The sequence below is a fragment of the Scyliorhinus canicula genome, chromosome 21, assembly GCF_902713615.1.
Source record: "Scyliorhinus canicula chromosome 21, sScyCan1.1, whole genome shotgun sequence".
Classification (NCBI taxonomy): Eukaryota; Metazoa; Chordata; class Chondrichthyes; order Carcharhiniformes; family Scyliorhinidae; genus Scyliorhinus; species Scyliorhinus canicula.
In genome coordinates this window covers 69,658,642-69,801,917 of record NC_052166.1, presented here as the reverse complement: position 1 = coordinate 69,801,917, position 143,276 = coordinate 69,658,642, and the positions used below count along the sequence as shown (strand labels likewise).

At 51.8% G+C, this 143,276-nt stretch overlaps 2 protein-coding genes across 3 annotated transcripts; both read left to right on the top strand.

Moving 5' to 3' along the window:
• The first annotated feature begins 32,132 nt into the window (after positions 1-32,132).
• wdr5 (WD repeat domain 5) lies at positions 32,133-72,938 on the top strand. Its single transcript, XM_038781632.1, has 14 exons — positions 32,133-32,302; positions 41,845-42,046; positions 42,694-42,802; positions 43,622-43,695; positions 45,537-45,626; positions 51,454-51,543; positions 52,541-52,624; positions 53,453-53,508; positions 58,728-58,774; positions 61,084-61,159; positions 63,318-63,351; positions 64,099-64,173; positions 66,357-66,444; positions 71,135-72,938. Exons 2-14 carry the CDS (start codon positions 41,957-41,959, stop codon positions 71,233-71,235), a joined length of 1,014 nt encoding a protein of 337 aa, XP_038637560.1. The 5' UTR covers positions 32,133-32,302; positions 41,845-41,956; the 3' UTR covers positions 71,236-72,938.
• A 4,152-nt stretch (positions 72,939-77,090) lies between these two features.
• On the top strand, positions 77,091-138,695 carry LOC119955447 (putative glycerol-3-phosphate transporter 5). Of its 2 annotated transcripts, XM_038781629.1 has the most exons (9): positions 77,091-77,705; positions 96,337-96,455; positions 97,697-97,844; positions 99,442-99,604; positions 101,858-102,083; positions 108,846-109,039; positions 125,375-125,459; positions 127,698-127,895; positions 137,930-138,695. In XM_038781629.1, the coding sequence occupies exons 1-9, from the start codon at positions 77,488-77,490 to the stop codon at positions 138,070-138,072; spliced, it is 1,494 nt and encodes a 497-aa protein (XP_038637557.1). In that variant the 5' UTR covers positions 77,091-77,487; the 3' UTR covers positions 138,073-138,695. The 2 variants fall into 2 exon arrangements, with proteins under 2 accessions (XP_038637557.1, XP_038637558.1); XM_038781630.1 differs by lacking the exon at positions 127,698-127,895.
• Positions 138,696-143,276: the final 4,581 nt, after the last annotated feature.

The window sequence follows — 143,276 nt, the reverse complement described above, 5'->3', positions numbered from 1 at the left end:
CGATTGAGCCCCTGGCCATTGCGCTGAGGGACTCGAAGAGTTTTTTTTTTATAAATTTAGATTAGCCAATTATTTTTTTCCAATTAAGGGGCAATTTAGTGTGGCCAATCCACCTATTCTGCACATTTTGGGTTGTGGGGGCGAAACCCACGCAGACACTGGGAGAACGTGCAAACTCCACACGGACAGTGACCCAGAGCCGGGATCGAACCTGGGACCTCAGTGCCGTGAGGCGGTTGTGCTAACCACTAGGCCACCGTGCTGCCCTGGGACTCGAAGAGTTAGAGGGGGATTGTGCGGGTGGGGGTGGGGGGGGGGGGGGGGGAGCACCGGTTGTTGCTGTACGCAGATGATCTGCTGTTGTATGTCGCGGATCCGGCTGAGGGGATGCCTGAGGTGCTGAAGATACTTGAAGAGTTTGGAGACTTTTCGGGCTATGAGCTCAATGTGGGGAAAAGTGAGCTGTTTGTCCTGCACCCGGGGGATCAGGAGAGGGAGATAGGTGAACTCCCGTTGAAGAGGGCTGAGAGGAGCTTTAGGTATCTTGGGGTCCAGGTGGCTAGGACCTGGGGGGGCTATGCATAGGCTTAACTTTTCGAGGCTGGTGGGGCAGATGGAGGAGGAGTTTAGGAGGTGGGACGCGCTTCCGCTTTCGTTGGCGGGCAGGGTCCAGTCGATTAAGATGACGGTGCTCCCGAGGTTTTTGTTTCTTTTCCAGTGTCTCCCCATATTTATCCCAAAGGCTTTTTTCAGAAGGGTAAATAAGTCGATTCTGGGGTTCGTGTGGGCGCAGAAGGCCCCAAGAGTAAGGAGGGTATTTTTGGAGCGAAGAAGGGAGGTAGGGGGCCTGGCGCTGCCCAACCTGTGTGGATATTATTGGGTGGCGAACGTGGCGATGATTTGCAGGTGGGTGACGGAAGGGGAGGGTGACGCATGGAAGAGATTGGAGGTGGCGTCCTGTGCGGGTACCCACTTCCACCCCCCCCCCCCGCAAAGTACTCTACGAGTCCGGTGGTGGTTGCGTCCCTTAAAATCTGGGGACAGTGGAGGCGGCATAGGGGGGAAGTGAAGGCCTCAGTTTGGGCCCCGATAGGGGGCAATCACCGTTTTGCGCCGGGGAGAACGGGTGGGGGATTTGGGAGCTGGCACAAGGCAGGCATCAGACAGTTTGGGGACCTCTTCCTGGATGGGAAGTTCGCGACTCTGGAGGAGCTGGTGGGGAAGTGGAACCTCCCCCCCGGGAACGCTTTTTGGTATATGCAGGTCAGGGCATTTTTTAAGAGGCAGGTGGTGGAGTTTCCGCGGCTGCCGCCAAGGGGTGTGCGGGACAGGGTGCTCTCGGGGACGTGGGTCGGCGAAGGAAAGATCTCGGCTATCTACCAGCTGATGCAGGAGGAGGAGGAGGCTTCAGTAGATGAGCTCAAAGCGAAATGGGAGGGAGAGCTAGGGGAAGAGATTGAAGATGGAACGTGGTCGGACACTCTGGAGAGGGTGAATTCCTCCTCCTCTTACGCACGGCTCAGCCTAATTCAGCTGAAGGTGCTGCATAGGGCTCACATGACAGGGGCAAGGATGAGCCGGTCCTTCGGAGGGGAAGACAGGTGTGGGAGGTGTTCGGGAGGCCCGGCGAACCACACCCATATGTTCTGGGCTTATCCGGCCTTGGAGAGGTTTTGGAAGGGGGTGGCGGGGACTTTGTCGGAAGTGGTCGGGTCTAGGGTCAAGCCGGGCTGGGGGCTCGCGAACTTTGGGGTAGCTTCTGAGCCGGGAGTGCAGGAGGCGAGAGAGGCCGGCATTCTGGCCTTTGCGTCTCTAGTAGCCCGGCGCAGGATTCTGTTACAGTGGAGGGATACGCGGCCCCCGAGTTCGGAGGCCTGGATCACGACATGTCTGGGTTCATCAAGTTGGAGAGGATGAAGTTTGCCCTGAGGGGGTCAGTACAGGGGTTCTTTCAGCGGTGGCAGCCCTTTCTCGACTTCCTGGCGATGGGGTAGAGAGTGGTCGGTCTCAGCAGCAACTTTGGGGTGGGGGGGGGTTTGGGGATGGTTAGGGGGTTTGTTTTAGCGGCGGTGGGTTTGCTATGTTGTTATTTTCTTCTTTCTTGTATTGTTGTTGGTTTTTTGTTATTATTTATTTTGCGGGGGTGAGTTCTTTCCTTGTGTCGGTGTGGAAACACGCCTTGTTTGTTTTAAATTGTGGGGAGAAAATTTGTTATTGAAAAACTTGAATAAAAATTATTTTTTATTCACTCCGCGCAGCCTTGGCAGTTCCTGGTCATGGCCCTGACCTCCTTAGTGGAGTAGGGCAGGTTGCGGGCCTTGATGAAGTGGAGAAGCCGGGTGACCCCCATATGACAGAGGTCATTGTGGAAGGCCCGGGTGGTCATCTTGCATGCTGGCGCATGTGCCGCGGGACAGGGCATCTGGGGGTTCATTGAGCTTCCTCGGACAATACACAATATCGTAATTATATGTGGAGAGTTCGATTCTCCACCTCAAGATTTTATCATTCTTGATCTTGCCCCGTTGTATATTGTTGAACATAAAGGCTACAGACCGTTGGTCGGTGACTAGGGTGAACCTCCTACCAGCCAGGTAGTGTCTCCAATGCCGCACAGCTTCCACGATGGCTTGAGCTTCCTTTTCGACCGAGGAGTGTCAGATCTCGGAGATGTTGAGGTACGGGAAAAAAAGGCCACAGGCCTGCCTGCCTGGTTAAGGGTCGCAGCCAGGGCGACATCTGACACGTCGCTCTCCACCTGGAAGGGGATGGACTCGTCCATCGCGTGCATCACGGTAATGTCTGCCTTGATGCGACTGAAGGCCAGGTGGGCCTCAGTCGTCAGGGGGAAGATGGTGGCTTTGATAAGTGGGCGGGTTTTGTCCGCATAGTTGGGGACCCACTGGGCATAATATGAAAAGAACCCGAGGCATCTTTTCAGGGCCTTGGGGAAGGGGGAGTTGCAGGAGGAGGCGCATGCGGTCAGGGTCGGGCCCAAGGACTCCGTTTTCCACGGCATAGCCGAGGACGGCTAGTCGGGTTGTGCGGAAAACGCATTTCTCCTTGTCGTAGGTGAGATCGAGGGCTTGGGCGGTTTGGAGGAACTTCTGAAGGTTAGCGTCGTGGTCCTGCTGATCATGGCCACAGATGGTGACTTTATCTAAGTACGGGAACATGGCCCGCAGCCCGTACTGGTCCACCATTCAGTCCATCGTTCTTTGGAAGACCGAGACCCCGTTAGTGACGCCGAAGGGGACCCTGAAGAAGTGGAAGAGGCAACCGTCTGCCTCAAAGGCTGTGTAGTGGCGGTCTTCCGGGCGAATTGGAAGCTGGCGGTATGCAGACTTCAGATCTACCTTGGAGTAAACCCGGTAGTGTACAATCTGATTCACCATGTCTGCTCTACGGGGAAGGGGCTACGCATCGAGTTGTGTGTGCCGATTTATGCTTTGGCTGCAGACTACAACCATCCGGTTCTTTTCCCCAGTCCTGACGACCACCATTTGGGCTCTCCAGGGGCTATTACTGGCCTAGATGATCCCCTCCCTCCAGAGCCGCTGGTCCCCTGACTTGATGAAAGTCCTGTCCTGGGCACTGTACCACCTGCTCCTGGTGGCGACGGGTTTACAGTCGGCGGTGAGGTTCGCGAAGAGCGGGGGAGGGGCGACCTTAAGGGTCGCGAGGCAGCCTTAAGGGTCGCGAGGCAGCATACGGTGAGAGGGGTCCGCCGAACGTCAGGGTCAGGCTCCTGAGGTTGCACTGGAAATCCAGCCGCAACAAGAGAGGAGCGCAGAGATGGGGGAGGACATAGAGTTTAAAATTGGCGTACTCGGCGCCCTGTATCGCGAGGTTCGCGACACAGTACCCCCGGATCTGCACCGAATGTGATCCGGAAGTGAGGGAGATCGTTTGGGATGCGGCGGGGAATCTGGAGAGAGCAGCTCTTTTGCTATGTCTGGATGTATGAAGCTCTCCGTGCTCCCAGAGTCAAACAGACAGGGCGTTTCGTGCCCATTGACCCGGACGGTCATCATTGAGTTCCTAAGGTACTTGGACCGTGACTGGTCGAGGGTGACAGCGCCGAGCTGCGGCGTGGTCGGAGGTAGCGGGGTGGTCCCAAGATGGCGGCCCCCTTCGGTCGTACCTGTCGGGCGACGTTGAAGATGGCGGCCCCCATCAGTCGCATGTGTCGAGCGGCGTTGCAGATGGCGGCCCTCATGAGTCGCACGTGTCCGGTAGGATTAAAGATGGTGGCCCCCACGGGTAGCACGAGGCGGATGACGCATCAGAAGGGGGCGGTACCGGTAGGCACGCAACCATGCTGCGGGCCTGTGAGTCTGTGAGTCGGGTCTGCGATTTAGGAGCTTTGGGTCGGCCCAAGCAGACTTTGGCAAATGTCCTTTCTTGCCACAGTCGCTGCAGGTCGCGTTCTGAGCCGGACAACGCTGCCTGATGTGCTGGTTCTGACCGCAGAAATAGCAGTGCGGCCCGCCCCCCACCCCGTGTTGGGCGGGCAGCTGTGCAGCACAGGCCTGGGACACCCTCTGGTCGGGTGACCACAAGGGAATCGCATGGTCGGAGGGAAAGCGTTTAGGCTCTGGAAGGCTACTTCTTTTTTTTATAAATTTAGAGTACCCAATTCATTTTTTCCAATTAAGGGGCAATTTAGCGCGGCCAATCCACCTACCCTGCACATCTTTGGGTTGTGGGAGCGAGACCCACGCAAGCACGGGGAGAATGTGCAAACTCCACACAGACAGTGACCCAGAGCTGGGATCGAACCTGGGACCCCGGTGCCGTGAGGCAATAGGGCTAACCCACTGCGCCACCGTGCTGCCCTGGAAGGCTACTTCTAAGGAGGTGGATAGTTTACCGTCTCTTCTAGGTCGAGGGCGTCCTTTACGAGCAGGCGCTGTCTGACATAGTTGGACCGGACTCCAGCTACCTAGGTGTCCCAAATGGCGAGTTCCACATGCTGCGAGGCCGTGACATCCTTGTAATTCCAGTTTCAAGCGAGTACCCTCAGGTCGCGTAGATATTCCTCCAGCGATTCCCCAGGGCGTTGACGATGAGTAGTGAGGAGATGCCGCGCGAACACTTTGTTCACCGGCCTCACGTAATGTCTTTTCAGGATCACGACCGCGTCTGCGTATGTGGTCGCTTCCTCGATTTAGTACGGAGATTCTGTGGCTCACCCGGGCGTGGAGGAGACACAGTTTCTGTGCCTCGGTGACGGCGGGTGAGAAGGAGGCGGCGAGGTCGGCCTCAAAGCAGCGGAGCCAGTGCAAAAGATCCCCTTGGCTTCGGCTGCCTGTGGGTCGAGTTCCAGTCGGTCAGGTTTGAGGGCGGCTTCCATTGCGATATCTTAGCCTATTAAATTGATGCGACCATCAATTCACACGAGACAAAGAGTAGAAATGAACAATGGTTTTAATACGCTAGATCTGTGCCTGCCTGCAACTGCCCTGTACTAAATGCCGCTTACAGGTTTATATACCACCCCCGAGGGGGCGGAGCCACAGGCGGAGCCCACAAGGGCATCAACATAATACAACACAGTACAGTGGTGAATTGTAATAGCACACATTCACCATACTCAAACCCACATTCTAAATAAACATTAGACACACAAGTTAGACATTTGTAAATCGATATAGTGATTGTTCAATGATGAGATCTTGAGGCTTGCATTTAGCATAACACTTCTACTAGTCGGCTTCACATATGCACATTTCCAAATATAGCCTTGCATGGGATTTCTCTATACAGGCTGCTGCTTTCCGAATCCTAGACACTGCGCTGACCATGGACTACATGCTTTACTCTGCGAACGATGTCGATCTCCAATCCTTCATTGATCTTTTTCTCTGTCACGCATCTTACTCTACAACGCAGTGAAGGTACCATCATCACAACACGACAGTCTAATGCAGGGGTGGGCAAACTACGGCCCGCGGGCCGCATGCGGCCCGCCAAAGGTATTTCTGCGGCCCACCAAGTCATTAAAAAAAAAATTTTTTTTTAAAAATAATCTTTTTAAAAATAATTTTTTTTTAAGGTTAATGGGGGGGGGGGGCTGTTGGGTTACTTACTGGTATAGGGTGGATACGTTGACTTGAGTAGGGTGATCATTGCTCGGCACAACGTCGAGGGCCGAAGGGCCTGTTCTGTGTTGTACTGTTCTATGTTCCATATGAGGCGCCCAGAATCATAACCGGGTGAAGTAATTATTTTACTTAATATACTATGCGGCCCTTTGTGAATTGTGAATTTCTGAATGTGGCCCTTGCACAGAAAAGTTTGCCCACCCCTGGTCTAATGTCTTGACAGCTCATTCACAACTGGGTCTGTCGCATGTAGAGGAATGGTCATGGTACTTACTGTCTGTGGTGCTTAAGTTGTGTGACAAAGTTCCTCTTCTTTCTAGCATTTTTATTCGGCATCTTTTCCATTGACCATGTTATATTAATGCTTGTGCATTTCTATTAGTGTGACCATTTCAGCAATCTTGTTCTGGCGTGTAATCTCAGTTTCCTGTGCCTGAATTGCTGCTTTGTCTAATTCTCAATGTCACAACCTCCTTAAACCGGTTGGCTTCATTTTCCAATCTCTTCCTTTCATCTTCTGCTTCAATCAATCTGCTTGGACCTCAGCAGTTCTTCATTGAATGTACCCGCTTTCTCCTCCACCTGTATTTTGCACTCAGCATCCACTAGTTGCATTTTGGTCTGAGCCAGTTCCAGCTCCGTCTCCTACAGTTGTTCCTTTATAAAATTCTTTTCATTTATCTTAATTCATCTGACAATTTTAAATGGCCCATCTTTGTTGAAAGAGTTCTCTGCAGTGATCACAATATTCAACCTGATTCCGAATTTGCTCCAACTCTGTTTTATTTCCCAGCTGTTGCCTTCCCAATCTCTCACTCAGTTGAGAGCTGATTAGTTTATATGTGATGATGAAACTGTTTTTCTTGCTTTCTGATTCTCATTCTCAGTTTGTGCAGGTTTTACTCTTAGTCCATTTGACTCATGTAAAATGATTGCTCCAGCAAACTTCCAATTTTGGGGGCGACATCGTGGACCCGGGCTCAATCCCAGCCCCGGGTCACTTTCCGTGTGGAGTTTGCACATTCTCCCCGTGTTTGCGTGGGTCTCGCCCCCACAACCTAAAGATGTGCAGGCTAGGTGGATTGGCCACAATAAATTGCACCTTAATTGGAAAAAATAGAGAATTCAGTACCTTAAATTTAGTTTAAAAATGTTTAAAAAAACATTCCAACCTTGATTTTAAACCAGGGGTGGGCAAACTTTTCCGTGCAAGGGCCACATTCAGAAATTCACAATTCACAAAGGGCCGCATAGTATATTAAGTAAAATAATTACTTCACCCGGTTATGATTCTGGGCGCCTCATATAGAACATAGAACAGCACAGAACAGGCCCTTCGGCCCTCGACGTTGTGCCGAGCAATGATCACCCTACTCAAGTCAACGTATCCACCCTATACCAGTAAGTAACCCAACAGCCCCCCCGCATTAACCTTAAAAAAAATTAAAAAAAAAAAAAAAAAAAAAATTTTAAAAAAAAATTTTTTTTTTTTTTTTTTTTAAATGACTTGGTGGGCCGCAGAAATACCTTTGGCGGGCCGCATGCGGCCCGCGGGCCGTAGTTTGCCCACCCCTGTTTTAAACGCTTTGCAAGAATTTTCCAGTCAACTGCCATTTTTTGCCAGCTTAACACTCTGTTGCTGATCATGTCGGAGTTCTACCTCAAACCTCTGCAGTATTTTGTTCTGTCTGAATAACTTTCTCTTGTCAACAGGAATCACAATCATTCTTCAGTTCCATCGCTCTGCTTTTGCAATCCATTCAGTTTATCTGTTTCTTGCAAACTGAATACATCATTCCTTTCGAACAACATTTGATAACAATTCCTTCTCATGCTTTGTTTTTTTTTCAAAGGACTGACATGTTCCTTTTGTAGTAGTTGCAACAAGCTCCACCTGTAATGAATATAGGAATTTCAGATATATATTGGGCTTCTCCGTCAGCCGACGCTGAAATCAGAGCATGTGATCAGGTGGAGAATAGCTTCTGACGCCGAAATCGCGGCAGGTGCTGTTAAGTAATGGGTTAAGAGACATTCCAATTAGTTGTCTCATTTATGTTAAGTATCCAATAATTGACACTGATGTAAAGCGGCTTCAGTTGGCCTTTGTGTCAGGTGATGTGATGATAGAGTTTTGTGCAGAGTATGTCGAAGTAAAATAAAGGTGTTTGTGAAAAGGAGCAGAACCTTTGACTCTTTATACAACAGCAGCTAAATGTCTAACAAATGGTAGCAGAGGATGGTTGCTATGCAAATGTGAAGGGTTGTATGATACAACTTTTTGAGACCAAGCCACGGTTTCCGACATCAGTTTCAGCCTGTGAGGGATAGAAACTGGGGACATGAGAAATACTCGAGTGGTAAAGGTAAAGGTGATCTGATGGTAGATAATCAGGAGAGTGTACCTCAGATTAAAAAGGAAATCCAGGAGGGTGGAAAAGAAATGGAAATTTTCAAGTGTTTTCACTATAATAAACTAGGCCATGTAAAGTCACAGTGTTGGTCGTTGAAGAAAAGCACTGGGAAGGCTGATGTGGTAAAACAGGATACGGCAGTGGGGTTTGTTAAAGTGGTAAAGGAAAGCCCAAGTGAAGCAAAGGAGGTGCAAAAGATTGTACAGCCTGATCAAGAGGTGATTGATAAGAAGGAGCCAGATTATAAATGGGTGTGTGTATAAATATCTGTAGTGAGAGTACCTTTAAGAAATGGGTGTTTACTACTGCACTGATGTCAGAGAGTGGGTGGAGCTGGGCTGTCTGTCAGCTTTTTACTTTCGTTTTTGAGCAGGCTGCAGTGTGTGTTTTAGTTTCGTTTTCAGAGCTGGATAGCTGCAGTCACAGCCAGAAGGTGTATGAATCTCTCTCTGTAATCTAAAGACTGTAAATCGATCCTGGTGATTTAAAACTAATAACAGTAGTGACTTTAACCTGATGTGCTTCTGGTAAAAGGTGTTTTAAGTCGTATGAATGTTAAAATGAAAACTTAAATCATTACTTAGGGTTGTATTTTTGGGGGTTGTATTTGAATTGATGGTTGCTAAGATGTTCACTGTATGTTTTAAAAAGGTTACCTTGAGTTAATAGAATAAACATTGTTTTGCTTTTTTGCTTTTAAAAAATACTTTTCCATTTCTGCTGTACCACACCTGTAGAGTGGGCCGTGTGCTCCCCATACGACAATCTATTAAAAGTTGCAGGTCAGGTGAACGCCATGATACACTTTGGGTTCTCTAAACCCTGGCCCATAACACTTGTTAAGTGCGTATGACGCATGGCCGGATTTTGATAGGTTCCGGAAAATAGAGGATTTCATTGAAGACTATATAATGGAATTTGGCAGAATATATAAACGGCTGTAGAAACACAACCTGGAATTTCCACGGTCTGTGTTGGCCTTAAAATTACTTGACTGTGCTAGAGTGAGCAACATGGATAGGCTCCTACTTTTGACAGTTCAGTTTGTGGATAAGGATACCTTATTCGATCAGATGACTGAAGCTTTCAAAAAAGTTTCTGGGGGAACATTCGATTCTGATGGCTCAGATGACCCAAATAGGTCAGTCTGCAATAAAGCAGAATATGGAAGATACACTACTAACAGGATGGCAAAATTGTACGGCTACGAACAGGTTCCAAGACTATAGATGGAGATCGGGACCCGGAAATTATGAAGACAGAAACTCAGTTAGAACCGATAATAGGACGATGAACTCCAGAAATGCATGGGGTATGATAAATTTATGTTTTCAATGTGACTCTCAATACCATTATGCTTTCAACTCTCTAACACATTGTAATAGAGTGTTTGAAGTGACACATGACACTGAACAGTCAGAATAGGAAAAAGATAGTGACCAGAAAGAAGGCATTATCCTATTAACAAGCAGTTTTACACCGGTAATGAGCGTGTTGGTTGCAGAATCCTTCAGTTGTGCTGTATTGGACAGTGGCTGCACATCCACTCTGTGTGGAATTGATTGATTAAAATGTCACCTGGACTCCTTGAATGCTGAAAATCGTAACAAGGTTAAGGAATTTGAAAGTTCCACAAGTTTCAGATTTGGGGATGATAATACTTTGAAGTCGCTGAAAAGAGTGGTGATCCCTTGCAATATTGCGGAGGGAATCATTTCATTAGCACGGATGTTGTATCAAGTGAGATACCTTTGCTTCTGAGCAGACCGTCGATGAAGAAAGCACACATGAATCTGGATATGGAACAGGATAAGGCAACAGTTTTTGGAAAGATGGAGGACTTACAATTTACACAGTTGGGACACTATTGTATTCCATTACTGACAAATAATATTTCAAGTACAGTTGTTAAGGACGTGTTAATGGCAGTTGAAAATAGATCTTTAGCTGATAAAAAGCTTGTATTAAAACTGCATAGGCAATTTGCGCATCCATCTCCTCGGAGGCTGAAATATTTATTAAAGGTTGCACGGGTAAAGGATGAAGACCATACTAAGCTGATAGAACAGTTTATTGATTGCTGTGAAGTTTGTAGGAAGTACAGGAGGACACCAGCACGACCGATAATAACCTTACCTTTGGCCAGGGATTTTAACGACAGCGTGGCTATGGACCTTAAAATCTGGGATAAAGCCAATAATATATTTATTTTGTAGATTTAGCAACCAGATTTAGTCATTCAATAATTGTACGAAGTAAAGAAAAGAGAGTAATTCTGGATCAAATCGTGGAAAAACGGATAGGGACAGGAATGAGCCCACTGGCAAATTTCCTTACGGACAATGGGGGAGAATTTGCTAATGATGAGTTTAGGGATATGTGTGAAAACATGAATATCACAGTTATGAATACACTGCAGAAAGCCCATTTAGTAATGGTGTCTGTGAAAGAAACCATGCTGTAATCGATTACATGCTCCGGAAAATTTTGGCAGATATACCAAACTGCAAGCTAAATTCAGCTTTAGCATGGGCGGTACATGCAAAGAATTCATTGCAGATGGTTGGGGGCTATAGTCCCTGTCAGTTAGTATTTGGTAGAAATCGTAAAATTCTGTCCATTTTGGATGACCAGCCTCCAGCTTGGGAAGGGACTACAATTAACTCTGGTTTTGCTGAGTATTTAAATGCATTACATAGCAGTAGAAAGACTTTTTTGGAAGCAGCAGTCTCTGAAAGAATTCACAGAGCTTTAAGGCATAATGTACAGCCATCAAACACCGTTTTCAGCAAGGAGACATGGTATACTATAAGAGAGACAATTTTAATGAATGGAAAGGTCCAGGGAAATCATAGGCATAGATGGCAAATCAATTATTTTGCAACATGGCAATCAAACTGTTAGAGTACACTTGTCATGGATAATCGGTACAGAGTACAAATTTTCAAATTTAGGCAGAGCAGACAGGCATGACGAGGAACCAGGGTCATCTGGTACGCCCATATTACAGAACTATGAGGACCAGTTAACTGATATAGACAGGGTTTCTGTAGAGGAACACAACACTTCTAATGAATTAGAACAGGCCATTTTTCTGAAAGGACAACTGCCAAAAGTTGGTACAAAAATGACATACTTGCCTGAAGGGTCTAGTCAATGGAAGGATGCAACTGTTATTAGCAGAGCAGGGGAGGCCACTGGAAAGTATAAACATTGGTTGAATGTACCGCATTCAGGGGAGGGAGTCAAGACAATGGATTGGGAACACGAAATTCAAAAATGGAGGGCACAGAAACGCAGTGCCAGTTCAGATAGTACATCCCCGGACTGGCCTCCCCGAACAGGCGCCGGAATGTGACGACTAGAGGCTTTTCACAGTAACTTCATTGAAGCCTACTTGTGACAATAAGTGATTATTATTATTATACATCGGATAGTGAACAGGTCTGCAGGAAAAGGTTGAGAACTATTGAAAGGGCATTCCACAGCAGAAGGGAAAGATCAAGCAGTAGCAGTACAGAACGAGATACCAGGCAGGAAAGGGGACGTAGTTTATCAAGGTCTCGGAACAGGAGTAAGACTACGAATACTAATAGGATTAGAAGCCCACATGCACGTGAGATTTTGGTGGCTTCAAATAAATTAGATGAAAAAGTTATCAAAGATGCCAAACAGCAAGAACTGAATAGTTGGAGTGAATTTGGGGTATACACGCAAGTACCGGATAGGGGATAAAGAACATAGAACAGTACAGCACAGAACAGGCCCGTCGGCCCTCAATGTTGTGCCGAGCCATGATCACCCTACTCAAACCCACGTATCCACCCTATACCCGTAACCCAACAACCCCCCCCCCCCCCCGGGCAATTTAGCATGGCCAATCCACCTAACGGGGCCTCACGGTAGCATGGTGGTTAGCATCAATGCTTCACAGCTCCAGGGTCCCAGGTTCGATTCCCGGCTGGGTCACTGTCTGTATGGAGTCTGCACGTCCTCCCCGTGTGTGCGTGGGTTTCCTCCGAGTGCTCCGGTTTCCTCCCACAGTCCAAAGATGTGCGGGTTAGGTGGATTGGCCATGCTAAATTGCCCGTAGTATAAGGTTAATGGGGGGATTGTTGGGTTACGTGTATACGGGTTACGTGGGTTTAAGTAGGGTGATCATTGCTCGGCACAACATCGAGGGCCGAAGGGCCTGTTCTGTGCTGTACTGTTCTATGTTCTAACCCGCACATCTTTGGACTGTGGGAGGAAACCGGAGCACCCGGAGGAAACCCACGCACACAGGGGGAGGACGTGCAGACTCCACACAGACAGTGACCCAGCCGGGAATCGAACCTGGGACCCTGGAGCTGTGAAGCATTTATGCTAACCATCATGCTACCCTGCTGCCCCAGGTTATTTTAAAGATCTTGGCTCTATTAGCCACAAAGGCATGGGAATGCAAATCTATAGATATAAAAGCTGCCTTTTTGCAGGGGCATCAGCTCCAGAGAGGCATTTTTCTCCGTCCTAAAGAGGCAGCTAACACAGAAGGGGTACTCTGGAAGTTGAACAAATGTGTATATGGATTAAATGTTGCGTCCAGTGTCTGGTATTGATCGGTAATGTCAGTTTTGTTAAAGTTAGGCTGTTGCCAGTTGAAAGGACATCTGACAATGTTTTACTGGCACTATATAGGAAATCTTTCGGGGGGACTTCCGGTGGTGGCGATGAGTGAGTGAGCTGCACATCCAGTGGCTCTCACTTCTGCGGGATTTGAGGACCTGGTTCCCCGGTTTTGCGGAACTGTGGAGCGCTGGAAAGGCGGCCACGGAGGTGCTGAGGAGCGGGCAGAGCTGCATGGAACCACGGGAGAGCAGAAAGCAGCTAAAACAGGAGAGGATGGGACAAAGACAAGATGCAGGGGAAGCTGACCCGGGAGCAAAGATGGCGGACCTGCGGACCCGGCAATCCAGCAAGCGCTGGAAAACATGCTGCAGGTGATAAAAAGCAGTTTTGAGTCGTTGAAGCGGGATAACTTGGACCCACTTCAGAAGGCAGTGGATCAGTTGAACCAGAGATTGGATGCCCAGGACGAAAAAGTTTAAGGAGCTGGGAGAGGCGGTAGGGTAGTAGGCGGACGCGCAGACGATTGCTGCGCTAGAAGTCGATGGGTTGAAGGTGAGACAGAGAAGACTGCTGGACAGAGTAGAGGAGCTGGAAAATAGAGCCCGCAGACAAAATCTGAGGATCATCGGCCTCCCGGAGGGGGCTGAGGGAGCTGATGCCACAGCGTTTGTGGCTGACCTGTTGATGCAGCTAATGGGGGCTGAAGCCTTTCCGCGACCGCCGGAGCTGGAGGGGGCACACAGAGTGCAGGCGAGATAGATGTGTCCGGGGGGTCCGTTCCCCCCCCCGACCGATAGTGATCAGGTTCCACAGGTTTGGAGAAGGAGCGGGTGTTGCAGTGGGCAAAGAGTGCTAAGAGCAGCACGGGGAATAACCATGTTCTTCACATTTATCAGGACCTAAGCCAGGAGGTGGTCAGGCGGCGAGCAGCCTTTAAGCAAGTTAAGGAGGTGTTATTCAAAAAGCACGTGAAGTTTAGTCTGCTCTTCCCGGCCCGTCTTTGGGTCACCCATCAGGGCCAACACCACTACTTCTCTGAGCCCGAAGAAGCGATGGACTTCGCAAGGGATCAGGGGCTGGTCTCGAAAAAAGGACCCACGGACGCAAGCTAGGGTCCGAGAGTTACCGTTTAAGGGGATGCCTACTGTGCCTGAACTGTCGGTTGACTGTTTACTGCTTTAAAGGTGCCATATGGTGTATTTTTGGCATCTTTTCGGATGGGTGATGTACGGGTACTGTGTTATTGCGGTGTTATTTTATTACTGCTCAGAAAGGGACGTGGGTTAACACTGCTCTGTGTACACAGCTGGAACTGTATTGTACCTGGAGCAGCCTCACGGTGCTGTTTGATGTTTCCATCTTGTTTGATCTTTCCCATCTTAGTGAGACTGCTCCAGTGGGTCGGAGTGGGGGATGGTGTGCTGATGAGTGGGGAGCTGAGGTCGGGGAAACAATGGGAGCGAGACAAGTGGGCGCCGGAGGGATGAGTCACCGGGCTAGCAGATTGGCTAGTCAAGGGAGTCAGGTGTGGGGGATGGGGGGGGGGGAGAATACAGCCAGTAGATGGCAGGGGTGGGGTTATCGGGGGATGTTGCTGGGGGGGGGGGGGGGGGAGTTATTCTGCTGACATGGGGGGGATCTGAAGTAGGTAATGGAGAGGAGGTGGGGGGTGGAGGCGGCCAAGAGGCGAGCCAAGAGCACGTAGCGCATGGGCTGGGGCGAGCCCAAGAAAGGTTATGGCTGACCGGCGTGGAGGGGGGGGGGGGGGGGGGGCGGTGTGCCCCCCAACCAGGCTGATCACCTGGAATGTCAGGGGACTAAATGGGCCAGTTAAAACGGCACGTGTGTTTGCGCATTTGCGGGCTCTAAAGGCGGACGTAATTATGTTGCAGGAGACACATCTGAAAGTGTCTGACCAGACTAGGCTAAGGAAGGGCTGGATTAGCCAGGTCTTCCACTCGGCCTTGGATTCTAAGTCCAGGGGGGTAGCAGTTATGATCAATAAGCGTGTTCAATTTGAGGCGGAGGGCGTAGTCGCAGACAGCGGAGGCAGATTCCATATGGTAAGGGGAAAGCTGGAAGAGAGGAGAGTGGTGATGGTGAACATATATGCTCCGAACTGGGACGAAGTTGACTTTATCAAAAGAGTGCTGAGGAAGATCCCGGACCTAGACACACGTAAGTTGATAATGGGGGGGACTTTAATACGGTCCTCGACCCGGGCTGGACCGGTCATGTCCCAGACGGGTAGGCTCCCAGCAATGCTGGGAGCTGAAAGGGTTCATGGAGCAAATGGGTGCGGTAGACCCATGGAGAGCCAGACAGCCGACGGGAAGGGGCTACTCGTTCTACTCACATGTTCATAAAGTATATTCTAGGATTGATTTCTTTACCTTGAGCAGGGACTGTTAGGGGAGGTAAAGAATACGGAATATTCGGCATTCACTATCTCTGACCATGCCCCGTACTGGGTGGACCTGCAGGTCGGAGGGGCGAATTACCAACGCCCGCAATGGAGGTTAGACGTAGGATTGTTGTTGGAGGAGGGGATATTTGAGAGACTGCGGAAGTGTATACAAAATTACTTGCAGGTGAACGATACGGGGGAGGTTTCAGCAGCGACCCTGTGGGAGGCGCTGAAGGCAGTGGTGAGGGGGGAGCTGATCTCAATTCGGGCTCACAGGGTTAGGGCGGACAGAGCAGAAATTGATAGATTGGTTAGGGAAATTTATCGGATAGATGAGGAGCATGCGGGGTTCCCGGGGGAGGACCTACTCAGGGAGAGACTGAGATTGCAGGCGGAACTGGGGGTGCTATCAATGAGTAGGGCCGTGGAACAACTTAGGAAGGCGAGGGGAGTGGTGTATGAGCATGGGGAGAAGGCCAGCAGATTGCTAGCGCAGGAAGATGGAGGCAGCCAGGGAAATAAGTAGAGTGGTGGACGGGGAGGGGAGCAGAGTGGAGGACCCGGCAGGACTGAATAAGGTATTTTGGGACTTTTATAGTAAGCTGTATGCTTCAGAACCACCGGAGGAGATGAAAAGGTTCCTGGATGGATTAGCCTTCCCTAAAGTAGGCGGGTGACTAGTGGACGGGCTGGGGGCTCTGATTAGAGTGGAGGAGGTATTGGGGGGCCTAAAGGCCATGCAGTCGGGGGAAGCCGCGGGGCCGGATGGATACCCAGTACAGTTTTACAAGACATTCTCGGAGATAGTGGGACCAGTCCTGACTAGGGTTTTTGATGAGGTTTCTAATGCTGCCGACGATGTCGCAAGCCACCATCTCGCTGATATTGAAGCGGGACAAGGACCCGGAATCCTGCGGGTCATACAGATCAATCTCCCTGATTAATGTGGATGCCAAGGCCCTGGCGATTAGAATTGATGACTGCGTACCGGAGGTGATTGGGGACGATCAAACAGGGTTTGTGAAAGGCAGGCAGCTGACAGCTAACTTGAGAAGATTGCTTAATGTGGTCATGATGCCCCCGACGGGCAAGTAGGTGGAGGTAGTGGTGGCAATGGATGCTGAGAAGGCCTTCGACCGGGTGGAGTGGGGCTATTTGTGGGAGGTGCTTGGACGGTTTGGGTGCGGGGAGGCACTGGTTAATTGGGTCAGACTATTGTACCAGGCCCCAAAAGCTAGCGTTAGAACGAACAGGATAATGTCAGATTATTTCAGACTACATTGCGGGACCAGACAGGAATGCCCACTCTCCCCGTTGCTGTTCGCACTGGCCATAGAGCCGTTGGCGATTGCGTTGAGAGCTGCAAAGGGGTGGAAGGGAATGACTCGGGGGGGGGGGGGGGGGGGGTGGAACACAGGGTCTCTCTCTATGCGGATGACCTGTTCGTGTCGGACCCACTGGCCAGGATAGAAAATATACTTGAAACATTGAGGAAGTTTGGCCGATTCTCAGGATACAAATTAAATATGGCCAAGAGTGAGATGTTTGTAGTGCAGGCAAAGGGCCAGGAGAATAGACTGAGGGAGCTGCCATTTAGGCTGGTTGAGGAAAGATTCCGGTACTTGATAACGCAGGTGGCACGAGACTGGGGCAGGTTGCATAAGTTAAATTTGACTAGAGTGGTGGAACAAATGAAGAGGGAGTTCCGGAGATGGGATGCACTCCTGCTGTCACTGGCGGGGAGGGTGCAGACTGTAAAGGTGACAATCCGCCCTAGAATCCTGTACATCTCCCAGTGCCTCCCGATCTTTATCCCAAGGTCCTTCTTCAAAAGGACTGGCAAAATAATCATGAGCTTTGTCTGGGCGGGAAAATCCCCGCGGGTGAGGAAGGGCGATGCTTGAAAGGAGCCGCAGCGAGGGGCGACTGGCATTGCCGAGTCTGATCAACTACTACTGGGCGGCTAACATAGCCATAATAAGGAAGTGGATGGTGGGTACTGGGTCTTTCTGGGAGCGGTTGGAGGCGGCTTCATGCAGGGGCACCAGTTTGGCAGCTCTGGTCACGGCTCCCCTACCGCTTTCGCCGGCCAGCTACTCCACCAGCCTGGTAGTGGGGGCGGCCCTGCAGATATGGGGCCAGTGGAGGAGGCATGTTGGGGAGGTGGGTGCGTCTGTCTGGGCTCCAATATGTGATAACCATCGATTTGCCCCCGGGAACATGGATGGGGGGTTTCGAACATGGCGGCGGGCGGAGGTGAGGAGGGTGGGCGATATGTTCCAGGAGGAGAGCTTTGCGAGTCTGAGGGATTTGGAGGAGAAATTTGGGCTGGTAAGGGGAAATGACTTTAGGTACTTACAGATGCGGGACTTTGTACGCAGACAGGTCCCATCCTTCCCACGCCTCCCGCCAATAGGGATCCAGGACAGAATAGTCTCTAGAGGAGAAGGAGGAGAGGGTAGAGTCTCGGATATTTACAAGGTGCTCATGAAGGGGGAAGAGTCCCAGACGGAGGAACTGAAACTCAAATGGGAGGAGGAGCTTGGCGGGGAGATGGAGGACGGGGTGTGGGCGGAAGCCCTGAGTAGGGTAAACTCAACCGCAACATGTGCCAGGCTCGGCCTGATTCAGTTTAAGGTCGTTCACCGGGCCCACATGACGGTAGCTCGGATGAGCAAATTCTTTGGGGTAGAGGACAAGTGCGCTAGATGCGGGGGAGGACCAGCGAACCACGTTCACATGTTTTGGGCATGCCCGAAGCTCAGGGGGTACTGGGAGGGATTTGCGGGGGTCATGTCCCGGGTGCTGAAAACAAGGGTGGTGATGAGTCCAGGGGTGGCAATTTTCGGGGTTTCGGAAGACCCGGGAGTCCAGGGAGAGAAAGAGGCCGATGTTCTGGCCTTTGTTTCCCTGATAGCCTGGCAGCTAATACTGCTGGCATGGAGGGACTCAAAACCCCCGAAGACCGATGTTATGGGTGCGGCGTTTTCAGAACCCCAAAATGTATCATGGAGTTCAACCAACCTCTCCCTTTAATGTATTGTTGTTTTTGAAGCACACGGCTTGGTCTCCAGGTGTGGTATTACAATTATGGACACGTGGGTTTTTAAACATAAAACAATGTTTATTCCATGAATTGAACTTAAGCTTTTAAAATCAACATTGGATCACTTACCACCCCTTACTTCAAAGATAACCCTGAAAATAATACCACTCTAAATAATCCCTCAAAATAGAACATAGAACATTACAGCGCAGTATGGGCCCTTCGGCCCTCGATGTTGCACCGACCTGTGAAACCATCTGAAGCCTATCTGACCTACACTATTCCATTTTCATCCATATGTCTATCCAGCGACCACTTAAATGGCCTTAAAGTTGGCGAGTCTACTACTGTTGCAGGCAGGGCGTTCCACACCCCTACTACTTTCTCAGTAAAGAAACTGCCTCTGACATCTGTCCTATATCTACTACCCCTCAATTTAAAGCTATATCCCCTCGTGTTGGTCATCACCATCCGAGGAAAGAGACTCTCACTGTCCACCCTATCTAACCCTCTGACCATCTTATATGTCTCTATTAAGTCACCTCTCAGCCTTCTCCTCTCTAACGAAAACAACCTCAAGTCATAGAACATAGAACAGTACAGCACAGAACAGGCCCTTCGGCCCTCGATGTTGTGCCAAGCAATGATCACCCTACTTAAACCCACGTAACCCGTATACCCGTAACCCAACAATCCCCCCATTAACCTTACACTACGGGCAATTTAGCAAGATCAATCCACCTAACCCGCACATCTTTGGACTGTGGGAGGAAACCGGAGCACCCGGAGGAAACCCACGCACACACGGGGAGGACGTGCAGACTCCACACAGACAGTGACCCAGCCGGGAATCGAACCTGGGACCCTGGAGCTGTGAAGCATTGATGCTAACCACCATGCTACCGTGAGGCCCCTCACTATGGGGCTTTCCTCGTAAGACCTTCCCTCCATACCAGGCAACATCCTAGTAAATCTCCTCTGAGCCCTTTCCAAAGCTTCCACATCCTTCCTATAATGTGGTGACCAGAACTGCACGCAGTACTCCAGGAGCGGCCGCACCAGAGTTATGTACAGCTGCAGCATGACCTTGTGGCTCCGAAACTCAATCCCCCTACTGATAAAGGCTAGCATACCATATGCCTTCTTAACAGCCCTATTAACCTGGGTGGCAACTTTCAGGGATTTATGTACCTGGATGCTGAAATCTCTCTGTTCATCTACACTACCAAGAATCTTGCCATTAGCCCAGTACTCTGTATTCCTGTTACTCCTTCCAAAGTGAACCACCTCACACTTTTCCGCATTAAACTCCATCTGCCACCTCTCAGTCCAGCTCTGCAGCTTATCTATGTCCCTCTGTATCCTATAACATCCTTCAGCACTATCCACAACTCCATCGACCTTCGTGTCATCTGCAAAATTACTAACCCATCCTTCTACACCCTCTTCCAGGTCATTTATAAAAATGACAAACAGCAGTGGCCCCAAAACAGATCCTTGCGGTGCACCACTAGTAACTGAGCTCCAGGATGAACATTTGCCATCAACCACCACCCTCTGTCTTCTTTCAGCTAGCCAATTACTGATCCAAACCGCTAAATCACCTTCAATCCCATACTTCCTTATTTTCTGCAATAGCCTACCGTGTGGAACCTTATCAAACGCCTTACTGAAATCCATATACACCACATCAACCGCTTTCCCCTCATCCACCTGTTTGGTCACCTTCTCAAAAAACTCAATAAGGTTTGTGAGGCATGACCTACCCTTCACAAAACCGTGTTGACTATCGCTAATCAACTTGTCCTTTCCAAGATGATTATAAACCCTATCTCTTATAACCTTTTCCAACATTTTACCCACAACCGAAGTAAGGCTCACAGGTCTATAATTACCCGGGTTGTCTCTACTCCCCTTCTTGAACAAGGGGACAACATTTGCTATCCTCCAGTCTTCCGGCACTATTCCCGTCGGCAAAGACGACATAAAGATCAAGGACAAAGGCTCTGCAATCTCCTCCCTGGCTTCCCAGAGAATCCTAGGATAAATCCCATCTGGCCCAGGGGACTTATCTATTTTTACACTTTCCAAAATTGCTAACACCTCCTCCTTGTGAACCTCAATTCCATCTAGCCTGGTCGACTGAACCTGAGTATTCTCCTCGACAACATTGTCTTTCTCCAGTGTAAACACTGATGAAAAATATCCATTTAAAGCTTCCCCTATCTCCTCTGATTCCACACACAACTTTCCACTACTATCCTTGATTGGCCCTAATCTTACACTAGTCATTCTTTTGTTCCTGATATAGCTATAGAAAGCCTTAGGGTTTTCCTTGATCCTATCCGCCAACGACTTTTCGTGTCCTCTCCTCGCTCTTCTTAACTCTCCTTTTAGGTCCTTCCTGGCTAACTTGTAACTCTCAAGTGCCCTAACTGAGCCTTCATGTCTCATCCTAACATAAGCCTTCTTCTTCCTCTTGACAAGTGCTTCAACTTCCTTAGTAAACCACGGTTCCCTTGCTCGACTCCCTCCCTGCCTGACAGGTACATACTTATCAAAGACACGCAGTAGCTGTTCCTTGAAAAAGCTCCACATTTCGATTGTACCCATCCCCTGCAGTTTCCTTCCCCATCCTATACATCCTAAATCTTGCCGAATAGCATCATAATTGCCTTTACCCCAGCTATAATTCTTGCCTTGCGGTATATACCTATCCCTGCCCATTGCTAAAGTAAACATAACCGAGTTGTGATTACTATCACCAAAGTGCTCACCTACATCTAAATCTAACACCTGGCCGGGTTCATTACCCAGTACCAAATCCAATGTGGCCTCGCCCCTTGTTGGCCTGTCTACATACTGTGTCAGAAAACCCTCCTGCACACACGGCACAAAAACTGAGCCATCTATAGTACTCAAACTATAGTATTTCCAGTCAATATTTGGAAAGTTAAAGTCCCCCATAACAACTACCCTGTTACTCTCGCTCCTGTCGAGAATCATCTTTGCAATCCTTTCCTCTGCATCTCTGGAACTATTCGGAGGTCTATAGACAACTCCCAACAGGGTGACCTCTCCTCTCCTGTTCCTAACCTCGGCCCATACTACCTCAGTAGACGAGTCCTCAAACGTCCTTTCTACCGCCGTAATACTTTCCTTGATTAACAATGCCACACCCCCCCCCCCCCCCCCCCACCCTCTTTTACCATCTTCTCTGTTCTTACAGAAACATCTAGATCCTGGAACCTGCAACAACCATTCCTGTCCCTGCTCTACCTATGTCTCCAAAATCGCCACAACATCGAGATCCCAGGTACCAACCCATGCTGCAAGCTCACCCACCTTATTCCGGATGCTCCTGGCGTTGAAGTAGACACACTTCAAACCAGCGTCTTGCTTGCCGATGCCCTCTTTCAAACTTTTAACCCTATCCCTGACCTCACTACTCTCAACATCCAGTACACTGGGACTACAATTTAGGTTCTCATCCCCCTGCTGAATTAGTTTAAACCCCCCCGAAAATGTTCCTTCAACCCTCCAAAAGATTTAACACCTTTAAACATAAACACTTAAGGTTAAAGACATTACTATTATGAGTTTAAATCACCCAAATGATTCAGAGGTAGTCTTTCCTGGCAGAGATCACAGCTGATCCAGCTCACTGCAAACGCAGACATGCCCAAGCTCTTTTTCTTCATGCAGCTCTCAGCAAACCAGCCAGGCACTTTTCAGCTGCTCTCTCAAACTGAAACTAAAAGCAGAAGTGAGCTCAACTCAGCTACCCCCACCCTCTGACATCACTTCAGTAATATGAGCTGCTCCATTTCTTAAAGGTACATTGCTTAGACATCCATTTCTTAAAGGTACTCTCACATGACACCGAACTATGGCTTTCGGACATGTCAAGTTTTCTGGGTATGGAAAAAAATCAAGTTCGCCTTGAGGGGATCTGTACTGGAGTTCGCCCGAAGGTGGCAACCATTCATCGGCTTCTTCGCAAGAGAGTGAGTGTCAGCAGGGAGGGGTGGGGGAGGGGGGGGGGGGGGGGGAGAAGATTAGAGTAGAGTGGGAGGGATAAATAGGCGGTTAGTGTCGGTGGGTGAGGAGCGGGTATGTGCATTATGGTCTGGTTGAAATGTTGGTTTTTGTTTTTTTGGTTGATGTTTGCCTATTTCTGTAATCTGTAACTGTTTACAATGCCAAAAAATACCTCAATAAAATTGTTTGTTATAAATAAAGGAAATCTTTCTGGCATCTTTATGATGCATGTCAAAGATTTTTTGTGGGGTGGGATTAGTGATTTTGAAGCTATTGTAATCTCTGGTTTGAGAAAATAATTCAGGGTTGGAAGTCAGGCTTCCGGTGCATTTAAATATATTGGACTGGAAATCGGACAGACTAAGTTAGGGGTAACTTTACGTCAGCAATCTTATTTGGAAAGCATCAGCCCAATAGCAAGTAGTCGTGGCCGGGTTTCACAAAAAGACGCGATGGTTTCAAAGATGGAAAAAGAGCAACTGCGAAGTTCAATTGGGCAACTGAATTGGTTAGGTAGATAGACTAGACCGGACGTGAGTTTTGATGTCTTAGAGTTGAGTACAAAAATGAATGATCCCAAAGTGGAAGACATAATAAGAGCAGTAGACCGTCCGGCCATTCGAGCCTGCTCCGCCATTCTATAAGATCATGGCTGATCTATTCGTGGTCTCAAAACCACTTACCCGCATTCTCGCTATATCCCGTAATTCCTTTATTTTTCAAAAAAACATCTATCCTATCTTTAAATATATTCAATGATGTAGAGTCTACTACTCCTTTCTGTAGGGAATTCCGTACTTTAACCACCCTCTGAGTGAAGAAGTTCCTCCTTGATTCAGTCCTAAATCTGCTCCCCCTAATCTTGAGGCTATGCCCTCTTGTCCTACTTTCACCTACCAGTGGAAACATCCTTTCTACTTCTATCTTATCCATTCCCTTCAAAATTGTATATGTTTCTATTAGATCCCCCCTCAACCTTCTGAATTCCAGTGAATATAATCCCAATCTACTCAGCCTCTCCTCATACGATAACCCCCTCAAATCCGGAATCAGCCTAGTGAACCTCCTCTGCACCCCCTCTAGTGCTAGCACATCCTTTCTCAAGTGTGGAGACCAAACCTGCACACAGTACTCCAGGTGTGGCCTCACCAGCACCTTGTATAACTGCAACATTACCTCTCTACTTTTAAACTCAATCCCCTTCGCAACGAAGGACAAAATTCCATTTGCCTTCCTAATTACTTGTTGCACCTGCAGACCAACCTTCTGTGACTCATACACAAGTACACCCAGGTCCCTCTGCATAGCAGCATGCTGCAGCTTTTTACCATTTAAGTAATAATCCGTTCTATTGTTACTCCTACCAAAATGCACGACTTCACATTTATTGACATTATACTCCATCTGCCAGACCTTTGCCCACTCACTCAATGTGTCAATGTTCCTCTGTAAGGTTTTACAGTCCTCAGTACACTTTGCTCTGCCACACACTTTCGTATCATCTGCAAACTTGGATACCTTACACGTAGTTCCCAACTCCAAATCGTCTATATAAATTGTAAATAATTGTGGTCCCAACACCGATCCCTGAGGCACACCACTCGTCACTGATTGCCAGCCAGAATAGCACTTATTTATTACCACTCTTTGTTTCCTGTTAGACAACCAATCCTCTATCCATGCTAGTACTCTACCCTTAACACCATGCATCCTTATCTTATGCAGCAGCCTCTTGTGCGGTACCTTGTCAAAGGCCTTTTTGAAATCTAGGTACACCACATCCACTGGGTCCCCTTTGTCTACCTTGCTCGAAATGTCTTCATAGAATTCCAAGAGATTCGTCAAGCATGACCTTCCCTTCATGAATCCATGCTGCGTCCGTTATCACCAATTACATGGAATATTCTTGGCTCTCCAAGTTCCATGCTTTAGTAACTGTTGCTGAGTTCTGCTTGTGCTTCATCTTTAAACTGTTTTTGCTATTTATTCACTATTTATTTCCATGCACTAACTCTAATTCCTTCACCGCTTGCTGGTGACTGTTGTAATGTTTCTTACTGGCCTGAGTTATATTTCCTAACTATTTCCAGCTTTTTCATAGTGCTTGTTTTTTTTCTCTTAGCTTTGATATAGCTGGGCAGCTTCTCATTTAAATCAGATTCACAACCCCCTTATTTTCTATTTGCTGTAGTTCTTTGAGAAGTTTATCCAACTCTTTTTTTTGTTTACTCTCACTACTCCTGCTGTGCTTGCCTTAGTTTCTGACTGATTATAGCTTTACCATTTGCTTGTAATTTATTGCCAAAGCTTTAAATTGGTGCAGCACAGTGGTTAGCTCTGCTGCCTCACAGCGCCAGGGACCCGGGTTCAATTCCAGCCTCGGGTGACTGTCTGTGTGGCATTTGCACTCCCCCCCCCCCCCCCCCCCCCCCGTGTCTGCATGGGTTTGCTCCGGTTTCCTCCCACAGACCCGAAAGGTGTGCAGGTTAGGTGGATTGGCCATGATCAATGCGCGGGGTAGGGGAGTGAGTGCGTCTATGATGGGCCGAATGGCATCTTTCTGCACTGTAGGGATTCAATGGATACTAACTGCTCGTTAGAATACAAAAGGATGGGACACAATTAAGTCTTCCTTTAGGGGCAGCACGGTAGCATGGTGGTTAGCATAAATGCTTCACAGCTCCAGGGTCCCAGGTTCGATTCCCGGCTGGGTCACTGTCTGTGCAGAGTCTGCACGTCCTCCCCGTGTGTGCGTGGGTTTCCTTCGGGTGCTCCGGTTTCCTCCCACAGTCCAAAGATGTGCGGGTTAGGTGGATTGGCCAGGCTAAATTGCCCGTAGTGTCCTAAAAAATAAGGTTAATGGGGGTTAGACATAGACATAGAACATTACAGCACAGAACAGGCCCTTCGGCCCTCGATGTTGTGCCGAGCAATAATCACCCTACTCAAACCCACGTATCCACCCTATACCTGTAACCCACCCCTTGTTGGGCTTGAGTAGGGTGATCATTGCTCGGCACAACATCGAGGGCCGAAGGGCCTGTTCTGTGCTTTACTATTCTAATTCTTTCCCTCCAGGGGCCTAACAGTGCCCTCGAGTCTTTCACTGCCTATTCTGGGTCTGGCATTTTCTCCTTGAGGTCTTCATTACCTCCTTTGAGGGTTTGCATTGTCTATGGGCCCCCTTTTGAGAGTTGCCCTCTAGCTGGGGTCTTCCGTGATTTTCCTGTCCCTTGTCCTTGGTTCCTTCTTGTGGTTGTAGCATTAACTGTTGTACACCTCTAAATGCATTACCGCTTTAAGTTTGTCAAAGCTGCTGTTTCTCTGTCTTTGCTTTTCCTGTTGGCAGGAAATTACAGCTCCTCCTTTTTGGATCTTTTTTAGACAGCAACTTCTCTCTTTTGTTGCCAGAAAACTTTCAGTTTTCTTATTCTTTTTGGCTTTGTTTGCTCTCCTTGTCCTGATTCTGTTATTTTTGTTAACTTCACGAGTAACTGCCACGCTGTCCGATTGGGGCCTTTGTCTTTATTTAAAACTTCTTTGTTTATTTTCTTTTCTTTTTAGCAAGCACAGGACTTATTTTGTTCCCCAAACTGCCAATCTACGCTGCCGGCCGTGCCCGAGTTCAGGGATCGCTCTCCGGACCCTCTGCAGGTTCTATTCAGGTTGAGAGAGCTGCAAATTTCAGCGTCTCACTTTCCCATGTTTCTGGGACAAAACTTGCAATTCCCTGAGGCTTATCTTCCCCATTTTCTTCGTTTAGCCTCTGAACTTAGCTAACTTCAGAAAATCTCTGCCAACTATTTCTTCTTTTTAATCTGGACCACAGCACTCTTGCGGAATCACAGAATCCTACATTGCAGAAGAGGCCCTTCGGCCCATCGAGTCTGCACCGACTCGTGAAAGGCCCTGACCTGCCCACCTAACCCCACTTGCCAGGACTTGGTCCATAGCCTTGAATGTTGTGACGTGCCAAGTACTGATCCTTTTTAAAGGATGTGAGGCAACCAGCCTCTACCACCCTCAGGCAGTGCATTCCAGACTGTCACCACTCTCTGAGTAAAAAGAGGTTTCTTCAAATCCCCCCTAAACCTCCCACCCCTCACTTTGAACTTGTGTCCCCTCATAACTGACCCTTCCCTACCCATCCTGTCCATGCCCCTCAGTCAGATTACCCCTCAGTCTTCTCTGCTCAAGCGAAAACAATCCAAGCCTATTGAACCGCTCTTTATAACTTAAATGTTCCATCCCGGGCAACATTCTGGTGAATCTTCTCTGCACCCGCTCCAGTGCAATCACAGCCTTCCAATAATGTGGGGTATATTGTTAAGATCCTGAGCCAGATCCCAATAGTTGTTAGAACATCAGGTGAGTGAGAGAACCCCAAACAATTTTTTTAAAATTTCAAAACTGAGAATAGGATACTCTTTTTTTTAAAAATAATTTTTATTGAGAAATTTTGATTTTATACAACAATAACGCACCTTAGTAAAATACCGAAAATAACAATAATATTAACAATCATATACATTCGCCCCATCCCCATGAACAACCCAGCATTTTAACAACAACGCAAATTAACACACTATAAAGTTACAGAATAAACACTACAATAATGCACCCCCCCCCCCCCCCCCCCCCCACCCGGGTTGCTGCTGCTATTGACCCAGTTACCTATCTCTGAGCCAGGAAGTCCAGAAAAGGCTGCCATCGTTTATAGAACCCTTGTATTGATCCTCTCAGGGCAAATTTGACCTTTTCCAATTTTATAAATCCCGCCATGTCACTGATCCAGGTCTCCACGCTTGGGGGCCTTGCATCCTTCCATTGTAACAGAATCCTTCGACGGGCTACTAGGGACGCAAAGGCCAGGACACCGGCCTCTTTCGCCTCCTGCACTCCCGGCTCCACCCCAACCCCAAAAATCGCGAGTCCCCACCCTGGTTTGACCCTGGATCCAACCACCCTCGACACCGTCCAGAATAGGATACTCTGACCAATAGGTATTCTTTTGTTAAAACAAACTTCAACTTAAACATGGAATTAACCATATAAACATTAAAGAAAATAGCTTTGCAATTAACAGTTAAACAGTTCTTAAACGTAAGGAAAAATGTCAACATACTATTGTTATGGGCCAACGTTTACAAAACTCCAAAGTATATTATTGAATTTACCTGACCTATAACATTTGTTGATATTGGCTAGGATGAGCACAAGAGCCTTTCAGGTGTTATTCAACAGACTCTTTAGATGCTTTTAATTAAAAAAACAAGCTTTATTCTAAGAACATAGTTAATATTTGTATAAACACACAGCAAGAATTCGTATCAACTACAAACGCAAAGACTCCACACAGCTACAGTAACCTGAATCTATGTATAACCTTTCGTGAATTCCCCCTTAACTGTTGCAATTCAATAACAAAATCCAAGTAAAATCAGAAACCCCTTTTCAATGGCATGGCCCAACACACGGCATTCTCACTGGTATTGATACTCTGTTCCCCTTTTCAAACAGCAAATTTGAATTCATTCCAGAAATCAATTATCTCTTTTGTTACCAATAGTTAGAGAGAAGAAGGTTAAGAGGTGACTTAATTGAGGCATACAAGATGATCAGAGGATTAGATAGGGTGGACAGTGAGAGCCTTTTTCCTCGGATGGTGATGTCTAGCATGAGGGGAGATAGATATAGGACAGATGCCAGAGGTAGGTTCTTTACTCAGAGAGTAGCAAGGACGTGGAATGCCCTGCCTGCAACAGTAGTGGACTCGCCAACATTAAGGGCATTTAAATGGTCATTGGATAAACATATGGATGATAAGCGAATAGTTTAGATGGGCTTTAGAGTGGTTTCACAGGTTGGCGCAACATCGAGGGCCGAAGGGCCTGTACTGCGCTGTTATGTTCTATGTACTAGTCTGGAACAGATTTTAAAATGAAGATAGATAAAAACACTTCTTTCAACCCATGCAGTTCAAACCAGTCCAAACTCAAAGCGAAAGTAAAACCACAAAGACACAGCCCAGCTCCACCCACACAATCACATCACTGAAGCCATGTGATAAGACAAAAACATTTTTTAAAGGGACACTCCCATAACACAATCTATATCTGCTACTACTTCCAATTAAGCAACCCAATACAGTTCAAATGCCACTTAGAAATAAAGTTAACAAACAGATCACTTTCTTAGTTTGTGGATAGACTTTTGGAGAGACAATTTCAGGAGCAGAACCAATATATTCTACTCAACTGTGATGAATGTAGCATTGCATGTAGTTAGTAACGGTAAATATGTGACTACTGTAGTCATGTTTTTAATAATCCTGGTTTGAAAGGCAGCAAACACCTTTTGGAGAGGTGCAAGTAAACCATCATAAAAGTAAGATCATAATGCATTCCAGTCATGGATACTGTTACAAAACTCTGGACTAGTGCCAGCCACACGTACTCCAGAATCACAACACAAGTGAATTAACCAATAATTCTTGGAAAAATACCAAAAGTCTTCTGCCCTTGGCTGCCTCATAATTACAGTCACCAGGTTTGTAAATGTAAACACGATTATTGTTTATTTATAACAAAGAATATCATCAAATGTGCAGTAAATACAACTGGTTAATGACAAGCTAATACCTACTATCCACTTTAACTGCCCCACCCTCTACCCCCACACACACAATACAGACCAACAGAGGAATGGAAAGGGGTAAAAATAATACAGATGAAGATTAAAAGATGAGAGTGTTTGCTTCAGGTTCTTTAGCACACTTTCTTCATAGCAATCTTGCAGATTAGAGTTTTTGGTTTTCAACCAGTAATGGTCTTCTCTGTATGTTCATTAATTCATTCAGGGTCCCTGTAGTTTAGAAAATGCAATACTCAGAGGTAGCATGACTTCTGGTAAGACACCTTAATGCTGTTCAACTTTGATTTCAGTTCGAGGTTCACATTCTGTTTTAAAATTTAATTTATGGGATATGGTCATTGGTGGTTCGGCCAGCATTTATTGTCCATCCCTAGTTGTCCTTCAGAAGGTGGTGGTGAATTGTTTTCTTGAATCGCTGCAGTCCATGTGATGTAGGTACACCAACTGTGCTATTCGGGAGCGAGTTACAGGTTTTTGACCCAGCGACAGTGAAAGATATATTTCCAATCAGGCTGGGGAGTAACTTTGGACCAATTCATGGGCCACCAGCCAATCAATCAAATTGAGTCCTCACTGATTTCGACCTGTCTGCAATTACCAGTTTAAACCAGCACAGCCTTCTGTTAGAATTAAAGGGAGAGGCTGGTTGCCTTAAAGTCACAGGTCCATTAACCATCCAAGGATCAAAAGTGCAACAGCAAAATAAAAGAAAGGGGAAAAATGGGGATTAATTGGGAATACACAGATAAACCCGTCCATGCCCTGAAGTTTCATTTTCAATGCTGGAATACGTTCTTTGGCACGGACATAGCATTTTCTGAAAAATATCCCACTGGCTTCTCTAGTCCTGTATCGTTGTCTTGTAGTAGCACTGCCCCCACTCCCAGGTCACTGGCATCTGTGGCCATTTTAAATGGTCTGAAAAGTCCAGGGCAGCCAGCACAGATTTGCCCACTAACCCGGCCTTCAATATCCCAAACTCTACTTGGCATTCTCTTCACACAACGGTTTCACTTGTTTCTGCAACATGTCCAGCATACATTATATTTCAGTCTCTCACTCAGCCCAAGGTCTCGCTGAGTATCCACCTCTCTCAACTTACACCCATTCAAATAATCTGCTTTCCTATTTTTTACTGAAGCGGATAAACTCACATTTATCCACACTATACTGTATCTACCAATATTTCTTTTGAGGTCCTCGTGCATCAGTCTCTGAAAGTAAGCGTGCAGGTACAGCAGGCAGTAAAGAATGCAAATGGTATGTTGGCCTTCATAGCGAGAGGATGTGAGTGCAGGAATAGAGATGTTTTACTGCAATTGTATAGGGTATTGGTGAAGCCACACCTGGAGTATTATGCGCAGTTTTGGTGCCCTTCTCTAAGGAAGGATGTTCTTGCTATGCAGGGAGTGCAGCAAAGGTTTACCAGGCTGATTCCGGAGATGGCGGAACTGTCATATGAGGAGAGACTAAGCCGGTTAGGATTATATTAATTGGAGTTTAGAAGAGTGAGAGGGGATCTCAGCGAAACTTACAAAATTCGAACAGATTAGATTCAGAAATAATGTTCCCAATGGTGGGGAATCCAGAACTAGGGGTCATAGTTTGAGGATAAGGGGGAAATCTTTTAGGACTGAGGTGAGAAGTTTCCTCACCCAGAGAGCGGTGCATCTGTGGAATTCGCTACCACAGAAAGGAATTAGATATAGCTCTTGGGGCTAAATGGATCTAGGATATTGGGGGGGGGGGGGGGGGGAGAGGCGGGATCACGGTATTGAACTTGATCAGCCATGATCATAATGAATGGTGGAGCAGGCTCGAAGGGCCGAATGGCCTCCTCCTGCTTCTATATAGTTAATGGGAGGAGCCAGTCAGGTGTTCAAAGAATCATAGAATTTACAGTGCAGAAGGAGGCCACCCGGCCCATTGAGTCCGCACTGGCTCCAATAAAGAGCACCCTCCTCAAGCCCATGTCTCCACCCTACCCCAGTAACCACCACTTGACCTCTTTGGACTCTTAAGGGCAATTTTTGAGTTTCAGTTCGGTTTAAAGATTTGACTGGGTGAGTACAGCAGTAATTTCTCAGGGTGGAAGTTTAAACGGTAGTTTGAGAGAGGCAAGAATCTGCAATCTAGATCCTAAAGGTTATCGCTTTCTCAAAGTTGGGTATCCAAGACCTCTGCCATGCGAGTATGCCTAGATCTGCTAACTGTATTTAAAGGTGGATTGTGACTGGAGATAGGTTTTGTTTGTGTGAGAATAAAATTGCAGTTAAGGGTCCTTATTTCATTGTGTTGTTAAGCATTGTTTAACGGGCGATTGCAAGCTATTTTCCTTTGCGATGCTAAAGTTAGTAATACTGCGTTAGCAATAAAGTTTGTTTTAATACACCATAATCCTATTTATGTGTGGAGTTACTCCAACAGCGAATTATCCCTTCCTCTCAGTCATACATTTTAAATAAAATTTTGGGGATGCTGTCCGATATCCTAGCAACTGTTGGGGTCTGGTCCGAGATCGTAATATCAACCTAACAGCATTTGGCAAAACTGCTGTTCAACCCACTCTGCCCAGCAGGAGGACTGGCGCTGCAGCGGAAGGAGCCGGTATTGCACCAGGAGGACTGGCGCTGCAGCGGAAGGAGTCGGTATTGCACCAGGAGGACAGGCGCTGCAGCGGAAGGACCCGGTATTGCAACTGGAGGACTGGCGCTGCAGCGGAAGGACCCGGTATTGCAGCGGAAGGACTGGCGCTATTGCGGGAGGTCCCGCATTCGCGTCATCTCTTGGTCAATTCGGCTCCTTGTCTCTTTCGGGGGGGGGGGGGGGGGGGGGAATTGGCGCAGGCGCACTGAGCGCTCCCGCCACATCGAGCTGAGGGAGCAGCGGCGCCAGGCCCAGGCTGCACGGGGAGAGCGGGCGCCAGGCCCAGGCTGCACGGGGAGAGCGGGCGCCAGGCCCAGGCTGCACGGGGAGAGCGGGCGCCAGGCCCAGGCTGCACGGGGAGAGCGGGCGCCAGGCCCAGGTAAGAGCGGCGGGAGCCGAGACTCCGGACCGTCCCCGGCCCAGGCTTCCTAATGGCATCAGGCCCAAAGGCCCCCCTCCCCGCAATCCCCAGCCCCCCCCCCCCTTCCCTCGCTGCAATCCCCAGCCCCCCCCCCTTCCCTCGCTGCAATCCCCAGCCCCCCCCCTTCCCTCGCTGCAATCCCCAGCCCCCCCCCTTCCCTCGCTGCAATCCCCAGCCCCCTCCCCTCACTGCAATCCCCAGCCCCCCCCCCTTCCCTCATTGCAATCCCCAGGACCCCCCTCCCCTCACTGCAATCCCCAGGACCCCCCCTCCCCTCACTGCAATCCCCAGGATCCCCCCGCCCTCCCCTCACTGCAATCCCCAGGACCCCCCCCTCCCCTCACTGCAATCCCTAGGACCCCCCCTCCCCTCACTGCAATCCCCAGGACCCCCCCTCCCCTCACTGCAATCCCCAGGACCCCCCCTCCCCTCACTGCAATTCCCAGGACCCCCCCCCCCTTCCCTCGCTGCAAACCCCAGGACCCCCCCCCCCTCACTGCAATCCCCAGGACCCCCCCTCACCTCAATCCCCAGGACCCCACCCCCCTCCCCGCACCTCAATCCCCAGGACCCCCCCCCCCCCCCCCACTGCAATCCCTAGGACCCCTCACTGCAATCCCCAGGACCCCCCCTCCCCTCACTGCAATCCCCAGGACCCCCCCTCCCCTCACTGCAATCCCCAGGACCCCCCCCCCCCTTCCCTCGCTGCAAACCCCAGGACCCCCCCCCCCCCTCACTGCAATCCCCAGGACCCCCCCTCACCTCAATCCCCAGGACCCCCCATCACCTCAATCCCCAGGACCCCACCCCCCTCCCCGCACCTCAATCCCCAGGACCCCCCCCCTCACTGCAATCCCCAGGACCCCCCCCCCCCCACCTCAATCCCCAGGACCCCCCCCCCCCCTCACATCAATCCCCAGGACGCTCCCCTCACCGCAATCCCCAGGACCCCCCTCCCCACCCTGCAATCCCCAGGACCCCCCCTCCCCTCCCTGCAATCCCCAGGACCCCCCCTCCCCCCTCACATCAATCCCCAGGACCCCCCCTCCCCCCTCACATCAATCCCCAGGACCCCCCCTCCCCTCCCTGCGATCCCCAGGACCCCCCCCCCCCTCCCCTCCCTGCAATCCCCAGGACCCCCCCCTCCCCTCCCCTCCCCCCCCCTCCCCTCCCCTCCCTGCAATCCCCAGGACCCCCCCTCCCCTCCCTGCAATCCCCAGGACCCCCCCTCCCCTCCCTGCAATCCCCAGGACCCCCCCTCCCCTCCCTGCAATCCCCAGGACCCCCCCTCCCCTCCCTGCAATCCCCAGGACCCTCCCCTCCCCTCCCCGCAATCCCCAGGACCCCCCCCCTCCCCTCACATCAATCACCAGGACCCTCCCATCACTAATCCCCAGGACCCCCCACCTCCCCTCACTGTAATCCCCAGGACCCCCCTCCCTCCCCTCACTGCAATCCCCAGGACCCCCCCTCCCCTCACTGCAATCCCCAGGACCCCCCCTCCCCTCACCGCAATCCCCAGGACCTCCCCTCCCCTCACTGCAATCCACAGGAACCCCCTCTGCGATCGACAAGGGGCTTCTCACAGTAACTTCATTGCAGTGACTTGTGACAATAAAGATTATTATTATCATATTATAAATAATTTTTTAACAAAGGTGGGGGAGGGTCCAAGGGAAGGAAGGATGAACTATTGGCAGATATAGAGGTTTAGATCTAACCTCTGTTATAGAAACATGGTTACCATCTGATCAAAATTGGGAAATATTTCAGGGTACACATAATTCAGAAAGACAGAATGGAGAAGGAGGAGGGGTAGCCCTGGTGGTAATGGATGGCATAGGGGCATTAGTGAGAAAGGGTCTGGCCTCAGAATATCATGAAATGGAAACCAAGAATAGCAAGAGTCAGAAAACACTCATGGGTGTAGTTGTTTTGTACCATTGGGCATTAAACAAGACATTACTGGAGATTGTTAGGTTGATAATAATAACAGCAATGTGAGAATTGTGATCTAGTAACGGTTCACTAAATTAGTCCGATGATGGGAGGCAGAGTATTTTCTGGAGTTCAGAAGAATGAGAAGCGTTCTCATTGAAACCTCCAGGAGTTTAGTCGGATAGACACACACATTGTTCCCGCCGCTTGGGAAATCTAAAACACTGGGGCACAGGCTCAGGGCACCAATCATTTCAACGAAGTTGAGAAATTTTGTTGTCTCAGAGGGTTTTGAACATTTGGAATTCCATTGTTGAATATATTTCTGGCTGTGGGATAGACAGATTTTTGGTCTTGGGGAATTAAGAGATATGAGGAGCGGGCAGGAAAGTGGAGTTCAAACCCAGGATCCGCCACAATTGGAATGATGTGCAGAACAGGCGATGTGATTTATTTCTTGTGTTCTGAAAGAAATTCTTGTTACTTTTGTCAGATGCAAATTGACTTTACTATAAAATTGCAGACTGTCCTTATTGACACGCACCTTTCCAAATGAGTTGAACATTCTTTCCACATAATGTGGCCTCTCGAAGTTTTACTGCCACTGATGTTAACATGACTATTGTGCTTTTTTTTTTCCTTTTTGAAAAGACACCCTCTGGCACAGCATCCCATATCTAAGAATGTTGGAAAGATTGCAGTCTGCACCTGTGCGACTAACTCAGACTTGCCTCAGCGTCCCAGGCCACTGCCACTGGAGTTCTGTTCTTTCGCTTTGAGATCCACTCGCTCCACTTTTTGTATTATTCTATTCCCACTGTCCCAGTCGTGAAAGCTCAGCCACATTATCAAGCCTTTCTTCAATCTTATAGATTGGTCAAAGCACGGAAGGGGGACCATTCAGTCTGTCGCATCTCTGCTGAATCTCTGAAAGAGCAACTCACCAAGTGCCACAACTCTGTTTTTTCCAAGTACCATACAAATTTTTGTTTTCAAATATCTAATTTCCTCTTTAATATCTCAATTGAATCTGCCTCCAGCACACTCGGGCAGTACATGTCAGACCCTAACCACTCGCTGTTTTAAAAAAAAACCTCGCAGTGTTTAAAAAAAAAAAAAATGTTTTCCTCATGTCATCATTGCTTCTTTTGTCAATCACCGTCAATCTGTGTGCTCTCATTCTCAATCCTTCCACCAATGGGAACGCTTTATCTCTCTCAGACCCCTCCTGATTTTGATTATCTCAATCAAATCTCCTTTCAACCTTCCTTTCTCCAATCTACCCACATAACTGAAGTTCCTCATCCCTGGAGCCATTCTTATGAATCTTTTCTGCTGTCTCTCCATTGTTTTCACATCTTTCCCAGTGTGTGGTGCCCAGAACTGGGCACAATGCTCCAGCTGAGGCTGAAGCCAGTGTTTTATCCAAGGTCAACCCAACCTCCTTGCTCTTGTACTCGGTTCCAGGATACTGTATGTTTTATTAACTGCTCACTCAACCTTTCCTGCCAACTTCACTGACTTGTGTACATATACACCCAGGTCGCCCTGCACTGATATCAATCACTTAGCAAAATTCATCTCACTTGTCTGTCCATTCAATCAACCTGTCTCTGTCCTTTTGAAGTTTAACACTGCCCTCCTCATAGTTCACAAAGCTTCAAAGTTTAGTATCATCTGCAAATTTTTTAACTGTGCCCTGTACACCAATGTCTGAATCTTATATAGTGGTTAGGATCTGGAATGCACTACCTAACAGTCTGGTGGAGGCAGGGTCATCGAGGCTTTCAAACAGGAATTGGGTAGGTTTTGAAAAGGGAGTGGCAGAATGCCAATTGCTCCTTCAGAGGGCCGGCACTAACGCCTCCTTCTGTGCTGAACCATTCTATGTACTCTGTGCTTGTGTTACAGAGGTTAGCACATCTACAAGCTGAGTTTGTGAGTGTGGTACCTGCTCAGTGAATTAGCACTGTGTGGATTCTTGCTGCTGTTTGTTGGATTGGTTCGCTCACCATGAGGACTTGCCCTTCTCCCCATCTCCACTTTCACTTTGTGTTTCTCCTTTCTCTCTCTCTTCTTTGGTTTGCTGACGGATGCCTTGAGCAGAGCTGCCAGCTGCTGCTGAACAGCTTTCAGGCCAGAGGAGCATATTTCATTTGATTTCCCTCTTTTTGAACTTTAATTGTTTTGTTCTTCTGATCAGTTTCATTTGTCATGGCGGATCTTAAACATGGACATAGTTTGGGCATATCCCTAATCATCTATTTAAACATTTCCAATTATTTGCTGCCATATTTGACATTTTTTCTTATCTGGACTAGTTCTCCCTCCCTCATTGAAATTGTGTGTGTGTCCCACAGTTGAATTGTCTATGAATGGCTATTCCCTCATCATTTGCACTTAAATGGAACTGGTTGAAGTGCTGTTGTGTACTGATCTTGGAACTTTATAAAACGCTTATATTTTTATGGCATTTTTTGCATTCAAGAATGCCGATGCATGTGCAAGTTCCATCTGTAAAGGTTCACCTCCCTAGAATTCGACTGTCGAATAGACATACCTGTGTTTCTGACCTGCTCTCACAGTGAGTCTCACCTCCCACTCCTTCCCTCTTGTCAGCTCTCTGTATGATGCTCTTAGGAAAATGATTATTTGGAGGAATTCCCGCAGTAGTGATAATTCATGTGGAAGAGCAAAGAGTTTTAAACTGCTGGACAGGCAGCAAAAATGGCGAATGATTTTGAATTAGTTGACAAAGCAAAGTGGTTTTTGACATTAATTTCAATCTGAAAGATAGAAACTTAGGAAATGAGAAATCCACAGGTAGTCAAGGCAAAGGAGGTCTAATTGGTGATGTTCAGGAAAGTTTGCCTCAGGTTAAAAAGGCAACCTCTGATCGTGGAAGATGGTAAGAAAACTTAGCGTTTTCATTGTAATAAAGCTGGACATGTGACGTCTTAGTATTGGTGACTTAAGAAAATTACTGGGAAGACAGACTCAGTAAAACAAGAAAAGTCAGTGGGGTTTATTAAATTGGGAAGAAAAGCCATTGTCCCAGTGTCAGAGGAGCAACAGAGTGTACAGGTTGTTCAGAGGTTTGTGGATAAGCAGGTGCAAGAACTTTATACGGATTTTATTTGTTTATGTGTACAAGGAGGAGTAGGTCAGGAGATTAAGATCTTAAGGGATACAGGAGAAAGTCAGTCTTTAATGGTGATATATAAAGGGATATGTAGTTTGGAAGGAGTATTTCCAGGAAAAGTATTAATATGTGGGATTAGTGGTGAGAGGAGTAGTGTGCCACTATGGACGGTCAGGTTAGAGCAGGGGTGGGCAAACTACGGCCCGCGGGCCGCATGCGGCCCGCCAAAGGTATTTCTGCGGCCCACCAAGACATTAAAAAAAAAAAAAATTTTTTTTTTAATTTTTTTTTTTTTATTAATTTTTTTTTAAGGTTAATGGGGGGGGGTGTTGGGTTACTTACTGGTATCGGGTGGATATGTTGACTTGAGTAGGGTGATCATTGCTCAGCACAACGTCGAGGGCCGAAGGGCCTGTTCTGTGCTGTACTGTTCTATGTTCTATATGAGGCGCCCAGAATCATAACCGGGTGAAGTAATTATTTTACTTAATATACTATGCGGCCCTTTGTGAATTGTGAATTTCTGAATGTGGCCCTTGCACGGAAAAGTTTGCCCACCCCTGGGTTAGAGAGTCTGGTGAAAAGTGAAATGTGGTAAGCGTAATAGAAAAATTACCTTTTTCAGGGGCACAATTTATCCTGGGTAATGATATAGCTGGATCACAGGTGGGAGTGCAGCCTACTGAAGAGGACAAGCCAGTGGAAAGTCAAACAACCGAGGTGTTGCAAGAAGCATATCCTGGAGTGCTTCCTAATTGTGAGGAGTAGCGATAGGGAGGCTGAGGTTCTGTTGTCAGAAAACATGTTTGATCAGATGGTAGCACAGTGGTTAGCCCTGTTGCTTTGCAGCGCCAGGGACCTGGGTTTGATAACCGTCTTGGGTCACTGCCTGCACGGAGTCTGCACTATCTCCCCATGTCTGCATCGGTTTCCTCCTACGAAGGTCCCGAAAGACGTGCTTGTTAGGTGAATTGAACATCTTGAATTCTCCCTCCGTGTATCCGAACAGGCGTCGTAGTGTGGCGACTGGTGGATTTTCACAGTAACTTCATTGCAGTGTTAATGTAAACCTACTTGTGACAATAATAAAGATTATTATTACAAAGAACAAGTGCAGTGATGGATGGAGCGGATATCTTCGTTCAAGAAAGTTTGTTGAATTACAGCAGCAGGATTCAGAGATAAAGCAGTTGCGTCAGAAAGCATATACAGAAATAGAATCTGAGTGCATACCAGAGAGTTAGTACATTAGAAATAATGTATTAATGAGAAAAGGGAGACCGTTACATATTCAATCACATGAGAAATGGACAGAAGTTCATTATGTGGTATTACTGATGGGTTATAGAAAGGTTGAGGTTCCAGTAGCAGTTAATTTAGGAGTAAGGGAAACATGAGCAAAAATACAAAAACATTTTTATTGGCCTAGACTGCATAGGGCTGTAGTTGAATTTCGCGTATTTGTCAGGTAATAGGGAAACCACAGGCGGTAATCAAACCAGCACCCTTAATATCCATTCCAGCATTTTGGGAACCTTTTATTAGGGCCCTAATTAATTGCGTGGGATCCCTGCCTAAAGCGAAAAATGGGAATCCGTATCTCTCGACCAGAATGGGTGTGTGTGTACTAGACTTCCGGAGGCCTTCCATTATGAAACATTACAGCTAAGAAGGTTGTAGAGGAGTTAACCAACTTTTTAAACTAGATGTAGTCCACCAATAGAAATTCAATTGGATCAGGGATCCAATTTTATGTTTAAGTTATTCAAGGAAGTTATGGATAGTTTAGGAACACAGCATTTTAACTCAACTGCATATCATCCAGAATCGCAGAGCGTTAGAAAGGTGGCATCAAATGTTAAAGACCATGTTGAGAGCCAATAGTCAGGATTATCCAGAGGATTGGGATACAGGAATTCCATTTGTACTACTTTCAATTGGGGATGCACCTGATGAATTGACTAAATTCACTCAATCCGAATAAATTTTGGTCATGAGGTGAGAGGATCAGTTAAACTGATCAAAGAGAAATTGGTGAGTCAGCGTTCGGAGACTGTTGTTGGACCATGTGTCAAATTTTAGGGAGAGATTAACTAGAGCTTGTGAGTTGGCTAGGAAACATTTAAAATTGTCACAACATGTTGAAAAAAGAAGCGGATAAGAAATCAAACACAGTAGTTTTGTTAATGAGAGGAACGTATTTGTATTGTTACCAATGCTGGGTGGGCCACTACGAGCAAGATTTAGTGAGCCGTATCAAATTGAAAGGAAACTGAGTGAAGTGAATTATTTGATAAGAACGCCAGATAGAAGGAAAACTCTGAAGGTTTTATGTTAGCATGCTCAAAAGGCATTCTGATAGAGAAGGAAAGAAGGAGGAGATCTTAGTCATTATAACTCAGGGAGAAGTGATGAATCCAAATAATTCTGAATTTGACATTCCACAAAGTCAATTGAATGACTTTGAATGACTTCCACAAAGTCAATTGAATGATAAACAAGGAACATAAACAAGGAGAGAAGTTCTGCAATTTCTGGACATGAAAATGCAGAAAATTGTGCCAAATTCCAGCAGTGTAGTTGCCCCACTGACTGAACGTCTGAAAAAGCACAAGAAATTTCAGTGGACGTCAATGTCAGGAGGCATTCGATAATCTGAAAACTGTTAACCACTGCACCAGTGTTGATGATACTAATTAAGTAATTAAGAGCAATTTAAGCAATTGATGCGAGTGATGTTGGTGCTGTGCTGTTGCCGGAAGACGACAAAAGAATCGAAAGGCCTGTTGGCTATTTTCCTCAGAAATTAAATACTCATAAAAATAAATATACAACCATCGAGAAGGGTGGTAGATTGGATCACTGGGTAACAACTCATCCAAAGGATGGCATCTGTGACAATGTAGCTCTCCCTCAGCGATGCACAGGAGTGTCACCAGAAGGCATAGGGAGAGGCAAGATAAACCAAATGACTTGACTTGCGAGGGCAATGTGCATATCAGGAGTAGGCTTCAGCCAGTTCCTTTGTGCTGCGTTCATCTTTGTTAAAACAGAAATCCAACCTTCCACATTTAGGTGGCCGTAAAGGGCAATAGCAACAAAATGCTTGTTTTACTCAGGCACTGGATACTCCTGGGCGATGCTACTCGAGAATGCTGACAGCCTCATGGGTGTTCGCTGTGTATTTAATGTGGAATTACAGCTCAGGTACAGCACTGTAGTCTTTTAATTTGGAGTCAGCTCTAATTTAAAATTTTTTTTAAAGTACCCAATAAATTTTTTCCAATTAAGGGGCAATTTAGCGTGGCCAATCCACCTAGCCTGCACATCTTTGGGTTGTGGGGGCGAAACCCACGCAATCACGGTGAAAATATGCAAACTCCACACGGACAGTGACCCAGAACTGGGATCGAACCTGGGACATTGGCGCCGTGAGGCTGCAGGGCTAACCCACTGCGCCACCGTGCTGCCCCGAGTCAGCTCTAAATTAATAACTGACTCTGGTGTCTCACCTCAAGGAATTTTTCACCGTCACCTCTCTTTCAAAATCTGAAACTTCTCTTATTTGCCAGTACTTCCCTGTATATAACATACATGGACTTTGCATCTTGTTTGCATTGGCACAATTGACAAAACCATACCTCAAGCAATCATCTTTATGCTGCTTTGATCCCAAGTTAAGTTTCTTCTTGATAGACTGTTAACCAGAGGCCCTGGAGTTCTGTACAGAGCTATAACTGGCACTGCTCTGTCCTGCTCTAGACTCTTCTTGAGTAGCTCTCTCCAGCAGATTATGTCGTGAGATCCAGCGCAATAGGTAAATTGTTTATTTTAGTCTCTGGCCATTGCTGACTTAAAGCCATGCATCTTCACAGTGTATTTGCCTTGCTTGCCAGAAGCTGGAAAACATTGCTCCGTGATTTGGTGCCAAACGTATGTACCTTAAGGGCGCTTGATGTCGTGTGCGTGCAATGCGCGTGATGTGCTCTCTGCTGCCGTTTCTGGCCGGAAGACCCCACATAACCTAATTTATTTCCGCAGTGGCTGCCATTCTCGATGTAAATGCCGGTAGCCGCTTTTGGGCGCTTCTCTGGCGATCGAAACTACTGCGGGAACGGCGTGACCGATCGCTCCGTGACCCACCTGTGGATCACAACCGGCACATTGAAAAACACTATGTTAGATTTCTCCGTTTCAAAAGTGAATTTGAGCGATGAATGGAGTGTATTAAGATGTGCGCAGAAAGGCATGTGTATGAATAGTTTGTTTCATGATAATTTGAAGCTGTTTCCAAGTCGATTTGTCCAGAGCTTTGTGAAGTGATTGTAGCCTCCAACTCCATGAGCTTGCAATTTTCCATTGTGTTGCCTACCTGAATTTGAGTCGTGTTTCTGACTGCCACTTTTTTATTCTTCTCCAGTTTTTATAGTGACTCTGCCCACACCGTCTGTACCTGTACCGCTCTTATTAGGCTGAAGTTCACCACGAGCCGTGCCCTTGTCTGTCGAAGCACCAGAACCGTCAGGGTTTGTATGGTCGACACGATGGCGACTGAAGATAAAAAATCTGAGTCCGAATGCACGAAAACACAATCAACACCTTCCTCTTCTAATCAAAACAAGGTGAATAATAGAAGATATTCGCTGGGAAGTTTGTACACGCAAGTATTGGCCGGTTGTCATTAGTTCAGTGGGTAGCACTCGGCTCAGTCAGAAGATTGTGAATTCAACTTGAACTTGCATTCCAAGGCCCAGAATTGCCCATTGGCCCACAGGCCAGGGTCAACCAGGGTGCACGCTGGTATCCAAGGGAAAGTTTAAGCACGAGGCTGTGTAATTTGTTTGTTCATGGGATGTGGCCATCACTGGCTAGGCCAGCATTTATTACCCACCCCTAATTACCCTTGAGAAGGTGGTTGTGAGCTGCCTTGAACCGCTGCAGTCCGTGCGGTGTAGGTGCACCCACAATGCTGTTAGGGAGGGAGTCCTGGGCTTTTGACCCAGCGACAGTGAAGGAACAGCAATATATTTCCAAGCTGGGGTGGTGAGTGGCTTCGAGAGCATCTTGCAGGTGGTGGGGTTCCCAGGTATCTGCTGCGTTTTTCCTCCTTGGTGATGGAGGTCCCGGGTTTGGAAGGTGCTGCCAAAGAAGCTTTCTGTTGCTGCAGTGCCTCTTGTAGATGGTGCACCTTACTGCAACTGTGCATTGGTAGTGGATGGGACGTCAGTCAGGCTTTGTGTAAAATCTCTCCTGTGTGTTTGAATAACAGCCTTCTGCAGTGAAACCGAATTACACGTTGAAGTTCACGCTGGCCGGACACACCAAGGCTGTATCATCGGTGAAGTTCAGTCCAAATGGAGAATGGTTGGCAAGTTCCTGTAAGTAAATCTCATTCATTTGGTAACTGCAGTCAGTGATTGTATACGGTGAAAACATTCAATGCAGGGTTTCCAGAACCGAGACATCAGTGACTAAATGCCATGCTCACTGTGGATGCGCTGCAAACTGTGGGCAGCATCTTAACGGTGTAATCCCGTGGAGATGAGTCAGTCGATTCCTTTCGGATGGAGTTGATGTTAGTCTGCAATGCCCCTGGGTTAGAATGGGGTTCAACCAGTCAGTGTATCAGCTCTCAGCGCAGTATCTGTGGCTGGAGGAGATCTTCAACTCAAATAGGGCCATATCACCAGGACCTACACTTTTCACCATCAGGCATTAAATTTTAGCGCTGTTCAGCTGCAGTAGGAATCTAATCAGTGCCTCTCTTCACATCATCAACTGTTGGAGCGAGATCTGTGTCCCGCTCTCCGTCTCTCCTCTCTCACTCTGGGTCCCCTGCCCTCTTCTCTCGATCTCCCGCACCCTCTCTCTCTGTCTCTCCCCCCTGGTGCACTCTCTTGATCACCCACTCGTGCACTCTCTTGGCCCCTCCTGGCTCTCTTCTCGGACCCCCACCGACTCGCTCCCAGTGCCCCCGCACTCTCTCCTCCTCTCTCTGTTCCCCCGCATCAGGTCTCCTGGCTCCTCGCTCTCACTGGCAGTGGGGTGGCACAGAGGGAATTACGGGCAGAAGCATCGTCTCACTCAATGCTCTCCTACACCAGTGGGCTTAGTGGTTAGGGCAGCTCTCTGGGGTGTGCGAAACCGAGAGTTTCTCTGTCTCAAACCTGAAACCTATTTTGTGTTTTACTCCACAGCGGCTGATAAATTGATTAAAATATGGGGTGCTTACGATGGCAAGTTTGAGAAGACCATATTGGGACACAAACTGGTGAGTGTGGGAAGTACTCTATAACCTCCTTTCAAATCACATCTTTCTGTTTTTCCTTTCACAATGCACCACTTTACATTTCTCTGCATGAAATATCGGCCAGGTGCCTGTCCATTCCCTCGCTCTGCCTTCATTCTGCTGAAGTCTGTTACTAATCTCCTCACTATTTCCTACGTTTTCAGGTTTTGTGTGATGTGCAAGCTTTTGTGTGCGATATGCCCTGTGTTCCCAGGTCATTACTATATATCAAAAAGAGCAGTGACCTGATTACCAGTCCTTGGGGAACCACCCTCCCATCTGAAAAACAACCGTTCACCGCCGCACTCTGCTCTCTGCCGTTTGGTCAGTTTTCCCTCCATGCTCTTTTACCAAATATCTTTTGAAAGTAAGATCAGCATCACTACCCTCATCAACCCGCTCTATGTTTCGGCCAACAACTCCAAGTTAGTAAGACGCTATTTACTTTGAACTAATCTGTGCTGGCTGTCATTTATTTTCCCATGTTATTCCTATTTTTGGTTGACTGGCCTGTAATTACCAGGTTTATCTTTCTCTTCTCTGTGCAGACATGTGATATATGAAATCCTTCAGCTCTCCGCCCCATATCTAATGAGCATTTAGAGGTTGTGGCTAGTTCCTTAGTATTTATTTTTTAAAAATAATTTAAAGTGCCCATTTCTTTTTTTCCCCCCAATTAAGGGGTAATTTAGTGCGGCCAATCCACAATCCACCTCCCTTGGAGATCTTTTGTGTTGTGGGATGAGACCCACGCAGACACGGAGAATGTGCAAACGCCACACAATGTTAGTATTTCTAATCTTGTTTCCCTCGGCAACCGAACATGGGTCTCATTGAAACTGGGTGATTGCATTTGGAGAATCGCCAACCATTTTACCAAATTGTTATTTTTATCCTGTTCAATTTCTCCAGACCTTCATCCCCACGTGATATTGGAGCATGATCTTCTCTACTGAAGACAGGTGTGAAGCCCTCATTTAGCAGCCGGGTCATGCCTCTGACCTCCTTTGGTTCCTAATCAGCTCCACCCTTTTGTGTTTATAAAAGATTCTCGTACTCTCTCTTTTGCTCCTCATTTCTTTTTCAATTCTCCTTTGCTCTTCTTATATTCATTTGGCTTCTCTGCTACATTGCGAACCAGACATTTATCACGTCTCCTTTTTCTCGCTGTACGGAACCACATCTTTCGATCAGGCATTTTAAACCCTTCCAGACACAACACAACAATTTATGATCATGGAGCTCTGACCGTGTTTTTGGAGTGTCAATGATGCTTCTGTTGTTCTCATTGTTACTTTCCTCTTCTGTTTCTCAACATGCCTTGCACCACCATCCCTTTTGTCAGTTAATCTCGCCTGTCGTCCACCCGATTAAAGACCGTCTCGTTTGATCGTCCCTCCCTGTCTCTGTGCACTACTTCACAATCTGTTACATTTCTTCCTTTCTCCTATTTTGATGAAGGGTCATTGATCTGAAACGTTAACTCCACTGTTCTTATTCTGATGCTATTTACCTCTCCCAGTCCCCTGTGCACCTTGGTTCTCCTCTGCTTCATCCTATCCCCAGCCAAATGTTTTCAATCCTCTGTCCTCGCCTGATGATCTCATTGTATTTCTTATATGCTACCTGGCCGGTATTGCTGTGCACTATTTGCCTGTCCTAACAGCAGACGTTTCTCATTGGTTGAGGTGGTTGGCAGAGTTCTGTTGGTGTGAATGCTGGATGTTTCTTCATATACGTTGCTGTTGCCAATGAAGTCCTATTACCATTCGCACAGATAAACGGTGGTGATTTCTAAATACTTGTCGTTTGGTTTGAAATAGGGAATCTCAGATGTTGCCTGGTCCACAGATTCGAACCTGCTGGTGTCTGCTTCAGATGACAAAACCCTCAAGATCTGGGACGTGAACTCGGTAAGCGAGTCAGCTTGTGTTCAGCAGCTTCAGGAATGTCGGGAAATGGTAGTTCGGAGTCAGGCTTCACACTTTGTCCTCGGGGGCCCATCAGGCAAACTGGTGGAGGGGTCTGAATTAAATTGGTGACTGAATAACGAAGGGACAATGTCTGCTTTACTTCTCTTTTCTCTCATTCTACCTGCTATTCTTTGAAAAATGTTCAGTGAGGCCACTCTGCTGCTCCTAAATCTGTTCCCTGGAGGTGATCAGCGAGCAGTGAGATGTTTATGCCAGCCTGTAGATTTCCTCTCTGGCAGTGACTCTGCTTTCTGTCTCAGTATGGTTCCACTGGACAATGCAGCAACCTAAAGATTATGATACAAATCTAGAAGCTCACTCAAAAGAGTGCAAATTTGGGCACCACGGTGGCTCCCTGGTTAGTACTGCTGCCTACGGTGCTGAGGACCCGGGTATGCAGTGAATACCTGTGAGCTGGCAGAAGAACAATGACCAGGAAGATTAGCAGATTGTTGTTTAAAAAAAAAAGACCCAACTGGGGTCCTGCCTGTTCCAGCTGACATTTGACCCCAGCTTTGCGCAGTGTCTTGTTGACTCTTGGTGTCCTCAGGCCGCATCCTGAGAGCAGATCAATAATACATGGTGCTGGCGGACACACAGGGTCCATGGTCACAAGACCATTCGCAGAGTTCAGCACCAATGCTTTACTACTCCTCCCCGCTCTACATGATTATTTCATGACCAGCTACAGATTCCCCAGGCCACGTAGCGCTCCCCTCTCAGTGGAGAGGGAACCTCTTGTTCTGATGCAACCAACGGGTTCTGCACAAACTGGTGAAACCTGTACCCTTGGGCGGCACAGTGGTTAGCATTGCTGCCTCACAGCGCCAGGGACCCCGCATACTCCTGGCAAATGTCCAAGCGATCAAAAACCAGCTGGATGAGCTTAACGCTCGACTTGCCTCTCAGACTGCTGTGTGCTCTGTTTCACAGAGACATGGCTCACCCCCGCCTCACTGAACTGTGCCATACAACCTGACGGCTTCTCAATTCACTGGACAGACCGCACCGTGACATCAGGCAAAGCGATGGGTGGAAGGTTTTGCCTCCTCATCGACTCCTGGTGCTTGGATGTGGCTACCCTGGTGACCTACTGCTCCCCGGTCCTGGAATACCTGATCGTAAAGTGCCGCCCATACTATCTTATCACAGCGGTCTACATCCCACCCCAGGCAGAAGAGAAGAAGGCGCGGACGAATTGTACAGTTATAAATAACAATGAAACAGAACACCCAGAGGACTTATTCATCGTGGCCGGAACTTCAACAAGGCCAACCTCGAGTGTACTGCCAAAAATTCCGCCAACTCATCTCCTGTCCCACCAGGGCCGACAACACTCTTGACCACTGCTACTCAAAAATCAAGAGCGCCTAATGTTCCATCCCCCGACCGCACTTTGGGAAATCAGACCATAAGACGGCGCTCCTCCCGGCATACAAACAGAAACTTAAGCGGGAGAATTCGGTTAAGAAGGTCGTGCAGTGTTGGTCCGAGCAAACACAAGAGAGCCTATGTGGCTGCTTGGAGACAGTGGGCTGATTCATATTGAAGAACTCGGCCACCATCGTCACAGACTTTATCAGCAAATGTGTGGAATACTGTGTTCCAAAGAAAGCAGTACGTACGTTCCCCAATCGGAAATCGTGGCTCAATCGGGGGATTGACTCACTGCTGAAGGCCAGGTCTGAGGCGTTCAAGTCAGACGGGCCTGATCTACAAGAAAACCAGGTACGACCTCCGCAAAGCCATCCGAGATGCCAAGAGAGAATATCAGACCAAGCTAGAGTCACAGACCAGCGTTACAGACCCTCATTGATTGTGGCAAGGCCTAAACAACATAACGGGCTACAAAGCGAAGCCGAACAGTATCTCCAGCAGCAGCGCACCCCTCCCCAATGAACTCAATGCATTCTATGCTCGGTTCGAGCAGGAAACCAACGATCCGCTGTCGAGTGCCCCAGCAGCCCATAACACACCCATACCCACCATCACATCTTCCGTAGTCAAATCGGCCTTGCTAAAAGTGAACCTCTGGAAGGCGACGGGCCCGGACGGGATTCCTGGTCGTGCACTCAGAGCCTCCATCTGGCAGATGTGTTCACGGACATCTTTAACCTGTTCCTACTCCGTTCCGGGTTCTCCACCTGTTTCAAGAAGACCACCATCAAACTGGTACCAAAGAAGAACCAGGCAATGTGCCTCAATGACTACCATCCAGTGGCCTTGACATTGATCATTATGAAGTGCTTCGAGAGGTTGGTCATGAGGTGCATCAACTCCATACTCCCAGCATGCTTTGATCCACTGCAATTCGCATACCGCCACAACCGGTCCACAGCAGACGCCATCTCCCTGGCCCTACACTCATCCCTGGAGCATCTCGACAACAAGGATTCCTACATCAGATTCCTATTTATTGACTACAGTTCCGCCTTCAACACCATAATCCCAGCCAAGCTCATCAAACCTAGGATTTGTATTTTTTTTTCTTTTCATGCACTAAATGATCTCTTTGAGCTGCATTCAGAAAAATACTTTTCACTGTACCTCGTGCCAATAAACAAATCCAATCAATTTATAACTGTGCAATTGGATGACTCCGTAGAGGTTGTACGTTCTCTCCGTGTCTGCGTGGGTTTCCTCCGGGTGCTCCAGTTTCTTCCCACAGTCCAAAGGCGTGCAGGTTAGGTGGATTGACCATGCTAAATTGCCCTTGATGTCCAAAAGTGTAGGTGGGGTTACTGGGATGAGATTGGGGGTTGGGGCCAGGTGGGGTGCTCTTTCAGAGGGTCGGTGCAGACACTGTGGACCGTGTGGCCTCCTTCTACACTGTCGGCATTCTGTGATACACTAGATTCAAAGCCCAAGCTTTAACCGCCTTGCATTTTTCGGGGTCACGGTGCTGAGCGGGGACCGCACCGCCGGGGTCTCTGTGCTGAGCGGGGGCCACACCGCCGGGGTCTCTGTGCCGAGCGTGGACCGCACCGCCGGGGTCTCTGTGCTGAGTGTGGGCCGCACCGTCGGGGTCTCGGTGCTGAGCGGGGGCCGCACCGTCGGGGTCTCGGTGCTGAGCGGGGGCCGCACCGTCGGGGTCTCGGTGCTGAGCGGGGGCTGCACCGTCGGGGTCTCGGTGCTGAGCGGGGGCCGCACCGTCCGGGTCTCGGTGCTGAGCGGGGGCTGCACCGCCGGGGTCTCGGTGCTGAGCATGGGCCGCACCGTCGGGGTCTCGGTGCTGAGCGGGGGCCGCACCATCCGGGTCTCGGTGCTGAGCGGGGGCCGCACCGTCGGGGTCTCGGTGCTGAGCGGGGGCCGCACCGTCGGGGTCTCAGTGCTGAGCGGGGGCCGCACCGTCCGGGGTCTCGGTGCTGAGCGGGGGCCGCACCGTCCGGGGTCTCGGTGTTGAGCGGGGGCCGCACCGTCGGGGTCTCCGTGCTGGGCGGGGGCCGCACCGTCCGGGGTCTCGGTGCTGAGCGGGGGCAGCACCGTCCGGGTCTCGGTGCTGAGTGGGGGCCGCACTGTCGGGTCTCGGTGCTGAGCGGATGCCGCGCCGTCCGGGGTCTCAGTGCTGAGCGGGGGCCGCACCGTCCGGGGTCTCTGTGCTGAGCGGGGGCTGCACCGTCGGGGTCTCAGTGCTGAGCGTGGGCCGCATCGTCGGGGTCTTGGTGCTGAGCGTGGGCCGCATCGTCGGGGTCTCTTTGCTGAGCGGGGGCAGCACCATCGGGGTCTCGGTGCTGAGCGTGGGCCGCATCGTCCGGGTCTCCGTGCTGAGCGGGGGCCGCACCGTCGGGGTCTCGGTGCTGAGCGGGGGCCGCACCGTCGGGGTCTCGGTGCTGAGCGGGGGCCGCACCGTCGGGGTCTCGGTGCTGAGCGGGGGCCGCACCGTCGGGGTCTCCGTGCTGAGCGGGGGCCGCACCGTCCGGGTCTCGGTGCTGAGCGGGGGCCGCACCGTCGGGGTCTCCGTGCTGAGCTGGGGCTGCATCGTCGGGGTCTCGGTGCTGAGCGGGGGCCGCACCGTCGGGATCTCTGTGCTGAGCGGGCGCCGCACCGTCGGGGTCTCGGTGCTGAGTGTGGGCCGCACCGTCGGGGTCTCGGTGCTGAGCGGGGGCAGCACCGTCGGGGTCCCGGTGCTGAGCGGGGGCCGCACCGTCGGGGTCTCGGTGCTGAGCGGGGGCCGCACCGTCGGGGTCTCGGTGCTGAGCGGGCGCCGCACCGTCGGGGTCTCGGTGCTGAGCGGGGGCTGCACTGTCGGAGTCTCGGTGCTGAGCGGGGGCCGCACCGTCGGGGTCTCGGTGCTGAACGTGGGCCGCACTTTTGGGGTCTCGGTGCTGAGCGTGGGCCGCTCCGTCGGGGTCGCGGTGCTGAGTGTGGGCCGCACCGTCGGGGTCTCGGTGCTGAGCGTGGGCCGCACCGTCGGGGTCTCGGTGCTGAGCGTGGGCCGCACCGTCGGGGTCTCGGTGCTGAGCGGGGGCCGCACCGTCCGGGTCTCCGTGCTGGGCGGGGGCCGCACCGTCGGGGTCTCGGTGCTGAGCGGGGACCGCACCGTCCGGGTCTCGGTGCTGAGCGGGGGCCGCACCGTCCGGGTCTCCGTGCTGGGCGGGGGCCGCACCGTCGGGGTCTCGGTGCTGAGCGGGGGCCGCACCGTCCGGGTCTCCGTGCTGGGCGGGGGCCGCACCGTCGGGGTCTCGGTGCTGAGCGGGGGCTGCACCGTCCGGGTCTCGGTGCTGAGCGGGGGCCGCACCGTCGGGGTCTCGGTGCTGAGCGGGGGCCGCACCGTCGGGGTCTCGGTGCTGAGCGGGGGCCGCACCGTCGGGGTCTCGGTGCTGAGCGGGGGCCGCACCGTCGGGGTCTCGGTGCTGAGCGGGAGCCGCAACGTGGGGGTCTCGGTGCTGAGCGTGGGCCGCACCGTGGGGGTCTCGGTGCTGAGCGGGGGCCGCACCGTCGGGGTCTCGGTGCTGAGCGGGGGCCGCACCGTCCGGGTCTCGGTGCTGAGCCGGGGCAGGGTCTCGGTGCTGAGCCGGGGCCGCACCGTCGGGGTCTCCGTTCTGAGCTGGGGCCGCACCGTCGGGGTCTCGGTGCTGAGCCGGGGCAGGGTCTCGGTGCTGAGCCGGGGCCGCACCGTCGGGGTCTCCGTGCTGAGCTGGGGCTGCACCGTCGGGGTCTCGGTGCTGAGCGGGGGCCGCACCGTCCGGGTCTCGGTGCTGAGCGGGGGCCGCACCGTCAGGGTCTCGGTGCTGAGCGGGGGCCGCACCGTCGGGGTCTCGGTGCTGAGCGGGGGCCGCACCGTCGGGGTCTCACTATTTCAAGTGTGTTGTTAAACTGTAACTGCCGGCCCAGCAGAATATAAAGATCCCATGGGCATCATTTCAAACAGGAGCTGTGATCTGATCCATATTTACCCCAAATCATCTTTGGTGGATGTGCCGTTTTATGAAAGCCACATTAAATGAAGGTCTGTCTGTCCTTACAATTGAGTGATCATGTGCACGTTTTGAAGTGGAGCAAAGGAGTTTTTCTCAATGTCTTGATCAATATTTACCCAGAACCAACATCCCAAAAGCAGATGATGTAATTACTCATCCATTGTTGTTTATGGGATTGTACTGTGTACACATTGGTTGTCAGGATTTCTGCATTTTAGCAGTGACTGCACATCAGAAGTTGTATTGTCAGCTGTGAAATGTTTTCGGATCGATGGAGGTGTGAAAGGCGCGATGGATTTGTACCTCATGTTGCAATTTACTGAGCTCAGATTGCGTTCCAATTCCAGGGCAAATGTTTGAAGACTCTGAAAGGTCACAGCAACTACGTTTTCTGCTGTAATTTCAACCCTCAGTCAAATCTGATTGTTTCCGGATCGGTGAGTAGCTTTCATGGTCACCAGATTGTTTTTATTTTGAATGTTAAAATGCAAACCTCCAGTTGTTGATCCAAAGCGTTTCACACACACTGACTCTCACTGGGGTACGGGTCCCACACACACTGACTCTCACTGGGGTACGGGTCCCACACACACTGACTCTCACTGGGGTCCCACACACACTGACTCTCACTGGGGTACGGGTCCCACACACACTGACTCTCACTGGGGTACGGGTCCCACACACACTGACTCTCACTGGGGTCCCACACACACTGACTCTCACTGGGGTACGGGTCCCACACACACTGACTCTCACTGGGGTACGGGTCCCACACACACTGACTCTCACTGGGGAACGGGTCCCACACACACTGACTCTCACTGGGTTATGAGTCCCACACACACTGACTCTCACTGGGGTACAGGTCCCACACACACTGACTCTCACTGGGGTACGGGTCCCACACACACTGACTCTCACTGGGGTACGGGTCCCACACACACTGACTCTCACTGGGGTACGGGTCCCACACACACTGACTCTCACTGGGGTACGGGTCCCACACACACTGACTCTCACTGGGGTACGGGTCCCCCACACACTGACTCTCACTGGGGTACGGGTCCCACACACACTGACTCTCACTGGGGTACGGGTCCCACACACACTGACTCTCACTGGGGTACGGGTCCCACACACACTGACTCTCACTGGGTTACGGGTTCCACAGACACTGACTCTCACTGGGGTACGGGTCCCACAGACACTGACTGTGACCTGCATTGACTCCTAGTCTCAAAATTCCTCATGGAAAAGGAACAATGTATTGTTCTCTGTCACTTTATTTTACGATTCGTATCATGCTTCCTGTGCTAGAGTTAGTGATGAGATGCTTCATCGCAGTTTGCAGTTTACATTAACACTGCAATGAAGTTACTGTGAAAAGTTTACAAAGCTTAGTTAATTTCGGACATAACTGCTTTGTTTTAACAGTTTGATGAGAGTGTCCGGATCTGGGATGTGAAGACTGGGAAATGCCTGAAGACGCTGCCAGCACATTCTGACCCTGTATCTGCAGTAAGTGTTTGTATGGGAGACGTGTCTGTCCTATTGAGAAAGACTCATTGGGGAATGTTTGGGCTTCTGCTCACTTACCGCTGCTGAGTTACTTCAAACCTTTTTTAAAAAAATGTTATTTATTTTTAAATTTGGAGTATCCAGTTATTTTCTTTTCCCAATTAAGGGGCAATTTAGTGTGGCCGATCCACATCTTTGGGTTGTGGGGGCAAAACCCAAGCAAACACGGGGAGAATGTGCAGACTCCACAGTGACCCAGAGCCGGCATTCGATCCGGGTCCTCAGTGCCGTGAGGCAACAGTGCTAATCACTGCTGCCCAAAGTCACTTCAAACCACTTCAATCACTTTGCCAGAATCCTAGCCCACAGTCTCGTCCCGGTCTCCCGGTTCTGTGTCCAGCTCCAGGCTTACCCCGCAAACTCGTCTCGTACACCCCCCCTCCCCCCAAAAAAAAACCTCCAATCCCAGTCCCGGCCTCAGCCTCTCTGTTGAAACAGCCGTCATATCTCAGCACTCATTGCTGTCATCTCCTATCCGTGGCACTATCTTGGTCAATCTGCACTGTCTCCATGGCTGTAATAATAGGGCATTCAAACTGCCTACAGTCTGTACCGATGGGTGAACCGGCTTCACCCATGGAGTCTGTGTCCCTATTTATAAAACCGTTGCGGTTATTTTGTGCTTTGGAACACTCCTGGTGCATGGGTTTGTTGTAGACAATTTGTCTGTGTTTCTAGTGAACTGGTGTCAGTGTGAAATGCTGCCACCTTGTGGGAAATTGCTGCCATGTCTCTATATGATTGGACATGTGTTGAATTCATCCTCAGGTGCATTTCAACAGAGATGGATCCCTCATTGTCTCCAGTAGTTACGATGGGCTGTGGTAAGTGTTACTTGGTTTACAGTTGTTAATTTCAATCTTGCTGCATTATTTATTTACTAGTTAACGTGCATTGATGTGACTGGAATCTGGGCTACAATGAGTAAAGACACTGATTTCCGATGTTCCAAATTGTTCGTTTTGAAGTGCACACATTTATAATTAGGAACAATACCACAAATTTGAATGGAGTTAGGGTTTGGATTTGGCCTCCACGGCCTTCTGCGGCAAAGGGTTCCACAGATTCACCATCCTCTGGCTGAAGAAATTCCTCCTCATCTCTGTTTCAAAGGATCGTCCCTTTAGTCTGAGATTTTGTTCTCTGGTTCTAGTTTTTCCTACAAGTGGAAACATCCTCTCCACGTCCACTCTATCCAGGCCTCGCAGTATCCTGTAAGTTTCAATAAGAACCCCCCTCATCGTTCTAAACTCCCAACAAGTACAGACCCAGAGTCCTCAACCGTTCCTCATACAACAAGTTCTTCATTCCAGGGATCATTCTTGTGAACATCCTCTGGACCCTTTCCCAGGCCAGCACATCCTGCCTTAGTGGGAACTGCTCACAATACTCCAAATGGGGTCTGACCAGAGCCTTATACAGCCTGAGAAGTACATCCCTGGTCTTGTATTCTAGCCCTCTTGACATGAATGCTAACATTGCATTTGCGTTCCTAACTGCTGACTGAACCTGCACGTTAACATTGAGAGAATCCTGCACTCGGACTCCTAGCTCCCTTTGTGCTTCTGATTTCCGAAACTCTTCCCCATTTAGAAAATAGTCTATGTCTCCATCCTTCCTACCCAAGTGCATAGCTTCACACTTTTCCACATTGTAGTTCGTCTGCCACTTCATTGCCCACTCTCCTAGCCTGTCCAGACCATTCTGCAGCCTCACCACTTCCTTAGTACTATCAGTCCCTCTACAGATCTTTGTATCATCTGCAAACGTAGCAGCAGTACACTCCATTCCTTCTTCCAGACCTTTAATGTATACCGTGACTAGCATTAATGTATAACTTCCTTGTTACCTCCTCAAAGAATTAAAAAAATTTTAGAGTACCCAATTCACTTTTTGCAATTAAGGGGCAATTTAGCGTTGCTAATCCACCTACCCTGCACATCTTTGGGTTGTGGGGGCAGACATGGAGAGAAGGTGCAAAGTCCACATGGTCAGTGACCCAGAGCCGGGATCGAACTTGGGACCTCAGCGCCGTGAGACAGCAGTGCTAACCACTGCGCCACCGTGCTGACCACCTCTTTTTTTAATAAACATTTTATTGAGGTATTTTGGTTTTACAACAACGACAAAATAAACAATATACATAAGCCTGCTTCCTCCATTACAGGTCCCACCTTTATTAACCCCCTACTCTAAACTAAGCTAACCTCCCCACCCCCTCACCCTTCTGCTGATGATTAATTTTCTGCGAAGAAGTTGACGAACAGTTGCCCCCTCCGGGTGAACCCTAACATTGACCCTCTCAGGGCGAACTTGATTTTCTCCAAACAGAGAAAGCTAGCCATGTCCGATAGCCAGGTCTCTGACTTCGGGGGCTTTGAGTCCCTCCAAGCTGATAGTATCCGTCTCTGAGCTACCAGGGAAGCAAAGGCCAGAATGTCTGCCTCTTTCTCTTCCTGGATTCCCGGGCCTTCCGACAACCGGAAAATCGCCACCTCCGGACTCGGTGCCACCCTTGTTTTTAACACCGTGGATATGACATCTGCAAACCCCTGCCAAAATCCCCAAAGCTTCAGATATGCCCAGAACATGTGGACATGGTTCGCTGGCCCCCCCGCACAGCTTACACATCTATCTTCTACCCCAAAGAATCTGCTCTTCCGGGTCACTGTCATGTGAGCCCGGTGAACGATCTTAAACTGTACAAGGCTGAGCCTGGCACATATTGTGGACGCGTTGACTCTACTCAACGCACCCGCCCAGAGATCATCCTCTATCTCTCCTCCCAACTCCTCTTCACACTTGCACTTCAGCTCCTCAGTCTGCGTGTCCTCTGACCCCCATGGGCTCCTTGTAGATGTCAGAGACCTTCCCTTCTCCCACCCACACTCTGGAAACTACCCTATCCTGAATCCCCCTTGGTGGTAGGAACGGGAAGGTTGAGACCTGCCTACGTAGGAAGTCCTGCACCTACCGGTACCTAAATTTGTTTCCCCTCGCCAATCCAAATTTCTCCTCCAGCTCCCTCAAGCTAGGAAAGCTCCCTTCCATAAACATATCCCCCATCGTCTCAATTCCTGCCTTCTGCCATCTCCGAAACCCTCCGTCCATCCTCCCCTGGGCTAACCGGTGATTATTACAGATTGGAGATCAGACCGATGCTCCCTCCGCTCCCACATGTTTCCTCCATTGCCCCCAGACTCTCAGGGCCGCCACCATCACGGGGCTGGTGGAGTACCGTGCCGGCGGGAACGGTACTCCACCAGCCCCACTTCCATCCCCTCCACTGGGTCCGATACAGAAGCAGGTCATCTGCGTAAAGTGAGGCTCTGTGCCCCCCCCCGGACCAACCCCTTGAGGCCCTCAGCGCAATTGCCAGTGGCTCTATAGCTCGCGCGAACAACAGTGGGGAGAGGGGGCATCCCTGCCTCGTCCCCCAATGTAACCTAAAATAGTCCGATGTCGTCCTATTCGTCCGTATGCTCACCACAGGAGCCTGATACAGCAACCTGACACAGTCAATAAAGCCCCGCCCAAATCCAGACAGTCCCAGTACCTCCCACAGATATTCCCATTCTACTCAATCAAAAGCCTTCTCTGCGCCCATTGCGATCACTATGTCCACCTCCCTACCTTCTGGGGGCATCATGATCGCATTTAACAACCTTCTTACATTGGTGACCAACTGCCTTCCCTTAATCAACCCCGTCTGGTCCTCCCCAATCACATCCGGAACACAGTCTTCCCTTAACCAACCCCGTCTGGTCCTCCCCAATCACATCCGGAACACAGTCTCCAATCCGAGAGGACAAAATTTTAGCCAGCAGTTTGGCGCCCACATTCAATAGGGATGTTGGCCTGTAGGACCCACACAGCTCCGGGTCCTTATCCCGCTTCAGGATCAGCGAGACCGTGGCCTGTGAAATCATCGGGGGGGAGCACCCCTCTCTCCCTTGCCTCATTGAACGTCCTCATCAACAGCGGCCCCAATATCCCAGCAAAATTTTTATAGAACTCCGCTGGGTACCCATCTGCCTGGCCTTCAGCCCCTCCGCTATCTCTTCGATCCCGATCGGGGCCTCCAGCTCTCCGTCCACCTTCGGCAAATTCAGCCCCCCTAGGAAGTGTCTCATCCCCTCCGGCCCAGGTGGAGGTTCCGACCGTACAGCCGACTATAAAACTCCTTAAACGCCTTATTCGCCCCCTGCTGAGTCTCCAACCAGGTTCCCATCTCCATCATTTACTTTCCCTATCTCCCTGGCTGCCTCCCTCTTTCTAAGTTGCTGTGCCAGCATTCTGCTGGCCTTCTCTCCATGCTCAAATCGCCCCCCTCGCCTTTCTCAGCTGCTGCACTGCCCTCCCTGTGGTTAACAAGCCGAACTCCGCCTGTAGCCTCCGCCATTCCCTGAAAAGCCTTGCCGGTGGGCAAACCTTTCCGTGCAAGGGCCACAATCAGAAATTCACAATTTTAAAGGCCGCATAGTATATTAAGTAAAATAATTAATAATTGAAATATCCAAAATAAAAGGTTTTTAAAGAAAAAAAGCAATTAATTTTTATTAATTAATATTTTAAAGTAGAAACTTCACATGAAACACATGTTGTGCCGAGCAATGATCACCCTACTCAAGTCAACGTATCCACCCTGTACCAGTAACCCAACAGCACTCTCTCTTCTCTCTTCCCCCCCCCCGCTCTAAAAATATATATTGTTAAAAAAGAATTATTTAAAAAAAAAAAAAAATTTTTATGACTTGATCTTGGTGGGCCGCATAAAGACCTTTGGCGGGCCGTAGTTTGCCCACCCCTGCTCTAAGGTGTGCCTCCTGCAGCAATACCACGTCCACCTTCAGTCCTCTCAAATGCACGAACACGCATGCCCTCTTGGCCGACCCATTGAGCCCTCTTACATTCAGATGGTCAGTCTAGTCTAGATCGCCCCTTCCCCTTCGCCGATCAGCCACCCCCTCTCTTGGGCCAGTCACCAGCCCCACACCCCAAGCCTCCACCAGCCCGCCCCCAGGCAGCCTCCGCTCCCGACCTCCTCACTGTCCCTCAGCAAAAGTCCCTCCCTTGTCAGCAGAACATCCCCCCCCCCCCCCCATCAGAGTCTTATACCGATAGCGGCAGAACAGTGGTTAGCACTGCTGCCTTAGTGTCAGGGACCCGGGTTCAATTCTGGCCTTGGGTCACTGTCTGTGTGGAGTCTGCCTGTTTTCTCCCCATGTCTGCGTGGGTTTCCTCCGGGTGCTCCGGTTTCCTCCCACAGCCCAAAGATGTGCAGGTTATGTGGAGTTATGGATATAGGGCAGGTGATTGGGCAATGTGCTCTTTCAGAGGGTCAGTACAGACTCGATGGGCCCAATGCACTGCACTGCAGGGACTCTGAATAACCCTTGGTTCCCTCACTGATTAAAAATCTGTCTGTCTCAGCCTTGCACATAGTTCACGACCCAGCCTGTACAGCTCTCTGCGGTAAAGTATTCCGCAGATTCACTCCCCTCTGAGAGAAGAAATTCCTCCTCATCATCTGCTTTAAATGGGTGACCCCTCTGAGATTCCGCCCTCTGGTCTCCCACAAAAGGAAACATCTTCTCAGCATCCACCCTGTCAAACCCCCTGAGAATCCGATATGTCTCAGTAAGGGGTGGCCTCTCATTCTCCTGAACTCCAATGAGTTTCAGGCAGCACATTCTAGATGCTGACAGTTCACTGCAATCAAGAAAAGGCCTCACCTCTCCCAGGACTTCTGTCAATTATCTTAAATCTGATATCTGACTACCAGCCCTCCTACCAGGACGCACACTTCCTCCTCATTTACTTGATTAAAATCCTTCAGCGTTTTGAGCACCTCTAATAAATCTCCCTTATTCTGGTCTCCTCTACTGGGTCCAAAAAACTGAAATCCCTTAACCGTGTTGATGTCCAGTTGAATGGGCAAAGGATCGATCGATATGTTGAGGTTCCACAGAATATGGTCAACATCTGAAAGCAGTTCTGGACACAGATCCTTTTTAAACAGTTTCTTTTTCTGTTCTTACAGCCGTATTTGGGACACTGCATCAGGCCAATGCCTTAAAACATTGATCGGTAAGTTGTCCTGAGGTTGTCGGTTGGAGGGATGTGGCAGTGGGGGAGCAGTGCAAGTCTGGCCCTGCACACTGACCACTCGGATGTTAACTATGTTCACTTGTATCCAGCCACAGCGTGGCTAACAAGAAACCAAAATATAAGATGCTGTTGTAGCCTCACAGCTGCTGTCTTCCTCTGACTGATATCTACTCCCCGGGGGTGTCATAACTCAGATAGCGTGGTTGGTAAGCTGTTCAACTGGAACAGGCATCGTAGCTTTGCCTGATCCAGTTCAGATATTTTCACGCAGCAATCAGGAGCGGGTATCCCAGCTGATTTCCCCACTCTATGTAACCCAGAGATCACTGGACAGGGTCAGTGGACGGTGATCAGGGGCAGTGGACGGTGATCAGGGGCAGTGGGCGGTGATCATGGGCGGTGATCAGGGTCAGTGGACGGTGATCAGGGTCAGTGGACAGTGATCAGGGGCAGTAGGCGGTGATCAGGGTCAGTGAACGGTGATCAGGGTCAGTGGACAGTGATCAGGGTCAGTGGACGGTGATCCGGGGCAGTGGACGGTGATCAGGGGCAGTGGGCGGTGATCAGGGGCAGTGGGCGGTGATCAGGGGCAGTGGGCGGTGATCAGGGGCAGTGGGCGGTGATCAGAGGCAGTGGACGGTGATCAGGGGCAGTGGGCGGTGATCAGGGGCAGTGGACGGTGATCAGGGGCAGTGGACGGTGATCAGGGTCAGTGGGCGGTGATCGGGACAGTGGGCTGTGATCAGGGGCAGTGGACGGTGATCAGGGTCAGTGGACGGTGATCAGGGGCAGTGGACGGTGATCAGGGGCAGTGGGCGGTGATCATGGGCGGTGATCAGGGTCAGTGGACGGTGATCAGGGTCAGTGGACAGTGATCAGGGGCAGTAGGCGGTGATCAGGGTCAGTGAACGGTGATCAGGGTCAGTGGACAGTGATCCGGGGCAGTGGACGGTGATCCGGGGCAGTGGACGGTGATCAGGGGCAGTGGGCGGTGATCCGGGGCAGTGGGCGGTGATCCGGGGCAGTGGGCGGTGATCAGGGGCAGTGGGCGGTGATCAGGGGCAGTGGACGGTGATCAGGGGCAGTGGGCGGTGATCAGGGGCAGTGGGCGGTGATCAGGGGCAGTGGACGGTGATCAGGGGCAGTGGACGGTGATCAGGGGCAGTGGGCGGTGATCAGGGGCAGTGGACGGTGATCAGGGGCAGTGGACGGTGATCAGGGGCAGTGGACTGTGATCAGGGGCAGTGGACTGTGATCAGGGTCAGTGGACGGTGATCAGGGTCAGTGGACGGTGATCAGGGTCAGTGGACGGTGATCAGGGGCAGTGGACTGTGATCAGGGGCAGTGGACGGTGATCAGGGTCAGTGGACGGTGATCAGGGTCAGTGGACGGTGATCAGGGTCAGTGGACGGTGATCAGGGTCAGTGGACGGTGATCAGGGTCAGTGGACGGTGATCAGGGTCAGTGGACGGTGATCAGGGTCAGTGGACGGTGATCAGGGTCAGTGGACGGTGATCAGGGTCAGTGGACGGTGATCAGGGTCAGTGGACGGTGATCAGGGGCAGTGGGCGGTGATCAGGGACAGTGGACGGTGATCAGGGTCAGTGGACGGTGATCAGGGTCAGTGGACGGTGATCAGGGTCAGTGGGCGGTGATCAGGGGCAGTGGGCGGTGATCAGGGGCAGAGGACGGTGATCAGGGGAAGTGGACGGCGATCAGGGTCAGTGGACGGCGATCAGGGTCAGTGGACGGCGATCAGGGTCAGTGGGCGGTGATCGGGCAGTGGGCGGTGATCAGGGTCAGTGGACGGTGATCAGGGTCAGTGGACGGTGATCAGGGTCAGTGGACGGTGATCAGGGTCAGTGGACGGTGATCAGGGTCAGTGGACGGTGATCAGGGTCAGTGGACGGTGATCAGGGTCAGTGGACGGTGATCAGGGTCAGTGGACGGTGATCAGGGTCAGTGGACGGTGATCAGGGTCAGTGGACGGTGATCAGGGTCAGTGGACGGTGATCAGGGTCAGTGGGTGGTGATCGGGCAGTGGGCGGTGATCAGGGGCAGAGGACGGTGATCAGGGGCAGGAAACCAGGTCTGGCGAGCAGGACTGTGTTGAATCTTTCCAGTCCGCAGTGCCCATTAACCGAGGATGCGGGTCAGGATGATTGATCGGCATGTGTGCTGCTGAACTGACCGTTTGGGGGTTTTACTGGTCCCGTCTGCTCGCTCTGCAGGCGTTGGGGTCAGTGGGTAATCTCAAGTTCACATAAACAGTGCGTTTCTCTCAACAGATGATGATAATCCTCCTGTGTCCTTTGTGAAATTCTCCCCGAATGGGAAATACATTCTGGCAGCCACACTTGACAAGTAAGGAACTGCTCCTGACTGAACACAGCCCATTCTGTTGTGATGTAATGGTGTCCTTCCTGATAAAACTGAGGAACCTACTACCTGAACCTGGAATCTCTGAGCCAGCAGTTTCACCTCTCCCCACCCCCCATTCTCCTCCCCTTCTCCCTCCTCCCCCTCTCCCTCCTCCCCCTCTCCCTCCTCCCCCTCTCCCTCCTCCTCCCCCTCTCCCTCCTCCTCCCCCTCTCCCTCCTCTCCCTCTCCCTCCTCTCCCTCCTCCCTCTCCCACCTCCCCCTCCCTCCTCCCCTCTCCATCCTCCCCCCTCCCTCCTCCCCCTCTCCCTCCTCCCCCTCCCTCCTCCCCCTCTCCCTCCTCCCCCTGTCCCTCCTCCCCTCTCCCTCCTCCCCTCTCCCTCCTCCCCCTGTCCCTCCTCCCCTCTCCCTCCTCCCACTCTCCCTCCTCCCACTCTCCCTCCTCCCACTCTCCTCCTCCCCCTCTCCCACCTCCCCCTCTCCCTCCTCCCCCTCCTCTCCCTCCTCCTCCCCCTCCTCTCCCTCCTCCTCCCCCTCTCCCTCCTCTCCCTCTCCCTCCTCCCTCCTCCCTCTCCCCCTCTCCCACCTCCCTCCTCCCCCTCTCCCTCCTCCCCCTGTCCCTCCTCCCCTTCTCCCTCCTCCCCTTCTCCCTCCTCCCCCTCTCCCTCCTCCCCCTGTCCCTCCTCCCCTTCTCCCTCCTCCCCTTCTCCCTCCTCCCCCTCTCCCACCTCCCCTGTCCCTCCTCCCCCTGTCCCTCTCCCTCCTCCCCCTCTCCCTCCTCCCCCTCTCCCTCCTCCCCCTCTCCCTCCTCCCCCTCTCCCTCCTCCCCCTCTCCCTCCTCCCCCTCTCCCTCCTCCCCCTCTCCCTCCTCCCCCTCTCCCTCATCCCCCTCTCCCTCCTCCCCCTCTCCCTCCTCCCCCTCTCCCTCCTCCCCTCTCCTCCCCCCTCCCCATCCCCCTCTCCCTCCTCCCCCTCTCCCCCCCTCCCCCCTCTCCCTCCTCCCTCCTCCCCCTCTCCCTCCTCCCCCTCTCCCTCCTCCCCCTCTCCCTCCTCCCCCTCTCCCTCCTCCCTCCTCCCCTCTCCCACCTCTCCCTCCTCCCCCTCCTCTCCCTCCTCCCCTCTCCCTCCTCCCCTCTCCCTCCTCCTCCCCTCTCCCTCCTCCTCCCCCTCTCCCTCCTCTCCCTCTCCCTCCTCCCCCCTCCCTCTCTCCCCCTCTCCCTCCTCCTCCCCTCTCCCTCTCCCTCCTCCCCCTCCTCCCTCTCTCCCCCTCTCCCTCCTCCCCCTCCCTCTCTCCCTCCTCCCCCTCTCCCTCCTCCCTCTCTCCCCCCTCCCTCCTCCCCATCTCCCCCTCTTCCTCTCCCACCTCTCTCCCTCCTCCCCACCTCCCTCTCCCTCCTCCCACTCCCACATTCCACAACCTCCTCACTGAGGGCGAAGGAAAACTCATTCTGTGCAGTAGGAGGTCAGACTGGTTGCAGAACCTGCCTCCCTCACCCAACATTGTGCCACCAAACCCTGCTGACTGCCATCAGTACCTCGCCCGCCACTGGCACCACCCTCATCTGCACTTATGGTGCCATCCCCAACCGCATCAGTGGCCCCCCCAAGCTGCCACTGTGGCGCCTTCCCCCTGCCCGCCACTGTGATGCCCCCCCCCCCTTGTGATTAATTACCACAGCTGGGTAATACTGAGCCTCGTAAAATGTTTCCATTGCCGCAGTTGCTTGTTTGAGGTATTGCAGTGGGTCCCGAGGTCTGTGCAGGAGATGGTATCAGGCACGTTGCACTGAGTTAGAGTTAATGAGTTCTGCCAGGAAAGGTAATGAACTGCTCTGGACATTGGAAGGAACAGCTGCCACTTGTGTCTGGTGCCCTGACCCCATTTGTATCATTGTTGAATTTCAGGACAGCACAGTGGTTAGCACTACTGCCTCACAACAGTGAGGACCCAGGTTCGATCCCAGACCCGGGTCACTGTCCGTGTGGAGTTTACGCATTCTCCCCGTGTCTGTGTGGGTTTCACCCCCACAACTAGAAGATGTGCTGGGTAGCTGGATTGGCCACACTAAATTGTCCCTTGGAAATTGTTTTGACAAAGTTTTAGGATTTCATTTACCAACAAAGATAATTCTCTATTTTCCAGCACTCTGAAACTTTGGGACTACAGTAAAGGAAAGGTACGTGTGACAAGACTGATGGATTAAATTTAAAATCCTTTTCATTACGCACTTGAAAGCACTGATTCACTGGGGTGCGGGTTCCACACACACTGACTCTCACTGGGGTACGGATCCCCCACACACTGACTCTCAGTGGGGTACAGTTCCCACACACACTGACTCTCACTGGGGTACAGGTCCCACACACACTGACTCTCACTGTGGTACGGGTCCCACACACACTGACTCTCACTGGGGTACGGGTCCCACACACACTGACTCTCACTGGGGTACAGGTCCCACACACACTGACTCTCACTGTGGTACGGGTCCCATACACACTGACTCTCACTGGGGTACGGGTCCCCCACACACTGACTCTCACTGGGGTACGGGTCCCACACACACTGACTCTCACTGGGGTACAGGTCCCACACACACTGACTCTCACTGTGGTACGGGTCCCACACACACTGACTCTCACTGGGGTACGGGTCCCACACACACTGACTCTCACTGGGGTACGGGTCCCACACACACTGACTCTCACTGGGGTACGGGTCCCACACACACTGATTCTCACTGGGGTGCGGGTTCCACACACTCGGACTTTGAGATTTCATTTTGACAATATTTTAGCTGCATCTTCATGGCCCAATATAATGGTCGTTAATCTGCCTGCGTGTCACCCTGAGTGCTTCAGCTGATGATGTGCACCCCTGTCTGCCTGGGAGGAGTTGCTAACACTCACTGTCTGTGTTCCAGTGTTTGAAGACCTACACAGGGCACAAGAATGAGAAGTACTGCATATTCGCCAACTTCTCTGTTACTGGTGGCAAGGTAAGTCTGATCGTTTGTCTTTCATTCTATGGCTGGGGTCACCCAGGTTTCAGTATGGGACAACAATCGGGTTCCCTGTTTGTCTCCTTTCCTGTTGGCTTACTGCTGGAGCCTGTGATTTCTGCTTCCATCTTCCCAACTCATCGTTCTGCTCACATGAGAATTGCCGAGTTATTGAACTATAGAGGGCATTATGCTTGGGCCAACCCTGTCATTATCTAGTGAGGCTTACTTGATTGTCGGGGGGGTCAACGAGCTCTATGAGGTGTAAGGACAATATTCCTGCTTTTAATCTTGCAGATCTGAGTGAGATATTGTCGGTTACAAATCCATCTGTGTAGATTTAACCACAGTTAACAGTGCACAGTTCTGGTCTCCATGTTCCAATATAGATATAGAGACACTAAATTTGCAAGGATTGATTTTTTTAAATTTTAACTTAGTGTACCCAATTCATTTTTTCCAATTAAAGGGCAATTTAGCATGGCCAATCCACCTACCCTGCACATCTTTCGGTTGTGGGGATGAGACCCACACAAACAAGGGAAGAACGTGCAAACTCCGCACGGACAGTGACCCAGGGCCAGGATCAAACCCGGGGCGTCAGTGCCGTGAGGCAGCAGTGCTAACCACTGCACCGTGCTGCCCATAGATTTGCAAGGATAGTACCAAACTCGGGAAAGAGTGAAAAGGTTGGGGCCCAGAGGAGAGCAGGCATGAGGGGCGACTTGTACAATTCTTTAAAATTCTGAAGATGTTTGATCTGATATATATAGAGAAAATGTTTCTGTATATGTTGAAGACCAGAACTAGGAGGCCACCCAATAAATTTCAATCACTATTATATCTTTTTTTTTTATAAATTTAGATTAGCCAATTATTTTTTCTAATTAAGGGGCAATTTAGTGTGGCCAATTCACCTACTCTGCACATTTTTGGGTTGTGGGGGCGAAACCCACGCAGACACGGGGAGAATGTGCAAACTCCACACGGACAGTGACCCAGAGCCGGGATCGAACCTGGGACCTCAGCGCCGTGAGGCGGTTGTGCTAACCACTAGGCCACCGTGCTGCCCTCTCACTATTATATCTAATCAGGAATTCAGGAGAAGCTCCTTCATCAAAAGAGTGAGGAGAATATGGAACTCGCTCCCACAGTGAGTGGGGAGAATGTGGGACTCGCTCCCACAGTGAGTGGGGAGAATGTGGAACTCGCTCCCACAGGGAGTGGGGAGAATGTGGGACTCGCTCCCACAGGGAGTGGGGAGAATGTGGGACTCGCTCCCACAGGGAGTGAAGAGAATGTGGGACTCACTCCCACAGGAAGTGGGGAGAATGTGGGACTCGCTCCCACAGGGAGTGGGGAGAATGTGGGACTCGCTCCCACAGGGAGTGGGGAGAATGTGGGACTCGCTCCCACAGGGAGTGGGGAGAATGTGGGACTCGCTCCCACAGGGAGTGGGGAGAATGTGGGACTCGCTCCCACAGGGAGTGAGGAGAATGTGGGACTCGCTCCCACAGGGAGTGGGGAGAATGTGGGACTCGCTCCCACAGGGAGTGGGGAGAATGTGGAACTCGCTCCTACAGGGGCTGGGGAGAATGTGGGACTCGCTCCCACAGGGAGTGGGGAGAATGTGGGACTCGCTCCCACAGGGAGTGGGGAGAATGTGGAACTCGCTCCCACAGGGAGTGGGGAGAATGTGGGACCCGCTCCCACAGGGAGTGGGGAGAAGAATGTGGGAACTCGCTCCCACAGGGAGTGGGGAGAATGTGGGACTTCGCTCCCACAGGGAGTGGGGAGAATGTGGGACTCGCTCCCACAGGGAGTGGGGAGAATGTGGGACTCGCTCCCACAGGGAGTGGGGAGAATGTGGGACTCGATCCTCACGGGGAGTGGGGAGAATGTGGGACTCGATCCTCACGGGGAGTGGGGAGAATGTGGGACTCGCTCCCACAGGGAGTGGGGAGAATGTGGGACTCGCTCCCACAGGGAGTGGTCATGGGGAAAGACAGATGTATTCAAGGGGAATCTGGGAAAGTATATCGGGGAGAAAGGAATAAAAGGATACATTGATCGGTTGAGCTGAAATTGAAGCATAGACCTGTTGGGCTGTGTGGCCTGTTTTCTGTGCTGTGGATGATGTGGGGTTTTTCGCTGAATAATTGTGATTTTCCTTTTTGAAGTGGATTGTCTCCGGATCTGAGGATAACTTTGTGTACATCTGGAACCTCCAGACAAAGGAGATTGTGCAGAAATTACAGGGACATACAGGTAAGGAGTGGGTTCGCATGTCTGTGAACGGCAATCATAGGATTGGGCACATTCGCACTTCAACATAGAAACAGAGTTACAGTCCATTGTGTCCGTGCTGGCTGAATTGTGCTGTCCACTCTCTCCCCACCTTCCAGTTCATGGGGCGTACCCTGTAGGTTCCAGTACCTCGAGTGCATATCCAAGTGTTTATTTTAAATGTGGCAACATTCACTGAGTGACATAAGTACTCAACTCTCCTCTAATCCTTCCAGCAATTAGTTTAACTCTGCATGTTGCTTATTAATATCTAATAATGAAAATAGTTCCTTCCTAGTCATTCGATCTGGGCCTCTCATAAATTTTCTAATCCTCAATTAAATCTCCCCTCTGCTTCCTTTGTTCCAAAGAAAACAATCCCACTAATCCAATGCTACCTCTCAGCTACAATCCTTCATTCCTGCACCATCCCCGGAAGTCTCCTGTCTACCTTCTCTGGAGTGATCACATCCTTCCTATTTGTACTGACCAAAATTTTATACTGTACTCTAGCAGGGTCCAACTGGTATTTTATATAATTCTCTCAGTGCCTCCGCATTCTCCCACTATGGGCCTCAGTCAATAAAGGAAAGTGTGGGGCGGCACGGTGGCCTAGTGGTTAGCACTGCTGCCTCACGGCGCTGAGGTCCCAAGTTCGATCCCGGCTCCGGGTCAGTGTCCGTGTGGAGTTTGCACATTCTCCCCGTGTCTGCGTGGGTTTCACCCCCACAACCCGTGGGCAGCACGGTAGCATTTGTGGATAGTACAATTGCTTCACAGCTCCAGGGTCCCAGGTTCGATTCCGGCTTGGGTCACTGTCTGTGCAGAGTCTGCACATCCTCCCCGTGGTGGGTTTCCTCCGGGTGCTCCGGTTTCCTCCCACAGTCCAAAGATGTGCAGGTTAGGTGGATTGGCCATGATAAATTGCCCTTAGTGTCCAAAATTGCCCTTAGTGTTGGGTGGGGTGACTGGGTTATGGGGATAGGGTGGAGGTGTTGACCTCAGGTAGGGTGCTCTTTCCAAGAGCTGGTGCAGACTCGATGGGCCGAGTGGCCTCCTTCTGCACTGTGAATTCTATGATAATCTATGAAACCCAAAGATGTGCAGGCTAGGTGGATTGGCCATGCTAAATTGCCCCTTAATTGGAAAAAATAATTGGGTAATTAAATTTATTTTTAAAAAAATAAAGTGTTCCCTATGCCGCTTTAACCACCTTGTCTGCCTGTCCTACTACCTTCAGTGATCTGGAGATATGCACACCAATGTCCCTTTGTTCTGTTGCAGTTCTCTGAATCCTACCATTTATTATGTATTCCATTGGCTTGTCTGCCCTCCCCAAATTTAATTTATTAATTTTTATTAGTGTCACAAGTAGGCTTACATTAACACTGCAATGAAGTTAGTGAAAAGCCCCTAGTCGCTACATTCCGGCGCCTGTTCGGGTCACAGAGGGAGAATTCAGAATATCCAATTCATCTAACAGCACGTCTTTCAGGACTTGTGGGAGGAAACCGGAGCACCCGGAGGAAACCCACGCAGGCTCAGGGAGAATGTGCAGACTCTGCACACGCAGACAGTGACCCAAGCCGGGAATCAAACCCGGGTCTCTGGAGCTGTGAAGCAACAGTGCTAACCACTGTGCTGTTGTGGCGCCCAAAATTAATTACCACTACAATCCCGGACCAGACCCTCAACAGTTGCTGGGGGACTGGACAGAAACCTTGATATTTTATTTTCATTCCAGCCGTTTTGAAGTTGGGCGAATGGAATTTTTAAAATAATAATCTTTATTATTGTCACAAGTAGGCACATTAACACTGCAATGAAGTTATTGTGAAAATCGCCTAGTCACCATGTTCCGGCAACTGTTGGGGTACACGGAGAATTCAGAATATCCAAATCACCTACAAGCACGTCTTTCGGGACTTGTGGGAGGAAACCGGAGCTCCCGGAGGAAACCCACGCAGACACGGGGGGATCGTGCAGACTCTGCACAGACAGTGACCCAAGTGGGAATCGAACCCAGGACCCTGGCACTGTGAAGCAACAGTGCTAACCACTGTGCTATCCTATATTATGAGGGTTCCCTGGGGAGTAGACAATACTAGACGTTGTGTTTAGTTTTAGAAAAATGGTTTAGTTACTGGGAAGAGCCAGGGGCTTGAAGCAGTCAGGTGTTGAGGTTGCTGTTGAAGAAATTCAGTTTTAGATTGGGATGCAGCCAGAGAAGCAGCTGGTCCCTTACAATCAGAAACAGGAATGTACAATAGGGCACAAGAAATGGCAGACCGCTAAATACATACTTTGGTTCTGTCTTCACAAAGGAGGACACAAATAACATACCAAACATGTTGGGGAACACAGGGTTTAGTGAGAGGGAGGAACTGCAGGAAATCAGTATTAGTAGAGAAATGGTGTTGGGGAAATAGATGGGATTGAAGGCTGATAAATCCCCAGGGCCTGATTATTTACATCCCAGAGTATTTAAGGAAGTGGCCCTAGAAATAATGGATGCATTGATGATCATCTTCCATGATTCTGTGAACTCTGTAACAGTTCCTACAGATTGGAGGGTGGCTGATGTAGCTAATTTAAACATCACTGTTTAAACAGGGAGGTAGAGAGAAAACAGGGAATTATAGACCAGTCAGCCTGACGTCAGTAGTGGGAAAAATGTAGCCCATTATCAAAGATTTAATAGCAGAATACTTGGAAAACAGTGACAGAGTCAGCATGGATTCACATTATTATCTTTATTAGGGAAATCGTGCTTGACAAATCTACTGCAATTCTTCAAGGATGGAACCAACAGAGTTGATGAGGGGGAGCCAGTGGATGTGGTTTATTTGGACTTTCAGAAGGCATTCAACAAAGTCCCACATAAGAGATTAGCGTGTAGAATTAAAGAGCATGGGATTGGGTTGGTTTATTGAGGTGAATAGAAAACTGGTTAGCAGTCAGGAACACACGGGTCTTTTTCCAAATGGCATGCAGTGACTAGGTGTGGCCTGACCAAGGTGTTGCAATTCCTCTTGCTCTTTACGACTCCCCAAAAGCAAAATACTGTGAATTCTGGAAATCTGGTGAGAAACAAAGTTTTTTTCAATTTAGAGTACCCAATTATTTTTTTTCCCCAATTAAGGGGCGATTTAGCATGGCCAATCCACCTAACCACATCTTTGGGTTGTGGGGGTGAGACCCACGCAGACAAATAGAGAATGTGCAAACTCCATACAGACCGTGACCCAGGGCCAGGATCGAACCCGGGGCCTCAGTGCCGTGAGGCAGCAGTGCTAACCACTGCGCCGCTGTGATGCCCCAGCGAGAAACAAAGTTAACATTTCGTCAGAACTTTTGCAAGTTTCTACTGCTCTCTGCACTATGATGGTGTGATCAGCAGACTTGTTTATACAGCCCCCTATTCCTCCATTCAAGTCATTGATAAAAATGTTAAATATCTGAGTTGACAGTCCAGATTCCTGAGGAATATTACTGTTCACTTCCTGCCAAAGTGTAGGGAACAGAAATAAATCAGGTCTTGGAGAAGAGGAAGAGAATCTAGTGGTGGAGGTTTAGAAAGTTTGGCCATGCAATGAGGAAGTGAATAATAACGAGTGTTAAAAGACTCGAGTTTGGTTGAAAGCTTTGACGCTGTGTTGTCCTTCAGCAGCATTTCAAAGTACCTTCTTGAATGTGAAAGGGTTTTGGATATCCATGCATGGATTAATGGTGCTGTAGAGGTTTCTGACGTGCAGAACGGTAGCACATGGGTTAGTGCAGTTGCTTCACAGCTCCAGGGTCCCAGGTTCGATTCCCGGCTTGGGTCACTGCCTGTGCGGAGTCTGCATGTTCTCTCTGTGACTGCGTGGGTCTCCTCCGGGTGCTCCGGTTTCCTCCCACACTCCAAAAATGTGCAGGTTAGGTGGATTGGCCGTGATAAACTGCCCTTGGTGTCCAAAACAAAAAGGTTAGGCGGGGTTACTGGGTTATGGGGATAGGGTGGACAAAGAACAAAGAAACGTACAACACAGGAACAGGCCCTTCGGCCCTCCTAGCCTGTGCCGACCATGCTGCCTGTCTAAACTAAAATCTTCTACACTTCCGGAGTCCGTATCCCTCTATTCCCATTCTGTTCATGTATTTGTCAAGATGCCCCTTAAATGTCACTTGTGGAGGTGTGGGCTAAATTATAGAGTGCCCTTTCCAAGGACCGGTGCAGACTGGATGGGCTGAATGGCCTCCTCCTGCACTGTAAATTGTATGATATGATTCTTGCACAATTGTTTTCCTGTTAAGTGGATTCCATGCAATTACATCTGTATGCTTTTATTTGGAGCTTGTTACAGCTCAGTACTGGGAGTATTAGGTACAGGTGGAAGCCATTTAGCCCTTCATGTGAAAAAGTATCTTGTATTAACACTGAATGATCAAGCACTGATTGAATGGGTATGCCCTGTGTTCTGGACCGTATCATTTCTGTCAGATAAAGCCACTGATGTCATCAAACCAGCAGCTTTGTGGCAGTTTAGTGATGAATTCAGCAGTTATGTGACCCTGACTCTGCCCATCGTAGTCTGTCGACATTCCCTACATTGTTTGTGGCGTTTGTTGGAGGGGTTTCCTCTTGCTGTGCTGCGTTTGCCTCATCGACTCTTTGTCTGTTCCGTTGCAGATGTTGTGATCTCCACAGCCTGTCACCCAACAGAAAACATCATCGCATCGGCAGCACTGGAGAATGACAAGACGATCAAATTGTGGAGGAGTGACTGTTAGAGCAGTGTCTCCGCTCTGAGAAGTATGCCCTGTCCCAACCTGCCTGACATGGGGACAGGCCTCTCGAACTCCTAATGTCTGGGACTGCAGACTCTGCCTGAACCGATGACACGGGATTACAGACCGACAGGGAGCATCGGAACAAATCCTGTTTTTACTGTGGATTCATAACACTTTGCAAATTATTGTATGCTTAAAAATACATACACAGGCGTGCACACTCACGCTCGTGCACACTCACGCTCGTGCATACACGCACCTGACTGAAGTTTTTTAAGTGACCAAATCACTTCTGGTTTTTCCCCCATCTCGATTCCTGTGAAAATTCATTTTTTTAAAGCAGTTTTAGTTGTTGATAAAAATGTTTTTGTAAACTTGATGTTGATGGCTGCAAGTTTGAATTAGCCAGGTAACCACCTTTGTCTTTTAAATTCCTTTTCTTGTGTGTCTCCTTGTCTCCAAATATTGCCCCCGCTCCCTGTCCCTCCCCCCAGTGCTGTTCCAGCTGTGGACTGGGTAACTGACTCTGCTGACTGCCGCTGACTCCTGTGGCCTTTGATAGTCCGACCATCGGGCTGCGGTTTCCCAAGCCCCGGGCCAGCCTCTGATCGAGTGTGCCATCCACGAAGATCCAGCCTGCTGAACACCCCTCACTGCTCCTGTGTCCACATCTCCCAGCAGTATTTAACTCTTTTAGCGTTACTGACAGTACTCCTGCTAGCCTGGGTGTGACCTATACCCAACCATACCAGGAGTCCGTGCTGCAAGCACGTTGCTTCCAAAGAAAATTGGACTTGTGCCCAGAATGTGCGTTGGGTACGTACCTCCCCAGCGTTTCGGTAGTATTGATGGACAGCCTGCTGTCAGTGGATAATGCCATTCGACACGTGGCTTTAAACTCAATGGGAAGAGCTCTGTTGCCACTCGGTCTAACACTGTTACAGGAGATGATTAATCCTTGTAATCCTGGGCTCTTGTCACCATAGTTCTGGGGGGGGGGGGGGGGGGGGCAGAGCTATGGTTCTGGGCATTCTGTTCAACCCCCGGTTCAAACCACGGGAAGAACTGATCTGATCTCCATTGCAACTTGAGTCAGCAAGTCCACCCTCGTGTGACTGCACTGCAATGGGGAGCTGATCACATTTTTAATGCAGTGATGGATCAGGGTAGGAGCAGCTCTTGTTGTATGGGACTCAGTAACAGAAGGTCCTGGTTTACTCCCTGCCCTGTGCGCTGAATGTAGGTGAGTCATGGCCTGAGCTCAGGATGGGGAAAATCAAATTGGCCAAGGTTCCTGCTGCTGCGCAGAACCTCCCATTTCTGTACAATGGAGTCCAGCTTTCAATGGGGCTGAAAGGACCATTAGAAGTGAGCTGACATTACGGAGCAGCTGTGGAACACGGGATTTTCTGGTGTGTTCACTTCATTGAGCCACTGGGGAGATTTATTGCAGAGTCTGAATTGGAGTTTGTTTGCAGGAAGGTATCGGCAGGTTAAAGGCTTGACTAGAATTTGGTGCTGAAATGTGTCTTTCCCCAAACCTTTCCCTGTGATCTCCAGTGGTGGCAGCTTTTACTGGATAATACTTTGTACAGGGTTTCGACTGTGGAGCCAATATCTTTTAATATTCGTCTGAGTTGCTGATGGTACTGTGTAATTAAAAAGACACTGAAGAAATAACTTCCCAGTGTCGTTGAATACTAGTGTGGCGATGTCTCCTGGAGTCGAGACTTTCAGCTATCTGAGGTTTAGGTGTAATTTCACCTTGATTTCCCAGTTAATACAGGTGGTTTCAACGGAATAAAAGCTGCTTTTTCTTGTTCGGGTTAGGGCTGAGTAATGTCATCCTGGAACAGATCCCACTGTGAACGATTCTTATTAAATACACAGACTGTTATTGGGGGTGAAACTAATCAACGTTCTGATTTCAACCTCTCACACTGGGGTACAGGGCTAGTGGCTACAAGTTTGTCATTAACAAAGATGGATTCCATCAACAAGGGTTCCACCCGCTGACTCTCACTGGGGTAGGGGTCCCGCACACACTGACTCTCACTGGGGTACCGGTCCCACACACACTGACTCACTAGGGTACGGGTCCCACACACACTGACTCTCACTGGGGTACGGGACCCACACACACTGACTCACTAGGGTACGGGTTCCACACGCACTGACTCTCACTGGGGTACGGGTCCCACACACACTGACTCTCACTGGGGTACGGTTCCCACACACACTGACTCTCACTGGGGTACGGGTCCCACACACACTGACTCTCACTGGGGTACGGGTCTCACACACACTGACTCTCACTGGGGTACGGGTTCCACATGCACTGACTCTCACTGGGGTACGGGTCCCACACACACTGACTCTCACTGGGGTACGGGTTCCACACACACTGACTCTCACTGGGGTACGGGTCCCACAAACACTGACTCACTGGGGTATGGGTCCCCCACACACACTGACTCTCACTGGGGTACGGGTCTCACACACACTGACTCTCACTGGGGTACGGGTCCCACACACACACTGACTCTCACTGGGGTACGGGTCCCACACACACTGACTCACTGGGGTACAGGTCCCACACACACTGACTCTCACTGGGGTACGGGTCCCCCACACACTGACTCTCACTGGGGTACGGGTCCCCCACACACTGACTCTCACTGGGGTACGGGTCCCACAGACACTGACTCTCACTGGGGTACGGGTCCCACGCGCACTGACTCTCACTGGGGTACGGGTCCCACACACACTGACTCTCACTGGGGTAGGGGTCCCACACACACTGACTCTCACTGGGGTATGGGTCCCACACACACTGACTCTCACTGGGGTACGGGTCCCACACACACTGACTCTCACTGGGGTACGGGTCCCACACACACTGACTCTCACTGGGGTACGGGTCTCACACACTGACTCTCACTCGGGTAGGGGTCCCACACACACTGACTCCCACTGGGGTACGGGCCCTGCACACACTGACTCTCACTGGGGTACGGGTCCCACACACACTGACTCTCACTGGGGTACGGGTCCCACACACACTGACTCACTGGGGTACATTTCCCACCTTTTTTGTTATTTGTTTGCCTGGAGAAGCCATTATAATTTAATCTTGAAGTTAACATTTCAGTTGACAGTGTGAATGGTGATGCCAACAGGGCATTTCAGGGTGGAATTCAGTATGTGGGCGAAGATCCCGTTTGTTCCTTGGTTTGTCCTCGAGTGGTTAAGGTTTGGTCACCAACCCTGTCGACTGATAGCAAATGAAGACTCCATTGACACCTGACCTCAAAAGGAAACCCCTTTCTGTGTGAAATATTGTAGCCCTTACTGGAAGGGGAGCCCTTCTCTATGTTTCATTTCCTAACTGTCAGCATCATTAACCTGGTAACTGGCTTGAGTAGTGAAGTCCCAGGTTTCAGCTCTCCCTGGGAAACCCTTTAATACTTCGCTTTGAGTGGTCTGCAAGCCTACATCATGATGATCCACGTGCGCGTCAAAGAGAAGCTCGATCGTAAATTGCATCCTTGCATGAGGCAGGATGAGACTGATCAGGAGCTGGAACCAGTTCCACTCCCAACCCCTAACTTAGTTCAGAGAGTGCCAGGACAGCTGGGTTTCAGGCCTCACAGCAGCTTGGGAATGAGCACGGTTACAATGTAAATCCAGAGGTGAGTGACTGCCTTTAACATCAAGGCACCATTTGACCGAGTGTGGCATCAAAGAGCCCTAGCTAAGGGCAGCACGGTGGCCTAGTGGTTAGCACAACCGCCTCACGGCGCTGAGGTCCCAGGTTCGATCCCGGCTCTGGGCCACTGTCTGTGTGGAGTTTGCACATTCTCCCCGTGTCTGCGTGGGTTTCGCCCCCACAACCCAAAAATGTGCAGAGTAGGTGGATTGGCCACACTAAATTGCCCCTTAATTGGAAAAAATAATTGGGTAATCTAAATTTATAAAAAAAAAGAGCCCTAGCTAAACTGGAGTCAATGGGAATCGGGGCAATCCCTCCACTGTACTACCTGGCATGAATGAAGATGGTTGTGATTGTTGCAGGTCAATCATCTCATGCCCGGGATATAAATAGAAGCAAGAGGAGGCCATTCGGCCCTTTGAGCCTGCTCTACCATTCATTATAATCATGGTTGATCAAGTTCAATACCCTGATCCCGCTTCCCCCATAATCCCTTTAGCCCCAAGAGCTATATCCCCTTGAAATTGCACAATGTTTTTGCCTCAACAACTTTCTGTGGTCATGAATTCCACAGATTCACCACTGGGTGAAGAAATTTCTCTTCGCCTCAGTCCTAAAAGGTTTACCCCTTATCCTCAAACTATGACTCCCACTTCCACACCATTGGGAACATTCTGAATCTACCCTGTCTAATCCTGTTAGAATTTTGTAAGTTTCTATGAGAACCCCTCTCACTCTTATAAACTCCAATGAATAGAATCCTAACGACTTAGTCTCTCCTCATATGACAGTCCCGCCATCCCAGGAATCAGCCTGGTAAACCTTCGCTGCCCTCCCTCCATAGCAAGATCATCCTTCCTCAGATAAGGACACCAAAACTGCACACAATACTCCAGGTGTGGCCTCATCAACGCCCTATACAATTGCAGCAAAACATTCCTGTACTCATCCTCTCACTATGAAGGCCAACATACCATTTGCCTTCTTTACTGCCTGCTGTACCTGCGCGCTTACTTTCAGCGACTAATGCAAAAGGACACCAAGGTCTCACTGAGTATCCACCTCTCTCAATTTACACCTATTTAAATAATCTGCCTTCCTAATTTTGCTACCGAAGTGGATAACCTCACATTTATCCACATTATCATGCATCTGCCCACTCACTCAGCCTGTCCAAATCCCGCTGAAGCATCTCTGCATCCTCCTCACAGCTCACCCTCCCACCCAACTTTGTATCATCTGTAAATCTGGAGATAATACTTTAGTTCCCTCGTCCAAATCATTAATATATAACAGATCTCTGCGGTATCCCACTAGTCACTGCCTGCCAATCAGAAAAAGACCCATTTATTCCTGTCCGCTAACCAGCTCTCTATCCATCTCAAGACGCTACCCGTAATCCCATGTGCTTTAACTTTGCATATTAACCTGCTATGTCAGACCTTGTTGGAAATCTTCTGTAAGAGTTCCTCAGGTAGTGGCCTCGGCCCAACCATCTTCAGCTGCTTCATCAATGACCTCCTTCCACCATAGTCGGAAGTTCACTGATTGTACAGTGTTCAGTATCATTCATGACTTCTCAAACACTGAAGCAGTCTGTGTCCATATACAGCCAGACCTGGACAACATTCGGGCTGGGGCTAATGGTAAATAAGATTTTTACCAGACAAGTGCCAGGCAAAAAATATTACCATCACCAAATCATGGAATCAAAATCAACTGGACCAGACACATAATTGCCACGGTTAATGGAGCAGATGAGTCTTTGATTTCTGTGGTGAGTAACTTATCGCCTGACTCCACAAAGCCTGTCCTCCATCATCTACAAGGCACAAGTCAGGAGTGTGATGGAATACTCTCCACTGGCCTGGAAAAGTGCTGCTCCAATGACACTTCAGCAGCTCAACATTATTCAGTGTAAAATGGCCCACTTGATCTGAAACTCAGAAACCAACCTAAACATTCAGACCAGTGTCTGCAATGTGCTCTTCATTTACAGGACGTGGACTTTGTTGATGAGACCAGCATTTATTGCCCATTCTTAATTGTCCCTTGAGAAGGTGGTGATGAGCTGCCTTCTTGAATGGCTGCAGTCCATCTGATGTAGGTACACCCATAGTGCTATTAGGGAGGAGTTCCAGCATTTTGATCCCGTGACTAAGGAGCGGCTAATATATTTCCAAGTCAGGATGGTGTGTGGTTTGAAGGGGACTTTCAGATGGTGGCGTTCCCAGGTATCTGCTGCCCTTGTACTTTAGGCAGGAGAAGAAGGGGGTTTTCTTTGTCTTGGGAAGGTTTCAGCTGTCTCTGGAGGGGGAGGTGTTCTCTGTGGTGTCTGTCTCTGGGATGCCTCCCCCACTTGGCTGATTTTATTGGTCTCTCTGAGACTGTTGTTTATTTCTGAAGTTTCAATTTGTAGATTGGAGTCCAGTTAAGGAAGTGAGACTGAATCAAACCTCAGTTTCGTTAACAGGTTAACACCATCTGTAGCTGCCGTCATTTTGAGGAAAGTTTTCTGCCGAGGAGTTTGAGAGCTGATTATGGGGTGTCTGGGTATCTGCCAAGCTGGTGCCTACCCACTTCATGTGCTTTGCTGCCTCCTGCTCACCTATCTCCTCAATCAACTAGACCGCTACATCCTCGCAATTGTAATCCAGCCCCTAGCCCAGGACATTCAGTTTGGTGAAAGAAGCTGTCTACCCAGGGAGAATGCAAAGCAGAGCGGAGCATCGTGTCGCAATGCCAGCTCCCAGGACAGGTGGGTACATAGTGAAAGATTAAACTGGCATCCCAGGATGGGACATAAAACCTGGGAATGGGAAGAGAGATTGCTATCTGGATATCATGATATCAAACATCTGTAATCAGTAATAGAAACCCTGGGATTGTTGGGAGGCAGAGATGGAGGAGTCGGCATCCAAGTTTTGGACATACTGGAGTTTGGAGAGATGTAGGCGAGAAAACGTGGGTGAGTTTCATCCAGGCCTAGAATGAGTGAGTGAAAGTTGGTAAGTCGCAGGACAGATCTGGGGAAGTCAGCAAACTAGGCCACAACCACAAAGCTCAGAGCAGATGCCAGACTAAGGAAGATGCAGTTTTCACAGCAAGATACAGGGGTTGTGGATACATTTTTTGAATGGAGCTTTTTTAATTTAGGTAGAAACTGTAAGTACCCCAAATGGTTTTGGATCTAAGGTCATGTATGTGGCAGCTGCTGTTTGATGCAGCGTGTTTGATTCATTTTGAAAAAAAAATCTAGAGTACCCAATTCTTCTTTTCCAATTAAGGGGCAATGCATGGCCAATCAACCTACCCTGCACATCTTTAGGATGTGGGGTTGAGACCCACGCAGACAGGGTGAGAATGTGCAAACTCCACACGGACAGTGACCCAGGGCCGGGATTGAACCCGGGTCCTCGGCGCTGTGAGGCAGCTGTGCTAACCATTGCGCCGCCGTGCTGCCCTCCTTAAACAGGGGTGTAACATTAGCCAATTTCCAGTCCTCTGGGACCCTTCCTGCCTCCACTGATTCCTGAAAGATCACCAATGCTGCTTACCTTGTACAATGTTGTCAGGTTCTATCACCTGATGTTCAAGGAACCCTTCTGTCTGGTTTCCTCAAGGTTTTCTAATCTCCTTTATTGATGAGTTTTAGAACTGTCCAAGCTTTGACTTAACAGTGAGCATTCTTGATTGTGAAGTTGCTATCACTGTTCTTCAGCTGTGCTGAAGTTTAGCAGTACACCTTCAGCTGAACAGCTCCAAGACTGGAGTCTTATGGTGGATGCTTGGAGTGTGTTCGATTCTAAGTATTTTTCTGTGTTTGACAGAATTAAAGCTCCAACTCCAGTGTCTAATTTAAAGTTTGTTGTGTTTCCATTGACCATAATATTTCCAATAGTTTCCATTTGATCCTGTGGCTTTCCCAAGAATGGTACTTTTAATTATTTTTCTTCTTAAACTTGTTGAATGGTTTCAATGTCCCGGATCTTGGCTGTTTTTCTTTAATGGTTAAACACTGTTTGTTGTGATAAACCGTTTTAAACGAGCCTGTCGTTCTGCTTCTGATTTATGGAGCCATGTACTTTGTGCTGATGGAGCCTCTTCCTGTCAAATAACAACAGCGCTGATTATTGGCGGCTACCGCACATTCCTCTTTTACTTTCTTTGGAGTTGGGTGTTCTGCAACTTCTATGTACTATAACCTGGACTATATCAGTCATTTTCCTCCACAAAATTATTTTTTTCCCTTGAATAGAAACTTTGTTTTGTTTCCTCTCTTCTGCCTGCCTCATTATCCCCACTTTCGATAGGGTGAAAAAAATCCACCTCTTCTCAAACTTCCACAACAATGTGATCTTAATTAATTAATCGCTCAAAATGGAATAGTGTAGGTCAGATAGGCTTCAGATGGTTTCACAGGTCGGCGCAACATCGAGGGCCGAAGGGCCCGTACTGCACTGTAATGTTCTATGTTCTATTCTATGTTCATGGGTCTCTGTAGTCACGATTTTCAGCTAATCAATGCAATTCATTAATAGGCCCAACCATCATCAGCTGCTTCACCAATGACTTCCCTTCCATCATAAGATCAGAAGTGGAGATGTTTGCGGATGACTGCACAATGTTCAGCACCATTCACAACTCCACAGATAATGAAGCAGCCCCTGTCCAAATGCAGCAAGACCTGGACAATATCCAGGCTCGGGGCTGACAAGTGGCAAGTTACATTCACGACACACAAATGCCAGGCAATGGCCATCTCCTACAAGAGAGCATCTATCTATCGACCCGTGACATTCAATGGCATTACCATCACTGAATCCCCCACAATCAACATCCTGGGGGTTACCATTGATCAGAAACTGAACTGACGAGCCACATTAATACTGTGGCTACCAGAGCAGGTCAGAGGCTAAGAATCCTATGGCGAGTAACTCACCTCCTGACTCCTCAAAGCCTGTCCGTCATCTACAAGGCACAAGTCAGGAGTGTGATGGAGGGGGTGGCACAGTGGTCAGCACTATTGCCTCACGGCACCAAGGAATGGGGTTCGATCCCGGCCCCGGGTCACTGTCCATGTGGAGTTTGCACATTCTCCCCATGTCTGCGTGGGTTTCACCCCCACAACCCCAAAAAAGGTGTGCAGGGTAGGTAGATTGGCCACGCTAAAATGCCCCTTAATTAGAAAAAAAAAAGAATTTGGAACTCTAAATTTATTTTTAAAAAGGAGTGTGACGGAATACTCTCCACTTGCCTGGATGAGCGCAGCTCCAACAACACTCAAGAAGCTCAACACCATCCAGGACAAACCAGCCGCTTGATTGCTCCTCCTTGCACAAACATTCAAACCCTCCAATACCAATGCACAGTGGCAGCCGTGTGTACCATCTACAAGATGCACTGCAGCAACCCACCAAGGTTCCTTCAACAGCACCTTCCAAACCCACGGCCACTATCATCTAGAAGGACAAAGGCAGCAGATACCTGGGAACCCCACCATTTGAAGATTCCCCTCCAAGTCACTCACCATCCTGACTTGGAAATATATCGCTGTTCCTTCACTGTCGCTGTCAAAATCCTGGAACTCCCTCCCTAACATCACAGTGAGTGTACCTACATCTCAAAGAATTGGGCCTTTCACGTGGTCGCAGCACTCTGGACATAGAACCAGGAGCAAGCCATTCAGCCCCTCGAGTCTCTCAGCTATTTAATAAGATCATTGCTGATGTGTGACCCAACCCCATATTCCTGAATATTTTTGCTTAACCTGGTCAATGTTTGTGTGGAGTTTGCACATTCTACCCCCCGCCTGCGTGGGTTTCACCCCCACAACCCAAAGATGTGTAGGATAGGTGCATTGGGCATGCTAAATTGCCCCTTAATTGGAAAAAAAATGGGTCCTCTAAATTTATTAAAATATATATAAATCTTTGCTTAACAAAATCTATCTATCTCAGATTTGAAATTAACAACTGATCTAACTTCAGCTGCTGTTTGTGGGAGAGAGTTCCAAACTTTTACCATCCTTTGATTGAAGAAGTTCTTCCGAACATGTCTCCTGAACGGTCTGGCCCTAATTTTTAGACTATGCCCTTAGTTTTAGAACCTCCAAACATGGAAATAGTTTATTTTTATCCAGCCTGTCTTTTCCTTGATCAGATCACCCCTTAATTCCGACAAAAACAGGACTAATTTGAGGAGATTGCCGGGGATCCGACCCAAATTTCTAATTCCTCTCTGGCCCCTGGAGGGGGCATCAAATGAAGCTTTGTGGGTAGAGCTTAGGTACAAAAAAGGGACAGCGACATTGCTGGGTGTTTATTATAGACCCCCAGATAGTCAGCGGGAAATTGAGGAGCAAATATGTGTGCAACCCACGGAGGGGGTAAAAATAATAAGAGGGTGATTTCAACTTTCCCAACATTAATTGGGATAGCCATCATGTCAACGGCTTAGATGGAGCAGAGTTCTTAAACTGTATACAGGAGAACTTTTCAGCTCAATATGTAGAGGGTCCAACAAGGAATGGTGCAGTGCTGCACCTAATTCTGGAGGATGAAGCCAGACAGGTGGTTGATGTGATGTTGGGGAGCATTTTAGTGACAGCAATCATAACATGGTGCAATTTAAATTTTTTATGGACAAGTTGCAAAACAAGGTTGTGGATTGGGGGAGAGTAGGTTTTAACAAAATAAGGCAGCATCTGGCCAAGGTAAACTGAGAAGAGTTACTTGTGGAGAAATCTACAGAAGTGCAGAGGGAGGGCAATCAAAAAGGAAATGGGGAGGGAACAGGCCCAATATGTTCCCTCTAGGGAAGGAGTAACAAGCCCAGAGAACCATTGATGACCAGAGACATTCAGGATACAATGAGAAGGAAAAGAGAGGCTAAGGCATTAGTGAAGTACAGGAAGTGCAGGATGGAGCTTCAGAAAGCAATTAGGAGAGCAAAGAGGGGTGTTGTCTTTTTTACCTGCTACAAATATGGCAATCAACAAGGTTGCCATTCTTTCTTTAGATATCGATATTATATTGCTCATGGTCGCCAGGTATCAATGATACCACCACAAGGTTCAACCGGCTATCGATCAAAGAGCCAGACAACCAGTTAGTTAGTTCAAGATCAATGCTACTTTATTTGCACACAAGATTAACTTACACATGCAACAATAAACACTACTACTTAAACTACACCTAACAACTATGACAACCTGTACTTAACTTCAGGCTTAGGTCAGAGGAACAGTGGCCTTTGTTCGATTCTGTATCTATCTGGGCTGTAGAAGTAACTGCTGCTCAGCTCGGCTCATCCGTCTGGTAGCAGACGATGAACTTGAACTTGCTTCTGGTGTTGCTGCAATTGGAGGTGGTCGTTGCCGGAGCACCAGGTCCGAGAGAGGCTGAACATGTGGCAGTGTCTCTCTTTATCCTTGGAGAGTTTCACACTCTTTTGGGCGGTCTTTCAGTTTGGACCCCACTAATTGGGTAGTTCTCGATCACTGTATTTGATTTGAACCAATAAAGGGGCGGGTGCCTTGATGGCTGGGCGTGTCCTAAGCGGTCATTGACCCTATTGTTACACACAGAACACAGTGCAGAAGGAGGCCATTCGGCCCATTGAGTCCACACCGACCCACTTAAGACCTCACTTCTACCATATCCCCATAACCCAATAACTCCTTTCTCACGTTTTTGGACACTAAGGGCAATTTATCACGGCCAATCCACCTAACCTGCACATCTTTGGACTGTGGGAGGAAACCGGAGCACCCGGAGGAAACCCACGCAGACACGGGAAGGATGTGCAGACTCCGCACAGACAGTAACCCAGCAGGGAAACGAACCTGGGACCCTGGCGCTGTGAAGCAACAGTGCTAGCCACATGTGCTACCGTGCTGCCCCGTGCTGTTGATGCTTCGTGAGTCAAGGGAGTGGTGCTGAAATGTCTGAGATTGTATCGGTTACTCGAGTACCAGTCCTTTATCTGACGGAGATGGGCCATCAAACTGCTAATCAGTTGGGGGTTTCGATTCCGTCTGGATTCTTCGCTCACAAATATAGATTCAGGCTCTGAGCCTGCCTGAACCTTACATTGTCCATTTTAAGACCATAAGACCATAAGACATAGGAGTGGAAGTAAGGCCATTTGGCCCATCGAGTCCACTCCACCATTCAATCATGGTTGATTTCAACTCCATTTACCCGCTCTCTCCCCATAGCCCTTAATTCCTCGAGAAATCAAGAATTTATCAATTTCTGTCTTAAAGACACTCAATGTCCCGGCCTCCACCGCCCTCTGTGGCAATGAATTCCACAGACCTACCGCTGACTGGCTGAAGAAATTTCTCCTCATCTCTGTTCTAAAGTGACTCCCTTTTATTCTAAGGCTGTGCCCCCGCGTCCTAGTCTCCCCTGGGACGTTTGCCCGTTAGGCTTTGCGAACGTCCATATTTCTTGCCGTAAGTGGCCATCCCAGATTTGTCCACTTGGCTACAGGGGATATGAGAAAGCTCTGACTGGTAAAGGTAGTGAAAATCCCAGGATATTCTATAAGTATATCAATGGGGGAAGAGGATAACTAGGCAAAGAGTAGGGTCCATTAGGGACCAACAGGGAAATCTGTGGGTGGAGCCAGAGGACATTGGCAGCATCTGGAATGACTACTTCATACCTACGAGAATGAGGAGGTTCAGCCAGGGTTGGAAACGGGTGCGGAGGCAGATATCGAAGCCTTCGCCTCGTTGATTGCCCGAAGGCGGATCCTGCTGGGATGGAGAACGGCCTCTCCACCCTGTGCCCTGGCGGGGCGAGGGGACCTGCTGGGATACTTGACCCTTGAGAAGGTTAAGTTCGAACTGAGAGGAAGCTTGGAGGGGTTCTACAAGTCATGGGCACTATTATGCACTTTCAAGAACTGGATAACATCGAACATTAGTTGGGGTGGTGGGGGAGGGGGGCTGTGTATGTTGAAGATGGCTATGGGTAATCCTTGATTCCTTTTTTTTCTTTGTCATTTGTTTATGTTAACATGCGGGCTGATGTCTAGGGCAGGGTGGGAGGATGGGATCGTTGTTACTGTTATGGGGTTTGAGATATTTGTTGTTGGTCATTGATTGTTGTTGGGTGTAAATTTGGGAGAAAAATTGTGAAAAAGGAGGAGAATAAAAATATTTTTAAAAAAAGAATGAGGAGGTAGCTGTAGAACTCAGGGAGAGAGACTGTGAGGTTCTTGAGCAAATTGTCACAGGCAGTGACAAGGTATTGGAGGTGTTGGTGGGCTTAAACGTGGACAATCTCCAGGTCCGTGTGTATTGTGTCCCAGGCTGCTGGGGGAGGCGAGGGAGGAGATTGCAGGGGCTCTGAACCACATTTTTAATTCCTCGCTGGCCATGGGGAAGATGCCAGAGGCCTGGAGAATAGCCAATGTTGTCCCACTATTTAAGGTTGGAAAGACAAGCCAGGGAACTGCAGTCCAGTGAGTCTCACGTCAGTGGCAGGGAAACTATTGGAGAAGATTCTGATGGAGAGAATCTATCTCCACTTGGAGAGGCAAGGTTTGATCAGGAATAGTCAGCATGGCTTTGTCAGAGGGAGGTCATTGAATTTGAATTTAACATATTTAAATTTTTTGAGCATGTGATCAGGGTAGTGCAGTTGATGTAGTTTACATGGATTTCAACAAAGTCTTTGACAAGGTTTCATATGGGAGACTTATAAAGAAGGTAAATGCACATGGGATAGAGGGGAACTTGATAATAATAATCTTTATTAGTGTCACAAGTAGGCTGACATTAACACCGCAATGACGTTACTGTGAAAATCCCCTAGTCGCCACATTCCGGTGCCTGTTTGGGTCACAGAGGGAGAATTCAGAATGTCCAATTCACCCAACAAGCATGTTTTTTTGGGACTTGTGGGAGGAAACCGGAGCACCCGGAGGAAACCCACGCAGACACAGGGAGAACGTGTAGACTCCGCACAGACAGTGACCTAAGCGGGAATTGAACCCAGATCCTTGCACTGTAAAGCAACAGTGCTAACCACTGTGCTTACAGCCACCCATTGATAGGGTGGATTCAAAATTAGCTCAGCTGCAGGAGACAGAGGGTGATGACATTCGGCTGCTTTAGTGACTGGAAGCCAGTGTTCAGTGGTGTACCACAGGAACAAGATTATGTCGGGCATGGACAGGATGAATAGGGAGCCGCTGTTTCCCTTAGTTGAAGGTGATGTGTGAGGCAGGTTGGTTCGATGTGGACTGCACTCGATGCAGGGAAGTTAGAAACACACGTCTAACACTGGAGAAGATCCAACACTGTTTTATTCAACGATAGAACTGATAAACATATTCAGCTGTGGGTCAACACTATACTGATCTGGTTGGTGACCTTGTACTAACTTGACCAGACTTACTAGCTACCGCATGGTGTTTGCACTGGCTAGCTCACGGACTCTGACTGTCTCAGTAGCTGGGTCCCGAGAGAGCGGGAAACCTAGTGCCCCCTGGCTTTATAGTGGCCGTGTCCTGTCTGGTGATTGGCTGCTGTGTTCTGTGTGCTTACTGGTCATCCTGTGTGTCAATCACTGCCTGTCTGCATCTCATTATATACATGAGTGGATATTATGACTGAAGGGTCAGTGAAGAGGGGACACAAGTTCAAGGTGAGGTGAAGGAGGTTTAGGGGGGATTTGAGGAAAAACCTTTTACCCAGAGGGTGGTGATGATCTGGAATGCACTGCTTGGGAGGCAAAGGGCCAAGAGCTGGCAAAAGGGATTAGGTGGCAAGATCAGGTGTTTTTCATGTGTTGGTGCAGACTCGATGGGCCGAAGGGCCTTTTCTGCACTGTGTGTTTCTGTGAATCTCTGAATCAACCCCTGTAGGCCAGGTTCCATATTTGCAAACCTACACCGCCCTCTCTCCAAGGCCAAATTATCCTTCCTCAGGTACCCAGAACTGTTCACAGCGACTCTGAGTGGGGTCTAACCAGGGGTTTGTAAAGCTGCAGCATAACCCCCGTGTCTTTATATTCCAATCCTCAGGATATAAAGGCCAGCATTCCATCAGCCTTTCTGATTACTTTCTGCACTTGTTCCTGGCATTTTAAGGATCTATACACCTGAAACCCCCCCCCCCCAGTCCCTTTGGTCACCCACCGTACCTAACCTATTTCCATTTAGAAAGTTCTCTGCTTTATTATTTTTTGGTCCAAACTGGATAAACTCAAACTTGCTGACATCCAGTTCCATCAGCCACAATGTTATCCATTCACCTGGTCTGTCAATATCTCCCTGTAATGTTATTCCATCATCTAGGCTGCCTACAATGCAGCCTATGTCATCATCCAAGTCATTAACAAATAATGTGAATAAGCCCCAATACAGATCCCTGTGGTACACCACTAGTCACCCCTGCAAATTAGAGCAATTACCATTATCCCCACATGCGGTAACTAAAAGGAATGTTTAAAAAAAAAAAAATTTAGAGTACCCAATTATTTTTCCAATAAAGGGGCAATTTAGCGAGGCCAATCCGCCTACCCGGCACATCTTTGGGTTGTGGGGGTGAAACCCACGCAGACACGGTGAGATATGCAAACTCCACACGGACAGAGACGGGATCGAACCTGGGACCTTAGTGCCGTGAGGCAGCAGTGCTAACCACTAGGCCACCGTGCTGCCCTACTAAAAGGAATTTTAGGAATGGGTCAACAGACCTTCCAATTGAATACTAATTTGATGTCAATTATCCAATAGAAGTCACTGATATATAAAGAGGTTACAGGCTATTGGTTTGTGGCACTTTGTGGGTGAAGTTGGATGAAAGAAATAAAGTTGTTTTGTGGGGAAGCGGAACTCTTGTCTCCTTTACAGCAACCCAGAAACTTGAACAAGGAAATGCATCAACCACCTCCCCCAGGATCCTGTTGGCCGAACCGTCCATTCGGCCAACCTGTTTGAGGCTGGGTGGTATGGGGCACTGCCGGTTGCAGTTTGCAGCCAGGAGCGATGCCAACTCCTGGCTGGTGAATGCGGTTCCGTTGTCAGACCCCAGGGTTTCAGGCAACCTGCTTGCTGAAGATGCCCCGCAGTCTATCCATGGTGGCTCGTGTGGTTACAGTGGGAACCCAGTGTACCTCCAGCCACTTCGAGTGGCCGTCCACGAGTATGACAAACATGGCCCCCTGGAACAGACCAGCAAAGTCTATGTGGACCCGAGACCACAGTATCGCGGGCCACTCCCAGGGGTGCATTGGGGTGGATCTTGGCATCTAATCTGGGCCACCAAATATAACTGTGGGTAGCATTTTCATTTTGGCCAATGGCAGATGTCCATTGTGCAGGTTGACCAATAAAGACACGGAACCCTGTTCGGACATGGCTACTCGTGTCCCACACAAAAGGACGCCGTCCTCGATGCTCATCTCCGGCAGCTTCAAGGTATCGGCCTGCAGTTCACTCGGCAGTGCCCTGTGCTGGGCTCGGACTGGACCATGTGCCGGACATGTGGCAATTTTGGGTCCATTCTTTATTCGGGCCGCCGTCACTGACAGGGTGTCTAAGAAGTGGAACGTGGCTATCACCTCCACGGCTTTGTGGAGAGGGGCAAACGGCTTTAACGTGTCAGCCTGCAGAACCCTTGTGCCCGGACGATGGTCCGGGTATACTCGGAAGCGGAGACAGGAACGCCCATCGCTGGGCCCGGCAGACACGATCGGCAGGATCACGTCTTCTTTAAACAAGTAAGAAGTCTTGTAAACCAGATTAAAATCCAACAGGTTTATTTGAAATCACAACCATTCGGAGCACAGCTCCTTCATCAGGTGAAGTGCTGGAGAGAGCAGCGCTCCGAAAGCTAGTGATTTCTAATAAACCTGTTGGACTTTAACCTGGTGCTGTGGGACTTCTTACTGTGACCACCCCTAGCCCAGCCCAGCCCAAACCAGCCCCCCCCCATCCCAGCCCAGCTCAGCCCAGCCCAAACCAGCCCCCCCATCCCAGCCCATCCCAGCCCAGCCCAAACCAGCCCCCCCATCCCAACCCAGCCCAGCCCAGCCCAAACCAGCCCCCCCATCCCAGCCCATCCCAGCCCAGCCCAAACCAGCCCCCCCCCCAGCCCATCCCAGCCCAGCCCAAACCAGCCCCCCCCCAGCCCATCCCAGCCCAGCCCAGCCCAAACCAGCCCCCCCATCCCAACCCAGCCCAGCCCAGCCCAAACCAGCCCCCCCCAGCCCAGCCCAGCCCAGCCCAAACCAGCCCCCCCCCAGCCCAGCCCAGCCCAGCCCAAACCAGCCCCCCCCCATCCCAGCCCAGCCCAGCCCAGCCCAAACCAGCCCCCCCATCCCAGCCCAGCCCAGCCCAGCCCAAACCAGCCCCCCCATCCCAGCCCAGCCCAGCCCAGCCCAAACCAGCCCCCCCCCAGCACATCCCAGCCCAGCCCAGCCCAGCCCAAACCAGCCCCCCCCAGCCCAGCCCAGCCCAGCCCAAACCAGCCCCCCCCATCCCAGCCCAGCCCATCCCAAACCAGCCCCCTCATCCCAGCCCAGCCCAGCCCAAACCAGCCCCCCATCCCAGCCCAGCCCAGCCCAAACCAGCCCCCCCCAGCCCAGCCCATCCCAAACCAGCCCCCCCATCCCAGCCCAGCTCAAACCAGCCTCCCCCAGCCCAGCCCAGCCCATCCCAAACCAGCCCCCCCAGCCCAGCCCATCCCAAACCAGCCCCCCCCAGCCCAGCCCAAACCAGCCCCCCCATCCCAGCCCAGCCCAGCCCAAACCAGCCCCCCCATCCCAGCCCAGCCCAGCCCAGCCCAAACCAGCCCCCCCATCCCAGCCCAGCCCAGCTCAAACCAGTCCCCCCCAGCCCAGCCCAGCCCATCCCAAACCAGCCCCCCCATCCCAGCCCAGCCCATCCCAAACCAGCTCCCCCATCCCAGCCCATCCCAGCCCAGCTCAAACCAGCCGCCCCCATCCCATCCCATCCCAGCCCAGCTCAAACCAGCCCCCCCATCCCAGCCCAGCCCAGCCCAAACCAGCCCCCCCCAGCCCAGCCCAGCCCAAACCAGCCCCCCCATCCCAGCCCAGCCCAGCCCATCCCAAACCAGCCCCCCCATCCCATCCCAGTCCAGCTCAAACCAGCCCCCCCATCCCAGCCCAGCCCATCCCAAACCAGCCCCCCCCCATCCCAGCCCATCCCAAACCAGCCCCCCCATCCCAGCCCAGCCCAGCCCAAACCAGCCCCCCCATCCCAGCCCAGCCCAGCTTAAACCAGCCCCCCCCTATCCAAACCCAGCCCAGCCCAAACCAGCCCCCCCATCCCAGCCCAGCCCAGCTTAAACCAGCCCCCCCCCTATCCCAACCCAGCCCAGCCCAAACCAGCCCCCCCATCCCAGCCCAGCCCAGCCCAGCCCATCCCAAACCAGCCCCCCCATCCCAGCCCAGCTCAAACCAGCCCCCCCCCCCAGCCCAGCCCAGCCCAGCTCAAACCAGCCCCCCCATCCCAGCCCAGCCCAGCCCAAACCAGCCCTCCCCCAGCCCAGCCCAAACCAGCCCCCAACCCAGCCCAGCCCATCCCAAACCAGCCCCCCCCATCCCAGCCTATCCCAAACCAGCCCCCCCCATCCCAGCCCAGCCCAAACCAGCCCCCCCCCCATCCCAGCCCAGCCCAAACCAGCCCCCCTCCATCCCAGCTCAGCCCAGCCCAACCCAGTTGATAGGGTTGTGAAGAAGGCCTATGGTGTGTTGGCCTTTATTGGTAGAGGGATTGAGTTCCGGAGCCATGAGGTCATGTTGCAGCTGTACAAAACTCTGGTACGGCCGCATTTGGAGTATTGCGTACAGTTCTGGTTGCCTCCTTATAGGAAGGACGTGGAAGCTTTGGAACGGGTGCAGAGGAGATTTACCAGGATGTTGCCTGGTATGGTGGGAAAATCTTATGAGGAAAGGCTGATGGACTTGAGGTTGTTTTCGTTAGAGAGAAGAAGGTTAAGAGGTGACAATAGAGGCATACAAAATGATCAGAGGGTTAGATAGGGTGGACAGCGAGAGCCTTCTCCCGCGGATGGAGGTGGCTAGCACGAGGGGACATAGCCTTAAATTGAGGGGTAATAGATATAGGATAGAGGTCAGAGGTGGGTTTTTTACGCAAAGAGTGGTGAGGCCGTGGAATGCCCTACCTGCAACAGTAGTGAACTCGCCAACATTGAGGGCATTTAAAAGTTTATTGGATAAGCATATGGATGATAAGGGCAAAGTGTAGGTTAGATGGCCTTTAGATTTTTCCATGTCGGTGCAACATCGAGGGCCGAAGGGTCTGTACTGGCTGTATTGTTCTATGTTCTAAACCAGCCCCCCTCCCCCCTCCCCCCCCAATCCCAGCCCAGCCCATCCCCAAACCAGCACACCCCCAGCACCCCCGCAGGGCAGCCCAGCCACAGCCCCCCCCCCCCAGCCCCCCACTGCCCAAACCAGCCCCCCCATCCCAGCCCAGCCCATCCCAACCCAGCCCCCCCTCCCATCCCAACCCAGCCCATCCCAACCCAGCCCCCCCTCCCATCCCAGCCCAGCCCATCCCAAACCAGCCCCCCCAGCCCACCCCAGCACCCCCCAGCCCAGCCCCCCCCCCTCACAGCCCAGCCCAGCCCCAAACCAGCACATCCCCAGCACCCCCGCAGGGTAGCCCAGCCACAGCCCCCCCCCCAGCCCCCCGCTGCCCAAACCAGCCCCTCCCATCCCAGCTCAGCCCAGCCCAAACCAGCCCCCCACCCAGCTCAGCCCAGCCCAAACCAGCCCCCCCATCCCAGCCCAGCCCATCCCAAACCAGCCCCCCCATCCCATCCCAGCCCAGCCCATCCCAAACCAGCCCCCCCATCCCAGCCCAGCCCATCCCAAACCAGCCCCTCCCATCCCAGCTCAGCCCAGCCCAAACCAGCCCCCCACCCAGCCCAGCCCATCCCAAACCAGCCCCCCCATCCCAGCCCAGCCCATCCCAAACCAGCCCCCCCATCCCAGCCCAGCCCAAACCAGCACACCCCCAGCACCCCCACAGGGCAGCTCAGCTGCACCCCCCCCAGCCAGACCCTGCCCAAACCAGCCCACCCCAGCACCCCCCAGCCCAGCCCAGCCACCCCGCCAGGGCAGCCCAGCCCCCCCCCCCCCTCACAGCCCAGCCCAGCCCAGTGCATCCCAGCTCCCCCCAGCCCAGCATCCCCCAGCCCCCCCCAGCACTTCCTAGGATAGCCCAGCCCCCCCACAGCCAAGCCAAACCCCACAGCCCATCCCCAGCCCAGCCCAGCCAAAACCAACCCCCCCAAGCCCAGCCCAGCCCAGCTCAAACCAGCCCCCCAAGCCCAGCCCAGCCCAGCCCAGCTCAAACCAGCCCCCCCATCCCAGCCCAGCCCAGCTCAAACCAGCCCCCCATCCCAGCCCACTCCCATCCCAGCCCACCCCCAGCCCCCCCACAGCCAAGCCAAACCCCACAGCCCACCCCCAGCCCAGCCCAAACCAGCCCCCCATCCCAGCCCACCCCCAGCCCAGCTCAAACCAGCCCCCCATCCCAGCCCACCCCCAGCCCAGCTCAAACCAGCCCCCCATCCCAGCCCACCCCCAGCCCAGCTCAAACCAGCCCCCCCATCCCAGCCCAGCCCTGCTCAAACCAGCCCCCCAAGCCCAGCCCAGCCCAGCCCAAACCAGCCCCCCATCCCAGCCCAGCCCAGCTCAAACCAGCCCCCCCATCCCAGCCCAGCCCTGCTCAAACCAGCACGATTCCAGGTAAATTTCTCGAAATCAATTGCTCGAAAGCTAATTGCTCGAAGTCAATTGCTCGTAAAATCATTTCTCGAACTATCAATTGATCGAAAGACAGATTGCTCGAAAGCCGAGATTCATTCTTTAAACGATCACTAATAAATATTTAAACGTTAATTACCAATTCTTTCAAAGCAATTCACTCTTTAAACGATAACTAATAAATAATTAACTGTTAAACACCACTGCTAAATACCATTAATTCTGAAAACCTCGAACACTCAAGATGGATATACGTTTCATAGCAAGCGAAAAAGGGAAGCAGAAATTGTGTTTGGATGGTCACCTATATATTAAGGACAAAGCGGTGAACAATAAGATATATTGGAAATGTGAAATGTCCAAAACAAGAAAATGTTGTGCGCGTGTTATCACAATTGATGATAGTATCACGAAACAAAGTGGGAATCACAACCATGCAGGAAACGCTGCTGGAATTGAAGCTACTAAAGCAATGGAGAAAGTGAAAGAACATGCGATGAATAGTCGAGATACACCGCAATATATTGTATCATGTGCCTCAATAGAGGTAAGTGGTGCTGCAGCTGTGAAGCTCCCTTCAGTAGAAAATATGAAAAGAACCATACGCAATACACGCGCAAGAAAGAATGTTGGACATGCTTTGCCTACTAGTTACCTCGATCTTGATATCCCTGAAGAGTTTACAAAAACCAGCAAAGGAGATTTATTCCTTATTTATGACTCTGGTCCCACAAATGGTCGTATATTAATGTTTGCAACCCAAAAGAATCTCGATATCTTAGTACGTTCGGAGCACTGGTATGCTGATGGAACATTTAAAACTGTGCCCTCGATTTTTGCTCAATTGTATACAATACATGGTGTGAAATCGGGTAATGTTATACCCCTTGTATATGCACTGCTACCTAACAAGACTGAAGAAACGTATAGGAAGTTCCTGATGGCTTTAAAAGAAAAAATCCCTATATTCCAGCCATTGACAATAATGATTGATTTTGAAATGGCCATGGTTAAGGCCATAGAACAAGAATTTCCAATGTCTAAATGTCGTGGGTGTTTTTTTCATTTTTGTCAAACCCTTTATAGAAAAATTCAAGGAAGTGGCCTAAAGCTTATATTCGACACCAATGCCGAATTTGCTTTTAAAGCTCGTCTCATATCTGCATTGGCATTTATACCGATACCCAACGTTGTGGCAACATTTGAATCTTTAACTGAAAATGAGATTTTTCCAGAAGAACTTCAAGGAGTAGTGGATTACTTTGAAGATACTTGGATTGGTCGGCCGTATAGACACAACCGTAGACGTACTCCTATATTTAAACATGAAATGTGGAACTGTTTCCATTACGTCAAAGAAGGATTGCCGAAAATGAACAATTCTATTGAGGGATGGCACAACAGATTCCAACATCAACTAAGTGATTGCCATCCGTCGATTTGGAAGTTTATAGATGGCTTAAAGCGAGAGCAAAGTTTACACGAGTTGCAAATCGAACAATTTGTGGGAGGTGTGAGTACAGCTGGGAGCAGAAAAAAATACCGTGACTGCGCACAACGATTACAGGATATTGTATCAAAATATAACAAAACGGGAAATGTAGAAGAATATTTAAGAAGTGTTGCACACAATATTGCATACTAATGGAGTAGCCAACATATATTGGCAATCCTGAATTTTAACTTTTTTCTTACTAAAATCTTTTAAACTTTTTATAAATTGTAAAGACTAATAAAATTATGAATTGTAATTGTTGGTATTATTTATTGAACCAATTAATTGTTTTTTTATTAGTTGCTTTTTTATGTAATGAACCTTGTTCATCTTGGGTATACCTTTTTTGAAGTACTGCTTTTCGAGCAATCTATCATTCGATCAATTGATAGTTCGAGAAATAATTTTTCGATCAACTGACTTCGAGCAATTAGCTTTTGAGCAATTGATTTCGATAAATTTACCGGATACCAACCAGCACACTCCCAGCACCCCCACAGGGCAGCCCAGGCCCCCCCCCCCCTCACAGCCCAGCCCAGCCCCCCCCTCACAGCCCAGCCCAGCCCCCCCCAGCCCAGCCCAGTGCAGCCTAGCTCCCCCCAGCCCACCCAGCACTTCCTAGGTTAGCCCAGCCCACCCCCAGCCCCCCCACAGCCAAGCCAAACCCCCCAGCTCAGCCCCCGCCCAGCCCAGCCCACCCCCAGCACCCCCCAGCCCAGCCCACCCCCAGCCCCCCCACAGCCAAGCCAAACCCCCCAGCTCAGCCCCCGCCCAGCCCAGCCCACCCCCAGCACCCCCCAGCCCAGCCCACCCCCAGCCCCCCCACAGCCAAGCCAAACCCCCCAGCTCAGCCCCCGCCCAGCCCAGACCCCCCCAGCCCAGCACCTCCCAGCACGCGCCCCCTCCCAGCCTATCTCCCCCCAGCACACTCCCAGCACCCCCGCAGGGCAGCCCAGCCCCCCCCCACCTCACAGTGCATCCCAGCTCCCCCCAGCCCAGCATCCCCCAGCCCCTCCCCAGCACTTCCTAGGATAGCCCAGCCCCCCCCCCCCCCAGCCCACCCCCAGCCCAGCCCAGCCCAAACCAGCACACTCCCAGCCCAGCCCAGCCCCCTCCACCCAGCTCAGCCCAGTGCAGCCTAGCTCCCCCCAGCCCAGCATCCTCCAGCCCCTCCCAGCACTTCCTGGGATAGCCCAGCCCACCCCCAGCACCCCCCCCCCACAGCCAAGCCAATCCCCCCAGCTCAGCCCCCGCCCAGCCCAGACCCCCCAGCCCAGCACCTCCCCAGCCCAGACCCCCCAGCCCAGCACCTCCCCAGCCCAGACCCCCCAGCCCAGCACCTCCCCAGCCCAGTCCAGCCCCCCTCCCAGCCTATCTCCCCCCAGCACAGTGCCGGCATCTCCACATCATTCTTTAACAACCCCAGCAGGGGCTTGTGGTCCGTGTATATTGTGAATGTTCACACCGTGAATACGGTGGCCAATCCTTCCTTTTCCACCTGCGGAGGATTTGAGGAGCTAAGTGTGCGCGTTGAATAAGGGGCCTGAATGGGTAACGTGCAGCCGAGGCTATGTTTTGTACAGTGGGAAGATCCACATTGCAGTCAGAGATCAGGACGCCATTTTTTAAAAGGGCATGCAGGCGGGGGTCTCCGATCCGAATGGAGACCCTCGCGAGTGCTGTTCCATCTGATCCCTACGGGTGGAGGCCAGCACCAAGCAGCACTTGGCCAAGGTGTGCCAGGTGAAGGTATTGAATCCCAAAGTCTCCGGTACCTCAGCAATCTGCACGTCAGAGTCACGCTTACTGCCTCGCTCTCTAATATGCAGATTTCCTAAAAAGCGATCCCGCCCATTTTGAGCTGGATTCACATCGCAACATCTCGCGAGATTCAACGCGTTGCGAGCTGGGTAGATCCCGGGAGCGGGATTCTCCCGGTTTTCACCGGCCACGCTGCGTGACCTGCTTTCCCGGAGCAGCGGGGCGGAGGATCACAGAGACCCGAGAACTCAGGGTCACCGTTTGAAAATAAGGGGTCACCGGTTTAAGGCCGAGGTGAAGAGAATTGTTTTCTCTCAGAGGGTTGAGATTCTCTGGAACTTTCTCCTCTAAAGGCGGTGGAAGCAGAGGGAGAGATTCTCTCAGCCTGGAGCATCGCCGTCACCGGCGTGAATCACGCCACGCCAGCCAACACCGGCACGCGATTCTCTGCAGAGCGAGGAATCAGCGCCATTGCTGCTGGCGTGGTTGGCGCGACGCCGATTGGTGGCCGCTCTATGTGGCCGGCTCGCCTATTCTTGGCCGAGATGGGCCGAGCGGCCGTCGTGAAAATGCCAAATTCCTCCGGCGTCGTCCACACCTGCTGTCAGCCGGCGGGAACTCGGCGTGGAAGGGTCGGGGGCGGCCTGTGGGTGGGGAGGGTGTCTCCAACCTCGGGGGGGCCTCCGATGTGGCCTGGCCCACGATCGGGACCCATCGATCGGCAGGCCAGCATCTCGGGCTGGGGGCCTCCTTTCCTACACGCCGGCCCCTGTAGTCCTGCGCCATGTTGTGTCGGGTCGGTACGTTGAAGGGAGTCACTGCGCATGCGCAGATCCCGCGGCAGCCAGGTCTCGCCGGGATCAGCAGCTGGAGTCAGCCCATTCACACCGTCATAAAACTGGATGGTGTTTACGATGCTGTGGACACTCTGCCGCGGGATTAGAGAATCCCGCCCGTGATTGTTTTTCAGGCAGAGCTGCACAGATTCCTGATTAAACACGGGGGTGAAAGGTTATCGGGGGTCGGCAGGAATGTGGGGCTGAGTTTATAATCGATCAGCCACGATCGTATTGATTGGCGGAGCAGGATTGAGGGGCTGAATGGTCTCCTAATTCATATGTTTGTGTGAAAGGAGGGAGCGAGGAAAGAGAAGGAGGGGTGAGTTAATCTGCGAATGGTGTGTGACTGATCGGAGGTGATGTTGGGGTCAAATGTTTAATATTGTTTGGATGTGGGAAGAATGTTGGAAAGAATTTCAGTGAAGTGAATGAAACACAAAGTTTTCAGAGACACGGTGAATTCTGAGAGTTTTATTGTTTTATATAATCTAAGCTCACATTAATTCTCAGGTGTGTGTCTCTCCTAAACGAGAACAAGACGCAATCTTGTCAATGGAACTATGATGGATCTGGATGGGAATATCAAGTCATTGCCGGGCCTGTCTTCATTCTCATTTACACCTTCACAGGTCAGTAACTCCATAAAATGATATTGTCTAACCTGTCGAATTAGAATTTTCTATGAATGAGGAGGAAGTCTCAGCCTCTCCGCCCCTCACCCAAACTTCTTGTCAGTTATCACTGAGCAGTGACTCTTGCTAATTTGGGCCTTGTTCTGGCCTAGCAAAGAATCATAGAATTTACAGTGCAGTTGGAGACCATTCGGCCCATCGAGTCTGCACTTGCCCTTGGAAAGAGCACCCGCCCAAACCCACACCTTCACCCTGTAGTGATATTCAGATATCAATATACAGGATCAATGTATGTAAGTGTCGTACAGTCATTTCAACACTAGATGGCTCACAGTCGGCTACTGTAAGAACTGGTTTCCCGCCTTTTCTAAGTCAGATGATGATGTGATTGAAGACAGTGAACTAGCAAGACATAGAATAGCTAGAGTGAGAGAAGTTAGAGCTAGTTTGTTATAATAGTGTATAGTTATATAGTTATCTGTATTGTACTTTAGTTCTTTATTGTTAGTTTAGTATTTGAGTAAAAGGATTAAATAGTTCATCTTTCAACAAGACTATTGGTCATTTTATCATCCTGGTGGATTCAAGTGTAATATATATATTTTAGATAAGTCATTATTTAAAATATAACACAGCCTATCCAGTAACCCCACCTAACCTTTTTGGTCACTAAGGGCAATTTAGCATGGCCTATCCACATAACCCGCACATAGAACATAGAACAGTACAGCACAGAACAGGCCCTTCGGCCCTCGATGTTGTGCCGAGCAATGATCACCCTACTCAAACCCACGTATCCACCCTATACCCGTAACCCAACAACCCCCCCTTAACCTTACTTTTTAGACACTACGGGCAATTTAGCATGGCCAATCCACCTAACCCGCACATCTTTGGACTGTGGGAGGAAACCGGAGCACCCGGAGGAAACCCACGCAAACACGGGGAGAACGTGCAGACTCTACACAGGCAGTGACCCAGTCGGGAATCGCACCTGGGACCCTGGCGCTGTGAAGCCATAGTGCTAACCACTGTGCTACCGTGCCACCCATCAGAGTGAGCAGAGTCAGGAGAGGACGGGGATTGGGCGTGGACTCTGCTCACACTTCAGGTTTTGGATTTAGAGGTTCTTTAACGGTCCCTTTGTTTCTCACAGGTCCTGCTACACTCAGGTCCTGCTACACTGCATTCTCAGTCCTGCTACACTGCATTCACCTGTTTCTGTGTTTCTGCCTCAGGTATTTTTATTGGATTTGTGGCCGATACTGTCAACCGGAAAAATTTCCTGTCCGCCAGCCTCTTCCTGTGGAGTCTCATGACGCTGCTAATGGGATTTGTCAAACGTTACTGGCACTTGCTGATTCTACGTTTTGGGCAAGGGATCAGGTGATGTTTGCACCTTCCAACCATCCCTAACCTGATTACTGCAATTCCTGCGTCCCCATCAATGTTCACCTGGAACCATTTCACAGCAGCACAATCCCCGCCATTTTGTTTCTAAATGTTGTTTGGAGTGAAATGTAGATGATGGACCTTCTCAATCTTGCCCCTCGCCTGAGGTTTGGTGATTGTTGTTGGGCGGAGGGTGAGGGTAGTTGAGTGGAGAGTGAGGGAGTTTTGGGTGGGGGTTGAGGATGTGTTGGGTAGAGGGTGGGCAGTGGAGGGTATGGGGGTGTTGGGTGAGGGTAGTTGAGTGGAGAGTGAGGGAGTTTTGTGTGGAGGGTGAGGATGTGTTGGGTAGAGGGTGGGCAGTGGAGGGTATGGGGGTGTTGGGTGAGGGATAGTTGAGTGGAGGGTGATGGGATATTGAGTGGAGGGTTAGGAGGTGGAGGGTATGAGGGTGTTGGGTGAGGGTAGTTGAGTGGAGAGTGAGGGAGTTTTGGGTGGAGGGTGAGGATGTGTTGGGTAGAGGGTGGGCAGTGGAGGGTATGGGGGTGTTGGGTGAGGGATAGTTGAGTGGAGGGTGATGGGATATTGAGTGGAGGGTTAGGAGGTGGAGGGTGAGGGGGTGTTGGGTGGAGGGTTAGAAGGTACTAAGTGGAGGGTGAGGGGTAGTTGAGGGAAGGTCATGTCTGTTGGGTTATGAATCAGGATATTAACAGAATCTAGCTGGGCTAATTAGCCTCAGGTGGGGCGATGTAATAATAAATTTCCCATTTTTGAGAGAGAATAGCTCATTTTCCCCTCTGCACCAGTCACTGTCCTGGGTCACGGGAACGAGGTCAGTATGGAAACAGCATTGATTCAGTTCCAAACAAGGGTCTTGGAGAAGATTTTCCAGAATGTTCTAGAGGTGAAGGATTTGAGTGAATGAGAGGTTGGAGATGGTGGGATTGGTTTACTCAGAAGGTTAAGGCAGTACGCAAAGAGTGGTGAGGCCGTGGAATGCCCTACCTGCAACAGTCGTGAACTCGCCAACATTGAGGGCATTTAAAAGTTTATTGGATAAGCATATGGATGATAATGGCATAGTGTAGGTTAGATGGCCTTTAGTTTTTGACTTCCCATGTCGGTGCAACATTGAGGGCCGAAGGGCCTGTACTGCGCTGTATCGTTCTATGTTCTATGTTCTATGTTAAGGGGGAGGTTTAAAGGGGGTTTGTCAGTATGGTGAGGGGTTTGGAAAGAGTAAATAAGGTGAAACTGTTTCCAGTGGCAGCAGGATGGGTAAGAAAAGGGACTCAGATTGAGGAGAATCTGCAATAGACCCAGAGGAGGAGATGAGGAAATGTTTTTCCAGTGAGTTGTGTTCTGGGAGGCGATGCAGATTCAGGAGATACCTTTAATGGGAATTATGTAAATAGCTAAAGGGGGAAATTTGCAGGTCTGTGCGAAAGAGCGGGAGGTGGGGTGGGGTTAATCAAAGCGTTCTTCCAAAGACCCAGCACTGACAAGATGTTGAATGGCCTCCTGTGCTGTATCATTCTCTGAAATTGTAAGTTTTGGTGTTTGTTTTCAATGTGTAATATATCCTGTTTCACAGCGAAGCTGGGTGCACACCTTTCGCAGTTAGTCTGATCATGGACTATTTCCCAAAGGAGTTACGAGGTTCAGCAATGGGCTTCTACAACTGGGGGATCTATGCTGGTTATAGCCTCTCGTACGCTGTCGGTAACTATGTTACCAGGGCCAACATCCTGGGACAGGTAAGCGTCATCTCCAGTCCTGTGGGACATTTCCCCATTCCGATCATTGCAATGCACACTCCCCGGAACTAGTTCCTCTTGCCTCAGGTCCCTCTCCCTCCAATGGAGCCTCTCTTGTGAGTCAACCACAGAACACAGAAAGATTAAGACGCAAATGTCCAAAACGGACAAAAACAGAAGATTCTCCACCTATCACTGGCCCTCGGTCCCACTACTCCACCCCTCGCCTCAACAATGCCCCCCCCCCCCCGCCCCACAATGTATCAATCTGACTCTATTTGCAGTTCTCTCTCCCGCTTTGACAAAGTGTCTCCCAGACTCGAAACGTTGGCTCCGTCTCTCTCCACAGATGCTGTCAGACCTGCTGAGATTGTCCAGCATTTTCTGTTTATGCTTTTACCCAAATTGGCCAATTGTTCAGACCCTCTGGGCTAGTGTGCGGTCAATTCAGCCCCACTGGACCCAGAGTCGCAACACGATTGAAATTAACCAATAATTCTTAGAAAAATACCCAAAGTGCATGGTCTCTGACTGCCCAATAATCACAGTCACCGGGTTTGTAAATTTAAACACAATTAATTTTTATTCGTAAGAACTATAATTAAATCTGCAGCAAATACAACTGGTTAACTATTAACTAATTCCTAATTTACCTCCATCCTCTACACTTACACAAAACAGACACACACAGAGGGGAAAGAGGGGTCCTGCAGTTCACTTTTCTTCAGTCTATGCCTTCATTGGGAGGTTTTTGCTTCCATCCAGGTTTCAATAACGTCTCTGCAGGTTCAGAGAAGAGCAGCCAGGCAGCATTTCTGGAGAGATAGTCAGCAGCTCACAGCTTCTCCTCTCAGTGTCCAGGATCAAACTGTCCCTCCCTGGATTCTCTGAAAATCATTTCACTCAGGGAGGACTCAATCACTGCCCATTGCTGGGCAGAATGCAGCCTTTGGCCAATTCCCTGGCTACCAGCCAACAATCGAACCAAATCCCTCTGATCTCTCGGGTGCCAGAAAGTCTGAGTTCTGCTGTTGAAAAGCTTAATCTCCAATACCTCAGTGTACATTTGGCAACTTCTGAGTTTCTTACTTCCTCTGCTCGACTTAAATGTTTATGTCCATTGAATATCCATGGATCAAAATGAAACCACAAAGTAAAATAAATGGGAAATAAGAGAATGAGCAGGAAGGAACCTCACACAACACAGCTGGAATGGTCATTGAAACAATTCCTAAAGCAAGTTACTGGGACAGTCACCTGGCACATTAAACCAAGGCTCTGTCTACCCTCTTGGGGGATGTAAAAGATCTCTTGGGATTATTTCAAAGAGCAAGGAGTTTTCCTGCTGACAATATTTATCACAAAAGTGACTACACTTCAAAAAACATTTCATAGAATTTTCATAGAATTTACAGTGCAGAAGGAGGCCATTCGGCCCATCGAGTCCGCACCGGCTCTTGGAAAGAGCACCCTACCCAAGGTCAACACCTCCACCCTATCCCCATAACCCAGTAACCCCACCCAACACTGAGGGCAATTTTGGACACTGAGGGCAATTTATCATGGCCAATCCACCCTAACCTGTACATCTTTGGACTGTGGGAGGAAACCGGAGCACCCGGAGGAAACCCACGCAGACACGGGGAGGATGTGCAGACTCCGCACAGACAGTGACCCAAGCCGGGAATCAAACCTGGGACCCTGGAGCTGTGAAGCAATTGTGCTATCCACAATGCTACCGTGCTGCCATTTCAGTGACTCTGAAGTGATTTGACATGTCCAGGGTAGGATACATGAGGTTATCCAGAGCCTGGATTGAGAAAGGCAATGGGGCCAAAACGGCCATAGCTGGTCCAACAGGTTTATCACAGCCCCAAAGGGGTCATCACTGACCTGAGGGGTCACACTGACCTGAGGGGTCATCACTGGCCTGAGGGGTCATCACTGGCCTGAGGGGTCATCACTGACCTCATGGGTCATCACTGGCCTGAGGGGTCATCACTGACCTCATGGGTCATCACTGACCTCGTGGGTCATCACTGGCCTGAGGCGTCATCACTGGCCTGAGGGGTCATCACTGGCCTGAGGGGTCATCACTGGCCTGAGGGGTCATCACTGGCTCAAGTGCAAGGTTATTATTGAGGAAGGTAACATATTGAATTGGAATAAGAAAGAGGAGGCAGCAGCTTTAATATTCCAGCCAGATTTAGCTGGGTGAAAAATGGTGATTTTCTGCTAATGTGTTTCTCTTAGGGATGGAGATGGTCATTCATTCTCAGCGCTATCCCAGGGTTCATTGTCAGTGTCACTGTGCTGCTGACAGTTCGCGAATCTCCACCTGTGAAGATAAATGACGATGAGCCAAAACCCAGAGTGAGCCACAGACAGAGCATTGGACAGAAAGTGCTGCACGGACTGCGACCATTCACCAGACCCTCACTCCTACTGCTGTGTGCTGCCGGATCTGTCAGGAATGCAGGTAAAGAGATGGCGTGACCCACATTTCTGCAGCCTCATCACATCCAGGAACATGCACACTTGCCAAAATCTGAAATGCTCCACAGACTCGTGTGATATACCAGCCTGTGCATCCGTTCCCACTCGGACCCCTATCCCCCATTCCCTTAAACATCCAACTCAGGAACAGTCACACACGGAATGGATGTGAAATTTATTGTGAGACTTCAGATCTAAATTTGTCTGTTCCCCTTGCCTAACTTTCTTTTTATAAAATTAGAGCAGTCAATTTTTTTTTCCAATTAAGGGGCAATTTAGCGTGGCCAATCCCCCTACCCTGCACATCTTTGGGTTGTGGGGGTAAAACCCATGCAGAGATGGGGAGAATGTGCAAACTCCACATGAACAGTGACCCGGAGCCGGGATCCAAACCTGGGTCCTCAGCGCCGTGAGGCAACAGTGCTCCCTCTACACTGTCCCCATCAAACACTCCCAGGACAGGTACAGCACGGGGTTAGATACAGAGTAAAGCTCCCTCTACACTGTTCCCATCAAACACTCCCAGGACAGGTACAGCACGGGGTTAGATACAGAGTAAAGCTCCCTCTACACTGTCCCCATCAAACACTCCCAGGACAGGGACAGAACAGGGTTAGATACAGAGTAAAGCTCCCTCTACACTGTCCCCATCAAACACTCCCAGGACAGGGACAGAACAGGGTTAGATACAGAGTAAAGCTCCCTCTACACTGTCCCCATCAAACACTCCCAGGACAGGTACAGCACGGGGTTAGATACAGAGTAAAGCTCCCTCTACACTGTCCCCATCAAACACTCCCAGCACAGGTACAGCACGGGGTTAGATACAAAGTAAAGCTCCTTCTACACTGTCCCCATCAAACACTCCCAGGACAGGTACAGCACGGGGTTAGATACAGAGTAAAGCTCCCTCTACACTGTCCCCATCAAACACTCCCAGGACAGGGACAGAACAGGGTTAGATACAGAGTAAAGCTCCCTCTACACTGTCCCCATCAAACACTCCCAGGACAGGGACAGAACAGGGTTAGATACAGAGTAAAGCTCCCTCAACACTGTCCCCATCAAACACTCCCAGGACAGGTACAGTACGGGGTTAGATACAGAGTAAAGCTCCCACTACACTGTCCCCATCAAACACTCCCAGGACAGGTACAGCACGGGGTTAGATACAGAGTAAAGCTCCCTCTACACTGTCCCCATCAAACACTCCCAGGACAGGTACAGCACGGGGTTAGATACAGAGTAAAGCTCCCTGTACACTGTCCCCATCAAACACTCCCAGGACAGGTACGGCACGGGGTTAGATACAGAGTAAAGCTCCCTCTGCACTGTCCCCATCAAACACTCCCAGGACAGGTACAGCATGGGGTTAGATACAGAGTAAAGCTCCCTCTACACTGTCCCCATCAAACACTCCCAGGACAGGGCAGCACGGTGGCCTAGTGGTTAGCATTGCAGCCTCACGGCGCTGAGGTCCCAGGTTCGATCCCGGCTCTGGGTCACTGTCCGTGTGGAGTTTGCACATTCTCCCCGTGTCTGCGTGGGTTTCGCCCCCACAACCCAAAAATGTGCAGAGTAGGTGGATTGGCCACACTAAATTGCCCCTTAATTGGAAAAAAATAATTGGGTAATCTAAATTTAAAAATTAAAAAAAAAAACACTCCCAGGACAGGTGCAGCACGGGGTTAGATACAGAGTAAAGCTCCCGCTACACTGTCCCCATCAAACACTCCCAGGACAGGTACAGCACGGGGTTAGATACAGAGTAAAGCTCCCTCTACACTGTCCCCATCAAACACTCCCAGGACAGGTACAGCACGGGGTTAGATACAGAGTAAAGCTCCCTCTACACTGTTCCCATCAAACACTCCCAGGACAGGTACAGCACGGGGTTGGATACAGAGTAAAGCTCCCGCTACACTGTCCCCATCAAACACTCCCAGGACAGGTACAGTACGGGGTTGGATACAGAGTAAAGCTCCCGCTACACTGTCCCCATCAAACACTCCCAGGACAGGTACAGTACGGGGTTAGATACAGAGTAAAGCTCCCCCTACACTGTCCCCATCAAACACTCCCAGGACAGGTACAGCACGGGGTTAGATACAGAGTAAAGCTCCCTCTACACTGTCCCCATCAAACACTCCCAGGACAGGTACAGCACAGGGTTAGATACAGAGTAAAGCTCCCTCTACACTATCCCCATCAAACACTCCCAGGACAGGTACAGCACGGGGTTAGATACAGAGTAAAGCTTCCTCTACACTGTCCCCATCAAACACTCCCAGGACAGGTATAGCACGGGGTTAGATACAGAGTAAAGCTTCCTCTACACTGTCCCCATCAAACACTCCCAGGGCAGGTACAGCACGGGGTTAGATACAGAGTAAAGCTTCCTCTACACTGTCCCCATCAAACACTCCCAGGACATATACAGCACGGGGTTAGATACAGAGTAAAGCTCCCTCTACACTGTCCCCATCAAACACTCCCAGGACAATTACAGCACGGGATTAGATACAGAGGAAAGCTCCCTCTACACTGTCCCCATCAAACACTCCCAGGACAGGTACAGCACAGGGTTAGATACAGAGTAAAGCTCCCTCTACACTGTCCCCATCAAACACTCCCAGGACAGGTACAGCACAGGGTTAGATACAGAGTAAAGCTCCCTCTACACTATCCCCATCAAACACTCCCAGGACAGGTACAGCACGGGGTTAGATACAGAGTAAAGCTCCCTCTACACTGTCCCCATCAAACACTCCCAGGACAGGTACAGCACGGGGTTAGATACAGAGTAAAGCTCCCTCTACACTGTCCCCATCAAACACTCCCAGGACAGGTACAGCACGGGGTTAGATACAGAGTAAAGCTCCCTCTACACTGTCCCCATCAAACACTCCCAGGACAGGTACAGCACGGGGTTAGATACAGAGTAAAGCTCCCTCTACACTGTCCCCATCAAACACTCCCAGGACAGGTACGGCACGGGGTTAGATACAGAGTAAAGCTCCCTCTGCACTGTCCCCATCAAACACTCCCAGGACAGGTACAGCATGGGGTTAGATACAGAGTAAAGCTCCCTCTACACTGTCCCCATCAAACACTCCCAGGACAGGGCAGCACGGTGGCCTAGTGGTTAGCATTGCAGCCTCACGGCGCTGAGGTCCCAGGTTCGATCCCGGCTCTGGGTCACTGTCCGTGTGGAGTTTGCACATTCTCCCCGTGTCTGCGTGGGTTTCGCCCCCACAACCCAAAAATGTGCAGAGTAGGTGGATTGGCCACACTAAATTGCCCCTTAATTGGAAAAAAATAATTGGGTAATCTAAATTTAAAAATTAAAAAAAAAAACACTCCCAGGACAGGTGCAGCACGGGGTTAGATACAGAGTAAAGCTCCCGCTACACTGTCCCCATCAAACACTCCCAGGACAGGTACAGCACGGGGTTAGATACAGAGTAAAGCTCCCTCTACACTGTCCCCATCAAACACTCCCAGGACAGGGACAGCACGGGGTTAGATACAGAGTAAAGCTCCCTCTACACTGTTCCCATCAAACACTCCCAGGACATGTACAGCACGGGGTTGGATACAGAGTAAAGCTCCCTCCGCACTGTCCCCATCAAACACTCCCAGGACAGGTACAGCACGGGGTTGGATACAGAGTAAAGCTCCCGCTACACTGTCCCCATCAAACACTCCCAGGACAGGTACAGTACGGGGTTAGATACAGAGTAAAGCTCCCCCTACACTGTCCCCATCAAACACTCCCAGGACAGGTACAGCACGGGGTTAGATACAGAGTAAAGCTCCCTCTACACTGTCCCCATCAAACACTCCCAGGACAGGTACAGCACAGGGTTAGATACAGAGTAAAGCTCCCTCTACACTATCCCCATCAAACACTCACAGGACAGGTACAGCACGGGGTTAGATACAGAGTAATGCTCCGTCTACACTGTCCCCATCAAACACTCCCAGGACAGGTATAGCACGGGGTTAGATACAGAGTAAAGCTTCCTCTACACTGTCCCCATCAAACACTCCCAGGGCAGGTACAGCACGGGGTTAGATACAGAGTAAAGCTTCCTCTACACTGTCCCCATCAAACACTCCCAGGACATATACAGCACGGGGTTAGATACAGAGTAAAGCTCCCTGTACACTGTCCCCATCAAACACTCCCAGGACAATTACAGCACGGGATTAGATACAGAGGAAAGCTCCCTCTACACTGTCCCCATCAAACACTCCCAGGACAGGTACAGCACAGGGTTAGATACAGAGTAAAGCTCCCTCTACACTGTCCCCATCAAACACTCCCAGGACAGGTACAGCACAGGGTTAGATACAGAGTAAAGCTCCCTCTACACTATCCCCATCAAACACTCCCAGGACAGGTACAGCACGGGGTTAGATACAGAGTAAAGCTCCCTCTACACTGTCCCCATCAAACACTCCCAGGACAGGTACAGCACGGGGTTAGATACAGAGTAAAGCTCCCTCTACACTGTCCCCATCAAACACTCCCAGGACAGGTACAGCACGGGGTTAGATACAGAGTAAAGCTCCCTCTACACTGTCCCCATCAAACACTCCCAGGACAGGTACAGCACGGGGTTAGATACAGAGTAAAGCTCCCTCTACACTGTCCCCATCAAACACTCCCAGGACAGGTACAGCACGGGGTTAGATACAGAGTAAAGCACCCTGTACACTGTTCCCATCAAACACTCCCAGGACAGGTACAGCACGGGGTTAGATACAGAGTAAAGCTCCCTCTACACTGTCCCCATCAAACACTCCCAGGACAGGTACAGCACGGGGTTAGATACAGAGTAAAGCTCCCTCTACACTGTCCCCATCAAACACTCCCAGGACAGGGCAGCACGGTGGCCTAGTGGTTAGCATTGCAGCCTCACGGCGCTGAGGTCCCAGGTTCGATCCCGGCTCTGGGTCACTGTCCGTGTGGAGTTTGCACATTCTCCCCGTGTCTGCGTGGGTTTCGCCCCCACAACCCAAAAATGTGCAGAGTAGGTGGATTGGCCACACTAAATTGCCCCTTAATTGGAAAAAAATAATTGGGTAATCTAAATTTAAAAATTAAAAAAATAAACACTCCCAGGACAGGTGCAGCACGGGGTTAGATACAGAGTAAAGCTCCCGCTACACTGTCCCCATCAAACACTCCCAGGACAGGTACAGCACGGGGTTAGATACAGAGTAAAGCTCCCTCTACACTGTTCCCATCAAACACTCCCAGGACAGGTACAGCACGGGGTTGGATACAGAGTAAAGCTCCCGCTACACTGTCCCCATCAAACACTCCCAGGACAGGTACAGTACGGGGTTGGATACAGAGTAAAGCTCCCGCTACACTGTCCCCATCAAACACTCCCAGGACAGGTACAGTACGGGGTTAGATACAGAGTAAAGCTCCCCCTACACTGTCCCCATCAAACACTCCCAGGACAGGTACAGCACGGGGTTAGATACAGAGTAAAGCTCCCTCTACACTGTCCCCATCAAACACTCCCAGGACAGGTACAGCACAGGGTTAGATACAGAGTAAAGCTCCCTCTACACTATCCCCATCAAACACTCCCAGGACAGGTACAGCACGGGGTTAGATACAGAGTAAAGCTTCCTCTACACTGTCCCCATCAAACACTCCCAGGACAGGTATAGCACGGGGTTAGATACAGAGTAAAGCTTCCTCTACACTGTCCCCATCATACACTCCCAGGGCAGGTACAGCACGGGGTTAGATACAGAGTAAAGCTTCCTCTACACTGTCCCCATCAAACACTCCCAGGACATATACAGCACGGGGTTAGATACAGAGTAAAGCTCCCTGTACACTGTCCCCATCAAACACTCCCAGGACAGGTACAGCACGGGATTAGATACAGAGGAAAGCTCCCTCTACACTGTCCCCATCAAACACTCCCAGGACAGGTACAGCACAGGGTTAGATACAGAGTAAAGCTCCCTCTACACTGTCCCCATCAAACACTCCCAGGACAGGTACAGCACGGGGTTAGATACAGAGTAAAGCTCCCTCTACACTGTCCCCATCAAACACTCCCAGGACAGGTGCAGCACGGGGTTAGATACAGAGTAAAGCTCCCGCTACACTGTCCCCATCAAACACTCCCAGGCCAGGTACAGCACGGGGTTAGATACAGAGTAAAGCTCCCTGTACACTTTCCCCATCAAACACTCCCAGGACAGGTACAGCACGGGGTTAGATACAGAGTAAAGCTCCCTCTACACTGTCCCCATCAAACACTCCCAGGACAGGTACAGCACGGGGTTAGATACAGAGTAAAGCTCCCTCTACACTGTTCCCATCAAACCCTCCCAGGACAGATGGGATGTCTGTTATTGGATTAATACAGCAATAAGAAATTCAAATTCATTCAAATTCTGCAACAGGTGGTTTGGGATTTTGAATTCAAAATTTGAAGCAAGAAAGAGGGCCATTTGATTATTAACATTTTTCAGGGAGGGAAGTGCACAGTGAGCCAAGCCATAGATCCCCTCTGATTCCCTGATGATCAACTTACCCCAACCTCTCAGATGGCCGAGTAAAATTCTCTGCAGGAAACTGTCAGGATAATAATTGCTGGATAGATTGTCAGAGTGAGTTTCCAGGACGATGAGGTGTGATTGGGTTGGAATGATGATTTTCACATCAGCCGCTCGGTCAGTTAACAGACTGTTTTACATATTTCAGGAGGGTATGTTTGGGCCTACAATGCCCAACTGTATTTCAACCTGTACCACAGCGATGCGGATGTGGGTCGCTGGTTGTCATGGATACCTCTGGTCGGAGGTTGTATTGGCGCTCTATCTGGAGGATTCGTTTCAGATCAATTGGTTAAAAGGAGTGGAATGTACGCCCGTGCCTGGGTGTTGGTCTTCAGCCAGGTGAGTGATTCTGTCACCTCTCCTGTCTTATAGCCTCAAACTACTGGAATCATAGCAACACCCTGCACAGCACTCAAAGAACAAAGAAAAGTACAGCACAGGAACAGGCCCTTCGGCCCTACAAGCCTGTGCTGACCATGCTGCCTGTCTAACCTAAAACCTTCTGCACTTCCGGGGTCCATCTCCCTCCATTCCCATCCGATTCATTGTTATGGGCCAGGGTTTAGAGAACATCAAAGTGTATCATGGAGTTCACCTGACCCACAACGTTTACTAGATTGTGGTATGGGGAGCACACGGCCCACTCTACAGGTGTGGTACAGCAGAAATGGAAAAGTATTTTTTAAAGCAAAACAATGTTTATTCTATGAACTCAAGTTAACCTTTTTAAAACATACAGTGAACATCTTAGCAACCATCAATTCAAATACAACCCCCAAAAATACAACCCTAAGTAATGATTTAAGTTTTCATTTTAACATTCATACGACTTAAAACACCTTTTACCAGAAGCACATCATGTTAAAGTCACTACTGTTATTAGTTTTAAATCACCAGGATCGATTTACAGTCTTTAGATTACAGAGAGAGATTCATACACCTTCTGGCTGTGACTGCAGCTATCCAGCTCTGAAAACGTAACTAAAACACACCCATTTATAAACACCAATTTCTTTAAAATACTCTCACATGACAGCATGTATTTGTCAAGAGGCCTCTTAAAACTATCGTCCCTGCTTCCACCACCTCCCCATGTTCCAGGCACCCACTACCCTCTGTGTAAAAAGGTTCCCTCGTACATCTCCTCTGAACTTTGCCCCTCGCACCTTAAACCTGTGTCCCCGAGTAATTGACTCTTTCACCCTGGGACAAAGCATCTGAAAAAGCAGGGGGATGGAAACCAGAAAGGGAAGTTAGAGGTCAGTAAAGAGGCAGCAACTAAAGCCAGTAAGGTACCAGATAATAAACTCACTGTGACTAAGGGGAAGAGTAGACAGGGAAGAGATGATGAACACAACGGGACAGGTGGTCTGAGGTGCATTTGTTTTAATGCGAGAAGTGTAGCAGCTAAGGCAGATGAACTTAGGGTTTGGATCAGTACCTGGGAATATGATGTTATTGGTATTACTGAGACTTGGTTGAGGGAAGGGCAGGACTGGCAACTGAATATCCCAGGGTATAGATGCTTCAGGAGGGATAGAGAGGGAGGTAGAAGGGGTGGAGGAGTTGCATTACTAGCCAGAGATGATATCGCAGCTGTGATTAAGGAGGGCACGATGGAGGATTCGAGCACTGAGGCAATATGGGTGGAGCTGAGAAATAGGAAGGGTGCAGTAACATTGTTGGGACTTTACTACAGACCTCCCAAAAGCGAGCATGAAGTAGAGGTACAAATATGCAGACAGATTGTAGAAAAATGTAGGGGCAATAGGGTGGTTGTGATGGGAGATTTTAACTTCCCCAACATTGAATGGGATTTGTGTAGTGTTGGAGGCGAAGATGGAGCAGAGTTTGTAAGGAGCATCCAGGAGAGTTTTTTTAGAGCAGTATGTAAATAGTCCAACTCGGGAAGGGGCCATACTGGACCTGGTATTGGGGAATGATCCCGGCCAGGTGGTTGATGTTTCAGTCGGTGATTACTTTGGGAATAGCGATCACAATTCCGTAAGTTTCAGAATACTCATGGACAAAGACGAGAGTGGTCCTAAAGGAAGAGTACTAAATTGGGGAAAGGCAGAGTATAACAAAATTCGGGAGGAGCTAGGGAATGTGGATTGGGAGCAGCTGTTTAAGGGTAAATCCACATTTGAAATGTGGGAGTCTTTTAAGGAAAGGTTGATTAGAGTGCAGGACAGCCATGTTCCTGTGAAAATGAGATAGAAATGGCAAGATTAGGGAACCATGGATGACGGGTGGAATTGTGAGACTAGCTAAGATGAAAAAGGAAGCATACATAAGATCTAGGCGACTTAAAACTGATGAAGCTTTGGAGCATAATCGGGAAAGTAGGACGAATCTCAAACGCCCAATAAAGAGGGCTAAAAGGGGTCATGAAATATCTTTGGCTAACAGGGATAAGGAAAATCCCTGATGAGCCATCAATTGCACGAGAGACGAGTTGCTATACAAAAGTTAGGCTTTAATAAGCTAGAACTTAGCCCTGCTGTTGTCTACAATAAAATGGGCATTTCGACTATTTATACCTCGGTAAGGAGGCGTGGTTAACTCAGCCTCTCGACCAATCGGAGAACTGTCACATGACTGGTCTCAACCAATCGGTCGAGAGGCACATGACCGGCCAGGGCCAATGGTAAGCCGGTGTTCTGCCCCAATGGCAGACAGCTATGCAAATCATATCACCACAATCCCAAAGCCTTTTATTCATATATAAGGAGCAAGAGGGTAACTAGAGAAAGGATTGGCCCACTCAAAGACAAAAGAGGGAATTTATGCGTGGACTCAGAGTGTGCTCTAAATGAGATTCTTAATGAGTACTTTGCATCGGTATTCACCAAGGAGAGGGACATGACGGATGTTGAGGCTAGAGATGGATGTTTAAATACTCTAGGTCAAGTTGTCATACGGAAAGGGGACGTTTTGGGTATTCTAAAAGGCATTAAGGTGGACAAGTCCCCAGGACCGGATGGGATCTATCCCAGGTTACTGAGGGAAGCGAGGGACAAAATAGTTGGGGCCTTAACAGATATCTTTGCAGCATCCTTGAGCACGGGTGAGGTCCCGGAGGACTGGAGAATTGCTAATGTTATCCCATTGTTTAAGAAGGGTAGCAGGGATAATCCAGGGAATTATAGACCTGTGAGCTTGACGTCAGTGTTAGGCAAACTGTTGGAGAAGATACTGAGGGACAGGATCTATTCACATTTGGAAGAAAATAGACTTATCAGTGATAGGCAGCATGGTTTTGTGCAGGGAAGGTCATGTCTTACAAACCTAATAGAATTCTTTGAGGAAGTGACAAAGTTAATTGATGAGGGAAGGGCTGTAGATGTCATATACATGGACTTTAGTAAGGCGTTTGATAAGGTTTCCCATGGCAGGTTGATGGAAAACGTGAAGTCGTATGGGGTTCAGGGTGTACTAGCTAGATGGATAAAGAACTGGCTGGGCAACAGGAGACAGAGAGTAGTGGTGGAAGGGAGTGTCTCAAAATGGAGAAGGGTGACTAGTGGTGTTCCACAGGGATCCGTGCTCGGACCACTGTTGTTTGTGATCTACATAAATGACCTAGAGGAAGGTATAGGTGGTCTGATATACAAGTTTGCAGATGATACTAAGATTGGTGGAGTTGCAGATAGCGAGGAGGACTGTCAGAGAATACAACAAAATATAGATAGATTGGAGAGTTGGGCAGAGAAATGGCAGATGGAGTTCAATCCGGGCAAATGCGAGGTGATGCATTTTGGAAGATCAAATTGAAGAGCGGACTATATGGTCAATGGAAGGGTCCTGGGGAAAATTGATGTACAGAGAGATCTGGGAGTTCAGGTCCATTGTACCCTGAAGGTGGCAACGCAGGTTGATAGAGTGGTCAAGAAGGCATACAGCATGCTTGCCTTCATCGGATGAGGTATTGAGTACAAGAGTCGGCAGGTCATGTTACAGTTGCATAGGACTTTGGTTAGGCCAGTGTTCTTCAAAGTCAGGGGCGCGACCCGTGGGTGGGTGTCGGGAGGGTCGCGGAGCCGTTGTCCGCGGCGCTCCCGATCGCGCAAATCCCCGCGCAGCAGCCGGCTTTTCATAACGCCGGCTGCAAACGGCCGGGAACATGTTAAAAATAAAATTTGGTTGGGTAGCACGGTGGCCTAGTGGTTAGCACAACCGCCTCACGGCGCTGAGGTCCCAGGTTCGATCCCGGCTCTGGGTCACTGTCCGTGTGGAGTTTGCACATTCTCCCCGTGTCTGCGTGGGTCTCACCACCACAACCCAAAGATGTGCAGAGTAGGTGGATTGGCCACGCTAAATTGCCCCTTAATTGGAAAAAATAATTGGGTAATCTAAATTTATAAAAAAAAAAAAATAAATAAAAAATAAAATTGGGCACGCATGCGCAGTGCGGCCGCTATTTTTTAAAAACGTTGCAGCTTTTTGTTTTCTTTGTGTACATAATTATTCAGTGTGAAACTTGCAATAACGAATCTCAAGTGATGACAAGATTCAAGGTCATACATGAAAAAAAGTCTTTTAAGAAAGTTTTTTTTTCCCCCTTCGGTTCCATTGGAAAACTGCCACCATTTTAAATGGATTCAAGGATACAATCTTCTGGTCGCCACACTACCAGAAGGATGTTCACCAGGATGTTGCCTGGTATGGAGGGTGATAGCTATGAAGAAAGGTTGAGTAGATTAGGATTGTTTTAGTTGGAAAGACGGAGGTTGAGGGGGGACCTGATTGAGGTCTACAAAATTATAAGAGGTATGGACAGGGTGGATAGCAACAAGCTTTTCCCAAGAGTGGGGGTGTCAGTTACAAGGGGCGAAATTCTCCGGCCCCCAGCAGGGTCGGAGAATCGCCTGGGGCCGCCGAAAATCCCCCCCCCCCGTCGGGGCTGAGATTCTCCGCCACCCGGGAAGTGGCGACGGCGGAATCTCGCCACTCCGATCGGAGAGGCCCCTGCGGTGATTCTCCGGCCCGGATGGGCCGAAGTCCCGCCGCTGGGAGGCCTCTCCCGCCGCCGAGGTTGAAACCACCTCTGTAACGGCGGGATCAGCGGCGCGAGCGGGCCCCGGGGTCCTGGGGGGGGCGGGGGGCGATCGAACCCCGGGGGGTGCCCCCACGGTGGCTTATCCCGCGATCGGGGCCCCCCCTCAGACTCCGGGCCAGTGCCCTGGCTGCACTATTTTCCTCCGCGGCCCCCACGGCCTTCGCCATAGCGGAAGCGGAAGAGAAACCCACATCGCGCATGCGCGGACCGGCGAAAGCCTTTCGGCCAGCCCCGCTGCCGGGGGCGCCGGTTTTTTGCGCCAGTCTTCTGGTGCCAACCTCTCCGATATGGGGCTGGCCCCCAAAGGTGGGGAGAATTCCCCACCTTTGGGGAGGCCCGACCCCTGAGTGGTTGGCGCCACTCCCCTACGCCGGGACCCTCCGTCACGCCGGGTAGGGGAGAATGCCGCCCAAGGGGTCACGATTTCAAGGTGAGAGGGGGAAAGGTTAAGGGAGATGTGCGTGGAAAGTTTTTTACGCAGAGGGTGGTGGGTGCCTAGAACGCATTGCCAGCGGAGGTGGTAGAGGCGGGCACGATAGCATCATTTAAGATGCATCTAGACAGATATATGAACGGGCGGGAACAGAGGGAAGTAGAACTTGGAAAATAGGCGACAGGTTTAGATAAAGGATCTGGATCGGCGCAGTATTCCAAATGTGGCCTAACCCAGGGTTCTTCTAACTTTTTTTCCGGGGACCCATTTTTACCAACCGGCCGCCCTTCGCAACCCACCCCGGCCGACCTTCGCAACCCACCCCGGCCGACCTTCACGACCCACCCCGGCCGACTTTCGGGACCCACGCCGGCCGACCTTCATGACCCACGTCGGCCGGCTTTCGCGACCCACCCCGGCTGACATTCGTGACCCACTATTTTCTCTTCTCTTGTTTGCTGCTGACAAAATTGGAGGAAATGGTTTTGGGTCCCTTTGGCCCTCGTACACGCTCCTCCAATGGAACCTGTTGGATGAAGGTGAAGCCTTCCGGTGTCGGAAAGTATGGAGTCTCCATCTGTCCAAAGTTCTGCATTTTTTCCTGTAAAATTTTATCAAATAAACCCCCCCCCCCCACCGCGTCAGAACTTTAAAAAAAATAAAATGAATAAAATAAATGAAAAAAATGAATAAACGCCCCCCCCCCCCCCGAACTTGTAAAAATAATAAATTAATTAAATGAAATAAATAAATGAGTAAATGTCCAGGCCAGTGTGGCACAGCGGAGTCAGCACCAACGCACATCTCAGTCACTAAGTCCTGCGTATGAGACTGAGGGGGCGCCGCACTGTCAGAGGGTCAGTACTGAGGGAGTGCCGCACTGTCAGAGAGTCAGTACTGAGGGAGTGCCGCACTGTCAGAGGGTCAGTACTGAGGGAGTGCCGCACTGTCAGAGGGTCAGTACTGAGGGAGCGCCGCACTGTCAGAGGGTCAGTACTGAGGGAGTGCCGCACTGTCAGAGGGTCAGTACTGAGGGAGTGCTGCACTGTCAGAGGGTCAGTACTGAGGGAGTGCCGCACTGTCAGAGGGTCAGTACTGAGGGAGCCCTACACTGTCAGAGGATCAGTACTGAGGGAGTGCCGCACTGTCAGAGGGTCAGTACTGAGGGAGTGCCGCACTGTCAGAGGGTCAGTACTGAGGGAGCCCTACACTGTCAGAGGGTCAGTACTGAGGGAGTGCTGCACTGTCAGAGGGTCAGTACTGAGGGAGTGCCGCACTGTCAGAGGGTCAGTACTGAGGGAGTGCTGCACTGTCAGAGGGTCAGTACTGAGGGAGTGCCGCACTGTCAGAGGGTCAGTACTGAGGGAGTGCCGCACTGTCAGAGGGTCAGTACTGAGGGAGCCCTACACTGTCAGAGGGTCAGTACTGAGGGAGTGCCGCACTGTCAGAGGGTCAGTACTGAGGGAGCCCTACACTGTCAGAGGGTCAGTACTGAGGGAGTGCTGCACTGTCAGAGGGTCAGTACTGAGGGAGTGCCGCACTGTCAGAGGGTCAGTACTGAGGGAGTGCCGCACTGTCAGAGGGTCAGTACTGAGGGAGTGCCGCACTGTCAGAGGGTCAGTACTGAGGGAGTGCCGCACTGTCAGAGGGTCAGTACTGAGGGAGTGCTGCACTGTCAGAGGGTCAGTACTGAGGGAGTGCCGCACTGTCAGAGGGTCAGTACTGAGGGAGCGCCGCACTGTCAGAGGGTCAGTACTGAGGGAGTGCTGCACTGTCAGAGGGTCAGTACTGAGGGAGTGCCGCGCTGTCAGAGGGTCAGTACTGAGGGAGTGCCGCACTGTCAGAGGGTCAGTACTGAGGGAGTGCCGCACTGTCAGAGGGTCAGTACTGAGGGAGTGCCGCACTGTCAGAGGGTCAGTACTGAGGGAGCCCTACACTGTCAGAGGGTCAGTACTGAGGGAGTGCCGCACTGTCAGAGGGTCAGTACTGAGGGAGTGCCGCACTGTCAGAGGGTCAGTACTGAGGGAGCCCTACACTGTCAGAGGGTCAGTACTGAGGGAGTGCTGCACTGTCAGAGGGTCAGTACTGAGGGAGTGCTGCACTGTCAGAGGGTCAGTACTGAGGGAGTGCCGCACTGTCAGAAGGTCAGTACTGAGGGAGTGCTGCACTGTCAGGGGTCAGTACTGTGGGAGTGCCGCACTGTCAGAGGGTCAGTACTGAGGGAGTGCCGCACTGTCAGAAGGTCAGTACTGAGGGAGTGCTGCACTGTCAGAGGGTCAGTACTGAGGGAGTGCCGCACTGTCAGAGGGTCAGTACTGAGGGAGTGCCGCACTGTCAGAGGGTCAGTACTGAGGGAGTGCCGCACTGTCAGAGGGTCAGTACTGAGGGAGTGCCGCACTGTCAGAGGGTCAGTACTGAGGGAGTGCCGCACTGTCAGAGGGTCAGTACTGAGGGAGTGCCGCACTGTCAGAGGGTCAGTACTGAGGGAGCCCTACACTGTCAGAGGGTCAGTACTGAGTGAGTGCCGCACTGTCAGAGGGTCAGTACTGAGGGAGTGCTGTACTGTCAGAGGGTCAGTACTGAGGGAGTGCTGCACTGTCAGAGGGTCAGTACTGAGGGAGCGCCGCACTGTCAGAGGGTCAGTACTGAGGGAATGCTGCACTGTCAGAGGGTCAGTACTGAGGGAATGCCGCACTGTCAGAGGGTCAGTACTGAGGGAGTGCCGCACTGTCAGAGGGTCAGTACTGAGGGAGCCCTACACTGTCAGAGGGTCAGTACTGAGGGAGTGCTGCACTGTCAGAGGGTCAGTACTGAGGGAGTGCCGCACTGTCAGAGGGTCAGTACTGAAGGAGCGCCGCACTGTCAGAGGGTCAGTACTGAGGGAGTGCTGCACTGTCAGAGGGTCATTACTGAGGGAGTGCCGCACTGTCAGAGGGTCAGTACTGAGGGAGTGCCGCACTGTCAGAGGGTCAGTACTGATGAAGTGCCGCACTGTCAGAGGGTCAGTACTGAGGGAGCCCTACACTGTCAGAGGGTCTGTACTGAGGGAGTGCTGCACTGTCAGAGGTCAGTACTGAGGGAGTCCCGCACTGTCAGAGGGTCAGTACTGAGGGAGCCCTACACTGTCAGAGGGTCAGTACTGAGGGAGTGCCGCACTCGCAGAGGGTCAGTACTGAGGGAGTGCCGTGCTGTCAGAGGGTCAGTACTGAGGGAGTGCCGCACTGTCAGAGGGTCAGTACTGAGGGAGTGCCGCACTGTCAGAGGGTCAGTACTGAGGGAGTGCCGCACTGTCAGAGGGTCAGTACTGAGGGAGTGCCGCACTGTCAGAGGGTCAGTACTGAGGGAGTGCCGCACTGTCAGAGGGTCAGTACTGAGGGAGTGCTGCACTGTCAGAGGGTCAGTACTGAGGGAGTGCCGCACTGTCAGAGGGTCAGTACTGAAGGAGCGCCGCACTGTCAGAGGGTCAGTACTGAGGGAGTGCTGCACTGTCAGAGGGTCATTACTGAGGGAGTGCCGCACTGTCAGAGGGTCAGTACTGAGGGAGTGCCGCACTGTCAGAGGGTCAGTACTGATGAAGTGCCGCACTGTCAGAGGGTCAGTACTGAGGGAGCCCTACACTGTCAGAGGGTCTGTACTGAGGGAGTGCTGCACTTGTCAGAGGTCAGTACTGAGGGAGTCCCGCACTGTCAGAGGGTCAGTACTGAGGGAGCCCTACACTGTCAGAGGGTCAGTACTGAGGGAGTGCCGCACTCGCAGAGGGTCAGTACTGAGGGAGTGCCGTGCTGTCAGAGGGTCAGTACTGAGGGAGTGCCGCACTGTCAGAGGGTCAGTACTGAGGGAGTGCCGCACTGTCAGAGGGTCAGTACTGAGGGAGTGCCGCACTGTCAGAGGGTCATACTGAGGGAGTGCCGCACTGTCAGAGGGTCAGTACTGAGGGAGTGCCGCACTGTCAGAGGGTCAGTACTGAGGGAGCGCTGCACTGTCACATTTTCCCCAGTCAGATTTTGCCGTATTTGTCCCCTCAGATGGACAGACAGCTGCCAGCCACAATATTGGAAACAGAGCCGGCGAGTTCTCCAGTTTCTCTGTCATTATTTGTCCCTCAACCACAGAACAAAGGCTATGAGGAACAGGAGGAGGCCATTCAGTCCATCGAATCTGCTCCATCATTCAATTAGATCGTCGCTGATCATCTCCCTCAATGCCACTTTCTTTAGTGATGTCTATTCCTCTCAGTCTCCGGAAATCAGTGATTTGTGTTTTGAACATTCTCAGTGATTGAGTTTGCGCAGCCTGCGAGGTGGAGAATCTGAAAGATTCAGCTTCCTCCGAGGGAGAAATTCCTCTTCATTTCAGTTCAAATGGCCGCCCCCTCAGTCTGACACCGTGTTGGTGTTCCCTGGTTTAGATTCCCAGCGAGGAGGAAACATGAAATTTACGTTGCAGAAGGAGGCCATTCGGCCCATCGAGTCTGCACCAGCTCTTGGAAAGAGCACCCTACCCAAGCCCACACCTCCACCCTATCCCCATAACCCAGTAACCCCACCCAACACTAAGGGCAATTTTGGACCCTCAGGGCACTTTATCATGGCCAATCCACATTACCCGCACATCTTTGGACTGTGGGAGGAAACCGGAGCACCCGGAGGAAACCCACGTAGATACAGGGAGAACGTGCAGACTTCGCACAGACAGTGACCCAAGCCAGGAATCGAACCTGGGACCCTGGAGCTGTGAAGCAATTGTGCTAACCACTGTGCTACCGTGCTGACCACATCTGATCCACATCCATCCTGTCCCAACTTGGAAGAATTTTGGAAGCTTTAATGAGGTCACTTCTCATTCTATGAAACACGGGGGAATACGGACCCAATCTCCTCAATCTCTCCTCATAAACTATCCCCCATCCCAGAGATTATTCTGGGGAACCTCCATCGCACTCCGTCTATGGGAAGTATATCCTCAGAGAAAGAGACCAAAACAGTTCCAGGTGAAATCCCACTGAGGATGTATCGAAATACAGCACGACATCATCACTCATTGCATCAAGTCCCCTCACATAGATACATAGAAAATAGAAGCAGGAGGAGGCCATTCAGCCCATCGAGCCTGCTCCACCATTCATTCTGATCATGGCTGATCATCAAGTTCAATACCCTGATCCCGCTTCCCCCCCCATACTCCCCGATCCCTTTAGCCCCAAGAGCTGTATCTAATTCCTGCTTGAAATTACACAACAGTTTGGCCTCAACTACTTTCTCTGGGAGTGAATTCCACAGATTCACCGCTCTCTGGGCGAAGAAATTTCTCCTCCTCAGTTCCTAAAGGTTTACCCCTTATCCTCAAACTGTGACCCCGTAGTTCTGGACACCCCCACCATCGGGAACATTCTTTCTGAATCTACCCTGTCTACGGTACACCAGTAAATGTCGGTCTCTGTGGGACCCGTACCCCAGTGAGAGTCAGTGTGTGTGGGACCCGTACCCCAGTGAGAGTCCGTGTGTGTGGGACCCGTACCCCAGTGAGAGTCAGTGTGTGTGGGACCCGTACCCCAGTGAGAGTCAGTGTGTGTGGAACCCGTACCCCAGTGAGAGTCAGTGTGTGTGGGGCCCGTACCCCAGTGAGAGTCAGTGTGTGGGGGACCCGTACCCCAGTGAGAGTCAGTGTGTGGGACCCGTACCCCAGTGAGAGTCAGTGTGTGTGGAACCCGTACCCCAGTGAGAGTCAGTGTGTGTAGGACCCGTACCCCAGTGAGAGTCAGTGTGTGGGACCCCAGTGAGAGTCAGTGTGTGTGGGACCCAGACCCCAGTGAGAGTCAGTGTGTGTGGAACCCTCACCCCAGTGAGAGTCAGTGTGTGTGGGACCCCAGTGAGAGTCAGTGTGTGTGGGACCCAGACCCCAGTGAGAGTCAGTGTGTGTGGAACCCTCACCCCAGTGAGAGTCAGTGTGTGCGGGACCCGTACCCCAGTGAGAGTCAGTGTGTGTGGGACCCGTACCCCAGTGAGAGTCAGTGTGTGTGGGACCCGTACCCCAGTGAGAGTCAGTGTGTGTGGGACCCGTACCCCAGTGAGAGTCAGTGTGTGTGGGACCCGTACCCCAGTGAGAGTCAGTGTGTGGGACCCGTACCCCAGTGAGAGTCAGTGTGTGTGGGACCCGTCCCAGTGAGAGTCAGTGTGTGGGACCCCAGTGAGAGTCAGTGTGTGTGGGACCCAGACCCCAGTGAGAGTCAGTGTGTGTGGAACCCTCACCCCAGTGAGAGTCAGTGTGTGTGGGACCCGTACCCCAGTGAGAGTCAGTGTGTGTGGGACCCGTACCCCAGTGAGAGTCAGTGTGTGTGGGACCCGTACCCCAGTGAGAGTCAGTGTGTGTGGGACCCGTACCCCAGTGAGAGTCAGTGTGTGTGGGACCCGTACCCCAGTGAGAGTCAGTGTGTGTGGGACCCGTACCCCAGTGAGAGTAAGTGTGTGTGGGACCCGTACCCCAGTGAGAGTCAGTTTGTGTGGGACCCGTACCCCAGTGAGAGTCAGTGTGTGTGGGACCCGTACCCCAGTGAGAGTCAGTGTGTGTGGGAACCGTACCCCAGTGAGAGTCAGTGTGTGTGGGACCCGTACCCCAGTGAGAGTCAGTGTGTGTGGAACCCGTACCCCAGTGAGAGTCAGTGTGTGTGGGACCCGTACCCCAGTGAGAGTCAGTGTGTGTGGGACCCGTACCCCAGTGAGAGTCAGTGTGTGTGGGACCCGTACCCCAGTGAGAGTCAGTGTGTGTGGGACCCGTACCCCAGTGAGAGTCAGTGTGTGTGGGACCCGTACCCCAGTGAGAGTCAGTGTGTGTGGACCCGTACCCCAGTGAGAGTCAGTTTGTGTGGGACCCGTACCCAGTGAGAGTCAGTGTGTGTGGGACCTGTACCCCAGTGAGAGTCAGTGTGTGTGGAACCCGTACCCCAGTGAGAGTCAGTGTGTGTGGGACCCGTACCCCAGTGAGAGTCAGTGTGTGTGGGACCCCTACCCCAGTGAGAGTCAGTGTGTGTGGGACCCGTACCCCAGTGAGAGTCAGTGTGTGTGGGACCCGTACCCCAGTGAGAGTCAGTGTGTGTGGGACCCAGAACCCGGTGAGAGTCAGTGTGTTAGGGACCCGTACCCCAGTCAGTCAGTGTGTGTGGAACCCGTACCCCAGTGAGAGTCAGTGTGTGTGGGACCCGTACCCCAGTGAGAGTCAGTGTGTGTGGGACCCGTACCCCGGTGAAAGTCAGTGTGTGTGGGACCCGTACCCCAGTGAGAGTCAGTGTGTGTGGAACTCGTACCCCAGTGAGAGTCAGTGTGTGTGGGACCCGTACCCCAGTGAGAGTCAGTGTGTGTGGGACCCGCACCCCAGTGAGAGTCAGTGTGTGTGGGACCCGTACCCCAGTGAGAGTCAGTGTGGGACCCGTACCCCAGTAAGAGTCAGTGTGTGTGGGACCCGTACCCCAGTGAGAGTCAGTGTGTGTGGGACCCGTACCCCAGTGAGAGTCAGTGTGTGTGGGACCCGTACCCCAGTGAGAGTCAGTGTGTGTGGGACCCGTACCCCAGTGAGAGTCAGTGTGTGTGGGACCCGTACCCCAGTGAGAGTCAGTGTGTATACCAACCCTACGATTGCTTTTGCCCCTTGATGATTCTTACCTCGACCCAGACAGATTTCACATCATCCGTACAAATATCTTTCCTTAATATTGTATCAATACCTTCTTTAATCAAGAATGCATCTCCACCACCTTTTCCATTCTGTCTGTCCTCTCTGAAAACTGAGTAGCCCTCAATGGGCCGAGGTAGGATGCTCGTTCTGAAGGTCGGTGGGAACTTGATGGGCCGAATGGCCTCCTTATGCACTGTAGGGATTCTATGATTCTATGATTCCAGGAGCTGCAGCTGGAGACATTTCTGGCACACATGCGGGTCCTGGGAAATTTAAGCATTCCTGGTCTCCCACATGGAGCAAGAAGAGCAAACCACGGCTTGGAGCTCTGCTGACATGTCTTACCCTTTAAATTAAATTTATCCTTTTAATAGCAAATAATATTTACTTGTATTACGTAATCTTAACTCGGGCCCTTCTTACATAGAATTTTAGAATTTACAGTGCAGAAGGAGGCCATTCCGCCCATCGAGTCTGCACTGGCTCTTGGAAAGAGCACCCTACCCAAGGTCAACACCTCCCCCTATCCCAATAACTCAGTAACCCCACCAAACACTAAGGGCAATTTTGGTCACTAAGGGCAATTTATCATGGCCAATCCACCTAACCTGCACATCTTTGGACTGTGGGAGGAAACCGGAGCACCCGGAGGAAACCCACGCAGACACGGGGAGAACATGCAGACTCCGCACAGACAGTGACCCAAGCCGGGAATCGAACCTGGGACCCTGGCGCTGTGAAGCAATTGTGCTATCCACAATGCTACCGTGCTGCCCACTCTTCTCTGCTCTTTGTTATTATAGAATATATAAATTGTTCTGACACTCTGGGGCGAAGGCACGGTCAGTTCCAGGCACACAGACCCACGGTCAGTTCCAGGCACACAGACCCACGGTCAGTTCCAGGCACACAGACCCACGGTCAGTTCCAGGCACACAGACCCAGAGTCCCAACAGAAATGAATTTATCAATAATCCCTTTATCCCTTGTCTGCGTGATTGAGTTACAGGCACCAGATTTACCAGTAAAACATTGACAAGCTATTTATTTAGATCATGTGTAAAAGATGAAGATATAGAACATACAGTGCAGAAGGAGGCCATTCGGCCCATCGAGTCTGCACCGACCCACTTAAGCCCTCACTTCCACCCTATCCCCGTAACTCAATAACCCCTCCTAACCTTTTTGGTCACTAAGGGACAGTTTATCATGGCCAATCCACCTAACCTGCACATCTTTGGACTGAGAGGGGAGACCGGAGCACCCGGAGGAAACCCACGCAGACCCGGGGAGAATGTGCAGACTCCGCACAGACAGTCACCCAGCCGGGAATCGAACCTGGGACCCTGACGTTGTGAACCACAGTGCTAACCACTGTGCTACCGTGCTACTGGGGGATTTTACAAAAGGTCAAAGGACCTTTAAATGGACCATCATATTTTTCTTGCTTCCCGCGAGAACTCATGCTGACCGGAACATTTACCCCAGGGGGTATTTTTAAGGGGTTAACTCAATTAAAATCATCCAGAGCCAGATATGTAAATAATGGAACAATGGTCTACTCGTCTATCTGTTCCCACAACCCCGTCCCACCCTCCACTGAGATACACTCAAGACTGACACATGGTTAAGGGGGTAGGAAAGGTTAAAAATAACAAGGATTGAGAGACATTTGAGGAAGCCGCTATTGAGGTTGTGTTTTTTGTGGTCCAGGGTGTTCCAAGGATTGGGGGGGGGTGGAACCTCTCGCTTAGCTTGCCTTTCCTGATGGTTGTCTTTGATTAGAACATGGAGGCAGTAGAATTCCCTCCAGAGAGTCACTTACATCTGTAAGACCTCTGCCTGTCTAATCCACAGACCTACTGAGGTAATGTTACAATTCTTCCATCTGAGGTTTTCATGAGCTTTTTAAACATCTCCTCCCTCCTGCAGGCGGCGTTAGATTAGGTCTTCCCACAGTTTGAACTGACTGCAGAGGAACATTCTTTAACCGCTGGTCATCAGTTGAGAAAAATCAGTTTCAGTTCTCTACCCTTTTGGCAGCACGGTAGCATTGTGGATAGCACAGTTGCTTCACAGCACCAGGGTCTCAGGTTCGATTCCAACCTCGGGTCACTGTCTGTGCGGAGGTTGCACGTTCTCCCCGTGTCTGCGTGGGTTTCCTCCGGGTGCTCCGGTTTCCTCCCACAGTCCAAAGATGTGCAGGTTAGGTGGATTGGCCATGATAAATTGCCCTTAATGTCCAGAAGATTAGATGGGGTTACTGAGTTACAGGGATAGAGTGGAGGCATGGTCTTAAGTGGAGTGCTCTTTCCAAGGGCTGGTGCAGACTCGATGGGCTGAATGGCCTCCTCCTGCACTGTAAATTCTATGATTAATCTTCAAACCCAATATCCCTTCGATCTGGCTGATACACACAGTTCCTCACACAGTGTTGCTCTGTAATAATGTTGGTGAACACAAGCCTTTCCCTTATATCGATCAAATGACCACACAACCAGTTAGTTAGTTCAAAAGATGGTTTATTTACATACACAAGAGTTATCTCAACATGCAAACACAATATCTACTACGAGTTAACTACACCTATCAGCTACGATAACCTATACTTAACTTCAGGGTGACCGGCACTGTGCAGATGGATAAGGCCTTTATCTGGATTTCACTTGGCTGGTTCGAAGAAAGTGGCTCTGTCTCTGCTGGGCTCATTCTTCAGCTAGCGATCGTTGGTCCTGAACTTGGCTGGCTGTTCCTGCTGCAATTGGGTTGGCACAGGCCGCATCCAAAAGAGACAGAACACATGGCTGTGTCCTCTTTTATCCCTCTGGGATTTCACGCTCTTTGGGGCGGTCCTTAACCTTGGACCCAATAGTTCGACAGGGCTCTGATCACTGTCTTCGATTTCGGCCAATAAAGGGGCGGGTGCCTTGGTAGCTGGGCGGGTCCTTAGCGGTCATTGACCTTGGGAGTTGGGCTTTCTGAGTAAAGGGGAGTGGCGCCGATCAGTCTGTGGCTGTACCGGGTGCTTGATTGGAGTTCGATTGTCCTGGGAAAATGGGCCATTGAAATGCAAACGAGCGAGGGTTTCGGTCAGCTCTGGTTACCTGTATTTCAGATACACATCGGCTCTGTATCTGTCTGAGCCCTGGTTGGTCATAATTCCCATGGTCCTTTGCAGGTGGCCATCTTAGATGGCTACAACAGGATAGGCCGTGAACCAGAGTGACTATTCCTGACCCTTCCCCATGACTGCAGAGCAAGACTCCGCTGTCTTGGCCTTTTTGTTACAAAAGATATGAGTGGATGTGCTGGGGTGGGAGAGAAGTCCCTGATAGAAGCTGTTCCCCTATCCACTGGCGTGAATCTGTATCATTGAGAGAGCAACAACAACACAGGGAAACCTTTTTGAAGCAAATGTTTATTTGGTGAGTTTAAAGCTGTAGCTGCGAGCTTCGGGATGTTAAGGTGGGTGGATGTCCTGCCCTGTCTGGTTAATAATCTCTGTCTGCAGGTGCTGGCTGCCCCCTTTGTGGCTGGAGCCCTTTTGCTGAATCCTCCCAGCTGCTTCCTCCTGTTAATCCCGGCCAATATACTGGGTGAGTATTTCCTCTTTATTAACTCACTCCACCTGTTTACAACTAAGATTAACTTTCCGTAGAATCATGGCGATGGGGTAGATGTCCTCAGGCACGGGGGAGAGGGTTTCCCCTCTGGGGAATAGGAAATGGAGGTCGGAATGTTTCCATATCCCAAATACCCCCCGAGGGGGAAGCAATCACTCAATGTGATTTTCCTTGGGTTGGCCAATAACTGGCCAGAGGAGCAAGTTCAGTTGTGAGTTGCTGTCGTTTGTATGGATTTCAGCCAAGCCTCTGACGAGGTTTCACACGGGAGACCTGATGAAGGAGCTAAAAGCACCTGGATACAGGGGGTACGTAACAATTTGGATTCAAAATGGGCTGAGTGATAGGAGACAGAGGGTGGTGGCAGAAGGCTGTGTGATTGGAGGGTGTCCAGTGGAGTTCCACAGGGATCAGTCCCTTATTGTTTGTGACATATATAAACGATATAGAAGAAAATGTAGGGAGGGGGGTGATAAGTAAGTTTGCAGTTGACACAGAGATTGGCCGGGTGGTTGACTGTGAAGGTCTTGGGATTCAGGAAGATGCAGACGGGTTGGTCAGACGGGCAGATCAGTGGCAGATGGAATTTAACCCTGAAAAGTGTGAGGCGATGCACTTTGGAAGGACTAACATGACAAGGGAGTCCTCAATGAATGGCAGGACACCAGGAAGCTGAGAGGAACAGAGGGATCTTGAGTTGCCTGTTCATTGATCCCTGAAGGTGTCAAGAAAGGTGAATAGGGTAGTTAAGAATGCAAATGGGGCACTTGCTTTTATCAGTCGTGCCATAAGAGCAAGAAGGTTATGTTGGAGCTGGACAGAACATTGGTTAGATCACAGCTGGAGTACTGGGTACAGTTCTGGTCACCTCACTATAGGAAGGATGTGATTGCACTGGAGGAGGTGCAGAGGAGATTCACCAGGATGGTGCCTGGGAAGAGCGACTGGATGAAGAGAGACTGGGATGGAGCATGTTGGCTATGAAGAGAGACTGGATGAAGAGAGACTGGGTTGGAGCGTGTTGGCTATGAAGAGAGACTGGATGAAGAGAGACTGGGATGGAGCGTGTTGGCTATGAAGAGAGACTGGATGAAGAGAGACTGGATGAAGAGAGACTGGGATGGAGCGTGTTGGCTATGAAGAGAGACTGGATGAAGAGAGACTGGGATGGAGCGTGTTGGCTATGAAGAGAGACTGGATGAAGAGAGACTGGGATGGAGCGTGTTGGCTATGAAGAGAGACTGGATGAATAGAGACTGGGATGGAGCATGTTGGCTATGAAGAGAGACTGGATGAAGAGAGACTGGATGAAGAGAGACTGGATGAAGAGAGACTGAATGAAGAGAGACTGGGATGGAGCGTGTTGGCTATGAAGAAAGACTGGATGAAGAGAGACTGGGATGGAGCGAGTTGGCTATGAAGAGAGACTGGATGAAGAGAGACTGGGATGGAGCGTGTTGGCTATGAAGAGAGACTGGATGAAGAGAGACTGGGATGGAGCGTGTTGGCTATGAAGAGAGACTGGATGAAGAGAGACTGGGATGGAGCGTGTTGGCTATGAAGAAAGACTGGATGAAGAGAGACTGGATGAACTCAGGTTGTTTTCTCTGGAGCAGAGAAGGCTGAGAGGGGACCTGATTGAGGGCGATAAGATTATGAGGGGCATGGACAGGGTGATAGCTTAGCTGAAGGATCAATAACAAGGAGGCACACAGAGCAGCACACTGGTGCAGTGCTTAGCACTGCTGCCTCACAGCGCCGAGGTCCCAGGTTCGATCCCGGCTCTGGGTCACTGTCCGTGTGGAGTTTGCACATTCTCCCCGTGTCTGCGTGGGTTTCACCCCCACAACCCAAAGATGTGTTGGGTAGGTGGATTGGCCACGCTAAATTGCCCCTGAATTGGACAAATGAATTGGGGACTCTAAATTTATATTTAAAAAAGAAGAAATAAACAAAACAGGGAGGCAGAGCCAAATGGCCCAGAGCCGGCTTGAAGCTGAGGGTCAGGCACAGTGACGGTTCGCTCACGTCCATCTCTGCTCCCAGTGGGGCTAGAAACGGAGGGTTTGGGGATGGAAGTCAGCAAACCTGATCCATGTGGTGAGATTCCAGCTGTGGTTTGATTATCTGTTCTCTGACTGTGATTTTATGAGCAGTGAGATGGTTTTTTACTCTGTGAATGACCTCTTCTCTCTTCCCCCCCCCCCCCAGGTGAGATGGGGATTGGGGTCACCTTAACCATCATCATTGAGCTGGTCACCCCCTCAATTCGGACTCCAGCTGTGGCCACCTACATCTTCATCATTTCCAATGTGGCTGGCATCGCCCCATTGCTGGTCACACCGCTAACCAGAGTCTGGGGTCTACGGATTGCTCTTCTTGTGCTGTGTCCTGGAATGTACATCGTTGGTACGTCAATAACCTCACAGCTCAGCAACAGGCTCCAGACTAGGCTGCATTGTAATTAAATTCCAACCAAAGGGTTTCTGACTGGAGGAAAACACAAAGCTCTCAGAGAATTCTATCCCTCTCCTCCTCTCTCCCTCCCTCTACCTTCCTCCCCTCTCGCTGTCCTATTCCTCCTGGGGGTGGGGGGTCGTAGCCGATTGGGGTGAGCATTGCCGATTTGCATGGCGGGGGGGGGTCGTGGCGATTTGCGTTGCGGGGGGGTTGTGGCGATTTGCGTTGCGGGGGGGTCATGGCGATTTGCGTTGCGGGGGGGTTGTGGCGATTTGCGTTGCGGGGGGGTCATGGCGATTTGCGTTGCGGGGGGGTCATGGCGATTTGCGTTGCGGGGGGAGTCATGGCGATTTGCGTTGCGGGGGGGTCATGGCGATTTGCGTTGTGGGGGGGTTGTGGCGATTTGCGTTGCGGGGGGGGTTGTGGCGATTTGCGTTGCGGGGGGGTCATGGCGATTTGAGTTGCGGGGGGGGGTCATGGCGATTTGCGTTGTGGGGGGGTTGTGGCGATTTGCGTTGCGGGGGGTTGTGGCGATTTGCGTTGCGGGGGGGTTGTGGCGGTTTGCGTTGCGGGGGGGTCATGGCGATTTGTGTTGCGGGGGGGTTGTGGCGATTTGCGTTGCGGGGGGGTTGTGGCGATTTGCGTTGCGGGGGGGTCATGGCGATTTGTGTTGCGGGGGGGGTTGTGGCGATTTGTGTTGCGGGGGGGTTGTGGCGATTTGTGTTGCGGGGGGGTTGTGGCGATTTGCGTTGCGGGGGGGTTGTGGCGATTTGCGTTGCGGGGGGGTTGTGGCGATTTGTGTTGCGGGGGGGTTGTGGCGATTTGTGTTGCGGGGGGGTTGTGGCGATTTGCGTTGCGGGGGGGTTGTGGCGATTTGTGTTGCGGGGGGGTTGTGGCGATTTGTGTTGCGGGGGGGGTTGTGGCGATTTGCGTTGCGGGGGGGTTGTGGCGATTTGTGTTGCGGGGGGGGTTGTGGCGATTTGTGTTGCGGGGGGGTTGTGGCGATTTGCGTTGCGGGGGGGGTTGTGGCGATTTGTGTTGCGGGGGGGTTGTGGCGATTTGCATTGCGGGGGGGTTGTGGCGATTTGAGTTGCGGGGGGGTTGTGGCGATTTGCGTTGCGGGGGGGTCGTGGCAGTTTGCGTTTCGGGGGTCATGGCGATTTGCGTTGCGGGGGGGTTGTGGCGATTTGCGTTGCGGGGGGGTTGTGGCGATTTGAGTTGCGGGGGGGTTGTGGCGATTTGCGTTGCGGGGGGGTTGTGGCGATTTGCGTTGCGGGGGGGTTGTGGCGATTTGAGTTGCGGGGGGGTTGTGGCGATTTGCGTTGCGGGGGGGTTGTGGTGGTTTGCGTTGCGGGGGGGGTTGTGGCGATTTGCGTTGCGGGGGGGTTGTGGCGGTTTGCATTGCGGGGGTCATGGCGATTTGCGTTGCGGGGGGGGTTGTGGTGATTTGCGTTACGGGGGGTTGTGGCGATTTGCGTTGCGGGGGGGGTTGTGGTGATTTGCGTTGCGGGGGGGTTGTGGCGATTTGCGTTGCGGGGGGGTTGTGGCAGTTTGCGTTGCGGGGGGGTTGTGGCGATTTGCGTTGCGGGGGGGGGTTGTGGCGATTTGCGTTGCGGGGGGGTTTGTGGCGATTTGCGTTACGGGGGGGGTCATGGCGATTTGCGTTGCGGGGGGGTTGTGGCGATTTGCGTGACGGGGGGTCATGGCGGTTTGCGTTGCGGGGGGGGTCATGGCGATTTGCGTTGTGGGGGGGTTGTGGCGATTTGCGTTGCGGGGGGGGTCTTGGCGATTTGCGTTGCGGGGGGGTCATGGCGATTTGCGTTGCGGGGGGGGTCGTGGTGGTTTGCATTGCGGGGGTCATGGCGATTTGCGTTGCGGGGGGCGTCATGGCGATTTGTGTTGCGAGGGGGTTGTGGCGATTTGAGTTGCGGGGGGTTGTGGCGATTTGCGTTGCGGGGGGGTTGTGGCGGTTTGCATTGCGGGGGGGTTGTGGCGATTTGCGTTGCGGGGGGGTGTGGCGATTTGCGTTGCGGGGGGGTTGTGGCGATTTGCGTTGTGGGGGGGTTGTGGCGATTTGCGTTGCGGGGGGGTTGTGGCGGTTTGCATTGCGGGGGGGGTTGTGGCGATTTGCGTTGCGGGGGGGTTGTGGAGGTTTGCTTTGCGGGGGGGTTGTGGTGATTTGCGTTGCGGGGGGGTTGTGGTGGTTTGCATTGCGGGGGGGGGGGGTCGTGGCGATTTGCGTTGCGGGGGGGTTGTGGTGATTTGCGTTGCGGGGGGGTTGTGGTGGTTTGCGTTGCGGGGGGGGTTGTGGTGGTTTGCGTTGCGGGGGGGTTGTGGCGGTTTGCATTGCGGGGGTCATGGCGATTTGCGTTGCGGGGGGGTTGTGGTGATTTGCGTTACGGGGGGTTGTGGCGATTTGCGTTGCGGGGGGGTTGTGGTGATTTGCGTTGCGGGGGGGGTTGTGGCGATTTGCGTTGCGGGGGGGTTGTGGCAGTTTGCGTTGCGGGGGGGTTGTGGCGATTTGCGTTGCGGGGGGGTTGTGGCGATTTGCGTTGCGGGGGGGTTTGTGGCGATTTGCGTTGCGGGGGGGTTGTGGCGATTTGCGTGACGGGGGGTCATGGCGGTTTGCGTTGCGGGGGGGTTGTGGCGATTTGCGTTGCGGGGGGGTTGTGGCGATTTGCGTTGCGGGGGGGTTTGTGGCGATTTGCGTTGCGGGGGGGTTGTGGCGATTTGCGTGACGGGGGGTCATGGCGGTTTGCGTTGCGGGGGGGTCTTGGCGATTTGCGTTGCGGGGGGGTCATGGCGATTTGCGTTGCGGGGGGCGTCATGGCGATTTGTGTTGCGGGGGGGTTGTGGCGATTTGCGTTGCGGGGGGGTTGTGGCGATTTGTGTTGCGGGGGGGTTGTGGCGGTTTGCGTTGCGGGGGGGTTGTGGCGGTTTGTGTTGCGGGGGGGTTGTGGCGGTTTGCGTTGCGGGGGGGTTGTGGCGATTTGTGTTGCGGGGGGGTTGTGGCGATTTGCGTTTCGGGGGTCATGGCGATTTGCGTTGCGGGGGGGGTTGTGGCGATTTGCGTTGCGGGGGGGTTTGTGGCGATTTGCGTTGCGGGGGGGTTGTGGCGGTTTGCGTTGCGGGGGGGTCATGGCGATTTGCGTTGTGGGGGGGTTGTGGCGATTTGCGTTGCGGGGGGGTCTTGGCGATTTGCGTTGCGGGGGGGTCATGGCGATTTGCGTTGCGGGGGGGTTGTGGCGATTTGCGTTGCGGGGGGGTTGTGGCGATTTGTGTTGCGGGGGGGTTGTGGCGGTTTGCGTTGCGGGGGGGTTGTGGCGGTTTGCGTTGTGGGGGGGTTGTGGCGGTTTGCGTTGCGGGGGGGTCATGGCGATTTGCGTTGCGGGGGGGTTGTGGCGATTTGCGTGCGGGGGGGTTGTGGCGATTTGCGTTGCGAGGGGGTTGTGGCGATTTGCGTTGCGGGGGGGTTGTGGCGATTTGCGTTGCGGGGGGGTTGTGGCGATTTGCGTTGCGGGGGGTTGTGGCAGTTTGCGTTGCGGGGGGGTTGTGGCGATTGTGTTGCGGGGGGGGTTGTGGCGATTTGCGTTGCGGGGGGGTTGTGGCGGTTTGCGTTGTGGGGGGGTTGTGGCGGTTTGCGTTGCGGGGGGGTCATGGCGATTTGCGTTGCGGGGGGGTTGTGGCGATTTGCGTTGCGGGGGGGTTGTGGCGATTTGCGTTGCGAGGGGGTTGTGGCGATTTGCGTTGCGGGGGGGTTGTGGCGATTTGCGTTGCGGGGGGGTTGTGGCGATTTGCGTTGCGGGGGGTTGTGGCAGTTTGCGTTGCGGGGGGGTTGTGGCGATTTGTGTTGCGGGGGGGGTTGTGGCGATTTGCGTTGCGGGGGGGTTGTGGCGGTTTGCGTTGCGGGGGGGTTGTGGCGATTTGCGTTGCGGGGGGGTTGTGGCGGTTTGCGTTGCGGGGGGGTTGTGGCGATTTGCGTTGCGGGGGGGTTGTGGCGATTTGTGTTGCGGGGGGTTGTGGCGATTTGCGTTGCGGGGGGGGTTGTGGCGATTTGCGTTGCGGGGGGGTTGTGGCGATTTGCGTTGCGGGGGGTTGTGGCGATTTGCGTTGCGGGGGGGTTGTGGCGATTTGCGTTGCGGGGGGGTTGTGGCGATTTGCGTTTCGGGGGTCATGGCGATTTGCGTTGCGGGGGGGTTGTAGCGATTTGCGTTGCGGGGGTCATGGCGATTTGCGTTGCGGGGGGGTTGTGGCGATTTGCGTTGCGGGGGGTTGTGGCGGTTTGCGTTGCGGGGGGTTGTGGTGGTTTGCGTTGCGGGGGGGTTGTGGCGATTTGCGTTGCGGGGGGTTGTGGCGATTTGCGTTGCGGGGGGGGTTGTGGCGGTTTGTGTTGCGGGGGGTTTGTGGCGATTTGCGTTGTGGGGGGGTTGTGGCGATTTGCGTTGCGGGGGGGTTGTGGCGATTTGCGTTGCGGGGGGGTTGTGGCGGTTTGCGTTGCGGGGGGGGTTGTGGCGGTTTGCGTTGCGGGGGGGTTGTGGCGATTTGCGTTGCGGGGGGGTTGTGGCGGTTTGCATTGCGGGGGGGTTGTGGCGGTTTGCGTTGCGGGGGGGTTGTGGCGATTTGCGTTGCGGGGGGGTCATGGCGATTTGCGTTGCGGGGGGGGTTGTGGCGATTTGCGTTGCGGGGGGGGGTCATGGCGATTTGCGTTGCGGGGGGGTTGTGGCGGTTTGCGTTGCGGGGGGGTTGTGGCGGTTTGCGTTGCGGGGGGGGTTGTGGAGGTTTGCGTTGCGGGGGGGTTGTGGAGGTTTGCTTTGCGGGGGGGTTGTGGTGGTTTGCGTTGCGGGGGGGTTGTGGCGGTTTGCATTGCGGGGGGGTTGTGGCGGTTTGCGTTGCGGGGGGGTTGTGGTGGTTTGCGTTGCGGGGGGGTTGTGGTGGTTTGCGTTGCGGGGGGGTCATGGCGATTTGAGTTGCGGGGGGGTCATGGCGATTTGCGTGACGGGGGGGTTGTGGCGATTTGCGTTGCGGGGGGGTTGAGGCGATTTGCGTTGCGGGGGGGGTTGTGGTGGTTTGCGTTGCGGGGGGGTCATGGTGATTTGCGTTGCGGGGGGGTTGTGGCGATTTGCGTTGCGGGGGGGTTGTGGTGATTTGCGTTGCGGGGGGGGTTGTGGCGATTTGCGTTGCGGGGGGGGTGTGGCGATTTGCGTTGCGGGGGGGTTGTGGCGATTTGCGTTGCGGGGGGGGTGTGGCGATTTGCGTTGCGGGGGGGTTGTGGCGATTTGCGTTGCGGGGGGGGTCTTGGTGATTTGCGTTGCGGGGGGGTTGTGGCGATTTGCGTTGCGGGGGGGGTTGTGGCGATTTGCGTTGCGGGGGGGGGTCATGGCGATTTGCGTTGCGGGGGGGTTGTGGCGATTTGCGTTGCGGGGGGGTTGTGGCGATTTGCGTTGTGGGGGGGTTGTGGCGATTTGCGTTGCGGGGGGGTTGTGGCGATTTGCGTTGCGGGGGGGTTGTGGTGGTTTGCATTGCGGGGGTCATGGCGATTTGCGTTGCGGGGGGGTTGTGGCGATTTGCGTTGCGGGGGGGTTGTGGCGATTTGCGTTGCGGGGGGGTTGTGGTGATTTGCGTTGCGGGGGGGTCGTGGCGATTTGTGTTGCGGGGGGGTTGTGGTGATTTGCGTTACGGGGGGGTTGTGGCGATTTGCGTTGCGGGGGGGTTGTGGCGATTTGCGTTACGGGGGGGTTGTGGCGATTTGCGTTACGGGGGGTTGTGGCGATTTGCGTTACGGGGGGGTGGCGATTTGTGTTGCGGGGGGGTCGTGGCGATTTGCGTTACGGGGGGGTTCATGGCGATTTGTGTTGCGGGGGGGTCGTGGCGATTTGCGTTACGGGGGGGTTGTGGCAATTTGCGTTACGGGGGGGTTGTGGCGATTTGCATTACGGGGGGGTCGTGGCGATTTGCATTACGGGGGGGTCGTGGCGATTTGCATTACGGGGGGGTCGTGGCGATTTGCATTACGGGGGGGTTGTGGCAATTTGCGTTACGGGGGGGTTGTGGCGATTTGCATTACGGGGGGGTCGTGGCGATTTGCATTACGGGGGGGTCGTGGCGATTTGCATTACGGGGGGGTCGTGGCGATTTGCATTACGGGGGGGGTTGTGGCGATTTGCATTACGGGGGGGTTGTGGCGATTTGCATTACGGGGGGGTTGTGGCGATTTGCATTACGGGGGGGTCGTGGCGATTTGCATTACGGGGGGGTTGTGGCGATTTGCGTTACGGGGGGGGTCGTGGCGATTTGCGTTACGGAGGAGGGGCTGCCGCGGGACTCCGCTAGCAAGCTGTCCATTGGAGATGGAAGCCCGATACTAGGATTCCCGGGAAAGCCGTATCCACAACATGCATAAATTTACATGACAAGGAATTGGGGCTCCGTCGGGAGAGCATCGGGCGGCATTCCCGGTTCCCTGAGGCTGACGCTGAAATCGGGGGCGGAGCCTGTTTGATGCAGGTTTCGGATGCTTCACCCCCTCAGAAACAGCATCATAGGGGAGTACGCCGCACCCCGTCGGGGCGGACTCCGGGTGTCACCTGAAGGCCCTCCCCCGATACTCCGCCCCCCCGGTGGACCGGGTTCACCGTGCGGTTTACTCCTAGTCCCAGCGGGAACGCGGTCTGGAGGCTGCGGAATGTGTCCCAGGATCCCGGTCCGGAAGCTGCGGACTGTGTCCCGGGAACGCGGTCTGGAGGCTGCGGACTGTGTCCCGGGAACGCGGTCTGGAAGCTGCGGACTGTGTCCCGGGAACGCGGTCTGGAGGCTGCGGACTGTGTCCCGGGAACGCGGTCCGGAGGCTGCGGACTGTGTCCCAGGAACGCGGTCTGGAAGCTGCGGACTGTGTCCCAGGTTCCCGGTCCGGAGGCTGCGGACTGTGTCCCGGGAACGCGGTCTGGAAGCTGCGGACTGTGACCCGGGAACGCGGTCTGGAGGCTGCGGACTGTGACCCGGGAACGCAGTCTGGAGGCTGCGGACTGTGACCCGGGAACGCGGTCCGGAGGCTGCGGACTGTGTCCCGGGAACGCGGTCCGGAGGCTGCGGACTGTGTCCCTGGAACGCGGTCTGGAGGCTGCGGACTGTGTCCCGGGAACGCGGTCTGGAGGCTGCGGACTGTGTCCCGGGAACGCGGTCTGGAGGCTGCGGACTGTGTCCCGGGAACGCGGTCTGGAGGCTGCGGACTGTGTCCCGGGAACGCGGTCTGGAGGCTGCGGACTGTGTCCCGGGAACGCGGTCCGGAAGCTGCGGACTGTGTCCCGGGAACGCGGTCTGGAGGCTGCGGACTGTGTCCCGGGAACGCGGTCCGGAAGCTGCGGACTGTGTCCCGGGAACGCGGTCTGGAAGCTGCGGACTGTGACCCGGGAACGCGGTCCGGAGGCTGCGGACTGTGACCCGGGAACGCGGTCTGGAGGCTGCGGACTGTGACCCGGGAACGCGGTCCGGAGGCTGCGGACTGTGTTCTGCGCCGCCACAGTTGGGCGGGAGACGTGCCGCTGGCCGGGGCCGGGGGTGGGGGGTTTCCGTGAGGGCTGGGGGGGGGGGGGTGGTGGGGGGGTGGCCAGGGGGACACTATCTGGCAGGGTCCGCGCACGCCCGCCGCTTATTTTTACGGTGCGACCGCTGCAGGTCGCCGGCGTGCTCATGCGTGGCCACGGACCCGGACATTTTCCGGCTGTTTGTTTTGTTCAGGCCGGGGGTTTTACCTGGCGCGGCTGCCAGCTGGTCGCAGGATCGGTGAGGGGGCAGCCCGTTCTTCCCACATAAAAGGTCATAGATCCTCTGCACTTAGTCTCGGAATCGGAGAATCCAGACCCTGGACCCCAGAATGTTGAGTTCCAGTCCTGTCCCTCCCTTCACCATGTTTCCGTGATGGCAACAATGTCCCAATTCCGTCTGTCAATCCACAGCCTTAACTCATCAGTCTCACCTATTGCACTCCTAGCATTAAAGTAAAGGCCATCCACCCTTGTCTCACTCTCTTGACATTCGACACAGCTGAACTCACTCAGACTGCTTCCTTTACTTTAAAATGATGTGTCTCCATTTTACCATTACTCTGTCAAACTAGTTCAACAGCACTCGCAAACCAACCTGCTGGTCCCAATGTGGGTCACACATAGATCGTCCCTCTTCTACACGTCCCACTTTCCCCAGAAACAGTCCCAATGTTCCAGCAATCCAAAACCCTCCCTCCTGCATCAACTCTTAAACCACACATTAATCTGCTCTATTCCCCAATTCTATACTCGCCAGCACGTGGCATCCAGAGACTACAGCCCGAGAGATACTGCTTTTTAATGTACTGCCTTGCTCTCTGAATTCACAATGCAAAGCCTCATCCCTCTTTCTACCTCTGTCATTGGTACCAACCTGCACCACGACCTCTGACCTTTCACCTTTCCCCTTCAGGATACCCTGCAGCCGTTCAGTGACATCCCTGACCCTAGCACCAGGGAGGCAACGCACCATCCCGGAGTCTCGTCTTTGGCCGCAGAAACGTCTGTCTGCTGCCTGACTAGTGAATCCTCCATTACTATTGCCCTTCTTCCTCCCCCCTACCCAGTCAAACCACTGGGGGTGCCAGAGGATTGGCTCTGATGGAACTCCCCTGAGGTACCGGCACCCTCGTCAACTTCCAAACTGGAACACCGAGCGGGACACCAGGAGATTCCTGTACTTCCTGCCTGTTCTTCCTGGACTATCTGGTGGTCACCCATTTCCTTTCTCCTTCTTGTCCTTTGAGCTGTGATGTGACCGCCTCTCTCAGCGTGCTATCACACTCCGCCTCGCGGAGGGGCCACAGAGTCTCCAGCCGTGGCTCAGCCTCCGAAACCACCGCTCCAGGTTCGGCAGCTGGGAGCACTTCCCCTTGCGTACCCTGTGCCCCGTGCCCTGTGCCCTGTACCCTGTACCCTGAGCCCCGAGACCCGCACCCCGCACACCGCGCCCCCCACCCTGTGCCCTGTACCCTGCGCCCTGAGCCCCAAGACCCACACCCCAAGCCCTGTGCCCCGCGCCCCCACCCTGAGTCCCGCGCCCCCACCCCATGCCCCGCGCCCCCCACCCCGTGCCCTGCGCCCCCACCCCGTGCCCTGTGCCCCCACCCCGTGCCCCGCGCCCCACCCCGTGCCCTGCGCCCCCCACCCCGTGCCCCACCCCATGCCCTGTGCCCCCCCCCCCGTGCCCTGCACCCCCCACCCCGTGCCCTGCGCCCCCCACCCTGTGCCCCGCGCCCCACCCCGTGCCCTGTGCCCCCCACCCCGTGCCCTGTGCCCCACGCCCCCCACCCTGTGCCCTGTGCCCCCCACCCCGTGCCCCGTGCCCTGCGCCCCCCACCCCGTGCCCTGTGCCCTGTGCCCCCCACCCCGTGCCCCGTGCCCTGCGCCCCCCACCCCGTGCCCCGTGCCCTGCGCCCCCCCACCCCGTGCCCCGCGCCCCACCCTGTGCCCCGTGCCCTGCACCCCCCACCCCGTGCCCTGTGCCCCGCACCCTGAGACCTGTGCCCGAAGCTCCCTAACCCCACCTTTAAGATGCTCCTTCAAGCCAGCCTGTCTGATTGAGCTCCTGGTCACCTTGTCCCTAATATCTGCTCAGGTGGGGCAGCACGATGGCGCAGTGGTTAGCCCTGTTGCCTCACGGTGACCCGGCTCTGGGTCACTGTCCGTGTGGAGTTTGCACATTCTCCCCGTGCAGGGTAGGTGGATTGGCCATGCTAAATTGCCCCTTAATTGGAAAAAATGATTGGGTACACTAAATTTAAAATTTTTTTAAAAACCTATTTACTCAGGTGACTCTGGACTAAATGTTGTTCTATAATTGCTCCTGTGAAACATCTTGGGTTGTTTTAACAATGTTTAAGGTGCTATATGAATGCAAGTTGCTGTTATTGTGCCTTCCAGCTGTCTGCCCTGGTTTGAGTTGCTGTCTCCTGTTTTCAGGCTCGTTCCTCTACCTGCTCACCCTGATCGTGATGCGCTGGCATCAGGAGCTGGTGTCTGCTGAGGAATCACGTCCATTGCTGGAGTCTGACAGTCTGAGAGGGCGACTAACACCAGAGGGCGAGGCTCGGAAATACAGCTGAGACCCTGACTATGTGATGCCTGTGGGGTGAGGGTCCGGCTCCCATAGACCCTGTCTGGGGGGTTCTGATGAAAGAGACTGTTACCCTGTGATCTGCAGCGTCTAATGTTGCTGAGGCCGATGAAATGAACAAAGAACAAAGAACAAAGAAAAGTACAGCACAGGAACAGGCCCTTCGGCCCTCCAAGCCTGCGCCGACCATGCTGCCCGTCTAAACTAAAATCTTCTGCACTTCTGGGGTCCGTATCCCTCTATTCCCATCCTATTCATGTATTTGTCAAGATGCCCCTTAAACGTCACTATCGTCCCTGCTTCCACCGCGTCCTCCGGCAGCGAGTTCCAGGCACCCACTGTGTAAAAGACTTGCCTCGTACATTGCCTCTGAAGTCAATGCAAACATCAGGAGTTGAGATTGTTATTAAAATGAGCAGCAGGAAAGGGTGAGGTCACATCTTTCGATGAAATTATTTTTCGTCCAGTAGTTTTTAGGGATTTCTGAATTTGAATCACTCTTGGATCCTCCACAATTCCAGCTATTCCTGGAGGGGTGGGGAGGGGTGGGGAGGGGGGTACATGGCTCCTGTACACAGACCCTCATTAAAATCTCATTTACCCTTTTCACAATTCCCAGATCCTGACTTTCATTTTTGCCTGAATTTGGAATATTAACGTGTTCCCGAGCCTCACTCACGAGTGGTCAGTTAGAGTTCAATGTGACAGTGAGGGCTCGGCGATATAGTTTCCAAGGTTGTGTTTCTGGGAGGGGGCTGGGGTGGGAGTGGGCGGGTGGCTATTGGGCTGGAATTGAAGTCTAGCTCCCCTAACTCTGCTCACTGGGCCTCAATGGCCCCTTTGACAGGTTGCGGGCCACAGCAGCAAAATAAAGGGGAGGCTGTCTGGTCATGGTGAGTAATCCGGGCTGCATACGTGGTCTGGACAGGGGGGGTGGTCTGGACGGGGGGGGGTCTGGACAGGGGGGGGGTCTGGACAGGGGGGGGTCTGGACAGGGGGGGTCTGGACAGGGGGGCGGGTCTGGACAGGGGGCCGGGTCTGGTCAGGGGGTGTGGTCTGGACAGGGGGGGTCTGGACAGGGGGGGTCTGGACAGGGGGGAGGGTCTGGACAGGGGGGAGGGTCTGGACAGGGGGGGTGGTCTGGACAGGGGGGGGTCTGGACGGGGAGGGGCTGGACAGGGGGGGTGGTCTGGACAGGGGGGCGGGTCTGGAAGGGGGGGGGGTCTGGACGGGGAGGGTCTGGACAGGGGTGTGGTCTGGACAGGGGGGGTGGTCTGGACAGGGGGGTGGTCTGGACAGGGGGGTGGTCTGGACAGGGGGGGGTGGTCTGGACGGGGAGGGTCTGGACAGGGGGGGGGTCTGGACGGGGGGTGGTCTGGACAGGGGGGGGTGGTCTGGACAGGGGGGGTCTGGACGGGGAGGGTCTGGACGGGGAGGGTCTGGACGGGGAGGGTCTGGATGGGGGGGTGGTCTGGACAGGGGGGGTCTGGATGGGGAGGGTCTGGACGGGGAGGGTCTGGACGGGGGGGTCTGGACGGGGGGTGGGTCTGGACAGGGGGGGGGTCTGGACAGGGGGGGGTCTGGACAGGGGGGGGTCTGGACAGGGGGGCGGGTCTGGACAGGGGGGCGGGTCTGGACAGGGGGGGTGGTCTGGACAGGGGGGGGGTCTGGACGGGGGGGGTCTGGACAGGGGGGCGGGTCTGGACAGGGGGGCGGGTCTGGACAGGGGGGGTGGTCTGGACAGGGGGGGGGGTCTGGACGGGGAGGGGTCTGGACAGGGGGGGGCGTCTGGACAGGGGGGCGGGTCTGGACAGGGGGGCGGGTCTGGAAGGGGGGGGGGTCTGGACGGGGAGGGGTCTGGACAGGGGGGGGCGTCTGGACAGGGGGGGGGGTCTGGACGGGGAGGGTCTGGACAGGGGGGCGGGTCTGGACAGGGGGGTGGTCTGGACGGGGAGGGTCTGGACAGGGGGGGTGGTCTGGACAGGGGGGTGGTCTGGACAGGGGGGTGGTCTGGACGGGGAGGGTCTGGACGGGGGGGGGGTCTGGACAGGGTGTGGTCTGGACAGGGGGGGTGGTCTGGACAGGGGGGGTCTGGACGGGGAGGGTCTGGACGGGGGGGGGGTCTGGACAGGGTGTGGTCTGGACAGGGGGGGTGGTCTGGACAGGGGGGTCTGGACGGGGAGGGTCTGGACGGGGAGGGTCTGGACGGGGAGGGTCTGGATGGGGGGGTGGTCTGGACAGGGGGGGTCTGGATGGGGAGGGTCTGGACGGGGAGGGTCTGGACGGGGGGGTCTGGACGGGGGGGGTCTGGACGGGGGGGGGGTCTGGACGGGGGGGTCTGGACGGGGGGGGTCTGGACGGGGGGGGGGCTGGACGGGGGGGGGTCTGGACGGGGGGGGGGGGTCTGGACGGGGGGGTGGTCTGGACAGGGAGGGTCTGGACGGGGGTGGTCTGGACGGGGTGGTCTGGACAGGGGGGGGAGGGTCTGGACAGGTGTGAGATGCACCTTGGGTGTGATTCCATTGTTTTCAGCTGTTGAACCGGAAGATCCTTGGGCGCGATTCTCCGCTCCCCACGCCGGGTTGGAGAATCGCGGGAGGGCCCCCTGACAAAATTCACGCCCCCCCCCCCCCCGGCTTGGAAGAATCGGCGCTCGCCGTTTTTTACGGCGAACGGCGATTTTCCGACCCGGATGGGCCGAGCGGCCTGCCTTTCGCAACCGTTTCACGACGGCGGCAACCGCACCTGGTCGCTGTCATCGTGAAACGGGTGTGAGATGCCCATTTGGGGCTTGTAGGGGGCCTGGTGGGGAATGAGCACCACGACTGTGCTCGGGAGGGGACAGGCCCGCGATCGGTGCCCACCGGCGTCTCAATCGGACGCACTATTTCCCCTCCGCCGCCCCGCAAGATCAAGCCGCCACATCCTGCAGGGCGGCTGAAGGGAAAGACGGCCACCGCGCATGCGCGGGTTCCAGCTGTCAGCCGTCATGACATCAGCCGCGGTTGGAGCCGGCCAACCTGCGCATGCGCGGCTGACGTGATTAGGCGCGCCGGCCGCGTCATTCTCGGCGCGACGCCTGGCGGTGGAGAGTTACGGAGCGCCGCTCCTAGCCCCGCCGGGAGGGGGGAATAGGGGGCGAGGAGCGGCCTCCGAGGCCGGCGTGAAACTCGGCCGAGTTCACAACGGCCCTCCCGATTTTTCCCGGGAGCGGAGAATTCCGCCCTTTATGTTTGGAGATTTTCCCAGATCATCCCTGAATGACATAGAAACACAATGAGGCTCTGACAATGGCGAAACTGACTGGCACTGGAGGATGCAGCTGGCACTGGAGGGTGCAGCTGGCACTGGAGGGTGCAGCTGGCACTGGAGGGTGCAGCTGGCACTGGAGGATGCAGCTGGCACTGGAGGGTGCAGCTGGCACTGGAGGGTGCAGCTGGCACTGGAGGGTGCAGCTGGCACTGGAGGATGCAGCTGGCACTGGAGGGTGCAGCTGGCACTGGAGGGTGCAGCTGGCACTGGAGGGCGCTGGCTGGCACTGGAGGGCGCTGGCTGGCATTGGAGTAGGCTGGCTGGCAGTGGAGGGCGCTGGCTGGCACTGGAGGGTGCTGGCGGGCAGTGGAGGGCGCTGGCTGGCAGTGGAGGGCGCTGGCTGGCACTGGAGGGCGCTGGCTGGCACTGGAGGGCGCTGGCTGGCAGTGGAGGGTGCTGGCTGGCACTGGAGGGTGCTGGCTGGCAGTGGAGGGTGCTGGCTGGCAGTGGAGGGTGCTGGCTGGCAGTGGAGGGCGCTGGCTGGCACTGGAAGGTGCTGGCTGGCAGTAGAGGGTGCTGGCTGGCAGTGGAGGGCGCTGGCTGGCAGTGGAGGGCGCTGGCTGGCAGTGGAGGGCGCTGGCTGGCAGTAGGGGGTGCTGGCTGGCAGTGGAGGGTGCTGGCTGGCAGTGGAGGGTGCTGGCTGGCAGTGGAGGGCGCTGGCTGGCAGTGGAGGGTGCTGGCTGGCACTGGAGGGTGCTGGCTGGCAGTGGAGGGTGCTGGCTGGCAGTGGAGGGTGCTGGCTGGCAGTGGAGGGCGCTGGCTGGCAGTGGAGGGCGCTGGCTGGCAGTGGAGGGTGCTGGCTGGCAGTGGAGGGTGCTGGCTGGCAGTGGAGGGTGCTGGCTGGCACTGGAGGGTGCTGGCTGGCAGTGGAGGGTGCTGGCTGGCAGTGGAGGGTGCTGGCTGGCAGTGGAGGGCGCTGGCTGGCAGTGGAGGGTGCTGGCTGGCAGTGGAGGGTGCTGGCTGGCAGTGGAGGGTGCTGGCTGGTACTCTGTAATAGGCTGGATAGAGAAGTGAATGCTGGGTCACATTTGCTGGTAACTGTGGGTAGACAGACGACTTTGAGATGAAGCTTGTTTTCGGAATTAGCTGAGTCTGTCCCTGAGCGGTGAGAGTTACTCAGCCGCAATAGACAGTAACCAATCACTTTGCTTCTTTTCAGTAAAATCAAATTCCCTGAGCACTATGGGACTGACGTCCCTTCACCCTCTCTATCCCTGAGCTATTCACCACACTCTGGACAGATCACTGCTACCTTTCCCAGCTTCACGTCAATCAATTCCTCACAGAAAGTTATTTCCACAATGATTCACTGGGGTGGGGTAAGTTTGTAACTGATTACAGAGAACAGAAACTTCAGGCTGTACCCCAGCTTGTTGACATGGGGCAGGGACCTGGGGGCAGAGAGCAGCCATTCAGCCCCTCTGTTAGTCAATGAGATTTTGGCAGATCTACAAAACAACACAGTATAGTCACCCTTGTCCTGTATCCCGTAATACCTTTCTGTGTCAAAATCTTTCCGAATTCCACTCCTGTGGGATCTGGCTCTGGTTTTTGACATTTTCCAAGCAGAGGACATAGTTTCTCTCCTCCCAATATCCTCTTCCCCTTTTAACGTTTCAAAAACAGCCAGGAAATCATGTCCGAACCTTCCTAATTGCCGGAGTTATGGCTGGGATGGGAGGAATGCACCGACTGCCTTGAGTTACACTGTTTAAATGATTTCTCCAAATGATATGGCCAAGTTTCTCCTTTACTCATCAATCTGAGACTCAATATTCTGGTTACTCCAAATAAACAACAACATAATCAGTTAATTATAAACCCAGACTTGTCCAGGAGACAGTAAAGGCTTATTCATAGATTATCATAGAATTTACAGTG

Excerpts from the sequence above, each read along its gene's own strand:
- wdr5 (XM_038781632.1), top strand. The coding sequence starts at position 41,957 with ATGGTCGACACGATGGCGACTGAAGATAAAAAATCTGAGTCCGAATGC. Across the intron at positions 58,775-61,083 it reads ATGCCTTAAAACATTGATCG|ATGATGATAATCCTCCTGTG; the intron begins GTAAGTTGTCCT and ends TTCTCTCAACAG. Across the intron at positions 66,445-71,134 it reads GAAATTACAGGGACATACAG|ATGTTGTGATCTCCACAGCC; the intron begins GTAAGGAGTGGG and ends GTTCCGTTGCAG.
- LOC119955447 (XM_038781629.1), top strand. The coding sequence starts at position 77,488 with ATGGGGTGTCTGGGTATCTGCCAAGCTGGTGCCTACCCACTTCATGTG. Across the intron at positions 96,456-97,696 it reads TCTCATTTACACCTTCACAG|GTATTTTTATTGGATTTGTG; the intron begins GTCAGTAACTCC and ends TTTCTGCCTCAG. Across the intron at positions 97,845-99,441 it reads CGTTTTGGGCAAGGGATCAG|CGAAGCTGGGTGCACACCTT; the intron begins GTGATGTTTGCA and ends CCTGTTTCACAG.